The sequence below is a fragment of the Pseudophryne corroboree genome, chromosome 1, assembly GCF_028390025.1.
Source record: "Pseudophryne corroboree isolate aPseCor3 chromosome 1, aPseCor3.hap2, whole genome shotgun sequence".
In the NCBI taxonomy this organism is placed as follows: Eukaryota; Metazoa; Chordata; class Amphibia; order Anura; family Myobatrachidae; genus Pseudophryne; species Pseudophryne corroboree.
Window position 1 is genome coordinate 284,898,116 of NC_086444.1, and position 144,179 is coordinate 285,042,294.

General features: G+C 46.2%; 2 protein-coding genes across 4 annotated transcripts in view; both read left to right on the plus strand.

Moving 5' to 3' along the window:
* VSIG10 (V-set and immunoglobulin domain containing 10) overlaps positions 1-17,806 on the plus strand; it is a 125,745-nt gene extending 107,939 nt beyond the window's left edge. The window contains exons 8-9 of the mRNA XM_063964324.1: positions 8,528-8,700; positions 9,965-17,806. Coding sequence (XP_063820394.1) covers positions 8,528-8,700; positions 9,965-10,041 — 250 coding nt within the window. The 3' untranslated portion in view covers positions 10,042-17,806. The remainder of the gene's footprint in view (positions 1-8,527; positions 8,701-9,964) is intronic.
* A 32,915-nt stretch (positions 17,807-50,721) lies between these two features.
* WSB2 (WD repeat and SOCS box containing 2) lies at positions 50,722-111,868 on the plus strand. Of its 3 annotated transcripts, none has more exons than XM_063964327.1 (10): positions 50,722-51,142; positions 51,229-51,268; positions 74,063-74,234; positions 74,365-74,621; positions 83,666-83,797; positions 92,663-92,763; positions 94,083-94,255; positions 94,536-94,619; positions 95,168-95,275; positions 110,809-111,868. In XM_063964327.1, exons 2-10 carry the CDS (start codon positions 51,229-51,231, stop codon positions 110,972-110,974), a joined length of 1,233 nt encoding a protein of 410 aa, XP_063820397.1. In that variant the 5' UTR covers positions 50,722-51,142; the 3' UTR covers positions 110,975-111,868. The 3 variants fall into 3 exon arrangements, with proteins under 3 accessions (XP_063820397.1, XP_063820395.1, XP_063820396.1); XM_063964325.1 differs by having other exon boundaries at positions 50,723-51,142; positions 94,503-94,619; XM_063964326.1 differs by having other exon boundaries at positions 50,724-51,142; positions 74,368-74,621; positions 94,503-94,619.
* Positions 111,869-144,179: the final 32,311 nt, after the last annotated feature.

Genomic DNA, 144,179 nt, shown 5'->3' on the forward strand with positions numbered 1-144,179 from the left:
GATAGTCAAGGTACCCCTTTTACATCAGGGAAAGGGGTATTACTCCACGCTATTTGTGGTACCGAAGCCGGACGGCTCGGTAAGACCTATTCTAAATCTGAAATCTCTGAACCTGTACATACAAAAATTCAAGTTCAAGATGGAGTCACTCAGAGCAGTGATAGCGAATCTGGAAGAAGGGGATTTTATGGTGTCCTTGGACATCAAGGATGCTTACCTTCATGTCCCAATTTGCCCTTCACACCAAGGGTACCTCAGGTTCGTGGTACAAAACTGTCATTATCAGTTTCAGACGCTGCCGTTTGGATTGTCCACGGCACCCCGGGTCTTTACCAAGGTAATGGCCGAAATGATGATCCTTCTTCGAAGAAAAGGCGTATTAATTATCCCTTACTTGGACGATCTCCTGATAAGGGCAAGGTCCAGAGAACAGCTGGAGGTCGGAGTAGCACTAACCCAAGTAGTGCTCCAACAGCACGGGTGGATTCTGAATTTTCCAAAATCCCAACTGATCCCGACGACACGTCTGCTGTTCCTAGGGATGATTCTGGACACTGTTCAGAAAAAGGTACAGGTTGAGTCTCCCTTATCCAAAATGCTTGGGACCAGAGGTATTTTGGATATGGGAATTTTCCGTATTTTGGAATAATTGCATACCATAATGAGATATTATGGTGATGGGACCTAAATCTAAGCACAGAATGCATTTATGTTACATATACACCATATACACACAGCCTGAAGGTAATTTTAGCCAATATTTTTTATAACTTTGTGCATTAAACAAAGTTTGTCTACATTCACACAATTCATTTATGCTTCATATACACCTTATACACACAGCCTGAAGGTCATTTAATACAATATTTTTAATAACTTTGTGTATTAAACAAAGTTTGTGTACATTGAGCCATGAAAAAACAAAGGTTTCACTATCTCACTCTCACTCAAAAAAGTCCGTATTTCGGAATATTCCGTATTTCGGAATATTTGGATATGGGATACTCAACCTGTATTTCTTCCGGAGGAGAAAGCCAGGGAGTTATCCGAACTCGTCAGGAACCTCCTAAAACCAGGGAAAGTGTCTGTGCATCAATGCACAAGAGTCCTGGGAAAAATGGTGGCTTCTTACGAAGCGATTCCATTCGGCAGATTCCATGCACAAATTTTTCAGTGGGATCTACTGGACAAATGGTCCGGATCGCATCTGCAGATGCATCAGCGGATAAATTTGTCGACAACAAGGGTGTCTCTGCTATGGTGGTTGCAGAGTGCTCATCTGTTAGAGGGCCGCAGATTCGGCATACAGAACTGGGTCCTAGTGACCACGGATGCCAGCCTGAGAGGCTGGGGAGCGGTCACACAGGGAAGAAACTTCCAGGGCTTGTGGTCAAGCCTGGAAACGTCTCTTCACATAAATATACTGGAACTAAGAGCAATTTACAATGCTCTAAGCCTGGCAAAACCTCTGCTTCAGGGTCAGCCGGTGTTGATCCAGTCGGACAACATCACGGCAGTCGCCCACGTAAACAGACAGGGCGGCACAAGAAGCAGGAGGGCAATGGCAGAGTGGGGACTTCATCCAGAAGTCTTCCACATGATTGTGGTCCATTGGGAAAGACCAATGGTGGACATGATGGCGTCCCGCCTCAACAAAAAACTGGACAGGTATTGCGCCAGGTCAAGAGACCCTCAGGCAATAGCTGTGGACGCTCTGGTAACACCATGGGTGTACCAGTCAGTGTATGTGTTCCCTCCTCTGCCTCTCATACCCAAGGTACTGAGAATTATACGGCAAAGGGGAGTAAGAACGATACTCGTGGCTCCGGACTGGCCAAGAAGGACTTGGTACCCGGAACTTCAGGAGATGCTCACGGAAGATCCGTGGCCTCTACCTCTAAGAAGGGACCTGCTTCAGCAGGGACCGTGTCTATTCCAAGACTTACCGCGGCTGCGTTTGACGGCATGGCGGTTGAACGCCGGATCCTAAGGGAAAAAGGCATTCCGGAAGAGGTCATCCCTACCCTGGTCAAAGCCAGGAAGGAGGTGACTGCACAACATTATCACCGCATTTGGAGAAAATATGTTGCGTGGTGTGAGGCCAGGAGGGCCCCGACGGAGGAATTTCAGCTGGGTCGATTCCTACATTTCCTGCAAACAGGATTGTCTATGGGCCTCAAATTGGGGTCCATTAAGGTTCAAATTTCGGCCCTGTCGATTTTCTTCCAGAAAGAATTGGCTTCAGTTCCTGAAGTCCAGACTTTTGTAAAAGGAGTACTACATATACAGCCCCCGATTGTGCCTCCAGTGGCACCGTGGGATCTCAATATAGTTTTGAATTTTCTCAAATCCCATTGGTTTGAGCCACTCAAATCGGTGGATTTGAAATATCTTACATGGAAAGTAACCATGCTACTGGCCCTGGCTTCGGCCAGGAGAGTGTCAGAATTGGCGGCTTTATCGTACAAAAGCCCATATCTGATTTTCCATTCGGACAGGGCAGAACTGCGGACGCGTCCTCAGTTTCTCCCTAAGGTGGTATCAGCGTTTCACCTGAACCAGCCTATTGTGGTGCCTGCGGCTACTAGCGATTTGGAGGACTCCAAGTTGCTGGACGTTGTCAGAGCATTAAAAATATATATTTCAAGGACGGCTGGAGTCAGGAAGTCTGACTCGCTGTTTATACTGTATGCACCCAACAAGCTGGGTGCTCCTGCGTCTAAGCAGATGATTGCTCGTTGGATTTGTAGCACAATTCAACTTGCACATTCTGTGGCAGGCCTGCCACAGCCTAAATCTGTCAATGCCCACTCCACAAGGAAGGTGGGCTCATCTTGGGCGGCTGCCCGAGGGGTCTCGGCATTACAACTCTGCCGAGCAGCTACGTGGTCAGGGGAGAACACGTTTGTAAAATTCTACAAATTTGATACCCTGGCTAAGGAGGACCTGGAGTTCTCTCATTCGGTGCTGCAGAGTCATCCGCACTCTCCCGCCCGTTTGGGAGCTTTGGTATAATCCCCATGGTCCTGACGGAGTTCCCAGCATCCACTTAGGACGTCAGAGAAAATAAGAATTTACTCACCGGTAATTCTATTTCTCGTAGTCCGTAGTGGATGCTGGGCGCCCATCCCAAGTGCGGATTGTCTGCAATACTTGTACATAGTTATTGTTACAAAGATCGGGTTATTATTGTTGGGAGCCTTCGTTTAAGAGGCTCTTTTCGGTTATCATACTGTTAACTGGGTTCAGATCACAAGTTGTACAGTGTGATTGGTGTGGCTGGTATGAGTCTTACCCGGGATTCAATATCCTTCCTTATTGTGTACGCTCGTCCGGGCACAGTATCCTAACTGAGGCTTGGAGGAGGGTCATAGGGGGAGGAGCCAGTGCACACCACCTAGTGGTCAAACTTTTAAATTTTGTGCCCTGTCTCCTGCGGAGCCGCTATTCCCCATGGTCCTGACGGAGTTCCCAGCATCCACTACGGACTACGAGAAATAGAATTACCGGTGAGTAAATTCTTATTTTCTCTAACATCCTTGAGGATGCTGGGACTCCGTAAGGACCATAGGGATTATACCAAAGCTCCCAAACGGGTGGGAGAGTGCGGATGACTCTGCAGCACCGATTGAGCAAACAGGAGGTCCTCCTCAGCCAGGGTATCAAACTTATAGAACTTTGCAAAGGTGTTAGACCCCGACCAAGTAGCTGCTCGGCACAACTGTAATGCAGAGACCCCTCGGGCAGCCGCCCAAGAAGAGCCCACTTTCCTAGTGGAATGGGCCTTAACCGATTTCGGTAACGGCAATCCTGCCATAGAATGCGCCTGCTGAATCGTGTTACAGATCCAGCGAGCAATAGTCTGCTTTGAAGCAGGAACGCCAACCTTGTTGGCCGCATACAGAACAAACAGAGCTTCAGTCTTCCTGATTCTAGCCGTTCTGGTCACATAAATCTTCAAAGCCCTGACCACATCCAGGGACTCGGAATCCTCCAAGTCCCGTGTAGCCACAGGCACGACAATAGGTTGGTTCATATGAAAAGATGAGACCACCTTTGGCAGAAATTGAGGACGAGTCCTCAACTCTGCCCTATCCACGTGAAAAACCAAGTATGGGCTTTTATGTGATAAAGCCGCCAATTCTGAAACACGTCTAGCCGAAGCTAATGCCAACAACATGACCACTTTCCACGTGAGGTATTTCAACTCCACAGTTTTGAGTGGTTCAAACCAAGGTGACTTGAGGAAACGTAACACCACGTTAAGATCCCAAGGCGCCACCGGAGGCACAAAGGGAGGCTGAATATGCAGCACCCCCTTCACAAAAGTCTGTACTTCAGGAAGAGAGGCTTATTCTCTTTGAAAGAAAATGGATAAGGCCGAAATTTGGACCTTTATGGACCATAATTTTAGGCCCAAAGTCACTCCTGTTTGAAGGAAGTGAAGCAGACGGCCCAAATGGAACTCCTCCGTAGGAGCAGCTCTGGCCTCACACCAAGAAACATATTTCCGCCATATACGGTGATAATGTTTTAACATCACGTCTTTCCTAGCCTTGATCAGGGTAGGAATGACTTCCTCCGGAATACCTTTTTCCGCTAGGATCCGGCGTTCAACCGCCATGCCGTCAAACGCAGCCGCGGTAAGCCTTGGAACAGACAGGGCCCCTGCCGCAGCAGGTCCTGCCTTAGAGGAAGAGGCCACGGATCTTCTGTGAGCAACTCTTGCAGCTCCGGATACCAAGTCCTCCGTGGCCAATCTGGAACAATGAGGATTGTTCTGACCCTGCTCATTCTTATTATTCTCAACACTCTGGGTATGAGAGGAAGAGGAGGAAACACATAGACCGATTTGAACACCCAAGGTGTCACCAGAGCGTCTACCGCTACCGCCTGAGGGTCCCTTGACCTGGCGCAATACCGCTTTAGCTTTTTGTTGAGACGGGATGCCATCATGTCGATTTGAGGCAGTCCCCATCGATCCGTGATCTGTGCGAAGACTTCTTGATGAAGTCCCCACTCTCCCGGATGCAGGTCGTGCCTGCTGAGGAAGTCCGCCTCCCAGTTGTCCACCCCCGGGATGAACACTGCTGATAGTGCGCTTACATGGCCTTCCGCCCAGCGTAGAATCCTGGTCGCTTCTGCCATGGCCACTCTGCTCCTTGTTCCGCCTTGCCGGTTTATATGAGCCACTGCCGTGACGTTGTCTGACTGAATCAGAACCGGTTTTCTCCGAAGCAATTCCTCCGCTTGACACAGGGCGTTGTATATGGCCCTCAACTCCAGGATGTTGATGTGGAGACAAGTCTCTAGGTTTGACCAGAGACCTTGGAAATTTCTTCCCAGTGTTACTGCTCCCCAGCCTCGGAGGCTTGCGTTCGTGGTCACCAGGACCCAGTCCTGAATGCTGAACCTGCGACCCTCTAGCAGGTGAGCACTGTTCAGCCACCACAGGAGAGATACCCTGGTCCTGGGAGACAGGGTGATCCTTTGATGCATTCGTAAATGGGACCCGGACCACTTGTCCAAGAGGTCCCATTGAAAGGTCCTCGCATGGAACCTGCTGAAAGGGATGGCCTCGTATGAAGCCACCATCTTCCCCAGGACCCGCGTGCAATGATGCACTGAAACCTTTTTTGGTTTTAAGAGGTTCCTGACCATGGCTATGAGCTCCTGAACCTTTTCGATCGGAAGAAAAACCTTTTTCTGGTCTGTGTCTAGCATCAGGCCCAAAAAGGTCAGACGCGTTGTAGGGACTAGCTGGGACTTCGGTATATTGAGAATCCAGCCGTGTATCTGCAACGTCTTCATGGACAGAGACACACTGTCCAGCAACTTCTCCCGAGATCTCGCCTTTATGAGGAGATCGTCCAAGTGTGGGATAATTGTGACCCGCTGCCTGCGCCGGAGCACCATCATTTCCGCCATTACCTTGGTGAAAATCCTCGGGGCCGTGGAAAGCCCAAACGGCAACGTCTGAAATTGGTAGTGACAGTCCTGCACTGCAAATCTCAGGAACGCCTGATGAGGGGGGAATATCGGAACATGAAGGTATGCATCCTTTATGTCCAGGGACACCATCCAATCCCCCTTCCTCCAGGCTGGCGATGACCGCCCTGAGTGATTCCATCTTGAACTTGAACCTCTTCAAGTACAGGTTCAGAGATTTTAGGTTTAAAATAGGTCTGACCGAACCGTCCGGTTTCGGAACCACAAACAGGGTCTGGTAATATCCCTCTCCTTGCTGGAGATGAGGAACTGTGACAATCACCTGTTGAATATACAATTTTTGGATTGCCGCCAACACTAGCTCCCTCTCTGACGGGGAAGCCGGCAGAGCCGATTTGAAAAACCGGCGAGGAGGCAAGTCTTCGAATTCCAGCCTGTATCCCTGAGAAACAATCTCTAATGCCCAGGGATCCACCTGCGAGTGAACCCAGACGTGGCTGAAAAACCGAAGACGAGCACCCACTAGATCTTCCTCCCCTCGGGAAGCCCCAGCGTCATGCGGTGGACTTTGCAGAGGCAGGGGAGGACTTTTGCTCTATGGAACTAGCTGTGTGCAGCTTCTTTCCCCTACCTTTCCCTCTGGCAACAAAGGATGATCCCCGTACCTTTTTGTTTTTATTGGAACGAAAGGACTGCATTTGATAATAAGGTGCCTTTTTTGTATGCTGCGGGGGACATAAGGTAAGAAATTCGACCTACTAGCCGTAGCCGTAGAGACAAGGTCCGAGAGGCCGTCTCCAAACAACTCCTCCCCTTTGTAAGGCAAGGACTCCATATGCCGCTTTGAATCGGCATCTCCCATCCACTGTCGGGTCCACAAGAGCCGCCTAGCAGAAATAGACATAGCATTTATTCTGGAGCTTAATAAACAAATGTCTCTCTGAGCATCTCTCATATACAAGGCAGCATCTCTGATATGCTCTATGGTCATTTGAATAGCATCCCTATCTAAGGTGTCAATCTCCGTAGATAAGGAATCTGCCCATGCCACAACCGCACTACAAACCCAGGCCGACGCCATAGCCGGTCTAGCAATAGTACCTGAATGAGTGTAAATGTGCTTCAAGGTAATTTCCTGCCTGCGGTCAGCAGGTTCCTTGAGGGAAGCCGTATCCTGAGAAGGCAGTGCCACCTTTTTGGACAAGCGTGTCCCCGGATCATGGGATCAGGAGACGTGGCAGTCGGCGGGTCAACATAGGTAAGTATGTGTGTGTCGGCAGGTGTGTAATAAAGTTGTACTCTCAAGGTGTGTGTCGACTGTTTTTATTTGGGTATTTTTTTTCCAGTAGTACTACAGGTACCAGCGGGCCCGTTTTTCTCCCGCATGCTGGTACTTGTGGTTCTCCAAGTACCAGCTTGCGGGGAGGCTTGCTGGGACTTGTAGTACTACAGGAAAAAACAATATTCTTTACATTTTCTCAAGGCTATCAGCCTCCCATCCGCAGCCCTTGGATGGGGGGGACAGCCTCGGGCTTCACCCCTGGCCCTTGGGTGGCTGGGGGGGGGGTGGACCCCTTGATTGAAGGGGTCCCCACTCCCCCAGGGTACCCCGGCCAGGGGTGACTAGTTGGATATTTAATGCCACGGCCGCAGGGCGCTGTATAAAAGTGACCCCCGGCTGTGGCATTATCTGTCCAGCTAGTGGAGCCCGATGCTGGTGTAAAAAATACGGGGGGACCCCTACTCTTTTTGTCCCCCGTATTTTTTGCACCAGCACCAGGCGCAGAGCCCGGTGCTGGTTTTAAAAATACGGGGGATCCCCTGTCCATTTTTTCCTCGGATTTTTAGAACCAGGACCGGCTCGAAGAGCCCGAGGCTGGTTATGCTTTGGAGGGGGGACCCCACGCCATTTTTTTCCGGGATTTTACCATTCCATCTAAAAAATAAATAAAAATAAAAATATATAAATAATACTTGTGCCTCCCAAAAAGACAAACCAAGTACCTAATCCCTTCTAATATAAATAGATATGCTATTACCAATAAAAAAAACACCAAATAAAACATGTTTTAATTTTTTTTTTAATAGTTTCACCCACCAAAGTGTGGCGGATTGAAAATGACGAATTTACTGTCTAAAAGCACTGTTGTCGAATTTCCAAACTTCAATTGAATATACTTTTGTCGAATTGCCGCATTTGTACCATTGCAGAAAAGTCGAATTTGACAAAAGTTGAATTTCAAAAAGTCGAATTTGGAAATTCCGTTTTTTTGACGGAAAGTACTGTATTGCATTGTCGTTTTGTTTTTTTTGGCGAAAAAGTCCAGTTTTTCGACAATTTCGGGAATTCGACCGCAATTGCATATACCGATCTCTTTCGTGTTTTACACAGACAGCATCATTACTGCAAAAACTTTATGCATACATCATTTACTTACATCCATGCTTTTTAACTCATGGACAATACACTCTGTACAGGTTTTAGTTGTTAAACGTTTACACATAGATTATGTTGCAGTGTAGGGTCGGGTAGGTGATAATGACTGGCCCATTTAACAGTCTTGTGTGTGTGCTGCAGATCTGGAGCCTCTGAGGTCTTGGTTCTAGTGGATTCAGAAGATGATGAGATGGAACCAGTAGGCAATTCAGCTGTAACCACTGATTACACTGTTGACACTGCTGCCAGCAACCCTCCAACTTCAAATGGAAATATCTGTAAACACCAAGTTTTATTCCACCATCCGCCTGACAGTAAGTGCATGTGGCATGAGAAAGGTCCTTAATAGGATTGGGCTCAAAACATCTACTGTGAAAACATAAACACCAAAATATTGACATGTTCAAAACATTAATAATCAATATGTCGACAGGGACATATATTAGAAAATCAATATTTAGACAGTCTGAAATGCCGACATAGTCAAAAGGTAATTCCTAATATAGACATTTATAATCTAGACATTATAAAATGTAGAAAGTCTAGTGTATAGACAGATCATAATGTTGACAGGTGTAGGCTGTGTAGGTATCCACAGCATGAGTCGGCAACCATCTATCATCGTTTGATGAGACACTGGATAACCTTTTGATGTTTAATTACCACATTGATACATTAAACCGCATAATACGATTGATGGTGACTGCCTTTTATCGATTACCTATAAACAGTGATTGGCATCGATCATCTTAATGGGTTTTCCTTTGTATCTATGATATTTGATTATCGAGCAGTTATCAATTGTGTACCCCCGATGTATCATCGAGCGCCCATGCTGTGGATGCCTATACAAGCTGGCATAATGATGAACCAGTCAACATTATGACCTGTCTATACTTAGACGATCTAAGTTTTGTGATGTCTGTTTTGTGAAAGTTGACATTTTGACTGTTTACTATATGACCCTGTTGACTTTATGCCCATGTCGATCTTTTGGTTGTCAACATTTTGATCACGTTGACCTTTTGACTGTAGACTTTTTGGTGTAGATATTTTACCTGTCTATTTTGATTGTCTGCATAATGACTACATGCCACATAAAAATCTGCTGTAGTCACCCACGGGGCCGGATTAATGTTCACATGGGCTTGGGGCTGAGAATGATCAAGGGCCTATTGTGAGAATTTGAGGAGGTGTGGCTGGTGTGGCCAGTGACATATAGGCATGTACACTCCCTATATTATAAGCCCCAATGTCTCCCAAAATACATAAAAGAAAAGCATCATCACTTTGTGAGGAAATTAGAAATATAATTTGAATTATTATGATTTATTGCAGTCATGTGACCAGCTGAGCAGTTAATCATCATCACGCTGTCATGGTGATGGGCCTAATTTTATCTGGGGCCTGGAGCTGTAGCTCCATCTGCTCCATTTTTACTCTAACCCACCCATGATATTCTGCATTAGTACTTCAATACAGTGTGAGCTTCTAACCATGTTTCCTATTAAAATGTTGTTTGTCATTTGGTAATATTCTCTGTAATCCTGTAAAAATTCCCCTTTTATTCCTCTGTAGATATCTGTACTGACCTGATAAGTGAGGTCTCGGAAGACACAGAAGGTGAAAATGCAGAAGATCTTTGGGGTAGATGAACGGTATCTCACCCCTAGCTATTCCTCACCTGAATTCAGGAGCACACAGACCACCATGTCAGAGGGTAACTCTTTCAGTGCTGGTCCCATTGCAATACCGAAACATTGGAGATATTTCTGAAAGTGGAGTTGGACTAAAACCATTAGTGGAGCGGTTTGTGATTTCCATAATCTTAGATGCGGAATTCTCAATCAGAAGCTCTTCTTACTGCAGATATTCTATACTCTTCTTAAGTGTCTCCCACGTATCTCTCTCTGCTCTTTTATGTTGTACGTCTATCCCTATTGCCATATCTGTTTATTTCCTCCTAAGGAGGGTCATTTGCTGTGACTATGGCAGCCAGCTTTTCAAATGGACTTCTCTCATCTGAAAAATATTGTTTAAAGGCTCCATTGTCTTGGGAGGGGTATAACTTTGCGGTTTAACATTTAAGGAACTTTTTTCTTCAGAGGATTGTTAATTCAGAAGACATTGTTGGATACACTAATATATGAAATATATTAATACTTGACCAACCTAGACTCTAAATAAAAACCAGAGCTGGACTGGTGAGTAACACTTTCAATTAGATGACATCAGCTGAGTGAGTTAGTGGTCAAGTGGCAGAGGTCTGGCCCAAATGCTGGCTGGGTGAGCATAATAAGTATATAGAGAAAGCCACATACAGCTGGGAATTTCTGTAACTCAGTAACCAAAATAGCCATATTGGTGCTTCTGTTCAGGAAAAGACATTTCAGCCATAACAAATTAAGATACTGTATTTTTCCATTTTCTAGCTAAGACCATGGGTGTAGCTATAGTGAATCCAAGTGGTGCCACTGCTATGGAGCCCAAAGCTTAGGGGGCTCCAGAACCAGCTCATATAGTTGTCTACCAAGTTCCGAGAATTGGTTGCTGAGAAATTGGGTCTGTCCCGTAGCTCGGGTCTGAAAAGGGTGTCTAGTCAGTGTTGATCTGTGTCTCCCTCTCAGTAAAGCTCCATACTGATATGATCCATCTCTCACAATCCTGTTTCATGCTCACATGCACAGCTGAAGTAATCAGTAAACCCAGCACTGTCTGAGAGTACTGTAGGGTTCTCCTTGTTTACAGCCTTTGTGAAGCTAGGGGGCAGGAATTGACCTCCGAAATTAGAACTGTCCCAGAAAGAGATAGTGTGCGTAAATTAAGAAGATCTCCTCCACTCAATATGGAATGTCCTGCAATAGGAAGTATCCACTCAGTAGGAGTGGTAGGTCCCTGCCCCCTGTGTGGCCTAATGTAAACTGCAGGCACTGTGTGGTATAATGTGTACTGTCAGCATTACAATGTGGCATATTGGGAACTGGGGGGAATACAGTGTGGTATAGTATAACCTTTTGGAACTGTGTGGTATAATGCGAACAAGGGCACTTTTATGGGGCATAAAATGAACTAGGAAACTTCTATGGGGCATAAAATTAACTAGGGCACTATCACTGTATGGTACATAAAATGAACTAGGGCAATATAATGGAGAATTAAATGACCAACCACTGACCACTGTGGTGAGAGGTGTCTCTCTAGAAGCATTGAGGAGGGGCCCCTTCATAAGATCACTATGGGGCCCCAAAGTACTGACTACGCTCCTGGCTAAGACCACAAAATTTTTACACCAGGGTATATAGGAAATAACATTTTCCTATGCAGTCTGCAGTTACAGGTGTGATGCTTTACTGAGTGCCTAATTGTGAAAGATTTCTTCCACAAACCAGTTCTAAACATTCCTCCTGCATAAGTATTTGTTTACGGAGTAAGAACATGTTTCTTAGTTTACAGTTAATTTATTTATCAACATTTTCCCAAAACAATACTGATTAAATTAAGTCCAAGTTAGCAAATAATACAAACCTGTATTCCAGCCGTCCACCACATAAAGACCTAATTTGTGCCAATAAAAAACATCTCAATTTGCAGATGTATGCAAATGTTCATGGCTGTGGAACATAGTACAATGAGACCAATAATGAAAGTGTTTGCTTCATGTTTTAATGCATTATTAAAAACTCATCTATTACTGAATGTGACTAGAACCTAAACACTGCATAGTGGCTCATTTTTAACCACTGTGGAGGCTATTCAATTGTTTTCTCCGGCAGCACTGACTAATTCAGTTGTTGCTCGGTTTGGGCGCCCATTAGCCGTGGGAGAAACTTTTCTGCTCGCAACCTTCTGACGTGGCCAGCAGAAATGCACGAAAAGTGTGGGCGCCGAAATGGCAGTTTTCTTGCCGCACCCAGTACTTTATGCAGGTTTAGCAGCTTTACTCTGCAAGCACGAAAAAAATATTTACATATTGCCCCTTTTAAAGTAATGGGCAATAAGGATGCCCAAAAACATTTGAATCACCTTCTGTGAGGTTTAGTAAAATTGTTTTACTGCTTTAATTTCATTTTATCTAGTGCTATTATCATTTTACAATACTTTCGCTGTTGATTTTCAGGTTGGTGAACATATGGATTTTGTTGTTAGTGCATCACTGAAATATAATCCCCAAGATGCTTGTTTTTGCTTGCCTTCATTTATGGCTTCTAAATTAGAGATGGTGGAACCTTCTGTGCAAGCTTGAAATTTGTCTAATTCAGGCTGGTTCAATGGCCTGACTCGTACACCCCTTTTGTTTGGGGCCACTTAGTTTGTGATCAGTTTATGTGTTATTTTGCACATACATTGAGGTAAATTTACTGAGGTTTTTTTTTACAACTGGTGATGTTGCACATAGCAACCAATCACATTCTATCTATTATCTTCTAGAATCAGCTAGAAAAATGTTAAGTAGAATCTGATTAGTTGCAATGAGCTACATCACCAGTTCTAAAAAAACTCCCACCTTAGTAAATTTACCCCATTGAAAGCATCTAACACGAGCATAATGATTGTAAAAAAAAAAGCTAAATACTATTTTTGAAGAGCCTTGAACCATTCCTAAACTCAAATTTGCCAATGTTCCCAAATTTCCAGTGGTTTTTTTTTTTTTTTTACATATATATATTTTTATTTTTTTGGGGGGTGGAGTAATTTCTGGGGCTATGTGTCCAGTTACACAGCAATATTGGTTTAGGGCGGCAGAGGGTAGCACTTGTATAGAAGAGAACACATGTAAGTTTGTGTGAACTGTGTAGATGGGTAGTAATCAGGTAGAGCATTCTAGAGTAGAATGTTAAGAAGACGCTTCATGAGTTTTATACGGTTGCATGAAGAGACAAGTTCATCTGCAAAGACTGGCTAACAAAGCTGAAAGGGAGCTAGATGAAATCAGCCTTGTTGCCGCAGTCTCCTTTGAGAAATTGGCCCCTTTATCACTTTCTGAGGTCTTTTCACAATAAAACTCATAAATTAATGGAGATTTGATAGAAATGTCTCCACTACAATAACATTGTACTACTTTTGAAAGATTACACAAGTTTAAATTCTATGGCTCATTATTATTAATAAGGCATCAAAAGTTGCTAAGGGAACCTGCACTTAGTGACAGACTATGACACCTTATAAGTGTTAAGGCCTGTTCACAAAGGTCCATTTAATAATTAATAGGTCCATTTAAGTTTTTTACACAGTTTAAAATAAATGTATATGATAGATGCAGAAATATATGTTCAAAATGAGGATATACAGATGTGTCCTCCCTCATCATTGCTGCAGTCACGTTAACCAGGGACGTGCGGTGAGCTAAATGGCTCAGGAGGCACTGGATATCACCAGAGTCAGATTTACACGCAATATATGAGCCAAAGGGTGCATCTGGGCATTATACACCGGTGCAGCAGTATAAACGCCTGGAAGTTTGGTGAGTTTTGATCTGAGATGTGCGGAAAAGATAAGCAGGTGAGGTACTGCCTCACCTGCCATAGACATTTTACTCCAGAGTTTTGGCTATAAAAATGATTAGAATGATGCAAAGCAGATATTTCAAACATATTCTTTGTATTTTTCATATACTTTATACAGTCAAAACTTTGGCACAAACGTTAGCATGACAGGAAAGGCAATGCCTCACCTGCCTCACCCCACTGCACGTCACTGCGTTAAACATACCTTCTTGTTGCACCTGCAGCTGTATCTGCATACAAAAATGCTATAATACAGTGTTTTCATGAAAAATCTGCATACGAAATGCTACGATACAGTGTCTTCCTACAAAATCTGCATACGAAATGCTATGTTAGTGTTTTCCTGGAAAACACTGTAATGAAGCATTTCCTATGCAGACACAGCTGCAGTCGCACAGATAATATAATCATGCTGCATATCATTGTAATCAGCATAGTCTGTTTGTGTGACTTATTCGCATAGCAGTGCAAATAAGATGCATTTTTGGAGAAAAAAAGACACCCAGCCGAGTCGCACGGGAGCTGGTGGCTCTTATGCGACCAGTGCCGTGACTTATTACGTGTGGAGGCTAAATGAGGAAGAACACATCTGTATAGTTTTTAAAAAATAATTTTATTGTGATCCTGAATCGGGAAGACAGTGATGTTGAAAACACCTATGTTTCAAACATACAATTTTTTATTTTTTAATAATGCTTATAACGACTTTTCTGGTTCTGTTTTCGGACCGCAGTGCCTTTTTCCATTGTGTAAGATATGTAAATTATGATTTATTGAGTTTAGACATTTAAAGTCAAATACACACTTAAAAATAAGTTCAATGGTCAGGTTATATTGTGGGGTGTGGTGTTCTATGTAGAAAATACACAGCTTATGATGATGAGGCTGCATGGTAAGAATGTGTTTTGTAAATTGTGTATGAAAGTTATTATTTGCTTTACATTTTAATATATATATATATATATATATATACTGTAGTTATTCCGGCGGCACTCAAACAGTCTGGACAAATAGGTAAATGCTGAGATCTTTATTAGACCATCCAACGGCGTTTCGGGGTATTACCCCGTCGTCAGGGACAAAGTGTTCACAATAAGCACAATACAAGATACACTTATATATACAAACCATCATCTGAAACAAATTACAATTAAAATCAACATATAGCGGAGCTCACCTGTCAGACGCGTGCAGCTTCAGCCGCCTCCGTGCACGCCAAACAAGGGGCGCTTGAAGGTGACGTCAGCAAGCATCGCCAGGCACGTGAGGCCCGCAGCAAGAGCTTGTTGCTAGGTGAACATAAACAAACCACATACCACTACTATAAAACGGACATATTGTAGTCACCACCGTGCAAAAATAAACATTTAAAATAACAAGCCCATATCACAATACACAAACTACTCTAAATTGCGGGCCACTAATATTAACCTGATCATGTAAATTTGCTGAAGACTAGAATACATATTAATAACATCTTATATTAGTGTCACCAAGTAATGTAATATGCTCCAGTGAGGAGTAATGTATTAGTCAACTGAGCTTCTGAAGCATTATATACTCATATTTAAACTGTCAATGTAATCACCAATATCACAAAAAGGATTGTAACCCAAGATGTTCATTGAGACCCCCCGGTGCTATGGTATTCAGTGTGAATATCCACCTGCTTTCTCTTTGCAATAGTGTCTTCCCTCTATTGCCCCCTCTGTGGGAGGGCGGCACATGATTTATAATAATAGCTCTAATGCTAGCTACACTATGACGAGCCTGTAGGCAATGTCGTGCCACAGGCTGGTCACTGGACCCTTTCTCTAATGCTTGTTTTATGGAGCTCCGATGACCAGCCATGCGTTCACGAAATTGACGCTGGGTTTTGCCCACATATGCCAGTCCGCAGGGGCACTTAAGCATATAAACGACATACGTGGTGGTACATGTAACCCTGTGATTAATTTTAAAGATTTTCCCAGATGAGGGATGATGAAAGGTAGAACCAGTGAGTAGGGTGTTACATGTTGAGCACCCCAGGCACTTAAAGCAACCTAGTTTTGGTCTAAGAAAATGGGACTGTCGCTGCTTAGTTAAGGGGAAAATATCAAGCTTCACTACTTTATCCGCTAAGTTGGTGCCTCTTTTATAACTAGGTAACAAGCGACTATTATATAGAGCTGGCAAATCCTTGTCTGTATTGATTATGGGCCAAATTGCTTTAGCTTTTTTGGTGGTACACACAGTGTCCACTGTGTACTTATTGACCCAAGGGATCACTGCCCTATTATCCTTATCATTGTGTGATGCTGTCACCGATGGGTCCTTTAATGTATGCTCTCTGGGCATATTAAGGACCTTTTGCCTAAGAGTGAGTAGATCTTTTCTAGGGTATCCTCTATCAATAAACTTTGTCATCATGGAGTCTATGGCCTGTTCACATTCAACCGGATCATACATGATACGTCTGACCCTTAAAAACTGAGAATATGGAAGGTCTTTGCGTAAAGCTAAAGGATGAAAACTATCATGGCTGAGTAACGAGTTTCTATCAGTAGGCTTGATATAGATGGATGTCTTGATGGTGCCATCCTGTATCGAAATCACTACATCCAGAAAATGAACGGATACTTTGCTCATTTCATAAGTGAATTTAATGACACTATCCGTATCATTGTGTGTATCCAACAAACACTGTAACGCATCTCCAGTGTCAAGCCAAAAGATGAGAAGGTCGTCAATATAGCGCCTGTAGTACAGTAATCTAGAATTGATCTGCTGATTGTTAAGAAAGAGATCATTTTCTATTTGAAGCATATAAGCGTTCGCGTACGATGGGGCCTCTGGGGACCCCATCGCACAACCCGCTCTCTGTAGGTATATTCTACCATTAAAGGAAAAATAATTGTGGGTAAGTACCAAATACAGAAGCTGCAAAAAAAAAAAAAACGAGATAAGAGGTTCATTATAAAGTGGATTGTCAGAAATGCTCTCACCGCCTCTACACCTGCAGAGTGCGGTATGCAGGTGTACAAACTAGTGACGTCTGCACCACACATCACAAGATTCTCTGGTACAGTGCCCAATTGTTGTAACTCTATTAATAAGGTAGTAGTGTCTTTTAAATAGGACAATGTACCCTATATGCAAGGATTTAAGTAAGAATCCAAATAAATAGCAATAGGGTGATAGATTTTCCTGGAAAACACTGTAATGAAGCATTTCCTATGCAGACACAGCTGCAGTCGCACAGATAATATAATCATGCTGCATATCATTGTAATCAGCATAGTCTGTTTGTGTGAATTATTCGCATAGCAGTGCAAATAAGATGCATTTTTGGAGAAAAAAAGACACCCAGCCGAGTCGCACGGGAGCTGGTGTTTCTTATGCGACCAGTGCCGTGACTTATCACGTGTGGAGGCTAAATGAGGAAGAACACATCTGTATAGTTTTTAAAAAATAATTTTATTGTGATCCTGAATCGGGAAGACAGTGATGTTGAAAACACCTATGTTTCAAACATACAATTTTTTATTTTTTAATAATGCTTATAACGACTTTTCTAGTTCTGTTTTCGGACCGCAGTGCCTTTTTCCATTGTGTAAGATATGTAAATTATGATTTATTGAGTTTAGATATTTAAAGTAAAATACAAACTTAAAAATAAGTTCAATGGCCAGGTTATATTGTGGGGTGTGGTGTTCTATGTAGAAAATACACAGCTTATGATGATGAGGCTGCATGGTAAGAATGTGTTTTGTAAATTGTGTATGAAAGTTATTATTTGCTTTACATTTTTATATATATATATATATATATATATATATATACATACAGTGTTCACCGGCACTCACATACTAAGCATCAACTTGCTCCGGTGCATGTCAGAATAAGCAGTAGAAATCCAGCAGTAACAGCACTCGGAGACCATACAGAAAGTACAAAAGGTGTATTTCATATCATTAACGTTTCGGAGCAGCAAGCCCCGTCTTCAGAATGCACCCACACTGTGGTGTACATTCTGAAGACGGGGCTTGCTGCTCCGAAACGTTAATGATATGAAATACACCTTTTGTACTTTCTGTATGGTCTCCGAGTGCTGTTACTGCTGGATTTCTATATATATATATATATATATATATATATATATTCAGCAGTATGAAGAAATCTTTAAAACTGTAATTATATTCCTATTGTAATGTCGCAGTATACCACTTGTGATTCCAGGGATGTCTCTAAGGCTGGATACACATCGAATGACAATCAACCATTTGCTGTGGACAAAAATAGTCGTTCGGATAAGTTGGTTAAATCACATGGATTTAATCAATTTATCGAAATGTACTTTTTTGTCTGTTTCCAAGTGTTTGGGAGCAAATGGTCTATTGCCATTTGCTTCCATACATTACCAGATTTTTCTTTCAACCAGAAAGATTGGACAGATATATAATCTTATAGTGTGTGTATCAATCTTAACTCTTCTTATCTTCAAGAAATTCCCCCCATGTGCATTAGATAAAATAATAAAATATCTGTATTTATTTGTCTCTGTTAATATGTTTATTTGTTATGTGTATTTGTTGCCATCCTATTTTCTTGTTATCTCTTGTGGCTGTGTTTTTTAATAAAATATTTTTGTGAATCACTGGAATTAATAAAATACTTCTTTTTAAATACAACATTAGATTGATTTATTTTAAACCCATATCTGTTTATAGGTTCATAACCCACAATCCACAATGAACAAAATCTATAGCATACCTCCCAACGGCCCGATTTTTGTGGGACAGTCCTATTTTTTAGGCACTATCTTGCAGTGTCTCGTAGTGGTTAGGAGGCTCCTTGTCACTTGCTGCTGTGCTGCAGTGGTGAATACATGCCGTGCGCATGCCCCCACAGTGACTGAAACAGGAGATGTGGCTCATGGTTGTGTCATTCCAGCGAAGCCATGCCCCCTTTTTACGACTCTTTTCGGGCGCTCCCCGTGCAGGAGTCCTGGCTCGATGACCCTAGATGTTGGGAGGTATGTCATATAAATTAAAGTCTGCATAAATTATACATAATGCACATGTTTATAAAATGGATTGACTTTCAATGTCTTTTGGTTATGGCACACACTTGGTCATATTACCCACAATCAGGAGCGGATCCTGAAGAAAATCTAATGGGGGGCACCATGATAGGGGAACAGTAAATTATATTTACATGCACCTAAGGCATGTGTGCTCCCAGATAAGGGGTGTGGTATCACAGGGGCGTGGCCTCACATAATATGCCATCAGGTAATTATTGGCTGTAGGAGCGCATCCTGGTTTATTGCCAATGTTTCACCCTGACGAAAAGGCTGATTTTTAAAGTTTTTAGTTGGTGGTGGCAGGTAACAGTCTTACTCGATGCTGGCATTAAAACCCAGCGCCTGGGCTGGACTCTGGCCAGTTGGCAGTGGGGGAGGTAGGTTGCGGTGTGAGCAGGGGGAGGCTCCCTATTGGTTACCACACGGACTTGCTGTTAGAGCCGCGGTGGGTCATAGTGCCTTCCGGCTCTTTTAGGAAATCTGACCGACGGAAATAGCAGTTCTCCTTTTGAAAACAAAGAAGTCAGAAATGACAGGGGGGGCACGGGCCCGAGTCTGGTTGGGGAAAATATTTTTGGTGCAGTGCAGTTATGGCACAACACTCTAGATTATATTGTAACAAGGATGATGAAATGTACTGCTGCAAACAAAGTGATATGGGGTCTATTCATTGGTGCTTCTATAATGGGTGCAATGTGTGCAGTGCATAAGGACCCCTGGTCCAGGGAGGCCCACACTGCACCCATGTGTTACTGCTTGCCTTTCTGTAGTCCTGCGTTGATGCTGCAGCCACGGCAAAAAATCACAGCCAAAAATGTCCGCTGTGAAGTAGTGATTAGTTTCTGGAACATGGCGGGCGGTATGTTTCCGGAGACTTGCGCAGTAGTCTCTGGCACAATACCAAGCCCACTGCACCATGGAGAGGAGGGGGCTCACCCGGAGTCTGCGCATGGGCCCCCTCCTCTGTTAAAACGCCCCTGAGTCTATTCATGAAGCAATGAAAACAGTGAAGTGAGCCAGTGGAGAAGATGCCCATGGCAACTAATCATCTGCTATGTAGAATTTTATAGATTGCACTTAACAAATGTTACTAGTTCAAAGCTGATTGGTTGCCATGGGCGGCTTCTCCACTGACTAATTTCTACACTCTTTTCACTGGTTCTTGAATAGGCATGTAGTTATGTGACCGACGGTCACATAACCTCCCCCTGCATCCCGGACAATGAAAATACCGACAGTCAGCAAGCTGACTAGAAGGGATCATTCCCACTCGTGGGTGTCCTGTGGTGAGCACGGCAAGCCCGCAAGGGGCTTCGTTCCACTCGCCCCCACCGCCGGAATTCTTCAGCCCCATGAATAGACACTGCCTCACTCTGCAGTGTCTGAGGAATAGATGGGTTGTTAGACCATCTGCAGAAGAATTTCTAGGGCGGCTGCAGAAATAATATAATACACATGGGATGTAATAAAATACATAGGGGCAGTATAATGTGCTGTGGAGAAGTGCATTTGTTTTCTTCATACCGAGTGTGTATTGCGTGACCGGTGGTTAGGAGTCTGCCAGTCAGCATACTGATGCCGGCCTACCAGCTGCGGAATGCCGGCGGGGGAATAGTCCCTGTTGGTTGGCATGCCGACCATCGGGATTGTGAAGGGGTGGGATGCATGGGGGAGGTAATGTGACCAGTGGTCTCCTGGCCGGCGGTCACATAACTACATCCCCTTCATACCACAACATTCAATTCTGTAAACACAGCTTGGTTTCTCTGTATATTACATGAGTAGGGGCAGTCTCAACTTAAGATAACACAGTTAATTAATGAATCTACTAACAAAACCAGGCAGTCTCCAGTCACGCCCTCTGTCATCCATCTGTGGCATGAGTACTGAGACAGTTGTACTAGGAGGTGACTGTAACTTAAAATGCATGAAATAACAGGTGGAAATTAGTTATGTCTAACTGGTTGCTCTGGATTGCATCATCTTTGTAATAGAATTCTTTAGCCAGAGGCTGATATATCAATTCAAATGTATGCATTATAAAGGGGGTTGGCCTATTAGGTCGACTCTAGTTAGGACGACAGTCAGTAGGTCGACCACATATGGTCATTAGGTCGACAGGTGAAAGGTAGATCACTGAAAAAGTCGACAGGTACAAAAGGTTGACACAACTTGTTTTGTTTGATGTCGTTTTCGCTGACAAACCACAGGGAACCCCTATTAGTGAGCCTTCACTCCCCAAAGGTGCCTCACTCCACTATCGCTGCGGTCAGCACAGGTTACTATTCCCAGTCGTAGTCCACATGGATGGTAAAGTATGAAAAAGTTGAAAAAAAATTCAAAACACCCATAAAAAATTGTGTCGACCATTGTGATGTCAGCCAGTGCCGTAACTAGGTGTGTGCAAAGGGGGCATTGCACACAGCGCACTTAGGCTGTGGGCGCACCATCCGCACACACCTATTGCTCCTCATCAGCTGCGCCGCTGCCCGCTGTAGTGTAGTGTAATATTAGTAGCGCTGTGCTCGGCACCTTCCCTGCCGGAGGCAGCGCTGCTAATGTACATTACACTACAGCGGGCAGCGGCGCTGCGCTGCCTGTGTAGACTCTCTCCCCACGATCAGTCCCCCTCTGACAGTCCGCCCCCCTCCTCCTGCTCTTCTCAGCACTGCATACATCCACTTACGGGAACGTCTATGAGATGACTCCTCTCATAGACGGCTGCTGCTGCTGCTGCCTTCGATTCTCACACGAGTGAAGTCTCTCTTCTCCCTCCCCTCATCCCTCGTGCAGACTCAATGCTTACCAGGCATGACATGTAGGTGCTGCACATACATTAATCTAAAGTGTTTGTGTATATATATCTATATATATATATCTAGAGTTTCTATGAGATCCGGCACTCACTAATATCAGGATTTCTGTCCCCGTTGCCTTCCGGAAAATGCAGCAAAGCTGCCAAATATACGTAGAATTTCGGCGGCACTCAGGAGAATAAACCACACAGATGCAGCCACTTAGAGCAAGCCAACGTTTCAATTCTGTCGCATTTTGCATGCCCTGACGAAAATGCGACAGCATTGAAACGTTGGCTTGCTCTAAGTGGCTGCGTCTGTGTGGTTTATTCTCCTGAGTGCCGCCGAAATTCTACGTATATATATATCTATATATATATCTATATATATAGATATATATCTATATATATAGATAGATATATCTATATATCTATATATATAGATAGATAGATCTATATATATATATATATATATATATATAGAGAGAGAGAGAGAGAGAGATAGATAGATCTATATATATATAGATATATATCTATATATCTTTAGATATATAGATTGTCAAAGTCAGAAAAATATCATGCTACACGTTGCCATATATTCACCTCATGCGCGTGCCTGCTGCACGTGCACATTCTCTCCCGTGCGTGCGGATATACGCAGCCGCGTGATGGCGCCTCGGCCATGCGCTCGAGCGCGTGGTATGTGCATTTACGGTAGAGTTTGTGTGCGTCTAGCGGGCGACTCAATCGTTTAATAATAGAACCAAATAGCATGTTTTATAGATAATGTTCCCTTTAATAATGACTGTAAGTTTGTTTAATGTAAATGGTCGCTGAACAGAGAAATTCCTCTTTGTATGGTACGAAGGGTCAGACAGGGTTTGAACAGCTGTGTCTGGTACCTAACTAAAGAACATTTTAATAGCAACAATCCGGTGTTGGTTAGGTAAAGATTAATCTCTCCTGCGTATAGTTATGGCCATTAGTAGATTCTGGACATTTCATATATTTGCGATTCATTACCAATGCGGCGGGAATCTTCAGATTCCCTCCCACTTGAGCAGTTTGATATAGTCACAGCCCACCTGTTCAAACTAACCTATGACCTTTTGTTATGATGCGAGGAGACATTCCTGTGTCCAATGAACAATGAGATTATAGGTCCCTTTGTAGTATACCGTACTCAGTGTATATAAGATCAGCCAGCCTGGGGAGCTCGCTCTCACTCCACAAACGGTTTTCATATTGACTAACTCGGAGCTGGTACCAGGCTGCGCAGCGATCATTCCCAGTGTGTGTAAGTAATTCTCTGTAATCATCTCGCTCTTTGTTTGGATTGGCCACACTCTCTCTCTCTCTGTTTAGTATAAGATTGTAACGTTATTGTATATTTCTGTCTAGATAATCTGTTAGAATTATATGTTAGTCTGTAGTGTATGACTTGTAACTGTTTACCTTTTTCGATATAACTTAAAAGCTTGTTAGTAAAGGTGTTGGATCCTTAGCACGGTATCATGTGTTCATTACATTGCAGTGGGTAATAGGAGCGTCTCGATCGCTCAAACAGCTTTAGTGTTAACAAGGTTAAGCAGCGTTATATCGCTACAGTGTTTCAGTACAAGGTTTACAGTATAAGAGTATCCTTTCTGTGTGTTACATTCAAGGTTTACTGATTGTCATCTTGTGAGCGTCTGCGCCACTCGTGATCTCCTCGTGGTCTCGAGCGTCCACTACGCTGGTAGCGTAGCATTACGGTAGTCGCTCGCCTATAGCGTGCTCGACACCACGCATTAAGCTGTGAGCGAGCGTGCCGCATGTGCGTCTCGATCACGGCCGAGCGTATGCTACGCTAAGTGCGTACCCTTACGGTACCCCATACGCCAATTGCGTACTGTGTCTCTTACCCATTATTGTGAAGGTTATAAGGTAATCAAAATCAGCATTATCAATTGGCGGCTCGTCCGTCCTCCACATATCCGCACTAGCGAAAACAAACGTTATCTGTCAGCAAGGGCGGGAAGGCAGTATCCCTTCGTATCGGGATACAGTAGTGCTGGCTAGATAAGCGTCTGTTTTGCTACGTGAAGGAGTGCTGGTGGAATCCGGAACCGGAGGTAAGAACAATACGCTAGTGTCTTTTAAAACTGTTTATTTCTGTTTTGCGTACACACGCACGCACACACCTGTATTTCTTTTCACTTGTGTATTTTCACATATCACTTTCCTGGTTGCCATTTCACAATTGATAACGTGCTGAGAAAGATTTGTTGCTATTGGTAGTTAAAGAGTAAAAATAATACGTTAAGGAGTAATTTGTAATACACGCGCACGGCTTGCCTAAAATACAAGGAAGTCTGGTGTGGTGTTCAGTAGATGATTACAGTTAAAGATCATCTACATTGATAGAAACGTGTTAAATTGTATTTCTGTGGACATATCTGGCTGGCGTACACGTGTCTCTAACAAAGGGCGGGACTAGGGTACGCGACGCAAGAGTCGACGCACGGAGCGTATATTACGCAACGGAGCGTACGGATACGCCCACCGAAACTCAAATCGCACAATAGCATTGTTTTAGTGGGGGCGGTATAGTATAGCCACGCGATAATAGCACAAATTGATTTCAGTTTCCAAAATTTAGTTTAAATACCTTACTTTACTGTAATGCCTCTGGGGAGAGCTATCAGATTACGGGAAATGATCTTTCTGATCAGAAAACTATAGAATGATAGTGGGTTGAAAACGGTATGAGTGTATTGAACTCCTCTTGGTGAAGTCTTGGTGAAGTCTTGGTGAAGTCTTGGTGAAATCTTGGTGAAGTCTTGGTGAAATCTTGGTGATCTGGTAGGGCCTGCAACGATTACGTGGGTCTGCTAAAAGGGGCGGATTCGTTGTACTCGGAGCAGAAGAAGCTGGTGGAAGAGCTTGGAAAACTTCCACCGTAGACTTCTGTGTTTGGTGCATTTTAGGAAGTTTTTCTGTGTTAAAAAGGTCCACAATGGAAGCCAAGTGCACAACACAGGGACGTTTAGCAGTCAGGGTTCAGACTGAAGAGGCTTGCAGACCCCGAGGGTCTGCTCGGTTAGTAATGTGGGGGAAGTATGGTCCCCACACTGAGACCTTTTGTGACGAATGGATACGAATGACTGTGGGGGATAAAGCACCATTTCCTGGGATAGGTAGTTTTGACTCAGAGGTATTGCATAATTTAAGGCGAAGGATCTGTCTCATAAAATCCGGGAAGCAACGAATTAGACATTATGATTGTTTACAGTTATTGCAACAGGAGGGTGAAATACAGAGAGGATTGGCTCAAGCGGGTGGATCTAACCCTATCAGAAAACTGATAGCCACCGCGCCACCACCACCATACATAACGGGAGAGCAGGTGGTTACAGAGAATGGCACACTGGTGAATGATAAACATGCACTTAGCAACTGTATTATAGACGATAAGAATAATTGTAATAAATGTAACAATGATAATTGTAATACTGTTAAATGTACAACTATTAACCCATGCAAGTTGCACCCCATGTTAAACTTCCCTCAGGATCACCAGCAAGAAAGTGAGCCCAGCACGATGTCGGCACCTTTCCCAGCAGCCATCATACAAGACATCCAGGTGGACGCGACCAAATCGGTAAAGGCAGTAATCAAACCCCCTAACGGAGGGTCAGGTGAGGTCGTGTCCACAGGTACGTATGGTGTTATATATCACGCACAAACAAATGTAACTCATATTGTAGAACCAACTCAGAATGACGTTATTGGACTTAATCCTGTCAGGGTAATTGCAGTGCCAAATGGGAAAACTGACACTTCAGGAGTCACTCCTGTCAGAAACATCGCCATGCACTGCCCCTTTTCCCGAACGGAATTAAGATCAATGGTGTCTGAATTCCCTGATCCTAGGAAAGATCTAGTTGCAAGCCAGAAGTACATTAGAGATCTAGGAAATACTGTGGAGCCCAATAACAAAGATTGGCGGGTATTGCTGAGGGCATGTTTACCCCCCAATGTCGACTCAGTGAAATTTATCGCTGACTGTAAACTAGATGAAGAGGTACCCCTTACGGATGAGTACAATCAAGATAATGTGAAAAGAATCAATCTGCAGTTGGGAGTGTATTTTCCTGCTGTTGTCAAATGGAACAAAATTTTCTCCATCAAACAAAAAGAGGGAGAAACAGCTGCTGATTATTTCCATCGGGCATTGCAGGACATGGCTAGGTATACAGGGATAGAAGACATTAAAACAAATGTGAATCATAGAGAAGTAGCTGTGTCTGTATTAATGGACGGCTTAAAAGACACACTAAGAATCAGGGTACAAACCTCTCTACCTCACTGGAGAGGTATCTCGGTGGCTGCATTAAGAGAGTCCGCTATCGAGCATGACCGTAATATCCAAAGAACCAGGGAAGCACAGGGAGAGCGATTGATGGTGATGAGCATCCAAGCACTAGAGGAGGCATCAAATCGACCGAAACCCCAGGCCACTGGCACATGGAGGAAGCCAAGGGTTTGTTATCTTTGTAAAAGAGAAGGGCATTATGCCAGTAACTGCAACAGCCCACATAAAGTCAGACCCCCTAGACAAGAACACGAGCAGAGTTACGACACTCGGAAGTATAATCAGGTATCACACATGTCAAATTTTGGTCCACACATATAATTTATGTAGTCGGGAAAGGTGATCATTAGGACTGATAGTAAGCCTGAGGTAACAGTTAACAAATTGGGAGGTCATTCCTTGAAGACACAGGAATGACCGGGTAAGAATTGTAATGTATCTGTAAAATGTTTCTTTTTCCCCATCTCTGATGTTCACCACAACAGCTCCAACATCACCTGACTACCTGACCTTTTCAGAAGTCTACCAAACCCCAGTATGACCTACCAGCATCGATGTATCCTGGCCAGATACAAAGGGTGGAGTATGGAAATACTGGTGGGAGAGACTATGCAAAGATACCATTGGACACGTAGATGTGACAGCCTGATGGTGAACGGAAGATCTGACAATGTTTCGTTGTTTATTGTTGGTTTATGTAACATATATATATATGAATTGTTCTCTCTCTCTTTTGTTTTTTTTCCCCTTCTTTCTCTTTCTCATGTTTTAAAGATGGTATGTCACACATCAGTTAGACAAATGGTAATGCAAGATTTTTGCTCCTTACAGAGAGATCGCTGATTTGGAAGGACTATTGTATCACCGGAGTGTTCGTTTGGAAGACTGAGAGACAGCACCTTTGAGATGACAACAGAACAAGAAGAACAACAAGACTAGAGAACTAATTATCGTAACAAGTTTCTCTCCCCCCTCAAACTGTTTTTTTGTACCCCCATTACAAATATCTCTTTCTCCTCCTGTAAGATGGACTCGCCCCAAGAGACTGTGATCCGGATTTTCCTGTTGACCATGATGTTGACCAGAGCAGTCTGTTTCGGTGAGAGTACCAGTGAGGTCGAGAAAGGATCCAGAATGGGTTTCTGATGACTGAGACGGAAGCGTAAATTTCCAATAGCAACACAATCCCCAAGCAAAGGCGAGTACCAGAAAACGATCTAGCAGCCATGTTATTTGTAGACATTGTGAAGGATTGTTAGCTGAAGGAAATTGCATCTGTAGGCATTGTGATAACTTAGTTGAGCACGGGTGCATAAAGAAATGTCAGTCCAGTTTTAATGTCCACATGGACCGGCATCCATTGAGTGACTATCACTCCTTAGTGGGTAAAGTGTTAAATCAGACAGATTGTTGGGTATGCTCTCAAGAACCTCAATGTCATAGCAAATCAGGACTAGTACCATTCCCATTAACGATAGGGGAGGTACTTGAGTTAAGTGGTGGGAGGCCGGTGGACAAGAGGTTTAATATCTCTAGTCCTCCTAGTTTGAAGCTCCACCAATATCATGTGGATAGGTCTTTAGTATGCTTTAACATTTCCAATCCCCGAAAGCCGGGAAATTGGGAAGTGTCATGGAGTAACCAAACCATGACATTCTCACATAGAGCCGACAGATTGCCCATAGACACAGAACTTATACGCCAGATAGCCGACCATAGGAAATTCTTTCGGTATAGGTACACCTTAGGAAGTAGGACCATGCGAGTTGGAGAAGTATCACCAGGATACTGTGCACAGATCGTACAAACTGATACGTGTACTAAACAGATGGGAGAATTAGGGCTAGGAGAGTTCACATGGAAAATGTGTAATATGGTTATGTCACACTCCGTCCCATATGTTCTCCCCAATGATGCATATTTCATATGCGGGAGGAAGGCGTATAAGTGGCTTGCCCCAAACTCAGAAGGGTTATGTTATATTGGAAAAGTACCGCCTGAAGTAATGACTGTATCCCACACTAAAATGAAAGATATTCACCGCAGTGCCCAAGCTCCTTATACTCACACTCATTACGAGCACATCGTTAAACGGCACCTGATAGAGAAAACAGAGCATCCGGCCTCTGACCTGATCCATGAATCCACCGGGATTCAATTCCTAATCGCGTTAGATATCACTCATACCGCCAGAGGAGTGATAAATAACAAATATATATCTGCGCTTGCAAATTTATTAGACAATATCACCAAAATGTATGACGACACATTTAGGTACACTGGGAAAGAGTTACAAGCCTACAAAACAGAACTGGTTCAGCATAGGATGATTCTCAATTACCTCACAGCTGTGACAGGCGGGTATTGTGTTACCCTGGCAACTCAATATGGAATCAAATGCTGCACGTACATTACAAACAGCACGGAGGACCCAGCCGAGGTCATAGACCAAAAGATGGATGACATCTTACAATTAAAGTGGGAGTTTCGAAGGAAACACAATCTCACACTCGCTGCTGTGGGTAATGAGCTGACCAGTTGGGTGTCATGGTTGAACCCACGAAATTGGTTCTCTGGTTTAGGAGAATGGGCCCAAGGTATTATTATGGATGTAGGGAAATTTCTTTTGTGTATTCTGGGTGTCATCATATTGGTCGGTCTGATATTTAGATGCGTTCGGGTTTTAGCGAAGCGTAAAAGTAATACCAGGGTGATGAGTCTAAGGAGCGAGGACACTGTACTAACAACAACAAATTTGATGTATGACCCAACGATAGAGACAATGTTGTGATGAAAATGTGATTCCACGGTCCGTTTCTTTCACCCGTTTCTCCTTTGTTTTTCTCCAAGGTACAAAGACTCGCTTGGAAGAAGGATTTGAAGACCACATTTATACAAAGATTTTTTTTTATGGACTATGTTGCCGGCCCCCAATATCCCTAGTGACTTTAATGAAAACGCTAGCCCAGAACTTTAGTGATTTAAAATTTTATGGACATTGAAATGGCTTTGCTCGCATTATAGCAAAAGCCCAAAGAGACTACAGTCAACATGTACATCGAGACAAGACATCAGACAAGACCTCAATCGGCAAATGTATATTAAACTCACATAGTTTATGACTGCATTTACCATAATTGCTTCTTATCTTCATTTCTACAACCTTCAGGTAATGACACACATAGTCGATAGGGAATATAGGCACAGATATCAGCACTCACATATCCCCCCCATTCATGTATCATCAACTAAAATGTGCTCCCCCATTTTGTTACAACAAAAAGCCGAAAAGAGCTCGGTAAAGTTTGACAGCCCATCCACAGGCCCGTAATACGGGATAAGAAGGAATTCAAATGTATACTTCGCAATACCTCGAAGCTTAATTTAAAACACGTACGGCACGATGATACATGACCCCTCAAACATGGATTCATACACACATGCTTCTACTATCTCACTAGGTCATACTTTTTTTCCCCACCTTCTTCTCTTCTCCCTTACCCAATCATAGAAATGTATTTACACATGACATATATTTTTCTCTTTTTGAACTGTTTTAGGAAGTGGCAGTTATTGATGACTGCCAAAGGGTGGACTGTCAAAGTCAGAAAAATATCATGCTACACGTTGCCATATATTCACCTCATGCGCGTGCCTGCTGCACGTGCACATTCTCTCCCGTGCGTGCGGATATACGCAGCCGCGTGATGGCGCCTCGGCCATGCGCTCGAGCGCGTGGTATGTGCATTTACGGTAGAGTTTGTGTGCGTCTAGCGGGCGACTCAATCGTTTAATAATAGAACCAAATAGCATGTTTTATAGATAATGTTCCCTTTAATAATGACTGTAAGTTTGTTTAATGTAAATGGTCGCTGGACAGAGGAATTCCTCTTTGTATGGTACGAAGGGTCAGACAGGGTTTGAACAGCTGTGTCTGGTACCTAACTAAAGAACATTTTAATAGCAACAATCCGGTGTTGGTTAGGTAAAGATGAATCGCTCCTGCGTATAGTTATGGCCATTAGTAGATTCTGGACATTTCATATATTTGCGATTCATTACCCATGCGGCGGGAATCTTCAGATTCCCTCCCACTTGAGCAGTTTGATATAGTCACAGCCCACCTGTTCAAACTAACCTATGACCTTTTGTTATGATGCGAGGAGACATTCCTGTGTCCAATGAACAATGAGATTATAGGTCCCTTTGTAGTATACCGTACTCAGTGTATATAAGATCAGCCAGCCTGGGGAGCTCGCTCTCACTCCACAAACGGTTTTCATATTGACTAACTCGGAGCTGGTACCAGGCTGCGCAGCGATCATTCCCAGTGTGTGTAAGTAATTCTCTGTAATCATCTCGCTCTTTGTTTGTATTGGCCACATTCTCTCTCTCTCTGTTTAGTATAAGATTGTAACATTATTGTATATTTCTGTCTAGATAATCTGTTAGAATTATATGTTAGTCTGTAGTGTATGACTTGTAACTGTTTACCTTTTTCGATATAACTTAAAAGCTTGTTAGTAAAGGTGTTGGATCCTTAGCACGGTATCGTGTGTTCATTACATTGCAGTGGGTAATAGGAGCGTCTCGATCGCTCAAACAGCTTTAGTGTTAACAAGGTTAAGCAGCGTTATATCGCTACAGTGTTTCAGTACAAGGTTTACAGTATAAGAGTATCCTTTCTGTGTGTTACATTCAAGGTTTACTGATTGTCATCTTGTGAGCGTCTGCGCCACTCGTGATCTCCTCGTGGTCTCGAGCGTCCACTACGCTGGTAGCGTAGCATTACGGTAGTCGCTCGCCTATAGCGTGCTCGACACCACGCATTAAGCTGTGAGCGAGCGTGCCGCATGTGCGTCTCGATCACGGCCGAGCGTATGCTACGCTAAGTGCGTACCCTTACGGTACCCCATACGCCAATTGCGTACTGTGTCTCTTACCCATTATTGTGAAGGTTATAAGGTAATCAAAATCAGCATTATCAATTGGCGGCTCGTCCGTCCTCCACATATCCGCACTAGCGAAAACAAACGTTATCTGTCAGCAAGGGCGGGAAGGCAGTATCCCTTCGTATCTGGATACAGTAGTGCTGGCTAGATAAGCGTCTGTTTTGCTACGTGAAGGAGTGCTGGTGGAATCTGGAACCGGAGGTAAGAACAATACGCTAGTGTCTTTTAAAACTGTTTATTTCTGTTTTGCGTACACACGCACGCACACACCTGTATTTCTTTTCACTTGTGTATTTTCACATATCACTTTCCTGGTTGCCATTTCACAATTGATAACGTGCTGAGAAAGATTTGTTGCTATTGGTAGTTAAAGAGTAAAAATAATACGTTAAGGAGTAATTTGTAATACACGCGCACGGCTTGCCTAAAATACAAGGAAGTCTGGTGTGGTGTTCAGTAGATGATTACAGTTAAAGATCATCTACATTGATAGAAACGTGTTAAATTGTATTTCTGTGGACATATCTGGCTGGCGTACACGTGTCTCTAACAAAGGGCGGGACTAGGGTACGCGACGCAAGAGTCGACGCACGGAGCGTATATTACGCAACGGAGCGTACGGATACGCCCACCGAAACTCAAATCGCACAATAGCATTGTTTTAGTGGGGGCGGTATAGTATAGCCACGCGATAATAGCACAAATTGATTTCAGTTTCCAAAATTTAGTTTAAATACCTTACTTTACTGTAATGCCTCTGGGGAGAGCTATCAGATTACGGGAAATGATCTTTCTGATCAGAAAACTATAGAATGATAGTGGGTTGAAAACGGTATGAGTGTATTGAACTCCTCTTGGTGAAGTCTTGGTGAAGTCTTGGTGAAGTCTTGGTGAAATCTTGGTGAAGTCTTGGTGAAATCTTGGTGATCTGGTAGGGCCTGCAACGATTACGTGGGTCTGCTAAAAGGGGCGGATTCGTTGTACTCGGAGCAGAAGAAGCTGGTGGAAGAGCTTGGAAAACTTCCACCGTAGACTTCTGTGTTTGGTGCATTTTAGGAAGTTTTTCTGTGTTAAAAAGGTCCACAATGGAAGCCAAGTGCACAACACAGGGACGTTTAGCAGTCAGGGTTCAGACTGAAGAGGCTTGCAGACCCCGAGGGTCTGCTCGGTTAGTAATGTGGGGGAAGTATGGTCCCCACACTGAGACCTTTTGTGACGAATGGATACGAATGACTGTGGGGGATAAAGCACCATTTCCTGGGATAGGTAGTTTTGACTCAGAGGTATTGCATAATTTAAGGCGAAGGATCTGTCTCATAAAATCCGGGAAGCAACGAATTAGACATTATGATTGTTTACAGTTATTGCAACAGGAGGGTGAAATACAGAGAGGATTGGCTCAAGCGGGTGGATCTAACCCTATCAGAAAACTGATAGCCACCGCGCCACCACCACCATACATAACGGGAGAGCAGGTGGTTACAGAGAATGGCACACTGGTGAATGATAAACATGCACTTAGCAACTGTATTATAGACGATAAGAATAATTGTAATAAATGTAACAATGATAATTGTAATACTGTTAAATGTACAACTATTAACCCATGCAAGTTGCACCCCATGTTAAACTTCCCTCAGGATCACCAGCAAGAAAGTGAGCCCAGCACGATGTCGGCACCTTTCCCAGCAGCCATCATACAAGACATCCAGGTGGACGCGACCAAATCGGTAAAGGCAGTAATCAAACCCCCTAACGGAGGGTCAGGTGAGGTCGTGTCCACAGGTACGTATGGTGTTATATATCACGCACAAACAAATGTAACTCATATTGTAGAACCAACTCAGAATGACGTTATTGGACTTAATCCTGTCAGGGTAATTGCAGTGCCAAATGGGAAAACTGACACTTCAGGAGTCACTCCTGTCAGAAACATCGCCATGCACTGCCCCTTTTCCCGAACGGAATTAAGATCAATGGTGTCTGAATTCCCTGATCCTAGGAAAGATCTAGTTGCAAGCCAGAAGTACATTAGAGATCTAGGAAATACTGTGGAGCCCAATAACAAAGATTGGCGGGTATTGCTGAGGGCATGTTTACCCCCCAATGTCGACTCAGTGAAATTTATCGCTGACTGTAAACTAGATGAAGAGGTACCCCTTACGGATGAGTACAATCAAGATAATGTGAAAAGAATCAATCTGCAGTTGGGAGTGTATTTTCCTGCTGTTGTCAAATGGAACAAAATTTTCTCCATCAAACAAAAAGAGGGAGAAACAGCTGCTGATTATTTCCATCGGGCATTGCAGGACATGGCTAGGTATACAGGGATAGAAGACATTAAAACAAATGTGAATCATAGAGAAGTAGCTGTGTCTGTATTAATGGACGGCTTAAAAGACACACTAAGAATCAGGGTACAAACCTCTCTACCTCACTGGAGAGGTATCTCGGTGGCTGCATTAAGAGAGTCCGCTATCGAGCATGACCGTAATATCCAAAGAACCAGGGAAGCACAGGGAGAGCGATTGATGGTGATGAGCATCCAAGCACTAGAGGAGGCATCAAATCGACCGAAACCCCAGGCCACTGGCACATGGAGGAAGCCAAGGGTTTGTTATCTTTGTAAAAGAGAAGGGCATTATGCCAGTAACTGCAACAGCCCACATAAAGTCAGACCCCCTAGACAAGAACACGAGCAGAGTTACGACACTCGGAAGTATAATCAGGTATCACACATGTCAAATTTTGGTCCACACATATAATTTATGTAGTCGGGAAAGGTGATCATTAGGACTGATAGTAAGCCTGAGGTAACAGTTAACAAATTGGGAGGTCATTCCTTGAAGACACAGGAATGACCGGGTAAGAATTGTAATGTATCTGTAAAATGTTTCTTTTTCCCCATCTCTGATGTTCACCACAACAGCTCCAACATCACCTGACTACCTGACCTTTTCAGAAGTCTACCAAACCCCAGTATGACCTACCAGCATCGATGTATCCTGGCCAGATACAAAGGGTGGAGTATGGAAATACTGGTGGGAGAGACTATGCAAAGATACCATTGGACACGTAGATGTGACAGCCTGATGGTGAACGGAAGATCTGACAATGTTTCGTTGTTTATTGTTGGTTTATGTAACATATATATATATGAATTGTTCTCTCTCTCTTTTGTTTTTTTTCCCCTTCTTTCTCTTTCTCATGTTTTAAAGATGGTATGTCACACATCAGTTAGACAAATGGTAATGCAAGATTTTTGCTCCTTACAGAGAGATCGCTGATTTGGAAGGACTATTGTATCACCGGAGTGTTCGTTTGGAAGACTGAGAGACAGCACCTTTGAGATGACAACAGAACAAGAACAACAAGACTAGAGAACTAATTATCGTAACAAGTTTCTCTCCCCCCTCAAACTGTTTTTTTGTACCCCCATTACAAATTTCTCTTTCTCCTCCTGTAAGATGGACTCGCCCCAAGAGACTGTGATCCGGATTTTCCTGTTGACCATGATGTTGACCAGAGCAGTCTGTTTCGGTGAGAGTACCAGTGAGGTCGAGAAAGGATCCAGAATGGGTTTCTGATGACTGAGACGGAAGCGTAAATTTCCAATAGCAACACAATCCCCAAGCAAAGGCGAGTACCAGAAAACGATCTAGCAGCCATGTTATTTGTAGACATTGTGAAGGATTGTTAGCTGAAGGAAATTGCATCTGTAGGCATTGTGATAACTTAGTTGAGCACGGGTGCATAAAGAAATGTCAGTCCAGTTTTAATGTCCACATGGACCGGCATCCATTGAGTGACTATCACTCCTTAGTGGCTAAAGTGTTAAATCAGACAGATTGTTGGGTATGCTCTCAAGAACCTCAATGTCATAGCAAATCAGGACTAGTACCATTCCCATTAACGATAGGGGAGGTACTTGAGTTAAGTGGTGGGAGGCCGGTGGACAAGAGGTTTAATATCTCTAGTCCTCCTAGTTTGAAGCTCCACCAATATCATGTGGATAGGTCTTTAGTATGCTTTAACATTTCCAATCCCCGAAAGCCGGGAAATTGGGAAGTGTCATGGAGTAACCAAACCATGACATTCTCACATAGAGCCGACAGATTGCCCATAGACACAGAACTTATACGCCAGATAGCCGACCATAGGAAATTCTTTCGGTATAGGTACACCTTAGGAAGTAGGACCATGCGAGTTGGAGAAGTATCACCAGGATACTGTGCACAGATCGTACAAACTGATACGTGTACTAAACAGATGGGAGAATTAGGGCTAGGAGAGTTCACATGGAAAATGTGTAATATGGTTATGTCACACTCCGTCCCATATGTTCTCCCCAATGATGCATATTTCATATGCGGGAGGAAGGCGTATAAGTGGCTTGCCCCAAACTCAGAAGGGTTATGTTATATTGGAAAAGTACCGCCTGAAGTAATGACTGTATCCCACACTAAAATGAAAGATATTCACCGCAGTGCCCAAGCTCCTTATACTCACACTCATTACGAGCACATCGTTAAACGGCACCTGATAGAGAAAACAGAGCATCCGGCCTCTGACCTGATCCATGAATCCACCGGGATTCAATTCCTAATCGCGTTAGATATCACTCATACCGCCAGAGGAGTGATAAATAACAAATATATATCTGCGCTTGCAAATTTATTAGACAATATCACCAAAATGTATGACGACACATTTAGGTACACTGGGAAAGAGTTACAAGCCTACAAAACAGAACTGGTTCAGCATAGGATGATTCTCAATTACCTCACAGCTGTGACAGGCGGGTATTGTGTTACCCTGGCAACTCAATATGGAATCAAATGCTGCACGTACATTACAAACAGCACGGAGGACCCAGCCGAGGTCATAGACCAAAAGATGGATGACATCTTACAATTAAAGTGGGAGTTTCGAAGGAAACACAATCTCACACTCGCTGCTGTGGGTAATGAGCTGACCAGTTGGGTGTCATGGTTGAACCCACGAAATTGGTTCTCTGGTTTAGGAGAATGGGCCCAAGGTATTATTATGGATGTAGGGAAATTTCTTTTGTGTATTCTGGGTGTCATCATATTGGTCGGTCTGATATTTAGATGCGTTCGGGTTTTAGCGAAGCGTAAAAGTAATACCAGGGTGATGAGTCTAAGGAGCGAGGACACTGTACTAACAACAACAAATTTGATGTATGACCCAACGATAGAGACAATGTTGTGATGAAAATGTGATTCCACGGTCCGTTTCTTTCACCCGTTTCTCCTTTGTTTTTCTCCAAGGTACAAAGACTCGCTTGGAAGAAGGATTTGAAGACCACATTTATACAAAGATTTTTTTTTATGGACTATGTTGCCGGCCCCCAATATCCCTAGTGACTTTAATGAAAACGCTAGCCCAGAACTTTAGTGATTTAAAATTTTATGGACATTGAAATGGCTTTGCTCGCATTATAGCAAAAGCCCAAAGAGACTACAGTCAACATGTACATCGAGACAAGACATCAGACAAGACCTCAATCGGCAAATGTATATTAAACTCACATAGTTTATGACTGCATTTACCATAATTGCTTCTTATCTTCATTTCTACAACCTTCAGGTAATGACACACATAGTCGATAGGGAATATAGGCACAGATATCAGCACTCACATATCCCCCCCATTCATGTATCATCAACTAAAATGTGCTCCCCCATTTTGTTACAACAAAAAGCCGAAAAGAGCTCGGTAAAGTTTGACAGCCCATCCACAGGCCCGTAATACGGGATAAGAAGGAATTCAAATGTATACTTCGCAATACCTCGAAGCTTAATTTAAAACACGTACGGCACGATGATACATGACCCCTCAAACATGGATTCATACACACATGCTTCTACTATCTCACTAGGTCATACTTTTTTTCCCCACCTTCTTCTCTTCTCCCTTACCCAATCATAGAAATGTATTTACACATGACATATATTTTTCTCTTTTTGAACTGTTTTAGGAAGTGGCAGTTATTGATGACTGCCAAAGGGTGGACTGTCAAAGTCAGAAAAATATCATGCTACACGTTGCCATATATTCACCTCATGCGCGTGCCTGCTGCACGTGCACATTCTCTCCCGTGCGTGCGGATATACGCAGCCGCGTGATGGCGCCTCGGCCATGCGCTCGAGCGCGTGGTATGTGCATTTACGGTAGAGTTTGTGTGCGTCTAGCGGGCGACTCAATCGTTTAATAATAGAACCAAATAGCATGTTTTATAGATAATGTTCCCTTTAATAATGACTGTAAGTTTGTTTAATGTAAATGGTCGCTGGACAGAGGAATTCCTCTTTGTATGGTACGAAGGGTCAGACAGGGTTTGAACAGCTGTGTCTGGTACCTAACTAAAGAACATTTTAATAGCAACAATCCGGTGTTGGTTAGGTAAAGATTAATCGCTCCTGCGTATAGTTATGGCCATTAGTAGATTCTGGACATTTCATATATTTGCGATTCATTACCCATGCGGCGGGAATCTTCAGATTCCCTCCCACTTGAGCAGTTTGATATAGTCACAGCCCACCTGTTCAAACTAACCTATGACCTTTTGTTATGATGCGAGGAGACATTCCTGTGTCCAATGAACAATGAGATTATAGGTCCCTTTGTAGTATACCATACTCAGTGTATATAAGATCAGCCAGCCTGGGGAGCTCGCTCTCACTCCACAAACGGTTTTCATATTGACTAACTCGGAGCTGGTACCAGGCTGCGCAGCGATCATTCCCAGTGTGTGTAAGTAATTCTCTGTAATCATCTCGCTCTTTGTTTGTATTGGCCACATTCTCTCTCTCTCTGTTTAGTATAAGATTGTAACATTATTGTATATTTCTGTCTAGATAATCTGTTAGAATTATATGTTAGTCTGTAGTGTATGACTTGTAACTGTTTACCTTTTTCGATATAACTTAAAAGCTTGTTAGTAAAGGTGTTGGATCCTTAGCACGGTATCGTGTGTTCATTACATTGCAGTGGGTAATAGGAGCGTCTCGATCGCTCAAACAGATTTAGTGTTAACAAGGTTAAGCAGCGTTATATCGCTACAGTGTTTCAGTACAAGGTTTACAGTATAAGAGTATCCTTTCTGTGTGTTACATTCAAGGTTTACTGATTGTCATCTTGTGAGCGTCTGCGCCGCTCGTGATCTCCTCGTGGTCTCGAGCGTCCGCTACGCTGGTAGCGTAGCATTACGGTAGTCGCTCGCCTATAGCGTGCTCGACACCACGCATTAAGCTGTGAGCGAGCGTGCTGCATGTGCGTCTCGATCACGGCCGAGCGTATGCTACGCTAAGTGCGTACCCTTACGGTACCCCATACGCCAATTGCGTACTGTGTCTCTTACCCATTATTGTGAAGGTTATAAGGTAATCAAAATCAGCATTATCAAGATATATATATATAGATATATATCTATATATCTTTATATATATATATATATATATATATAGATATGGAGTAATACTGTCTGTGACTCGGATGCTGCCGTGCTGTGTAATGTGGCCGACAGACGCTACCATGCTGTGTAATGTGGACGATGGAAGCTACCATGCTGTGTAATGTGGCCGATGGACGCTACCGTGCTGTGTAATGTGGACGATGGACGCTACCGTGCTGTGTAATGTGGACGACGGACGCTACCGTGCTGTGTAATGTGGACGACGGATGCTACCGTGCTGTGTAATGTGACTGACAGACGTTACAGCGCTGTGTAATGTGATTGACCGAAGCTATCGCACTGTGTATTGCGACTAATGGATGCCACCACTCTGCGTAACGTGACTAATGAACGCTACTGTGTGGTGTAATTTGGGGGGGGGGGGGGAGAGGTAAAAATAAGAATTTACTCACCGGTAATTCTATTTCTCGTAGTCCGTAGTGGATGCTGGGAACTCCGTAAGGACCATGGGGAATAGCGGGCTTTGCAGGAGACTGGGCACTCCAAAAGAAAGATTAGGTACTATCTGGTGTGCACTGGCTCCTCCCTCTATGCCCCTCCTCCAGACCTTAGTTAGGGAAACTGTGCCCGGAAGAGCTGACACAATAAGGAAAGGATTTGGAATCCCGGGTAAGACTCATACCAGCCACACCAATCACACCGTACAACTCGTTATACTATACCCCGTTAACAGTATGAATAACAACTGAGCCTCACGAAAAGATGGCTCATAACAATAACCCTTTAGTTAGGCAATAACTATATACAAGTATTGCAGACAATCCGCACTTGGGATGGGCGCCCAGCATCCACTACGGACTACGAGAAATAGAATTACCGGTGAGTAAATTCTTATTTTCTCTGACGTCCTAGTGGATGCTGGGAACTCCGTAAGGACCATGGGGATTATACCAAAGCTCCCAAACGGGCGGGAGAGTGCGGATGACTCTGCAGCACCGAATGAGCAAACTCAAGGTCCTCCTCAGCCAGGGTATCAAACTTGTAGAATTTTGCAAATGTGTTTGAACCAGACCAAGTAGCAGCTCGGCAAAGTTGTAAAGCCGAGACCCCTCGGGCAGCCGCCCAAGAAGAGCCCACCTTCCTCGTGGAATGGGCTTTTACTGATTTAGGATGCGGCAGTCCAGCCGCAGAAAGTGCAAGTTGAATCGTGCTATAGATCCAGCGAGCAATAGTCTGCTTTTAAGCAGGAGCACCCAGCTTGTTGGGTGCATACAGGATAAATAGCGAGTCAGTTTTCCTGACTCTAGCCATCCTGGAAACATAGATTTTCAGGGCCCTGACACGTCCAGCAACTTGGAATCCTCCAAGTCCCGAGTAGCCGCAGGCACCACAATAGGTTGGTTCAAATGAAACGCTGATACCAGAACCGTAACTAGGTATGTGCGCTGTGTGCCTTGCACACAGCGCAGGATGATCTGGGGCGCAATCAGCAGCCTCCACCACAATCAATATTAGGTGACGGTCAGCTCTGCCTATCCCCGCCCCAAGCCGGAGCTTAAGACTGAGAACAGCTCGCACAGTGAGTGACGGTGACGGGATGAAATGATGCTGCTGCAGTGCGGACACTTGTCTCCTCCCCGTCCGGCGCTGCCAATTCGGGTCTCCTCTCCTCCTCACCGCCGCGGCCAACTGTCTCCTCCCCGTCCCGGCGCTGCTACTCGGGTCTTCCCCCTTCACCGCCGCGGCCTCCTGTCTCCTCACAGTCCCGGCGCTGCTGTACAGTTAGTTTCCCCCTCACTGCCGCGGCCACTTAGGATGCTGGGGCATGCGCGGGCGTCACTATAGCAGCAGGAGCTACGGAGGCAGCGGCCGGGAACGCCAGAGCTAGGGGACGCGATGCGGCGCTGGGCAGCGCTGGAACCTTACCTTCCTTGTCCTCCGCACTCCTCAGCAGCACCTGCACCCTCCGGGACGGGGGCCCGCGGCATCACCACACAGGCGAGATGAGGGAGGGGGGATGGGGGGGGTTGGGTAGCTGTACTGGGTGGGAAGTGTCTGGCCAGCTCACCCTCAGATCACCTGGACTGCAGCTCACCCTCAGATGATCTGGGGATGAGCTGCAGTCCAAGTGACCTGGGGATGAGCTGCAGTCCAAGTGACCTGGGGGTGAGCTGCAGTCCAAGTGATCTGGGCCAGATCACTTGGACTGCAGCTCACCCTCAGATCACTTGGACTGCAGGGACATGGAGGAATAAATGAAATAAATGTAACAAAAATGTATTTTTTATATATATATATATATATAATCTCACAGCCGCCCACCGCTGACCAACGCACGCTGCACTGCCACTGAAAGCTGACCACAACTGGCGGTGGTCAGAGGGACATCAACGCCGCAGCAACGGACAGCTTAGTACCGCCGTATCCCCACAGACCATGGGCTCCGCCGCCACCAACCGTCTCTTCCGCACCTCCGCTGCACGTATCAGGTAATGTTTCCCTGCTTCCCTATATCCCTGCTTTCACTTTCCCTGTCCCTTCTGTCACTCTCTGTCCCTTCTGTCACTCTCTCTCTCCCTGTCCCTGAAATGTAGATCATACCGTGTGCTGTAATGTGAATTTCGGCTCATACCGTGTGCATAAATTTGTGTGTCCAGCACTTTTTTAAATAAGCTATTCAGCCCGGCGTGTTTATCCCGGCGCACTCCTTTTTAACAGCAATCGCTGGAATATATACATATGCCAGAGGGGGGACCCACACGTGACGTTTGTAGGGTCAGTGGGGAGCCCAAACACTGCAGGGGGAGGCAGCGAGACAGCTCCGCAGTGGTGGTGGGTGAGCATTGATGGCGCTGGGAGCCATAAACACTGGCTGATCGTGGCAGCTTGGGGGGAATGCACTGGGGGGAATGCTCGCGCACACACACACACACACACACACACACACACACACACACACACACACACACACACACTACACCTTGCGCTCTCTCACTCACACACACACACACACACACACACACACACACTTTCTCTCTCACTGTGTGGTGTAATTTGAACAACGGATACTACTGTGAATTGGTACTATTCAGTGGCCACGCCCCTTCCCTTTGAAGCTACGCCCCTGTATTTTAGACGCGTGCCTACAGCGAGCACGTGCCCTGTTTAAAATATGGGGGGGGGGGCGCCAATGCCGTTTCTTGCACACAGCGCTAAAATGTCTAGTTACGGCACTGGCTGATACCACCTTAGGAAGAAATTGGGAACGAGTCCTCAATTCCGCCCTATCCATATGAAAAATCAGATAAGGGCTTTTACATGACAAAGCCGCCAATTCTGATACACGCCTGGCCGAAGCCAAGGCCAACAGCATGACCACTTTCCGCGTGAAATATTTTTGCTCCACGGTTTTAAGTGGCTCAACCAATGCGACTTTAGGAAATCCAACATCACGTTGAGATCCCAAGGTGCCACTGGTGGCACAAAAGGGGGCTGAATATGCAGCACTCCTTTAACAAAAGTCTGAAATTCAGGCAGTGAAGCAAGTTCGTTTTGGAAGAAAATTGACAGAGCCAAAATCTGGACCTTAATGGAACCCCCAATTTGAGGCCCATAGTCACCCCTGACTGTAGGAAGTGCAGAAATCGACCCAGCTGAAATTCCTCCGTTGGGGCCTTCCAGGACTCACACCAAGCAACATATTTTCGCCATATGCGGTGATAATGTTTTGCGGTCACATCCTTCCTAGCTTTAATCAGCGTAGGAATGACTTCCTCCGGAATGCCCTTTTCCTTTAGGATCCGGTGTTCAACCGCCATGCCGTCAAACGCAGCCGCGGTAAGACTTGGAACAGACAGGGCCCCTGCAGTAGCAGGTCCTGTCTGAGCGGCAGAGGCCAAGGGTCCTCTGAGATCATTTCTTGAAGTTCTGGGTACCAAGCTCTTCTTGGCCAATCCGGAACAATGAGTATAGTTCTTACTCCTCTCCTTCTTATTATTCTCAGTACCTTGGGTATGAGAGGAAGAGGAGGGAACACATAAACCGACTGGTACACCCACGGTGTCACTAGAGCGTCCACAGCTATCGCCTGAGGGTCCCTTGACCTGGCGCAATATCTTTTTAGCTTTTTGTTGAGGCGGGACGCCATCATGTCCACCTGTGGCCGTTCCCAACGGTTCACAATCAGCTGAAAGACTTCTGGATGAAGTCCCCACTCTCCCGGGTGGAGGTCATGCCTGCTGAGGAAATCTGCTTCCCAGTTGTCCACTCCCGGAATGAACACTGCTGACAGTGCTATCACGTGATTCTCCGCCATCAAAGAATCCTTGTGGCTTCTGCCATTGCCACCCTGCTTCTTGTGCCTCCCTGGTGGTTTACATGGGCGACCGCTGTGATGTTGTCTGACTGAATCAGAACCGGTTGGTTTTGAAGCAGGGGTTCTGCTTGACTCAGGGCGTTGTAAATGTCCCTTAGTTCCAGAATATTTAAGTGTAGGGAAGTTTCCTGACTTGACCATTGTCCTTGGAAGTTTCTTCCCTGGGTGACTGCCCCCCAACCTCGGAGGCTTGCATCCGTGGTCACCAGGACCCAGTCCTGTATGCCGAATCTGCGGTCTTCGAGCAGATGAGCACTTTGCAGCCACCACAGCAGAGACACCCTGGCCCTCGGGGACAGGGTGATTAACCGATGCATCTGGAGATGCGATCCGGACCACTAGTCCAACAGATCCCACTGGAAGATCCTTGCATGGAATCTGCCGAAGGGACTTGCTTCGTAAGAAGCTACCATCTTTCCCAGGACTCGCGTGCAGTGATGCACCAACACCTGCTTTGGTTTCAGGAGAACCCTGACCAGAGATGATAATTCCTGGGCCTTCTCCTCCGGGAGAAATATCTTCTTCTGTTCTGTGTCCAGAATCATGCCCAAGAACAGCAGACGCGTCGCAGGAATCAGCTGCGACTTTGGGATATTCAGAATCCAGCCGTGCTGATGCAGCACTTCCTGAGATAGTGCCACGCCGACTAGCAACTGCTCTTTGGACCTCGCCTTTATAAGGAGATCGTCCAAGTACGGAATAATCATGACTCCCTTCTTTCGGAGGAGCATCATCATTTCGGCCATTACCTTGGTAAATACCCACGGTGCCGTGGACAGACCAGACGGCAACGTCTGGAATTGGTAATGACAGTCCTGTACCACACCCTTGAGGTACTTTGAACTTGAACTTTTTTATATAAATGTTCAAGGATTTTAAATTTAGAATGGGTCTCACCGAACCGTCTGGTTTCGGTACCACAACATTGTGGAATAGTAACCCCGTCCCTGTTGAAGGAGGGGTACCTTGATTATCACCTGCTGAAGATACAGCTTGTGAATTGCCGCCAGTACTACCTCCCTTTCTCTGAGGGCAGCAGGCAAGGCTGATTTGAGGTAACGGCGAGGGGGAGTCACCTCGAACTCCAGCTTGTATCCCTGTGATACTACTTGCAGAACCCAGGGATCATCTGTGAGCGAGCCCACTGGTCGCTGGAGTTCCGGAGACGCGCCCCCACCGCACCTGGCTCAGCCTGTGGAGCCCCAGCGTCATGCGGTGGACTTAGAGGAAGCGGGGGAAGATTTTTGATCTTGGGAACTGGCTGTCTGGTGCAGCCTTTTTCCTTCTTCCCTTGCCTCTGGCAGAAAGGAAGCGCCTTTGACCCGCTTGCTTTTCTGAGGCCGAAAGGACTGTACCTGATAATACGGTGCTTTCTTAGGCTGTGAGGGAACCTGAGGTAAAAATTTTGACTTCCCAGCTGTTGCTGTGGATACGAGGTCCGAGAGACCATCCCCAAACAATTCCTCACCCTTATAAGGCAGAATCTGTGCCTTTTAGAATCAGCATCACCTGTCCACTGCCGGGTCCATAATACCCTCCTTGCAGAAATGGACATTGCATTAATTCTGGATGCCAGCCGGCAAATATCCCTCTGTGCATCCCTCATATATAAGACAACGTCTTTAATATGCTCTATGGTTAGCAAAATAGTATCCCTGTCGAGGGTAACACTATTATCTGACAGGGTATCAGACCACGCTGCAGCAGCACTACACCTCCATGCTGAGGCAATAGCAGGTCTCAGTATAGTACCTGAGTGGGTATATACAGACTTCAGGATTTCCTCCTGCTTTCTATCAGCAGGCTCCTTCAAGGTGGCCGTATCCTGAGACGGCAGTTCCACCTTTTTTGACAAACGTGTGAGCGCCTTATCCACCCTAGGGGATATCTCCCAACGTGACCTATCCTCTGGCGGGAAAGGGTACGCCATCAGTAACTTTTTAGAAATTACCAGTTTCTTATCGGGGGAAACCCACGCTTCTTCACACACTTCATTCAATTCATCTGATGGGGGAACAAAACACTAGCTGCTTTTTCTCCCCAAACATAAAACCCCTTTTTAGTGGTACTTGGGTTAATGTCAGAAATGTGTAACACATTTTTCATTGCCGAAATCATGCAACGGATGCCCCTAGTGGATTGTGTATATGTCTCAACCTCGTCGACACTGGAGTCAGACTCCGTGTCGACATCTGTGTCTGCCATCTGAGGTAGCGGCCGTTTTTGAGCCCCTGATGGCCTTTGAGACGCCTGGGCAGGCGCGGGCTGAGAAGCCGGCTGTCCCATGGCTGTTACGTCATCCAGCCTTTTATGTAAGGAGTTGACACTGTCGGTTAATACCTTCCACATATCCACCCACTCTGGTGTCGGCCCCGCAGGGGGTGACATCACATTTATCGGCACCTGCTCCGCCTCCACATAAGCCTCCTCATCAAACAAGTCGACACAGCCGTACCGACACACCGCACACACACAGGGAATGCTCTGACTGAGGACAGGACCCCACAAAGTCCTTTGGGGAGACAGAGAGAGAGTATGCCAGCACACACCACAGCGCTATTTAATCAGGGATTTACACTAATAGAAAGTGATTTATCCCTATAGCTGCTTTTTATATACAGTTTGCGCCTAAATTTAGTGCCCCCCCTCTCTTTTTAACCCTTTGAGCCTGGAAACTGCAGGGGAGAGCCTGGGGAGCTGACTTCTCCCGCTCTTATAATTGTATTATGGCAGGGGATTTTTACACATATATAGCTTATTAGGCTATATTATGTGTTGTTTGCCAAAGTTAAGGTACTCTAATTGCAGACCAGCCCCCCCCCCCCCCAGCGCCCTGCACCCATCAGTGACCGGAGTATGTGGTGTGCATAGGGAGCAATGGCGCACAGCTGCAGTGCTGTGCGCTACCTTAATGAAGACCGAAGTCTTCAGCCGCCGATTTCCAGGACGTTCTTCTTGCTTCTGGCTCTGTAAGGGGGACGGCGGCGCGGCTCTGGGACTAGACGACTGAGGCTGGGCCTGTGTTCGATCCCTCTGGAGCTAATGGTGTCCAGTAGCCTAAGAAGCCCAAGCTAGCTGCAAGCAGGTAGGTTCGCTTCTTCTCCCCTTAGTCCCTCGTAGCAGTGAGTCTGTTGCCAGCAGATCTCACTGAAAATTAAAAACCTAACAAATACTTTCTTTTCTAGGAGCTCAGGAGAGCCCCTAGTGTGCAACCAGCTCGGGCCGGGCACAGATTCTAACTAACTGAGGTCTGGAGGAGGGGCATAGAGGGAGGAGCCAGTGCACACCAGATAGTACCTAATCTTTCTTTTGGAGTGCCCAGTCTCCTGCGGAGCCCGCTATTCCCCATGGTCCTTACGGAGTTCCCAGCATCCACTAGGACGTCAGAGAAATTAAATTTCAAAACATGGCGGGGGGGGGGGGGGGGGCGCTGATGCTGTTTCTTGCACACAGCGCTAAAATGTCTAGTTACGGCACTGATGTCAGCCATATGTACCTGTCGACCATAGACCGGATACCATATTAAAAAAAAAATAATCAGATGAAATGACATATACCATCAGGACATTGCATGGCATTATGCTTATGAAAAGATAACATATTTTTTATATATTAAAAGACAAGCCTATTACATTTATTAATAAAAAAAAGAAATACAAAGATACACTATATCCTGTAAGCATCAATGTAAAGGACACTGGAAGACACAGATGTGTTAAGTGACCATGAATAACTCTTAGTTAACCAAAAAGCTTTAAACGCTACACTGTAAACACTGATATCACTAATAACAGTATATACCAGTGATGGCCAACAGGTGGCCCTAGGTCTGCATGTCGCACTTCAAACCTTAAGCTGCAGCCCCCAGCTCCTTTCCTTATTGTCATCTGTGTTACTGTATACCTTGTAACACTTGTTATAAATATCTGCTATTTTATCACGGGATCGGTAAGTGATCCCGGCGTATGGGATGCCGGCTTTCACTATACCGACAGCGGCATCCCGTCCGCCACAATGCCACCAGCGGGGCAAGCGGTAGCCACACTGTGGGCACAGGTTCTATTCTCCATCTATGGGTGTCGTGGACACCCACAGAGGGAGAATCACCTACCTCGCTGGTATTCTGGCAGCGGAATTGTACCCCTGTCAGGATAGCGGTGTTGGTATTGTGATCGCCGGGATCACTATAGCCGGTATTGTAACTGCATACCATTATCACCAATATGTTCCTCTTTCTTTGATTAAATGTATAATTTGGACCTTTTGCTGCTTTTGTGGAGGCACCCCAAACTTTTTGTCCTCCTGCATTAGCTGTAACTGGCCATTATTTATAAGGTATACTGATGATGAAAATGTGTGCAACAACAGAAATTTGGGTTAGTGCCACAAAGGCTGCACTGACCTATGGGCTGCAGGACTGCAGCCCCCCCAGGTAAAATCTGCCACCCAGCTCACAGTCACTGCAGGGCCGTCTTAACAGCAGTGTAGGCCCCTGGGCACAGCAATGCACTGGGCCCCCTACCCATCCTCCAGCGGTAGGGGTGGAGGGTGCTATCAGCAGCAGCTTTGATGTCCCGCGGGCGGTAGGGGGTGTTCTATCTTTCGCTCAGCATATAGGACCTGGAGCAGTAATTTATGCTAATTACTCCTTTACTGCACAGATGGAGCTAAACTGTAGGAAGGGGCATTGGGCTGAATGAAGAAGCCCTGGTACGTGACTTCCAGGGTGGTAGGGGATGTTTAATACTTAGGGGAGTGGTGGATAGTAGAGTGGGCTTAATATTTATCATTTTCCAGTGGGATGGCCACTTGCTTGACTGCAGATATCTCAAGTTTCTGTAAATATATTTCTTAGCTTTGAATGCGATAAAAATCTAGAGAGTCCCAGTGGCAAACGCAGGATTTAGCGAGGGGGGTTTCCGTGGGTGGGTGGGTGGGTGGGTGTGTATGTATATGCGCAGGTATGTGTAATAAATATATATATATAGATATATACACACACACACACACACACACACACACACACACACATACATACATACATACATACATACATACATACATACATATATATGTACGTACGGAGGCAGGACGGCACTCATTGAGACTGGTAAACCATAGAAAATCAGCACAGGAAGCTGAAGCTGTTTGTCAACGTTTCAGAGTTAGACTCCTTTAAAAGAGTCTAACTCTGAAACGTTGACATACAGCTACAGCGTTCTGTGCTGATTTTCTATGGTTTACTAGTCTCTATGAGTGCCATCCTGCTTCCGTACATTTTATCTGATTCTGACGTGCCATTCATCATTTGCAGATATATATATATATATATATATATATATATATATATATATATATTTGTGTGGTCGTCTGGCACTCTGGATGATAAAAAGCAAAGATGCCAGGGTGGCCTCCTGAAATTAATATATCCGGTAATCCTCATTGGGTCCTGTGATAGGACCTCTATTGAAGAAAAATAGGTGGCACTCCAAGGATTTAAATAACGTCTAACTGTATTAAAAAAAAAAAATTTCATGGATCAAAAAACAACGTTTCAAGGCTCTACAGCCTTTCCATCAGGTTATGCATTATAGGTGAGGTGAAAAAAAACAGAGGTATTTTGTTTATTGATCTCACCTATAATGCATAACCAGATGAAAAGGCCGTAGAGCCTTGAAACGTTGTTTTTTGCACCATGAAATTTATTTTTTGAATACAGTTTGACTTTATTTAAGTCCCTGGAGTGCCGCCTATTTTTCTTCAATAGAGGTCCTATCACAGGACCCAAGGAGGATTAACGTTTTTTTATATATCTCACATTTAAAATATATATATATATATATATATTCACAAACTCACACATGTAAACACACATACATACACTCACACATGTAAACACACATACATACATACATACATACATACATACTGTACATACAAGCACACACACAAACCCACATACATACATACATACATACATACATGCATTCATATCATACAAAAACACACTTAACAATGATTTCAAACTTACATACAGAGGGGCGGCCACGGCAGCGTGAGGCAGAGTGAGGACGGAGGGAGCTGCTGTGGCTGAGCATGCGCAGCCAGCAGCTCCCCCGGCACCCGGGACATTCTCTAAGCAGAGAGCTGCACAGCTCTCTGCTCTTGCTGCAGCTCCGTCCGCGATCGCGATCGCGGCTTTTGCTTTTGTTGAGACGGAGACAGCTGTGTCTCTGTCTCAAAACATTTTTTGGGGTAATCAGGGGGGATTTCCAGGTACTCGGAAACCCCCCCTGTGTGCGCCACTGGCTCCGTCCGCGATCGCGGCTTTTGCTTTTGTTGAGACGGAGACAGCTGTGTCTCTGTCTCAAAACATTTTTTGGGGTAATCAGGGGGGGTTTCCAGGTACTCGGAAACCCCCCCTGTGTGCGCCACTGAGTCCCACCTTTCAGGAGGTCCTGTGGACTTGGGGATCAGATATCAGGAGCCAGAGCAATCCACCAATGAAAATCTAAAACTGCATACCAGGCGTGTGGAGCTGGAGCAGGGACCAGCTGCTTGAATGCTGATATCTCTGGTTCTGGGCATAGTAGAGACAAGATGCCAGTGTCCACCGAAAGGGGAGAGTCCCAGCTTTTGGAGTATACACTCAGAAAAACTCCAAGTCAGACAGAATATGAGATATCCGGCTGGGAAGAGCACTTAATAGGCTTGAATGGGGACCACTGCTTTCAAGTTGGATATATCCGGTTCCCCAGGGCCGATTTTCAAAAATCTGGTACCCCTGGAAAGAGTGGACCCTCAGCTATTAGCCTAGGGCCCTTATACTTCTGGGGCCCTTGGGCAAGAGCCCATTGAGCCCATACGAAAAGACGGCCCTGAGTCACTGCAGCCAGATGCAGTCAGTGAGACTGCACTGGCTTCACTGTGACTAACAGTGACTTACTATTAATAGGAAGTCCTACCTGCCAGTCACAGACACTACAGGCAGTCCCATTGGGAGTTGTTTCCTCCCTCCGGGACTGCCAGACCGGGCTGCAATTGCCAGAGAGCATGAAGCCAGCTCCCTGCTTCGTCAGCCCTAGCCGGCTTCTATGGGGATGTGCTCAAGATCCCGGCGGACGGAATCCCGGCAGTCGAAATACTGACGCCGGAATTCCGACCGGCGCAATCCCGACATATTCTCCCTCCATGGCTGTCCATGACACCCATAGAGGGAGAATAAATTAGTGTGGCGGAACGCTCGCCACCCCTGTCGGGATTGTGTGGTCGGGATTCCGGCGTCTGTATTTCGACCACCGGGATCCCGTCCAGCGGGATTTAGTACTGATCCCCTTCTATGGGCTGCAGCCAATACAGTCAGTAGAAGCTGTGGTTTTGTGGATGCGCAGTACCGTCACTGCTACTGTGTATATGCGGGTCCCGGCGTCTGTTCACTGTACATAGCACAGATGCCAGGACACAGGAGGCAGTGGGGACAAGAAGGGGATGACCCAGCAGCATCACCAGTGGCAGCCCTCCTCCTCAAACAAAATAGGAGCTGCCGCTAGTTATGAGCTGATTGGCTGGTACTTTATCTCTCACCAATGCTTACAACATCCTCCCAGCACCACGTTCTTTATAACAATGAGACTGTCTTAAAATGAATGACTTGGCATTCATATGATTAAGTCTGACACACATTTTCATTTTTTTATGTGGAGACAACAGAAAACGGGTCAATCTCCACGCACCCGGCTGCTGTCAAATCCACCCGCTCACAGTTCTGCATGAGGTGTGTAGCAGCAGCCGCCAGGTGGCGATCGTGCAGCTGTTCTCTATGGTAATAATGTTACTGGTCATATGACCGGAAGCGTCTTGCAGCAGTCCTTTCTGTGGCTCTTTCGACTCTTCCCAGGCACAGCAGCAGCTGGGCTCCTCCGCGGGTCTCTCTCTCCACACAGACCCCGTGGTGTGGCGCTGTCACTAAGCCAGCGGGTTCCGGCCAGGGCTCCATGCACTCAGCTCCTCTGAGCCCTGAGCTGCCTGCATCCCACCCACACACTGCAATATGAGTCACCCAGCACAGGAGCACAGTACCTTACATTCCTCATTCCTGCTCGCAGCTCTGGCCCCATCTACCTCTCAGGCATGGAGAAGATAAAGACCCCCCATATTCAGTAACCCACCAATCATTCAGCTGACCTGTACTGACCTCCAGCCCCCCTGTCACCTGCTTTCTGCACATCTTTGCTGGCCTGTGAGCTCTGCTCCCTATACTCCCCTTAGGTAAGCAGCACTTCCCTCAGCATTTGTTTTACCAATACATTCTTATATGCATCTCACAGCTGCTGCCTCATTGCTTGTCTTTGCAGATGGACATTAACACTCTAGCTGCACAATCAGATATTAATGGTGAGTAACCGATATGTAACCTCATATGCCTGCCAGATTTCTTCACAGCAAATATCTATCTATCTATCTATCTATCTATCTATCTATCTATCTATCTATCTATCTATCACAGAGGCTCTGCACTCACCATAATAACTAACAATGGGGTTTTGGTTCATTAATTGATCAATGGTTTTAAGCTTGCAGCCCCTGACAAGGGACCCCATATATATCCTGTACTGTACATGAATGCATGGTTTGTTTGTTTTTATACACATTGTCATGTAATGTTTATTAATGAGGAATGTGAGTGGCAGAGTCCGTCCATGGGTTCGATTTTTGATTGTTAATCTTTACTGGGAGTTTGTATGTTCTCCACTTTTGCTTAGTTTGATTTGGTTGTTCTGTTTTCATCCCTCCTAAACACATACTGGTAGGGTAACTGGATTTTGATAAAAAAAATAATAATAAAAAAAAATCTTGGTGTTCATTCTTACAAATCAGTTTATTTGTGTTTATAATGGTTCTTTGTGTAGTGATTTAGCATAACACCTGACCATTATGAAATATCCTTCTCATAGTAATTCTTGGGTACTATTGTTCTCCTCCTGTATTTACAGTACTTGCATACGTGATATAAGTAATGTACTAAATCCTCCTAGTCTGATTGCATGTTTCCATACAAATGTAATGTCATTCGTACAAATTAGTTAAACAGTTTTTATCTGTTTCTAGTGTTTGGGAGCAAATGGTCGATTGTCATTTGCTCTCATCCATTACCAAATTTTCATTCCAACCAGCCATATTTGGCAGATTATCTTCCAGATAATTGTATAGTGTGTTCCTAGCTGTATTAGTTGAGACTAATATAGCCCATACACTTGTGAGATATCAGGTACAATCCTTCGATTTCGACCGCATCTGTGAGAGAAATCGAAGGATTGCATGCACATTTTAGGTATCTTGCGACGCGCGGGCACATTGGTAGTCTCAAGATAGTATGTGCTGCACTTAATATTTATCGCATCGCAGTGCGGTCGCATGTGTTTTCAAAAACACATGCAATATATCGCACTGCGATGGGCACCCGCTGGGAGCGGCCAGTCGCTGCTCCCACTCACGTGATTACCATGCGATCTATCGCATGGTAATCACTTTGGCAGTACAGGTGCGATTTCATCGCACCTGAACTGCCGGTGCTATGCCCCGCGATGTCGCGGGGCATCGCACAAGTGTATGGGCACCATTAAGGCCCAAACACACTGGGCGGTTTTGAGCTGAAAGCGGCTCACTTTTGGTGTGTTGATCTGCTTTCAGCTCAAAACCGCCCAGTGTGTATCCCCCGGCGATGAGCGCTGATGCGTGCTCCCGCTTCATCGCTGGCAGCCGCTGTTCATCTGCTGATATTACCAGTAGATGAACGGCGGGGTGAACTGCTTTCCATAGTGTCCTTCTATGGAAAGCTGTTCACCCCCGCTGACATCGCTGGGCAGGGGGGAAAAGCGCTCAGTGTGGTAGCACTGAGCGATTTTCAGCCCAGCGATGTCAGCGATCATCGCTGTGCGTACACCCTGGACAAAAACGCCCAGTGTGTATGGACCTTAAAACCTTCTATATTAGGCACTTTAAACATCTATAGCAGGCATTCCCAACGTTGGTCTTCAAGGCACACCAACAGTGCAGGTTTTAGGGATATCCAGGCTTCAGCACAGATGGTTAAATAAAAATAACTGAGGTACTAATTAAGTCGCCTGTGCTCAAGCCTGGATATCACTAAAACCTGCACTGTTAAGACATACACACTAGAAGAATTTTTCCAACGATATGAGCGATAATGACGGTTTTGATCGATGTATCGTTTAAATCGTCTAGTGTGTACACAGCGAACGAATGGTGCGAGCACCCGCATTTGAAGCGGGTTGTCAGTCGTCCATGTATGCCGCTCAATCACAGCAGAGCAGATCTTTCGTTGTTCAGGTCATTTGTAACATAAATCAATATAATTTGTTAGGCAGTTCAAGGGAAATTGCTCATCTTCCTAATTGTTCATCTTTCACATCTTTGAAGTTTACTAGTGTGTATGGGCATTTAGTGTGCCTTGGGGACTGAGGTTGGGAATTCCTGATCTACAGTGATTTCACTATTCTTAATAGTGACATTGAAGAATTGTGTGTTTATGTAATTATGATTGTAGTAATGTTTATAAAAATAAATAAATCTGTAAGTGTGTATATGTGTATGTATGTGTATATATAAATAAATAAAGGTGGGGGATATTCACTAATATTTATTGGGGAGCAGCATTTACATATCTTCAGATGTGATAATTTGAATAAGAGTGCCAGCAAGGCATACACACTTTAGTGTGTTCCTTATAAGGGGGTAGGGGGCTGGACAAATATAAATTCAAATAAAAGCTGGCATCACTGTATTCCCTTTCACAAGAGCCTTAGATTACAGTATACCTGGTATTTCTGTAAGAGGAGCAAAATGAAAAGTAACAAATCGTTTCAAGAAGTAACATTTGAGATTGGCTTAATAGGCATTAATAAATCTGGTTGCCTCACAAATAAAAACAAGGATGCTAATTGATAGCTTAATATAATGAGGACCAATTAGCCCTCCTCAGCTGAAGGGACTAACCATCATAGAAGTAATGGCTCCAATCAGAATACATAAAGCATGTGCTTGGCGCTTCCCAAAGCAGGGTGTGGGGATGACGCCCTGCCGAAACAGCCTAGGGCAGGGTTTCCCAAACTTTTTTGCATCACGGCGCCCTACAGTAACAGAATGTTTTTCACGGCACCCCTAGGCCAAAAGTTTCTTATTGAGAAATGTAGGGAAAAAAAATGAAATTAAGTAAATTATGTTTATATGCCACCCTTAGGTTCAGTTGTGTGGCGAGGGACAAGATTTGCTTCAGTTTGTTGACATATTTTATGATTGGCAGCCACCATCACTTGTTTTGCCTATTACATTGACAATAAATAATTGGTCCTGGACCACCAGTCCGAGGCACCCCTACATGTGTCCTGCTGTACCCCAGGGTGCCACGGCACACAGTTTCAGAATCGGTGGCCTAGAATGAACACTAAATTCAGATATATTTCTCTATCGTCCTTGTGGATGCTGGGGTTCCTGAAAGGACCATGGGGAATAGCGGCTCCGCAGGAGACAGGGCACAAAAAGTAAAGCTTTCCGATCAGGTGGTGTGCACTGGCTCCTCCCCCTATGACCCTCCTCCAGACTCCAGTTAGATTTTTGTGCCCGGCCGAGAAGGGTGCAATCTAGGTGGCTCTCCTAAAGAGCTGCTTAGAGAAAGTTTAGCTTAGGTTTTTTATTTTACAGTGAGTCCTGCTGGCAACAGGATCACTGCAACGAGGGACTTAGGGGAGAAGGAGTGAACTCACCTGCGTGCAGGATGGATTGGCTTCTTGGCTACTGGACATTAGCTCCAGAGGGACGATCACAGGTACAGCCTGGATGGTCACCGGAGCCGCGCCGCCGGCCCCCTTGCAGATGCTGAAGTAAGAAGAGGTCCAGAATCGGCGGCTGAAGACTCCTGCAGTCTTCTAAAGGTAGCGCACAGCACTGCAGCTGTGCGCCATTTTCCTCTCAGCACACTTCACACGGCAGTCACTGAGGGTGCAGGGCGCTGGGAGGGGGGCGCCCTGGGAGGCAAATGAAAACCTTTTTTGGCGAAAAATACCTCACATATAGCCCCCAGAGGCTATATGGAGATATTTAACCCCTGCCAAGATTCACTAAATAGCGGGAGACGAGCCCGCCGAAAAAGGGGCGGGGCCTATCTCCTCAGCACACAGCGCCATTTTCTCTCACAGAAAGCCTGGAGAGAAGGCTCCCAGGCTCTCCCCTGCACTGCACTACAGAAACAGGGTTAAAACAGAGAGGGGGGGCACTGATTTTGGCGATATTGAGATATATATAAAGATGCTATAAGGGAAAACACTTATATAAGGTTGTCCCTATATAATTATAGCGTTTTGGTGTGTGCTGGCAAACTCTCCCTCTGTCTCCCCAAAGGGCTAGTGTGGGTCCTGTCCTCTGTCAGAGCATTCCCGGTGTGTGTGCTGTGTGTCGGTACGTGTGTGTCGACATGTATGAGGACGATGTTGGTGAGGAGGCGGAGAAATTGCCTGTAATGGTGATGTCACTCTCTAGGGAGTCGACACCGGAATGGATGGCTTATTTAGGGAATTACGTGAGAATGTCAACACGCTGCAAGGTCGGTTGACGACGTGAGACGGCCGACAAACTATTAGTACCGGTCCAGGCGTCTCAGAAACACCGTCAGGGGCGTTAAAAACGCCCATTTACCTCAGTCGGTCGACACAGACACGGACACTGAATCCAGTGTCGACGGTGAATAAACAAACGTATTTCTCATTAGGGCCACACGTTAAGGGCAATGAAGGAGGTGTTGCATATTTCTGATACTACAAGTACCACAAAAAAGGGTATTATGTGGGAGTGAAAAAACTACCTGTAGTTTTTCCTGAATCAGATAAAATAAAATGAAGTGTGTGATGATGCGTGGGGTTACCCCGATAGCAAATATTGGCGTTATACCCTTTCCCGCCAGAAATTAGGGCGCGTTGGGAAACACCCCTTAGGGTGATAAGGCGCTCACACGCTTATCAAGTGGCGTTACCGTCTCCAGATACGGCCGCCCTCAAGGAGCCAGCTGATAGGAAGCTGGAAAGATATCCTAAAAAGTATATACACACATACGGTGGTTATACTGCGACCAGCGATCGCCATCAGCCTGGAGATGCAGTGCTGGGTTGGCTTGGTCGGATTCCCTGACTGAAAATATTTTATTCATATAGAGCATTTAATAGGATGCATTCTATATATATGTACGTGAGATGCACAGAGGGATATTTGCTCTCTGGCATCAAGATAAGTACGTTGTCCATATCACCCAGAAGATGTCATGGACACGACAGTGGTCAGGTGATACAGATCCCATACGGCACATGGAAGTATTGCCGTATAAAGGGAAGGAGTTAGTTGGGGTCGGTCCATCGGACCTGGGGACCACGGCAACAGCTGGGAAATCCAACCTTTTTACCCCAAGTTACATCTCAGCTGAAAAAGACACCGTCTTTTCAGCCTCAATCCTTCCTTTCCCATGAGGGCATGCAGGCAAAAGGCCAGTCATATCTGCCCAGACATAGAGGTAAGGGAAGTAGACTGCAGCAGGCAGCCCCTTCCCAGGAAAAGAAGCCCTCCACCGCGTCTGCCAAGTCCTCAGCATGACGCTGGGGCCATGCAAGCGGACTCAAGGTGGGGGGGTAGTCTCAAGAGTCTCAGCGCGCAGTGGGATCACTCGCAGGTTGACCCCTAGATAGTACAAGTATTATCCCAGGGGTACAGATTGGAGAGTCGAGACATCTTCTCCTCGCAGGTTTCTGAAGTCTGCTTTACCAACGGCTCCCTCCGACAGGGAGGCAGCATTGGAAACAATTCACAAGCTGTATATCCAGCAGGTGATAATCAAAGTACCCCTCCTACAACAAGGAAAAGGGTATTATTTTTCCACACTATATTGTGGTACTGACGCCAGACGGCTTGGTGAGACATAGTCTAAACTGAAATCTTTGAACACTTACATAAAAGGTTCAAATCGAGATGGAGTCACTCAGAGCAGTGATAGCGAACCGGAAAAAAGGGGACTATATGGTGTCCCTGGACATCAAGGATTACCTCCATGTCCAAATTTGCCCTTCTCAACAAGGGTACCTCTGGTTCGTGGTACAGAACTGTCAATATCAGTTTCAGACGATGCCGTTTGAATTATCCACGGCACCCCGGGCCTTTTACCAAGGTAATGGCCGAAAAGATGTTTCTTCAAAGAAAAAAGGCATCTAAATTATCCCTTACTTGGACGATATCCTGAAAAGGGCAAGTTCCAGAGAACAGTTGGAGGTCGGAAGAGCACTATCTAAAGTAGTTCTACGACAGCACGACTGGATTCTAAATATTCCAAGAATCGCAGCTGTTTTCCGACGATACGTCTGCTGTTCCTAGGAATGATTCTGGGCATAGTCCAGAAAAAGGTGTTCCTCCGGGAGGAAAAAGCCAAGGAGTTATTCGACCTAGTCAGAAACCTCCTAAAACCAGGCCAAGTATCAGTGCATCAATGCACAGGAGTCCTGGGAAAAATGGTGGCTTCTTACGAAGCGATTCCATTCGGCAGATCTCAGGGGATTTGCTGGACGAATGGTCCGGATCGCATTTTCAGATGCATCAGCGGATAATCCTGTCTCCAAGGACAAGGGTGTCTCTTCTGTGGGGGCTGCAGAGTGCTCATCTTTTAGAGGGCAGCACACTCAGCATTCAGGACTGTGTTCTGGGGACCACGGATACCAGCCTGAGAGGCTGGGGAGTAGTCACACAGGGAAAAAATTTCCAAGGAAGTGTGGTCAAGTCTGGAGACTTCTCTCCACATGAATATACTGGAGCTAAGGGCAATTTACAATGCTCTGAGCCTAGGAAGACTCCTGCTTCAAAGTCAACCGGTGCTGATCCAGTAGGACATCATCATGGCGGTCGCCCACGTTATCAGACGGGGCGACACAAGAAGCAGGAGGGCAATGACAGCAAGGATTCTTCGCTGGGCGGAAAATCATGTGATAACACTGTCAGCAGTGTTCATTCCGGGAGTGGGCAACTGGGAAGATTTCCTCAGCATAAATGAATTCCACCCGGAAAAGTGGAAACTTAATCTGGAAGTTTCCACATGATTGTAAACCGTTGGGAAAGACCAAAGGTGGTTATGATGGCGTCCCACCTGAAGCGCCAGGTCAAGAGACACTCAGGCAATAGCTGGGACGCTCTGGTAACACCGTCGGTGTACCAGTCGGTGTATGTGTTCCATCCTCTGCTTTTCATACCCAATGTATTGAAAATGATAGGAAGGAGAGGAGTAAGAACTATACTCGTGGCTCCGGTTTGGCCAAGAAGGACTTGGTTCCCGGAACTTAAAGAGATACTAAGAAGGGTCTTGATTCGGCAAGAACCGTGTCTGTTCCGGGACTTACCGCAGCTGCGTTGACGCCAAGGCGGGTGAACGCCGGATCCTAAGGGAAAGAGGCATTCCGGAAGAGGTCATCCCTACCCTGGTCAGAGCCAGGAAGGAGGTGACCGCACAACATTATCACCACTTAGGTGAAAATATGTGCCAGGGTGTGAGTCCAGGAAGGCTCCACGGAAGAATTTCAACTAGGTTAATTTCTACATTTCCTGCAAACAGGAGTGTCTATGGGTCTCAAATTGGGTCCATTAAGGTTCAAATTTCGGCCTGTTGATTTTCTTCCAGAAAGAAATTGGCTTCAGTTCCTGAAGTCCAGAAGTTGTTAAGGGAGTACTGCATATACAGCCCCTTTGATGTCTCCAGTGGCACTGGGCGATCTCAACGTAGTTTTGGGATTCCTAAAAAATCACATTGGTTTAAACAACTCAAATCTGTGGATTTGATATATCTCACATGGAAAATGACCATGCTGTTGGTCCTGGCCTCGGCCAGGCGAGTGTCAGAATTGGCGGCTTTATCTCACAAAGCCATATCTGATTGTCCATTCGGACAGAGCAAAGCTGCGGACTCGTCCCCAGTTTCTCCTTAAGGTGGTGTCAGCGTTTCACCTGAACCAGCTTATTGTGGTACCTGCGGCTACTAGGGACTTGGAGGACTCCAAGTTGCTGGATGTTATCAGGGCCCTGAAAATATAGTTTCCAGGTTGGCTGGAGTCAGGAAATCTGACTTGCTGTTTATCCTGTATGCACCCAACAATGCTGGGTGCTTCTGCTTCTAAGCAGTCGATTGCTCGTGGGATTGGTAGCACAATTCAACTTGCACATTCTGTGGCAGGCCTGCCACAGTCTAAATCTGTTAAGGCCCATTCCACAAGGAAGGTGGGCTCATCTTGGGCGGCTGCCCGAGGGGTCTCGGCATTACAACTTTGCCGAGCAGCTACGTGGTCGGGGGAGAACACGTTTGTAAAATTCTACAAATTTGATACCCTGGCAAAAGAGGACCTGGAGTTCTCTCATTCGGTGCTGCAGAGTCATCCGCACTCTCCCGCCCGTTTGGGAGCTTTGGTATAATCCCCATGGTCCTTTCAGGAACCCCAGCATCCACAAGGACGATAGAGAAAATAAGAATTTACTTACCGATAATTCTATTTCTCGGAGTCCGTAGTGGATGCTGGGCGCCCATCCCAAGTGCGGATTATCTGCAATACTTGTACATAGTTATTGCTAACTAAATCGGGTTATTGTTGTTGTGAGCCATCTTTTCAGAGGCTCCGCTGTTATCATACTGTTAACTGGGTTCAGATCACAGGTTGTACAGTGTGATTGGTGTGGCTGGTATGAGTCTTACCCGGGATTCAAAATTCCTCCCTTATTGTGTACGCTCGTCCGGGCACAGTACCTAACTGGAGTCTGGAGGAGGGTCATAGGGGGAGGAGCCAGTGCACACCACCTGATCGGAAAGCTTTACTTTTTGTGCCCTGTCTCCTGCGGAGCCGCTATTCCCCATGGTCCTTTCAGGAACCCCAGCATCCACTACGGACTCCGAGAAATAGAATTATCGGTAAGTAAATTCTTATTTATGCTCTTTGTAACAGAAAAATACAGTCTCACTTTCTGCACTCCAAATGTCCCCTTGTTTTAAACGATCCTCACAGCGATGTCATGATATGCATGAAAAAAAGAGAAACAAAATACAATAGTGTAATCCTGTATGGACACTACAGTTCTTTCCACTGTGTAAAGGGGAAACTAGGTGATGAAGATGGTCCCAGAAAAGAGATATGACGTCCACCTTTTTATGGGGTCACCCAAAAGTGATGCCGTGAAGATACGGTAATGAATCCTTACGTGTATGCTTACTTGAAAAAGTGGGATAGAAAGCACATAAAGGTTTCTTTTCCGTAAATATTATTTTCTCTTTCGCCCGTATAATGAGTATGGATATCACTCATATGGTGGGTATGCAATTAAAAAAGGGAAGCCAATTAGTATCCATATTGATGTCCTAAACCGGTTCATCCATTGAGGGGAGCATATGACAAATTGTTGTAATATCCGGATCATTTCATGTCAGTCGATTCCATCTCTGTTCCCCAAATTGGTATGGCCGGTTGTCTATTTGTGTTTCATTTGTGAATTTTAAATAAAAAGGGTTTCCTTTGCCCTAATTGGCTTCCCTTTTTTAATTGCACTATTGTATTTTTTTTTTCATGCATATCATGACATCGCTGTGAGGATCGTTTAAAACAAGGACATTTGGAGCGCAGAAAGTGAGACTGTATTTTTCTGTTACATATTGTCTTTGTAGGTTGGTGACCTATTTGTACTGTCTTCTGCTGCTCCATTTTGCAGCGCCTCAGAAAGATCTCTTTATTTATATATATATATTATGCTCTTTGTCTAGCGTGGAATCGGTACTTTGGTTTTGACATCCAGAATGTTGACCATAAACATGTCGGTATATTTGCAGTGTCGATATAGTCATTATGTTGACATTGTTAATGTGAAATTCAGTTTCTAACATGTTCTGTTGGTTGTTAGAGCTGAAGCTTTTTTTAGGTGCAAGAAACGGGTTGGGATTGATATGCTGGCAGTCAGGATACATACCAGTGTCGGGATTCCGGGGTCGGTATTTCGACTGCAGGGATTCCGACCGCCAGGATCCTGCATGAAACTATACAGTAGAATTTGAGACTGGTAAATTTGATCACATTTTTCAATATATTGTTTTACACAAATGGTCAACTGTGATTCTTTATATAGTATAAATGTGATACATACGATATACCGGCTGTCAGTATCCCGACAGCTGCATCCCGTCTGCCGGAATACCGGTAGCGAGGCAGTGAGTCCCCTCGCGGACTCGCTTCGCTTGCCACAGGTTCTGTTCCCACTCGGTTGGTGGCATGACCCACCAACCGAATGGGAAGTACGGGCAGCTGTCGGGATGCCAGCTGTTGGTTTATTGGCGGGTGTTGGGATTCCGGCATCGGTCTCCTGAACGCCGGGATCCCGACAGCCGGTAAACTGCATCCCGTCTAAATGTGGTATCTACGGAATGCAGAATGTTAACTTCTCTGTTTGACTATGTGGGTGTATTTTGTTTTTTTTCTGTAACATAGTTACAAAGTGTCATTAATGAAAGGCCATATAAAGAATGTTATTGGTAGTTAGTTATATTCTATGGCCAGACATTTCCATGACACACATGGTTATCAGTTGTTAGTAGTTAGGATGTTAACCTAAGTTCCCTTTTTTGTTGGCCTTGTGTTACTGTTAAACAACTCGTCATTTGCTTTTTGGGGAGGGATCGTTTTACTTTACATTTGTCATGATTACTGTCTCCTCTTCCAAGCGGCTACAGATCTTCTGGTTTATACGAAACAATATAATATGTATGTAACTCCTCTCATTCACACACCTGTTCCAATGAAAAGGAATGTGGGTCTGGTAGTTTTGTTTATTTGCTTTGCCGGTACAGTCTAAATGCATGGCGGAAGATGTAGCTTTCTGCCTGCTGATTATCATCAGTCTGACAAAGTACTGCTGATAAGTAAAGTGAGCCGCACCTAAACACCAGTCAGATATATCGAAAGTCCGCAGCATGAGAGAACGCAAATATGTGGAGGAGTGCATCCATTTCCAGATATTGGGGGTAATTCCAAGTTGATCGCAGCAGGATTTTTGTTAGCAATTGGGCAAAACCATGTGCACTGCAGGGGAGGCAGATATAACATGTGCAGAGAGAGTTAGATTTGGGTGTAGTGTGTTCAATCTGCAATCTAACTTGCAGGGTAAAAATAAAGCAGCCAGTATTTACCCTGCACAGAAACAAAATAACCCACCCAAATCTAACTCTTTCTGCACATGTTATATCTGCCTCCCCTGCAGTGCACATGGTTTTGCCCAATTGCTAAAAAAAATCCTGCTGCGATCAACTTGGAATTACCCCCATTGTAAGGTTTAGCATATGCCACTGGGGTCTCTAAGAACCTGATTCAGAGCTGTGAACATATGTAAATGCTGCAGGTGGCATCTTTTCACACATGGGCCACGGAGGAAGGTATATCAACCCCTAAATATTTCAGAATCCCATCTGATCCAGAATTGAGATGAGGGGGAGGAAGATTGGAGAAGCAAATTGGGTCCATGAGTTGGAGAATTTCTGACTTATGACCATTAATTCTACATTTAAAAGCTTTAGGTCACGGAGTATAACCGGGATAGGAGTGGAAGGGCATGAAATATAAAAAAGTCATCAGTGAACATAGAATGGTTTAAGGTCTTGTCACCCACCCGGATGCCATGATAAGCATTATTTGTATGGAGTTAAATAGGAAGGGATTCAAATACTAAATCAAACGAGGAAATTGGGCGTTGCTGGCTAAGGAGGACATCTGTATTAACCTCACACTGGTAATCAAATGTGGCCGCTTCAGAAATGTTTTATTTGCTGAACATCCATAGGAAATATAAAATAGTTGTCTGTGAAAAGAGTCACAGGAAATATTAGGATGTGTGATATCAGGGCTAGAAAAATCCCGTTTACCATGTCCATTTCTAAATGCAGTTTTCAATTACCGGCAGATAATGTTAACATGTATTAATGCAGTGTTTTTACCCATGCACGCAACATTTTTTCTAGTCAGTGAGAAGTTCATGTTAAGTTTACCGGCAGTGAAATGTCCTCTTGTGGTTAAATAAATCGGGCCCTAGAAATTGCTAAATACTTCATCTCAACCAGCGGCCGCTGCCCCCCATCTACCAAGTGCAAGGGGGCGCGGGGGGGGGGGGGGGGGTTAAGCACCTATAAACATACATGGCAAGATGTATGTAATATATGTTCTGGTAGTGTATCCGGGATCAGCAGCGGCGCTGTGTATCAGACACCCTTTAGATCCCGGTACTTTGCACTGGGTTTACCTCTCCTAAAGCTGCCCCCAGACTCCTGTGAAACTAGCTAATAATGTGGGGGTGGGCTTAGGAGCATGAAGCCTAGTGCAGAGACCCAGGTTCAGCAAGGCGGACGTGATACATAGTGCCACTGCGACATGTATGTTTATATGTGCTTAGCCCCACACACACACACAAACACACTAGGTAGTTGGTGCTGCAGTCAACGCTGATCTAGACTATGATTAAGAATACTTCTTACGAAGTCTCTTATTGGTGGTATATATTCTGTCAAGTGAGGCCTAAAAGAATTTTTCTGTCACCTGACTGTTGGAGGCTCTGCAGACATGGGCAGTAAGGGGCAGTCATGTCCTGTATTGACCTCTTTCTGGGACACTGTGTTCTCTCTGAACATCCTTTTATCTAGGAGATTAGCTGCATACACCCTTGCAGCAATTGACTGCTTCGTGGCCAAACATTTGAAGAACCCACATTAATCAGCCCCTAATTCACTTAGAGTCAAATTGTGGGATCTTTGGCTGTTCTTTTGCTGTAGACCTCTATCTGCCTCCTTCCTTGGCCCCTTATCTCCCATTGTTGGTACATGTTTGGTGGACAGTTTTCTACCCATAGAGTTCCCTTCAGTGTATGTCCCTGCTACAATCAACAAAGTCATAGCCCCTAAAGACTTTTCCCTTACTCAGTAATCCGACTAGGATCCATCTAGGTATCTCCTCATTAGTCCTGTGCCCCTCCAGCCACCAATTCCCCATCTATTTCAGTTCTTAAATAATTGGATGTATGGTCATGTTGTACTTGTTTATTGGCTGTTCATTTGTACTTGTGTATGTCATTCTCTTGACAGTCTAAAATAAAGAATTATACAAAGAAACAAAAAGTTTTGGAATATTTTTTTGTGTGTTACCCTATTGTGCTGTAAATAGCATCCCGCACTACAGTTAATTTTCTATAGACTATTATATATGATCCTCGGTCATTACAGCTATAGATAAACCTTTATCACAAGCTGTGATGTCACTGTAGCTAGAGCTGTGTCCCTTTATTAATTTGTAACTGCAATAAGCAGCTTTAGGGGTATATTTAATTAGGGTTGAAAACTGCAGTCTGTCGAAAAGACGTCGGTTTTCGACTTTTTAAGGTCAAATAGTGATTCGACCTATTCAGTCCCATCAGTTTTTATCGTGGAATTCGACTTGTCGAATAGTAAGTGAATCGGCGGTATAGCTGCCGATTCACTCAAAAGTACGCGAAACAGGGCCAAATTCGACAGGATTTGGCCCCATTTCCGACCATCTCAGTCCGACAAAAAATGGAGGAGAAGAGGGGAGGGGGAGACGGGGGACAGACGCAGGGTATACAGGGGAGATCAGTGCTGCAGCAGGATGTCTCACAGCCGCGCCGCTCATGGCAGCGTCCACCCGGCTCCAGCAAGTGAGGTCACTCTTGTTGGAGCCGGGTGGATACTGCCGTGAGGTTGGGAGGCTGTGAGATGTCCTTCTGCAGCGCTACTGTAACGCTGCTCTCCTCGGTCTCCCCGCGGCTCCCCCCCCCCTCTCCTCCACTGGGTCCCTCATCTCAGTTCGACTTTTTAAAAGTCGAATTGAGATGAGATTGAATAGGGGTTGTCGGATCCATTCCGACAAATGCATGTCGGAATGAATCCGACCCTAATTGAATATACCCCTTAGTGTACTTGTTCATCCAATATTAATAGGTTTAGACCAGTTAATTGGATGTTGTGAAATATTTTCTTTAACGGAACATGCCTAAGCAGTATAAATATCTAGCTGAACCTATGGTTGGCCAACTCAATAAAAAGGTTGCATTCCTTCGTCCCAAATTCCGCACCTTTTATAGTTGCATATAATTTGATATTCCCTCCCCCCTTTCCCTTCTTTATTGGCAAGACTAATGTTGGGCATACACGGTCAGATAAAATGCCTGTCAGACCGTCGGATATTTCATCTGACAGGCTGACACCAGCAGATAAAGTGGCCATACACGGAGATATCTTACAGTATATGGCCACAATATCTGATTTCCTTCCCTGGAGAGGAGACGTTTCTCCGTTCTGATGGAATGAGAAATGTCTGGCTGTGACAGTGCATTTGCTGCCTAAGTTCGCCAACTTGAACCTACAAAAAAAAATATTGCATTGGACAGACTTGCCTGATGATTTGGCATGTCTGACCAATCCGTATTTTTGGAAGGGTCGTGCACATACAATGTACAATTACCTGGTCAATACTAGTCACATAAAAGTGTATAATATATGCCCACATGTTAAGTGACTGGTGTGTGTCTGCCAGAGAATTCAGGGACCTGTTCATCTGCAGTGGGTGGTCAGTGTTATTGGGGAAGGTGGAAGTGGGATGATTAAGATGCTTCTGATTGGACATTAGCTACACCACTGGAGAAGTATGATCTTGATTCGGATGTTAAATTTGTACTTGGCTATTGGTGCTCTTAATAGCTTTTCCTCTATATATCCTGCTTTATGAAAAGTGAAGGTGCTGCATGCCGCTGGCTGCTGACCTCAATGTGGAGTGTGACCTGACATGTAAGGTAAACACTTTGATTTGCACAATTTCTGGGATGACCTGGTTAGACTGTGTGCTTTCCTGGCTTTACAGGGTGAAAGGAATTTGTCCCTGGATCTCTGAGTTGGCAGTGTATCAGTCCTTTCATTTCCTGTTTGAGTGGGTGAGTGGAATGTACTGTTTAATCTGACTGTGTAAAAGACTGTAGGTGTAGGAGTTGCTGGGATATATATAGATGTTCAGTTTCTTTAGATGTCTGGAATGTGCTTACTCAACCCCACTCAGTGTAAATGATAACTTTAGAAAAATGTCAGGTTTGGCTCTAGTAGGGGTGGTTGTAGATCTGACCACCATAAATACATTTTTCCTTGTAACCCTAAATATCAACAGCAGGCCTGTCCAACCTGTGGCTCTCCAGCTGTTGTTAAACTCAGTTTTAGCATTCCCTAATAGCAAAACTGGGGTAAGGCATGCTGGGATTTTGTAGTTTCACAACAGCTGGAAAGCCACAGGCTGGCCAGTCCCGATCTACAGGGTATAGCAGTGTCTACCTAAGTAGATTTTGCTGGTATTTAATGCTGCGTATTTGTTAGCAGCCACCAAGTGATTCGTTTTTTTTCTGATTCAGTCGAATGCTGACAAATAGCAGTACTCTGTTATGCACTATTATAGCATAGTTTGGAAAACCAAAGTGAATTATAACGAATCCGTTTATTTTAAAACTAGAGACCACATTCATTTATCTCCAGCTTCTTTCATGAACACTTCTGTTCATCTTTATCTTTGTGATGTAACCTAGCTTTATCTTTTATATATACTTGTCCTGATGCACATGTTGTGAATGGATGGTTTTCAACAAAACATGTAGACTCCTAGGGCCGGATGTAATTGCTTGTGACTAGGCCGGAGCTCTGCGACTGACTCCTTCCGAACTCGTACTTTTTTTTTTTTTTTAAAGTAGCAAACATTTACAAGGCAAAACAAACCAGGTTTTGCCTTGTAAACGTTTGCTGCTTTAAAAAAACATACACGTTCGGCCGGAGTCTCAAAAGCCATTAAATCCGGCCCCTAATCTGAAAATCACTTCAACTTGCATGTAAAATGCTGTCCAACATAACTGATTACATGATTCTCTGGTCACACCCAAGTCATTCTGAACATTGGCCACAAACCATAAAAGAAAAAATTGAAATGCAGCCTTTTACATCCCCCCCCCCCCCTCCACGTTTGCCTTATCCAATCCGAAATGAGATTACTTTCTTACATGTGTGTTGTTTTCTGCTGTCCTATGAGATAATACCCTTCATGCATATGTGTTGGGAAAAGGAATAAAAACACTTGAAAACTTTTTTTTTTTCAGTGCATATGGCTACCTGGCAAGTTACATTTACAGTATAGTGTATATAGAAGGGGTTGTGAGCTTTCAAACAGTTGTAACCATATGTTATTGTTAAACTTGTTATACCAGTCACAAGCTTTTGTTAATGTTTCCTTATTCAGTAACAAATATGGGCAAGTGGAATGTGTATGCGCTTCAGGAGAGTTTACGTTATAATTTTAGCTGAATGATTGAAAGAATAAAATGTTGCAAACCAGATGTTCTGTAAATAATTATGTTGAATCATTGAATTGGAAATAATGCAACTGTTTTCGTTCTGTTTTATAGGCCCTACACACTGGGCGATATTAGTGAAAGATATGAACGATCTCGTTCATTAATGAACGAGATACCGTTCATATCTTTCAGTGTGGAGGCTCCAGCGATGAACGATGTGCGGCCCCACGCTCGTTCATCGCTGGTGTCCTGTTGCTTGTGCATGCAGGCCAATATGGACGATCTCGTCCATATTTGCATGCGCTGCTATGGAGTCGGGTGACGGGGGGAGTGAAGAAACTTCACCACCTGGCACTGCCCCCCCCCCCGCCGCCGGGTCGCCCGTCGACCGTATCCACCATCGGGCAGCGCGGGTTTGGATCGCGTAGGGCCCATTACTTGTGTTACGACGTAAAATATGCTGGAGGGAACTGATAAAACGTTTTGTGTGTGCTGCTGATCATGTGCGAGTGGTGTGGTGTATGGCTAATGTAGTGATGGCAGTGCCCAATAGAATTATTTTACAATTAATGACTGAGCTTGCTAGAGAATGGCGTGTTGTTGCTAGGTTTGAGCGAGGGGATGAAAGATTGGATACTTTTATCCTATGTTGACATAAACCATTTACTTTATGTAGTAAGTTAGGCTACTTTCTCTGACGTCCTAGTGGATGCTGGGACTCCGTAAGGACCATGGGAATAGCGGCTCCGCAGGAGACAGGGCACAAAATAAAAGCTTAAGGATCAGGTGGTGTGCACTGGCTCCTCCCCCTATGACCCTCCTCCAAGCCTCAGTTAGATTTTTGTGCCCGGCCGAGAAGGGTGCAATCTAGGTGGCTCTCCTGAGCTGCTTAGAATAAAAGTTGTTTTTTTTTTTTTTTTTTTTTTCAGTGAGTCCTGCTGGCAACAGGCTCACTGCATCGTGGGACTAAGGGGAGAAGAAACGGACTCACCTGAGTGCAGAGTGGATCGGGTTTCTTAGGCTACTGGACACTAGCTCCAGAGGGACGATCACAGGTTCAGCCTGGATGGGTCACCGGAGCCGCGCCGCCGTCCCCCTTACAGAGCCAGAAGAGACGAAGAGGTCCGGTGAAATCGGCGGCAGAAGACATCCTGTCTTCAGACTAAGGTAGCGCACAGCACCGCAGCTGTGCGCCATTGCTCTCAGCACACTTCACACTCCGGTCACTGAGGGTGCAGGGCGCTGGGGGGGGAGCGCCCTGAGACGCAATATAACAGAATACCTTAGGTGGCAAAACAGAATACATCACATATAGCTCCTGGGCTATATGGATGTATTTTAATCCCCTGCCATTTTACACAAAAAAGCGGGAGATAAGGACGTCGTGAAGGGGCGGAGCCTATCTCCTCCGCACACAAGCGCCATTTTCCCTCACAGCTCCGCTGGAAGGACGGCTCCCTGACTCTCCCCTGCAGTCCTGCTTCAGAATCAGGGTAAAAAAGAGAAGGGGGGGCACGTTTGGCAGCAAATAAATATATTAACAGCAGCTATAAGGGAGTAACACTTATATAAGGTTATCCCTGTATATATATATATAGCGCTGGGTGTGTGCTGGCAGACTCTCCCTCTGTCTCTCCAAAGGGCTAAGTGGGGTCCTGTCCTCTATCAGAGCATTCCCGGTGTGTGTGCTGTGTGTCGGTACGCGTGTGTCGACATGTATGAGGAGGAAAATGATGTGGAGGCGGAGCAGTTGCCTGTGTTGGTGATGTCACCCCCTAGGGAGTCGACACCTGACTGGATGATTGTATTTAAACAATTAAGTGATAATGTCAGCAATTTGCAAAAAACTGTTGACGACATGAGACAGCCGGCAAATCAATTAGTGCCTGTCCAGGCGTCTCAAACACCGTCAGGGGCGCTAAAACGCCCGTTACCTCAGTGGGTCGACACAGACCCTGACACAGATACTGAGTCTAGTGTCGACGGTGACGAGACAAACGTAATGTCCAGTAGGGCCACACGTTACATGATCACGGCAATGAAAGAGGCATTGAACCTTTCTGACACTACAAGTACCACAAAGAAGGGTATTATGTGGGGTGAGAAAAAACTACCAATATTTTTTCCTGAGTCAGAGGAAATAAATGAGGTGTGTGAAAAAGCGTGGGTTTCCCCCGATAAAAAACAGCTAATTTCTAAAAAATTATTAGCATTATATCCTTTCCCGCCAGAGGTTAGGGCGCGTTGGGAAACACCCCCTAGGGTAGATAAGGCGCTCACACGTTTATCAAAACAAGTAGCGTTACCGTCTCCTGATACGGCTACCCTCAAAGAACCAGCTGATAGAAGGCTGGAAAATATCCTAAAAAGTATATACACACATACTGGTGTTATACTGCGACTAGCAATCGCCTCAGCCTGGATGTGCAGTGCTGGAGTCGCATGGTCGGATTCCCTGACCGAGAATATTGATACCCTGGATAGGGACAATATTTTGTTAACTATAGAACATTTAAAGGATGCATTACTATATATGCGTGATGCACAGAGGGATATTTGCACCCTGGCATCAAGAGTAAGTGCTATGTCCATCTCTGCCAGAAGAGCGTTATGGACGCGACAGTGGTCAGGGGATGCGGATTCCAAACGGCACATGGAAGTATTGCCGTATAAAGGGGAGGAGTTATTTGGGGCTGGTCTATCGGACCTGGTGGCCACGGCAACGGCTGGAAAATCCACCTTTTTACCCCAGGTCACTCCACATCAGCAGAAAAAGACACCGTCTTTTCAAACTCAGTCCTTTCGTTCCCATAAGTACAAGCGAGCAAAAGGCCACTCCTTTCTGCCCCGGGGCAGAGGAAGAGGAAAAAGACTGCACCATGCAGCCGCTTCCCAGGAGCAGAAGCCCTCCCCTGCTTCTGCCAAGTCTTCAGCATGACGCTGGGGCTTTACAAGCAGACTCAGATATGGTGGGGGCCCGTCTCAAGAATTTCAACGCGCAGTGGGCTCACTCGCAAGTGGATCCCTGGATTCTACAGGTAGTATCGCAGGGGTACAAACTGGAATTCAAGGCGTTTCCCCCTCATCGGTTCCTGAAGTCTGCTTTACCAAAGTCTCCCTCCGACAGGGAGGCAGTTTTGGAAGCCATTCACAAGCTGTATTCCCAGCAGGTGATAATCAAGGTACCCCTCTTGCAACAGGGAAAGGGGTATTATTCCACGCTGTTTGTGGTACCGAAGCCGGACGGCTCGGTGAGACCAATTTTAAATCTGAAATCCTTGAACACTTACATAAAAAGGTTCAAATTCAAGATGGAGTCACTCAGAGCAGTGATAGCGAACCTGGAAGAAGGGGACTATATGGTGTCTCTGGACATCAAAGATGCTTATCTCCACGTCCCAATATACCCTTCTCACCAAGGGTACCTCAGGTTTGTAGTACAAAACTGTCATTATCAGTTTCAGACGCTGCCGTTTGGATTGTCCACGGCACCTCGGGTCTTTACCAAGGTAATGGCCGAAATAATGATTCTTCTACGAAGAAAAGGCATTTTAATTATCCCTTACTTGGACGATCTCCTGATAAGGGCAAGATCCAGGGAACAGTTAGAAGTCGGAGTAGCACTATCTCAGGTAGTGTTACGTCAGCACGGGTGGATTCTAAATATTCCAAAATCGCAGCTGATTCCACCGACACGTCTACTGTTCCTAGGAATGATTCTGAACACAGTCCAGAAGAAGGTGTTTCTCCCGGAAGAGAAGGCCAGGGAGTTATCCGAGCTAGTCAACAATGCCCTAAGTCAAGCAAAACCTCTGCTTCAGGGTCAGGCGGTGTTGATCCAATCGGACAACATCACGTCAGTCGCCCACGTAAACAGACAGGGCGGCACGAGAAGCAGGAGGGCAATGGCAGAAGCTGCAAGGATTCTTCGCTGGGCGGAAAATCATGTGATAGCACTGTCAGCAGTGTTCATTCCGGGAGTGGACAACTGGGAAGCAGACTTCCTCAGCAGACACGACCTTCACCCGGGAGAGTGGGGACTTCACCCAGAAGTCTTCCACCTGATTGTAAACCGTTGGGAAAAACCAAAGGTGGACATGATGGCGTCACGTCTAAACAAAAAACTGGACAGATATTGCGCCAGGTCAAGGGACCCTCAGGCAATAGCAGTGGACGCTCTGGTAACGCCGTGGGTGTACCAGTCAGTGTATGTGTTCCCTCCTCTGCCTCTCATACCAAAAGTACTGAGAATCATAAGAAGGAGAGGAGTAAGAACTATACTCGTGGTTCCGGATTGGCCAAGAAGGACTTGGTACCCGGAACTTCAAGAGATGCTCACGGACGAACCGTGGCCTCTACCTCTAAGAAAGGACCTGCTACTGCAGGGGCCTTGTCTGTTCCAAGACTTACCGCGGCTGCGTTTGACGGCATGGCGGTTGAACGCCGGATCCTGAGGGAAAAAGGCATTCCAGAAGAAGTCATCCCTACTCTGGTCAAAGCCAGGAAGGACGTAACCGCAAAACATTATCACCGCATTTGGCGTAAATATGTTGCGTGGTGTGAGGCCAAGAAGGCCCCTACAGAGGCATTTCAACTGGGTCGTTTCCTTCATTTCCTGCAAACAGGACTGTCTATGGGCCTAAAATTGGGGTCCATTAAGGTTCAAATTTCGGCCCTGTCGATTTTCTTCCAGAAAGAACTGGCTTCAGTACCTGAAGTTCAGACTTTTGTAAAAGGGGTGCTGCACATACAGCCTCCTTTTGTGCCTCCAGTGGCACCTTGGGATCTCAATGTTGTGTTGAGTTTTCTAAAGTCACATTGGTTTGAACCACTTTCCACTGTGGACTTAAAATATCTCACATGGAAGGTGTCGATGCTGTTAGCCTTGGCTTCAGCCAGGCGTGTGTCAGAATTGGCGGCTTTATCATATAAAAGCCCTTACTTAATTTTTCATTCTGACAGGGCGGAATTGAGGACTCGTCCTCAATTTCTACCTAAGGTGGTTTCTGCATTTCACATGAACCAACCTATTGTGGTACCTGCGGCTACCAGGGACTTAGAGGACTCTAAGTTGCTTGACGTTGTCAGGGCCTTGAAAATATATGTTTCCAGGACGGCTGGAGTCAGAAAATCTGACTCGCTGTTTATCCTGTATGCACCCAACAAGCTGGGTGCTCCTGCTTCAAAGCAGACGATTGCTCGTTGGATTTGTAGTACAATTCAGCTTGCACATTCTGTGGCAGGATTGCCACAACCAAAATCAGTAAAAGCCCATTCCACAAGGAAAGTGGGCTCATCTTGGGCGGCTGCCCGAGGGGTCTCGGCTTTACAACTTTGCCGAGCAGCTACTTGGTCAGGGGCAAACACGTTTGCTAAATTCTACAAATTTGATACCCTGGCTGAGGAGGACCTGGAGTTCTCTCATTCGGTGCTGCAGAGTCATCCGCACTCTCCCGCCCGTTTGGGAGCTTTGGTATAATCCCCATGGTCCTTACGGAGTCCCAGCATCCACTAGGACGTCAGAGAAAATAAGATTTTACTTACCGATAAATCTATTTCTCGTAGTCCGTAGTGGATGCTGGGCGCCCATCCCTAGTGCGGATTGTCTGCAATACTTGTATATAGTTATTGTTACAAAAATTCGGGTTATTATTGTTGTGAGCCATCTTTTCAGAGGCTCCTTTGCGTTTATCATACTGTTAACTGGGTTCAGATCACGAGTTGTACGGTGTGATTGGTGTGGCTGGTATGAGTCTTACCCGGGATTCAATATCCTTCCTTATTATGTACGCTCGTCCGGGCACAGTATCCTAACTGAGGCTTGGAGGAGGGTCATAGGGGGAGGAGCCAGTGCACACCACCTGATCCTTAAGCTTTTATTTTGTGCCCTGTCTCCTGCGGAGCCGCTATTCCCATGGTCCTTACGGAGTCCCAGCATCCACTACGGACTACGAGAAATAGATTTATCGGTAAGTAAAATCTTATTTTTTTCTTGTAATAAAAGTGAATAGTGAACATAAGGGTTTTTTGTATTTGTTGAATGCCACATGTTCACATTTTTATATTGTGGTTTAGCTAGACCATCGACATAATTCTTTTAACTGTTTGGTGTGGCTAGTGCCACACAGATACTTTTGTATGCATATGTTGTGTTGCCCTGCAGCATTTATAGAGCTTATCTGTGCCAGTGTATTAGGAACATAGGAGTAAATTTACTAAAGCTTCTAAAACAGAGAATTGGTGATGTTGCCCTTAGCAACCAATCAGATGCTGTCTATCTTTTCTCTATTGCCTTTTAGTCCATGTTAGACTGTATCTGATGCTGTGGGCAACATCGACAATTCTCTGTTCTAGAAGCTTTAGTAAATGTACTCCTCTGAGCTGAATATGTAGGTGCACATAATGTTACTGTGATACTAGTTGATGTGGGAGGCCTAGCTCCATATGCAGCTGCATACATTTCCAGTTATTACTATAAGTAAAGCTTATTTTGCTTCCTCGCTATGGACGTGTGCAGAAATAGGTGATAAGTATTTTATGCTCTAATATCCTGCTTGGTGTCAGAACACGCTGCTTATTGAATCTGCCCCATCTAGCCAACATTATTCCTGTAAAGTTACCAAATTGTGAGCAATGGTTACAATTTTTAATAGTATATCAATGCAAGTGATTTAAGTCACCTTTAGAAAATAAAAATATACTAAAAATATAATAAAGTAATTGGCACTTATGGTTGGTTGTCTTCAGATCCACCTGTCCTACTGGCAGAACTACGTCCAGGCAGAGAACCTCTGTATGACTGGAAGTCCAGCTGCGAGACTTGGAGTGTTGCATTCTCACCTGATGGCTCCTGGTTTGCCTGGTCTCAAGGACATGGCATCATTAAGCTCATTCCATGGCCCCTGGAAGATGAACAATTGTAAGTGTCGGGTTTAGACAATTAATTATATACGTATATGTTGTTACTGTTAATACTGCAACGTGATGTTCACCTGCCTATGATGTTTTTGTAAAACAAAAACCGGAAATCTTTATGATGTTCTTACAAGCAGGAGACCATCATCCTATAGACCCAAAAGTCAATGCTACAAGGGCTCTGAAGTCCAAAGGAAAGGAAGCCTGAAAGAGAAAGTACTGGACTGTGGACAGATAGTTTGGGGCTTGGCCTTTGGTTCCTCGCCTTCACCAGTTGGGCGGAAGCTGTGGCCACATTTCAGGCAACAAGAAGCCGGATCTGGTAGCACACTGCTCCTTTTGGCAACGGGGCTAAGTAATGGACATGTCAAAGTTTGGGATGTGCAAACAGGTAATACACCAAATAAGCTATGTGGCAGTATAGAATGAAAGAATGCTACATTAGAAGGTAATATTCTATATAGTCACAAGAATAGATTGTAAATAAATGAAGGATGAAATAAGGTAATACATTTGGCTCGATTCAATTCGATGACCGTTGAATAGCGCTGGGAAAAAGCTCCCGCAGCGCAGTGGTAAGTCGGAGAATGCCCATTCTCCCGGACTAAACAGGGTGTATTGTCGGGAGAACGGGCATTCTCCGACTTAAGTGCGTGACGCTGTTTCCATCTCGCTAAGGGCAGAAATTAGCATCACACTGGCACATTTATCAGATTTCTGCTCGCACCCATCCGGGGGTGCAAGAAGAAATCCGGTCGTTGGGTGTCACATAGCGCTGTATTGAATAGCCCTGGGATCTAATTCCCGGTGCAATTCAACTGTCATCAAATTGAATTGTGCCCAGTGGCTACAATAGTTATGTCAGCTGTTTGTAGAAGGCACTGTTTTTTTATTACTAGTTATCTCCCCAGAGTGTAGGTATATAGAACATAAATGTCACAATAAGACTACTTAACACAAACTGTAATGATCAATGCCTGTATGTATTTAAGATATAGTCATCATTTTACTGTAGTACCACCTTCACGAGGACTGATGTGGGCAATAAATCTAAGCAGTTCCGTAACTAGACATTTTGGTACCCTGTGCCAGAAAGAGAATTGGTGCCGCCTCTCCCCCCCGTATTTAAAATTGGGATAGTGCGTGATGATAAGCTAAGCAAAAATCTAGGGTGGGGGCTTTATGGCTAAGGGGCGTGACCACAGAATTGTACTAATTCACATTACACCGCACAGTAGTGTCACATTAACACAGTAGAGACACTTATAGATGTTACACCACAGTAGTACCCCCTATAGATGTTACACCACAGTAGTACCGCTTATATATGTTGTACCACAATAGCGCCCCTTTATACACATTGCACAAGGAAGAGCCCCTTTAATTTAGCTTTTTATGCTGACACCGTAATTAAAAGATGAGCCAAAGTGATTTGATGTGTATGAAGTTCGTATGTACGATAAAGAATATTTCAATTTGAAATAACTTATTTCTTTTTATTATACTATAAATTATATAATACAACTAAATGTGGTGGTGGTGGTGGTGGGGGGGGGGGGGGGATTCGTTTGCATGAAACATCACACTTTTTGGACTACTGCCAGCCAAATGAATCAGGACATCAGGAAAAGTCATCACATGTACAGAATGTAAGATCAATTAGTAATGATAATTTCTCTGACGTCCTAGTGGATGCTGGGAACTCCGTAAGGACCATGGGGAATAGCGGGCTCCGAAGGAGACTGGGCACATCTAAGAAAGAATTAGGACTACCTGGTGTGCACTGGCTCCTCCCTCTATGCCCCTCCTCCAGACCTCAGTTAGAATTCTGTGCCCGGCCGAGCTGGTTGCACACTAGGGGCTCTCCTGAGCTCCTAGAAAAGAAAGTATATATTTAGGTTTTTTATTTTCAGTGAGATCTGCTGGCAACAGACTCACTGCTACGTGGGACTTAGGGGAGAGAAGCGAACCTACCTGCTTGCAGCTAGCTTGGGCTTCTAGGCTACTGGACACCATTAGCTCCAGAGGGATCGAACACAGGCCCAGCCTCGGTCGTCCGGAGCCGCGCCGCCGTCCCCCTTGCAGAGCCAGAAGCAAGAAGAACGTCCAGGAAATCGGCGGCTGAAGACTCCGGTCTTCATTAAGGTAGCGCACAGCACTGCAGCTGTGCGCCATTGCTCCCCATGCACACCACACACTCCGGTCACTGATGGGTGCAGGGCGCTGGTGGGGGGCGCCCTGGGCTGCAATAAGAGTACCTTATATTGGCATAAAACACATAATATAGTCAGTAAGACTATATATGTGTAAAATCCCCTGCCAAAAATATCCTTAAAGCGGGAGAAGTCCGCCGAGAAGGGGGCGGGGCTATCTCCCTCAGCACACTGGCGCCATTTCCTCTCACAGCTCCGCTGGAGGGACGCTCCCCAGGCTCTCCCCTGCAGTTTCCAGGCTCAATAGGGTGAAAAAGAGAGGGGGGGGGCACTAAATATAGGCGCAAACTGTATATTTATAGCAGCTATAGGGGAAAAATCACTGTGTGTAGTGTGAATCCCTGCATTATATAGCGCTCTGGTGTGTGCTGGCATACTCTCTCTCTGTCTCCCCAAAGGACTTTGTGGGGTCCTGTCCTCAGTCAGAGCATTCCCTGTGTGTGCGTGTGTCGGTACGGCTGTGTCGACATGATTGATGAGGAAGATTATATGGAGGCGGAGCAGGTGCCGATAAGTGTGATGTCACCCCCTGCGGGGTCGACACCAGAGTGGGTGGATATGTGGAAGGTATTAACCGACAGTGTCAACTCCTTTACATAAAAGGCTAGATGACGTACAGCAGTGGGACAGCCGGCTTCTCAGCTCGTGCCTGCCCAGGCGTCTCAAAAGCCATCAGGGGCTCAAAAACGGCCGCTACCTCAGATGGCAGACACAGATGTCGACACGGAGTCTGACTCCAGTGTAGACGACGATGAGACAAATGTAAAATCCACAAGGGCCATCCGTTGTATGATTACGGCAATGAAAAATGTGTTGCACATTTCTGACATTAACCCAGTTACCACAAAAAAGGGTATTATAGTTGGGGAGAAAAAGCATCCAGTGGTTCTTCCCCATCAGATGAATTGAATAAAGTGTGTGAAGAAGCGTGGAGTTCCCCCGATGAGAAAATAGTAATTTCTAAAAAATTACTGATGGCGTACCCTGTCCCGCCAAAGGACAGGTTACGTTGGGAGACGTCCCCTAGGGTGGAGAAGGCGCTCACACGCTTGGCAAAAAAGGTGGCACTGCCGTCTCAGGATACGGCCGCCTTAAAGGAGCCTGCTGATAAAAAGCAGGAAGCTATCCTGAAGTCTGTATATACACACTCAGGTATTATACTGAGACCTGCAATTGCTTCAGTGTGTAGTGCTGCAGCAGCTTGGTCCGACACCCTGTCAGATAATATGGATACTAGACATGGATACTATTTTGCTAACCATAGAGCATTTTAAAGACGTGGTCTTATATATGAGAGATGCACAGAGGGATATTTGCCGGCTGGCATCTAAAATTAATGCAATGTCCATTTCTGCCAGAAGAGTATTATGGACTCGGCAGTGGACAGGTGATGCTGATTCTAAAAGGCACATGGAGGTTTTGCCTTGTAAGAGTGAGGAATTGTTTGTGGAGGGTCTCTCGAACCTAGTATCCACAGCAACAGCTGGGGAGTCGACATTTTTACCTCAGGTTTCCTCACAGCCTAAGAAAGCACCGTATTATCGGGTACAGTCCTTTCGGCCACAAAAAGGCAAGCGGGTCAGAGGCGCTTCTTTTCTGCCCAGAGGCAGGGGAAGAGGGAAAAAGCTGCACCAGACAGCCAGTTCCCTGGAACCAAAATCCTCCCCCGCTTCCTCTAAAGTCCACCGCATGACGCTGGGGCTCCACAGGCGGAGCCAGGTGCGGTGGGGGCGCGTCTCCGGAACTTCAGCGACCAGTGGGTTCGCTCACAGGTAGATCCCTGGGTTCTACAAGTGGTATCTCAGGGATACAAGCTGGAGTTAGAGGCCACTCCCCCTCGCCGTTACCTCAAATCTGCCTTGCCGGCTGCTCCCAAAGAAAGGGAGGTAGTACTGGACGCTATTCACAAGCTGTACTTCCAGCAGGTGATAATCAAGGTACCCCCCCCCTTCAACAGGGGCGGGGTTACTATTCCACAATGTTGTGGTACCGAAACCAGATGGTTCGGTGAGACCCATCCTAAATTTAAAATTCTTGAACACTTCTATAAGGAAGTTCAAGTTCAAGATGGAATCGCTCAGGGCGGTTATACAAGCCTGGAAGAGGGTGTCCCCATGTACCCACCTCACCAGGAGTACCTCAGGTTTGTGGTACAGGACTGTCATTACCAATGCCAGACGTTGCCGTTTGGTCTGTCCATGGCACCGAGGGTATTTACCAAGGTAATGGCCAAAATGATGATACTCCTTAGAAAGAAGGGAGTTATAATTATCCCGTACTTGGACGATCTCCTGATAAAGGCGAGGTCCAAGGAGCAGTTGCTAGTCAGCGTAGCACTATCTCAGGAAGTGCTGCATCAGCACGGCTGGATCCTGAATATCCCAAAGTCGCAGCTGATTCCCGCGACGCGTCTGCTGTTCCTGGGTATGATTCTGGACAACAGAAGAAGATTTTTCTCCCGGAGGAGAAGGCCCAGGAATTATCATCTCTGGTCAGGGACCTCCTGCAACCAAAACAGGTGTCGGTGCATCACTGCACGCGAATCCTGGGAAAGATGGTAGCTCTTACAAAGCGTTTCCCTTTGGCAGGTTCCATGCGAGGATCTTCCAGTGGGATCTATTGGACAAGTGGTCCGAATCGCATCTTCAGATGCATCGGTGGATCACCCTGTCACCAAGGGCCAGGGTGTCTCTGCTGTGGTGGCTGCAGAGTGCTCATCTTCGTGAAGGCCGCAGATTCGGCATACAGGACTGGGTCCTGGTGACCACGAATGCAAGCCTCCGAGGGTGGGGGGCAGTCACTCAGGGAAGAAAACGTCCAAGGACAAAAACTTCCTTGCATATAAATATTCTGGAACTACGGATCATTTACAATGCCCTGAGTAAAACAGAATCCCTGCTTCAAAAACAACCGGTGCTGATTCAGTCAGACAACATCACGGCTGTCGCCCATGTAAATTGACAGGGCGGCACAAGAAGCAGGATGGCAATGGCAGAAGCCACAAGGATTCTTCGATGGGCGGAGAATCACGTGATAGCACTGTCAGCAGTGTTCATTCCGGGAGTGGAAAACTGGGAAGCAGACTTCCTCAGCAGACACAACCTCCACCCGGGAGAGTGGGGACTTCATCCAGAAGTCTTCAAGCTGGTTGTACACCGGTGGGAACGACCACAGGTGGACATGATGGCGTCCCGCCTCAATAAAATGCTAAAAAGATATTGCGCCAGGTCAAGGGACCCTCAGGCGATAGCTGTGGATGCTCTAGTGACACCGTGACTGTACCAGTCGGTTTATGTGTTCCCTCCTCTTCCTCTCATACCCAAGGTACTGAGGAGAATAAGAAGGAGAAGAGTAAGAACTATAATCATTGTTCAGGATTGGCCAAGAAGAGCTTGGTACCCAGTACTTCAAGAATTGATCTCAGAGGACCCATGGCCTCTGCCGCTCAGACAGGACCTGCGGCAGCAGGGGCCCTGTCTCTTCCAAGACTTACAGAGACTGCGTTTGACGACATGGCGGTTGAACACCGGATCCTGAAGGAAAAGGGCATTCCGGAGGAAGTCATCCCTACGCTGATTAAAGCTAGGAAGGATGTGACCGCAATACATTATCACCGCATATGGCGAAAATATGTTGCGTGGTGTGAGGCCAGGAAGGCCCCAACGGAGGAATTTCAGCTGGGTCGTTTTCTGCACTTCCTACAGTCGGGGGTGACTATGGGCGTCAAATTGGGTCCCATTAAGGTCCAGATTTCGGCTCTGTCGATTTTCTTCCAAAAAGAACTGGCTTCACTGCCTGAAGTTCAGACTTTTGTTAAGGGAGTGCTGCATATTCAGCCCCCTTTTGTGCCTCCAGTGGCACCTTGGGATCTCAACGTGGTGTTGGATTTCCTAAAGTAGCATTGGTTTGAGCCACTTAAAACCGTGGAGCTAAAATATCTCACGTGGAAAGTGGTCATGCTGTTGGCCTTGGCTTCGGCCAGGCGTGTGTCAGAATTGGCGGCTTTGTCTTGTAAAAGCCCTTATCTGATTTTCCATATGGATAGGGCGGAATTGAGGACTTGTCCCCAATTTCTGCCTAAGGTGGTATCAGCGTTTCATTTGAACCAACCTATTGTGGTGCCTGCGGCTACTAGGGACTTGGAGGATTCCAAGTTGCTGGACGTAGTCCGGGCCCTGAAAATCTGTTTCCAGGACGGCTAGAGTCAGGAAGACTGACTCGCTATTTATCCTGTATGCACCCAACAAGCTGGGTGCTCCTGCTTTAAAGCAGACTATTGCTCGCTGGATCTGTAGCACGATTCAACTTGCACATTCTGCGGCTGGACTGCCGCATCCTAAATCTGTAAAAACCCATTCCACGAGGAAAGTGGGCTCTTCTTGGGCGGCTGCCCGAGGGGTCTCTGCTTTACAACTTTGCCGAGCTGCTACTTGGTCGGGTTCAAACACATTTGCAAAATTCTTCAAGTTTGATACCCTGGCTGTGGAGGACCTTGAGTTTGCTCATTCGGTGCTGCAGAGTCATCCGCACTCTCCCGCCCGTTTGGGAGCTTTGGTATAATCCCCATGGTCCTTACGGAGTTCCCAGCATCCACTAGGACGTCAGAGAAAATAAGAATTTACTCACCGGTAATTTTATTTCTCGTAGTCCGTAGTGGATGCTGGGCGCCCATCCCAAGTGCGGATTGTCTGCAATACCTGTATATAGTTATTGCTTAACTAAAGGGTTATTGTTTGGAGCCATCTGTTGAGAGGCTCAGTTGTTATTCATACTGTTAACTGGGTATAGTATCACGAGTTGTACGGTGTGATTGGTGTGGCTGGTATGAGTCTTACCCGGGATTCCAAATCCTTTCCTTATTGTGTCAGCTCTTCCGGGCACAGTTTCCTAACTGAGGTCTGGAGGAGGGGCATAGAGGGAGGAGCCAGTGCACACCAGGTAGTCCTAATTCTTTCTTAGATGTGCCCAGTCTCCTTCGGAGCCCGCTATTCCCCATGGTCCTTACGGAGTTCCCAGCATCCACTACGGACTACGAGAAATAGAATTACCGGTGAGTAAATTCTTATTATAGAATGCAAGAATATATGGAAAGTCATCCAAAAGCGCTCTTATTTGAGACTGCAGCTGTGTCTTTTATCGGAAACAGCTGATCAGCCCATCAGCTGGAATACAACCAAACACAAACAAATGTCCTTTAAAGACTCTCAGCGCTGTCTCTTTTACTGATGCTGTCAGAAACTTTGTTTCTTCCAATTAATATATCACACTGTATTCCCAATTCATAAAAACAAAGTCTCTTTTATTCATAAGAAGTCTCTATAGGCATTAATAAGCATTTCGGTTCACAGCATTCTCTTGATTATGCACAGATAACAGCGGTCACAAAAAGAAGTTATCTCACCGGATTCCCTGGATGTTCTCTTATTAACCAGTACTGCTTCTCCGCCTCAGGTCGTTTGTACTCTGTGCTGCCGGCTCGCACCTGACTTCTCAGCTATAACTGCAGACTGCTGTCCAAAACCTTCCACTCCACCTGTGTTATCTGGTGTCCGTGGTATGGTTTCTCCGCTAGACGCCTCTCGGTGATTCTCTCTCCCCGCTACCTTTACTGCCAAATCCACCATCAGCCGCTGACGCGTTTCTACCCGTATTGGGTCTTAGATGCCATGACTAAGACCCGATATGGGTAGAAACGCGTCGGCGGCTGAATGGGCATTTGGTCACTATAATTACAGTGTGGTAACAACGTGCTTCTGGTAGCACAGCGGGAGGAGCGGCACAGGGCGGCAGTAAAGGTAAAGGCAGCACCGAGTACAAACGACCTGAGGCGGAGAAGCAGTACTGTTTAATAAGAGAACGTCCAGGGAATCCAGTGAGAGAACTCCTTTTTGTGACCGCTGTTATCTGTGCATAATCAAGAGAACGCTGTGAACCGAAATGCTTATTAATGCCTATAGAGACTTCTTATGAATAAAAGAGACTTTGTTTTTATGAATTGGGAATACAGTGTGATATATTAATTGGAAGAAACTGAGTTTCTGACAGCTTCAGTAAAAGAGACAGCGCTGAGAGTCTTTAAAGGACATTTGTTTGAGTAATGATAATATAAACACACTGCATTTTTTGGTGCTGTGAATGGGATGTAGTCAGAATGCCGGCGGTAGAATACCGAACGCCGGGATCCCAACCATCAGAATGCCGGCAGTGCCGCCACAGCTACTCCCACTCCTGGGTGCCCACAACACCCATGGAGTGGGAATAGAACCTATGGTGAGCGCAGCTTCGTTGCGCTAGCCCCCTTCTGGCACTCTGGCGGACAGGATTCAGGCATCTGTATTCCGACCGTCGGGATCTCGTACCCAACCCTGTGAATGTGTGGTGTAGATTTTGCATAACTGATGATTTTATGGGTCCTACAAATGCTGACTTGCTTCCTGGACAGGGCTGGATGCCTGCAGTTTATCAGCAGATTAGTGAATATATGAAGAATATCTGTCCACACTTATCTACGTCTCACTTAGCATTTCAGGCTAGCTCAGAGCTTCTCTCACATCTCTATGCTCCATAGGTGGAGGGGTCCGTCCAACTATCAGGGCGCACACTTAGTTTACACCGCGCTCACATGGGATGCCCAGCACTCATCACCATAAGTTTTGCTGCACCAAAACAGCAAGGGGGGGGCAGCCGCACTGAAGTACCTGCCCAGCGCTGCCTCATCTCATGTCTGCAGTGCTGGCACAGCAAGGGACAGGGCTGAGCACACAACACAGGAATTCACTCTCTGCCTCCCCAGTCCCCAGCACTGCCTGCTGTCATATAGAGAGCTGGTCAGTAGGGGTGGATGCAGACTGTGTGCCTACAGGACAAATGTGCTGTGTGCGAGGCACCGTCTGCCCACACCTAGATACGGCTCTGCATCTAAGGGGCAATTCCCTGTTGCTGATCAGCAGACTCTGATGATAGGCAATTTCTTCGGGGTTGCCAAAATTCAGCATGTTAAAAATACCCTAATCGAAAAAGGACAGATCGGTGGATTTTGCAGATTACCTGATGTAGATGTCGGCATAACGGGAAATTGCCCCGTTAGATGCCTGGTGTATGGTCCCCTTAAGTCTGTGTGTTCTATCTACATCTATTAAGTCTTTTTTTCGTTTTCAGAACAAAATATGGTTGAATTGCTAAACGTGTACAAAGTCTAATGCCACTGTATCTGTGACCACAGGTCGTCTGCTTTTCAACTTGTCTGGACACCAGGATGTTGTAAGAGACTTGAGCTTTACCACAAATGGCAGCATGATTCTTGTAACTGCATCCCGAGATAAGACCTTGCGCATCTGGGACTTGAAAAAAGATGGTATGCCTCTCAATCTTTTATAACCATTTTTACAGGAGGAGCATGTATGAATTCGTCCCAGTGTATAACTATTTCTTATCGTTGATAATGGTAATCCAAATAGACATGTAGATAATTTCCACATTCCCTCATTTACAACTCGAATAATAAGTGTTTCTTTATAAACACATTTTACAGTGTAGCTGCAAGTCTTGTGAGTTTGTCGCATATTAGGCACTATAGGAGAGAATATACCACTACACAGATTCTGCTAAATCTATATAGTGCTTGAAAAGCTGCGTTGTACACCTAGGTCAGGCCTCCAAAACATCAGTTATTTATATGCTGAACAGTGAATTTAAATACAGAGCAATATTGCAGATTGTGTATAGGAATGCTATACTGTTAATGTAACCTTAGTGGCTAGTCACAGCATATTCCTCTTGTCTAAGCACTAATGCCTGAGGGCTGTTCAGACGTAATCTGGTTTTCGCTTACATTAAGAGTTGTTAATTCCTCTATTTTACAGCACCTATTCAGGTTTTATTCAGGTTTTTAATCCGTATTGCATACATATTACTTTAACCATGTTTGTTATTTAGATGCCTGTGGGGGAAAGCCATTTGGGACCTATGTGAATAGGGGTCACCAGGAAGGGGGTAGACTGTTCTACAAGTTGCTATTTACACTGAAAGATACACTTTAAACATGAATATAATACTATACTAATATACCTTATGACTGTATCATAGTGTTTATGAACACCTATCCAATAATACTTAATATTTGTCTGTACTCCCCCACATTACTTTGTACTTGTAAGGCTGATACACCAAACCTTCCTTGTTTTTAGTTATTGGCGGGATGTGTGGCAGCCGATTTGTATACATTCAGTCATATCTGTCAGAGAGTGTTTGTGCAATAAGTAGGACAGCAGAAAAAAACGTTTTCATTGTGTTCTATATGGGGTTCATTGTGTTCTATATGGGGTTTCATTGTGGTGTTCACATGTGGGTTCTATATCCGAACACACTTGTTGTTGTTGTTGTTGTTGTTAATTATCCTTTACTGTGCTGACACATTACTCAGGGAATCATGGCACAGACTGCATACAATTACATGATACACAAGGTAAGGATGGACTGATCTAACTATCTATAAGGTGTGCAGAGCACTCAATACATCAAATAGAGAAATAGCTCTTTCCCCACCAGCAGCCATAATTGTTATTATAAGGCAGCAGCACTGTCAGCCCCCAGTAATATAGCAGACATTGCATACTGTCCTGTCACAGGCTGCGTTGTAGAGTTGGAATAAGGAGAGACTGTGCTAGGCGGAGACATGAAACAATCCGGTGCATACGTTCCAAATGTGTCCACAGTCATTGTTTGTAGGTCAGGGTGTGGGAATTGCTGAAATAGTTCTGCATCCGTAGTCATGCTGTCAGGAAAGTACACGCCCAGTTGTCATGTGCAACTTCAACAAAGATTGTGCACCTAATCTTCCAGAGAAACTTTCCAAGGCTCCGTTATGGTGTAGAATGCCACATTAGGTTGTGTTATATACACGGTTCCTCACAAGTTACTGAACATGTTACATGTTCCAATGTTTGTCTCCGCAGCAACCGAGAATTTGCAGAACTTGGAAAAACCGTTTGTGTGTGTGTGCGCTCATGCTTTTATCTCCAGGAATATGTGTCACTCTACTTCGTTCATAAATGCCAGCGGTCACAGTAACACACAGTGGGGTTCCTCTGTGACACTGGCCACTCATTAGACCATGTCCAATAGAGCGTGCATGCTATATGCTCTCTCCAGCTAGCTGTAGACTTCATAGAGGAAGCTGTCCCAGCAGTCAGCATAGCATCAGCATGACATAGTCCAGAATCGTGAACGATCCACATTAAGAACCCCTTCTCTCTTGAACGAGTGGGTTCATGGAGGAAATGTGATTTTCTGCTAATTATGTAGTGTACTAGATGTTCTTTTGCAAAGCTAGAAAAGACAATGGACTCCGACATGGTGAGAAAAAAAATCTAAGTGCCAGATCTGTGACACAAATCTGATTTAGTATAGCTATGCAGTAGTTTAGGTCATTTGCATAAAAAAACAAAACATTCAGCCATTGATAACCTCCTCTTCATCTAGATAGAATGTCTTTATAAACAAAAGCACGTTGTACAGATGGTTTTGTAATGATGCCAGTTTTATAGCCACAACTATCCCTCAAGCACATTCTTCACAGTGTGGAAAAATATAAATATATCATTGTTTTAATGGGCTTTACCAGCTAAGCCACAGTGACCTCAGAGAAATCTTAGTTCTGCGTACAATGCTCAGTGATAACACATGTTTCGCCCACCTAACTTTCTATATAACCCTTATGTAATGTGAGTAAGTGTGCCAATACACACTGACTTTGGGCTATATGTGGGTTTTATTTTTTTTATGATATTCTAAATCCATATGGGCACAGCCTGGACAAATGACTTGGAGCTCCAGCTTGGTTTACTTGTTCAGTTATCAAAGTAAAGGATTTGCCGGGTGGTCTTCTGTATGCCGGCGCTCGGGCTCCCGGCGCTCAGTATACCGGCGCCGGGAGCCCGACAGCCGGCATACCGACACTTATTTTCCCTCGACCCCCATAGAGGGAGAATAAAATAGTGTGGCGCGCGTAGCGAGCCCGCAAGGGGCTCATTTGCGCTCGCCACACTGTCGGTAAGCCGGCGGTCGGCCTCCCGGCGCCGGTATGCTGGTCGCCGGGAGCCCGACCGCCGGCCAGCCGTAGTGAACCCGGATTTGCCTACTATTTGCATTTAAAGGGATAGGAAAGAGCACATAGGGTCATACTGTATTCAGTTGTTTATTGCCCCCAATCTCCCGTCTAAAGGGACGGGAGATCGGGCCAGGGGCAGTATTCAATTGTTACCTCTTGTCGAGCCGTGAGAGATTGTCTAAACCTGACCAAACTAATGGGCACAACGCAAAAAGTCCCGTTTGAGTGCTCAAACGGTAATTTTTAGCTCATTTCGGTTAGCAACCCTTGGTGGGAGCTGAAATTACAATGCAGGCAGCCGATCGCACTCGAACGGAGCAACAGTTGAATAGCTCTGCTGGGTGCCATCTACTGGCTGCCAGCAACAAAAACAGTTGAACATTGCACATAGTATGCCTTGAGGCCAGGGACTGGAATGTACACGGCTGAAGGATGTGAGCTAGCCTTGTGGACACACTTAAGAAAGAGTTGCCTCTTCCGTCTGTCCCCTGGCCCCATAGGCTCTGTCACAATATATAACTGTTTTTTCTTTTTATCCTTTTTAAATGCATTTTTAAATTAGTATTCGCATATCATGATTACTCATGAGGACAAATGTGTATGGGTTGGCTAGAATTGGTGTAAGTTTTTTTCTCTATCGTCCTAGTGGATGCTGGGGTTCCTGAAAGGACTATGGGGAATAGCGGCTCCGCAGGAGACAGGGCACAAAAAGTAAAGCTTTAGGATCAGGTGGTGTGCACTGGCTCCTCCCCCTATGACCCTCCTCCAAGCCTCAGTTAGATTTTTGTGCCCGGCTGAGAAGGGTGCAATCTAGGTGGCTCTCCTAAAGAGCTGCTTAGAAAAGTTTAGCTTAGGTTTTTTATTTTACAGTGAGTCCTGCTGGCAACAGGATCACTGCAACGAGGGACTTAGGGGAGAAGAAGTGAACTCACCTGCGTGCAGGATGGATTGGCTTCTTTGGCTACTGGACATTAGCTCCAGAGGGACGATCACAGGTACAGCCTGGATGGTCACCGGAGCCTCGCCGCCGGCCCCCTTGCAGATGCTGAAACAAGAAGAAGGTCCAGAATCGGCGGCATGAAGACTCCTCAGTCTTCTTAAGGTAGCGCACAGCACTGCAGCTGTGCGCCATTTCCTCTCAGCACACTTCACACGGCAGTCACTGAGGGTGCAGGGCGCTGGAAGGGGGGCGCCCTGGGAGGCAATGAAAACCTATTTTTGGCTAAAAATACCTCACATATAGCCTCCGGGGGCTATATGGAGATATTTAACCCCTGCCAGAATCCGTTAAGAGCGGGAGACGAGGCCGCCGAAAAAGGGGCGGGGCCTATCTCCTCAGCACACAGCGCCATTTTCCCTCACAGAAAGGCTGGAGGGAAGGCTCCCAGGCTCTCCCCTGCACTGCACTACAGAAACAGGGTTAAAACAGAGAGGGGGGGCACTAATTTGGCGTTAGAAATATATAAAAAATATGCTATAAGGGAAAACACTTATATAAGGTTGTCCCTATATAATTATAGCGTTTTTGGTGTGTGCTGGCAAACTCTCCCTCTGTCTCTCCAAAGGGCTAGTAGGTCCTGTCCTCTATCAGAGCATTCCCTGTGTGTGTGCTGTGTGTCGGTACGTGTGTGTCGACATGTATGAGGACGACGGTGAATAAACAAACGTATTCCTTATTAGGGCCACACGTTAAGGGCAATGAAGGAGGTGTTACATATTTCTGATACTACAAGTACCACAAAAGAGGGTATTATGTGGGATGTGAAAAAACTACCGTAGTTTTTCCTGAATCAGATAAATTAAATGAAGTGTGTGATGATGCGTGGGTTCCCCCCGATAGAAAATATGGGCGGTATACCCTTTCCCGCCAGAAGTTAGGGCGCGTTGGGAAACACCCCTTAGGGTGGATAAGGCGCTCACACGCTTATCAGAACAAGTGGCGGTACCGTCTATAGATAGGGCCGTCCTCAAGGAGCCAGCTGACAGGAGGCTGGAAAATATCATAAAAAGTATATACACACATACTGGTGTTATACTGCGACCAGCGATCGCCTCAGCCTGGATGTGCAGAGCTGGGGTGGCTTGGTCGGATTCCCTGACTAAAAATATTGATACCCTTGACAGGGACAGTATTTTATTGACTATAGAGCATTTAAAGGATGCATTTCTATATATGCGAGATGCACAGAGGGATATTTGCACTCTGGCATCAAGAGTAAGTGCGATGTCCGTATCTGCCAGAAGATGTTTATGGACACGACAGTGGTCAGGTGATGCAGATTCCAAACGGCACAAAGGTGTATTGCCGTATAAAGGAAGAGGAGTTATTTGGGGTCGGTCCATCGGACCTGGTGGCCACGGCAACTGCTGGAAAATCCACCGTTTTTTACCCTAAGTCACATCTCTGCAGAAAAAGACACCGTCTTTTCAGCTTCAGTCCTTTCGTCCCTATAAGAGTCATATCTGCCCAGGGATAGAGGAAAGGGAAGAAGACTGCAGCAGGCAGCCCATTCCCAGGAACAGAAGCGTTCCACCGCTTCTGACAAGCTCTCAGCATGACGCTGAGACCGTACAGGACCCCTGGATCCTACAAGTAGTATCCCAGGGGTACAGATTGGAATGTCGAGACGTTTCCCCTGCGCAGGCTCCTGAAGTCTGCTTTACCAAGGTCTCCCTCCGACAAGGAGGCAGTATGGGAAAAAATTCACGAGCTGTATTCCCAGCAGGTGATAATTAAATTACCCCTCCTACAACAAGAAAAGGGGTATTATTCCACACTATATTGTGGTACTGAAGCCAGAAGGCTAGGTGAGACCTATTCTAAATCTAAAAAAATTTGAACACTTACAAAGGTTCAAATCAAGATGGAGTCACTCAGAGCAGTGATAACGAACCGGGAAGAAGGGGACTATATGGTGTCCCGAGACATCAGGGATGCTTACCTCCATGTCCCAAATTTGCCCTTATCACTAAGGGTACCTCAGGTTCGTGGTACAGAACTGTCACTATCAGTTTCAGACGCTGCCGTTTGGATTGTCCACGGCACCCCGGGTCTTTACCAAGGTAATGGCCGAAATGATGGTTCTTCTTCGAAGAAAAGGCGTCTTAATTATCCCTTACTTGGACGATCTCCTGATAAGGGCAAAGTCCAGGGAACAGTTGGAGGTCGGAGTAGCACTATCTCGGATACTGTTACAACAGCAGGGGTGGATTCTAAATATTCCAAAATCGCAGCTGATCCCGACAACAAGTCTCCTGTGCTTAGGGATGATTCTGGACACAGTCCAGAAAAAGGTGTTTCTCCCGGAAGAGAAAGCCAGGGAGTTATCCGAGCTAGTCAGGAACCTCCTAAAATCAGTGCATCATTGCACAAGGGCCATGGTAAAAAAATGGTGACTTCCTTCGAAGCAATTCCAGTCGGCAGATTTCATGCAAGAACTTTTCAGTGGGATCTGCTGGACAAATGGTCCGGATCGCATCTTCAGATGCATCAGCGGATAACCCTATATCCAAGGACAAGGGTGTCTCTCCTGTGGTGGTTACAGAGTGCTCATCTTCTAGAGGGCCGCAGATTCGACATTCAGTTTTGGATGTTGGTGACCACGGAGGCCAGCCCGAGAGGCTGGGGAGCAGTCACACAAGGAAAAAATTTCCAGGGAGTGTGATCAAGTCTGGAGACTTTTCTCCACATAAATATAGCTAAGGGTAAATTTATAATGCTCTAAGCTTAGCAAGACCTCTGCTTCAAGGTCAGCCGGTATTGATCCAGTGGGATAAAACATCACGGCAGTCGCCCACGTAAATAGACAGGGCGGCACAAGAAGCAGGAGGGCAGTGGCAAAAACTGCAAGGACTTTTCGCTGGGCGGAAAATCATGTGATAGCACTGTCAGCAGTGTTTCATTCCGGGAATGGAAACTGGGAAGCAGACTTCCTCAGTAGGCACGACCTCCACCCGGCAGAGTGGGAACTTCATGGGGAAGTTTTCCACATGATTGTAAACCGTTGGGAATTACCAAAGGTGGACATGATGGCGTCCCGTCTGAACAAAAAACGGGACAGGTATTGCGCCAGGTTAAGAGACCCTCAGGCAATAGCTGTGGACGTTCTGGTAACACCGTGGGTGTACCAGTCGGTGTATGTGTTCCATCCTCTGCTTTTCATACCTAAGGTACTGAGAATTATAAGACGTAGAGGAGTAAGAACTATACTCATGGCTCCGGATTGGCCAAGAAGGACTTGGTACCCGGAACTTCAAGAGATGCTCACAGAGGACTTATGGCCTCTGCCGCTAAGAAGGGACTTGTTTCAGCAAGTACCATGTCTGTTCCAAGACTTACCGCAGCTGCGTTTGACGGCATGGCGGTGGAACGCCGGATCCTAAGGGAAAAGGCATTCAGGAAGAGGTCATTCCTACCCTGGTCAAAGCCAGAAAGGAGGTGACCGCACAACATTATCACCACATGTGGCGAAAATATGTTGCGTGGTGTGAGGCCAGGAAGGCCCCACGAAGAAATTTCAACTCGGTCGATTCCTGCATTTCCTGCAAACAGGAGTGTCTATGGGCCTCAAATTGGGGTCCATTAAGGTTCAAATTTCGGCCCTGTCGATTTTTCTTCCAGAAAGAATTGGCTTCAGTTCCTGAAGTCCAGAAGTTTGTCAAGGGAGTATTGCATATACAACCCCCTTTTGTGCCTCCAGTGGCACTGTGGGATCTCAACGTAGTTCTGGGATTCCTCAAAACACATTGGTTTAAAACCAGTCAAATCTGTGGATTTGAAGCATCTCACATGAAAAGTGAACATGCTCTTGGACCTGGCCTGGACCAGGCGAGTGTCAAATTGGTGGTTTTTTTCTCAAAAAAGCCCATATCTGTTTGTCCATTCGGACAGGGCAGAGCTGCGGACTCGTCCCCAGTTCTCTCCCTAAGGTGGTGTCAGTGTTTCACCTGAACCAGCTTATTGTGGTGTCTTGCGCCTACTAGGGACTTGGAGGACTCCAAGTTGCTAGATGTGGTCAGGGCCCTGAAAATATAGGTTCCAGGACGGCTGGAGTCAGGAAAACTGACTTGCTGTTATCCTGTATGCACCCAACAAACTGGGTGCTCTTGCTTCTAAGCAGACTTTTGCTAGTTGGATGTGTAATACAATTCAGCTTGCACATTCTGTGGCAGGCCTGCCACAGCCAAAATATGTAAATGCCCATTCCACAAGGAAGGTGGGCTCATCTTGGGCGGCTGCCCGAGGGGTCTCGGCTTTACAACTTTGCCGAGCGGCTATTTAGTCAGGGGCAAACACGTTTGTAAAATCCTACAAATTTGATAACCTGGCTAAGGAGGACCTGGAGTTCTCTCATTCGGTGCTGCAGAGTCATCCGCACTCTCCCGCCCGTTTGGGAGCTTTGGTATAATCCCCATGGTCCTTTCAGGAACCCCAGCATCCACTAGGACGATAGAGAAAATAAGAATTTACTTACCGATAATTCTATTTCTCGGAGTCCGTAGTGGATGCTGGGCGCCCATCCCAAGTGCGGATTATCTGCAATACTTGTACATAGTTACAAAAATCGGGTTATTATTGTTGTGAGCCATCTTTCAGAGGCTCCGCTGTTATCATACTGTTAACTGGGTTCAGATCACAGGTTGTACAGTGTGATTGGTGTGGCTGGTATGAGTCTTACCCAGGATTCATAAATCCTTCCTTATTGTGTACGCTCGTCCGGGCACAGTATCCTAACTGAGGCTTGGAGGAGGGTCATAGGGGGAGGAGCCAGTGCACACCACCTGATCCTAAAGCTTTACTTTTTGTGCCCTGTCTCCTGCGGAGCCGCTATTCCCCATGGTCCTTTCAGGAACCCCAGCATCCACTACGGACTCCGAGAAATAGAATTATCGGTAAGTAAATTCTTATTTTTTTTTTAGTGTTTTATTTATTTATTTATTTATTTTTTCCTTTCTACTAGATTTTTATGTGATTTTTATTTAGGTTTCATGATTTTTTTGTTTTTGTCTAATTGGCTGATCTGAAATTTACATAGTTATTATAAGTACATATTCTATTTAGGTTCTGCAGTTCAGTAGATTTTGTCTGACTCTTGCAAATGTATTTTGTAGGTAAACTGATTCAGGTGCTGTCTGGACACACCCATTGGGTTTACTGCTGTTCCATCTCCCCAGACTGTAGCATGCTGTGCTCTGCGGCAGGAGAGAACTCGGTGAGACACCAGACGGAATGCCGCATACCCCATGTTCGTCGTAAACCATTCCGAATAGATTGTGGATTGAATAAATTCACATTCCAAATAGATTGAAGATTGAATAAATTCACATAGGGATGGCAATCGACCACCGACGGTCAATGGGTTCTCCACCATCTGTGTATATTGGACTGCAATGGTTGGGGCCCCCCACCTAGGTGCAGGGAACAGAGTTTAGATGCACCTCCTGGCTGAACAGCAAAACTCCGCCACCCTTGTTGATTAGCCTGCCACTTGCCCTAAATACTGCAGGGATGACCATTGACAGGTGCAAACCACCAGTGGTACCCAGTTGATTGGTTTAATGCCATTGGTGCTACCCCACCAGTGGCCAGTCCTAACTTCACATGTTGTAGAAGGTCCTAAGCCACAGGCATTGCCTTGCTAAATTTAAAGGCGTTAGGTAGGAGATGCCATTGGTCAGAAGACCGAACGCAACATCATCCCGATGCTTAGAATCCGCGCGATGGGGAAGGTAAGTATACTTGCCTTACCACAATGCCCCCCTATCCCTCTCTTCCCCCAAACCATCTATTCTCCCGCAGCCTAACCCTCCCCTGGGTGGGACCTAAACCTAACGCCCTCCCCCCGCATCCTAATCCTAACCCTCCCCCTGCAGCCTAACCCTATCCTTTTGCCTGACCCCTTTCAGACGGATGCTGGACCTATTTTAATTATTACCCACATATGCTTTCAGTGGGAGCATTCTAGTGTAGCGACCTTCACAGGTGAACATCTAGAAGTAAAACCTTTTTTTTATTTTGGAGTTCTAATTAAAAATAAATAAATAAAAATCTCCCTGTTGACATCTAAGCTGTTAATGTGATTTCTAATGAACACCTGTAAAGTCTGTTAAAAATGGGATGATGAGTTACGTCTCACAATTTTTGATGTCTGCATGCCCCATTATACCAGTTCAACCAAAGTACTAATGCAGAGCACTTGCTCCCTGTGTTTTCATGTATTTTACTCCTTTTCCCAGCACACGTGTGTAATTGAGCCCTGAAGGTACATCCAGACACGTGTTTAAATGCTTCAGAATCAGATTTCTCTGAAACTCTGTACTGCTATAGGATTCTGGATAGAAAAAATAAATAAATACTTATGGTGCTATAAGCAGTGTTGATATAAAACATCTGGTACAGGTGTAGAAATGATGGTCCCTTTTGGACGTCATGTCTGCACTATGTGTGGTGGGGGGAGGATAAAAAAAACCAAAGTAAAACCTTAGTCTGGCTATTACTTATATCTTGCCTTTCCTCTGGTCATGTTACTAGGTGCTGCTGTGGAGCATGCGCTCATACACTCTCATCCGGAAGCTGGAGGGTCATCAGAACAGTGTCGTATCATGTGACTTCTCTCCCGATTCTGCTGTCTTAGTCACAGCCTCTTATGACACTACTCTGATTTTGTGGGACCCTTACACTGGAGAGAAGATACGACAAATCATGTGAGTAGTTACTAAGCGCTTTTCTACCTGTTATTTTCAGTTTGCAGCTTTTTAATTTTGGATATTAAAAAACAATGTGTGTTAATGGCTGTAGCACTTTATGACCAAACTGCAAGTAATAATTTTCACGTGATTAGAAGCCGTGTGTTCTAATGGTGATAGTGTACAGTTGTACAGATCAGCGTGTATCATGTGCATTAAAAATAGAGTAAAATGACTTTTGATCACTGCTGTATTTTGCTCTCAGTCATGTTTCATTATCTCGTGATCTGGACTACAGTAATCCGGAGCCGCAGCTCAGCTCACTGAGATCGGTCTGCTTTTCACCAGATGGCCTGCACCTCGCTAGCCTGGCAGATGACCGGTAAGGAGTGTTTTTGTTTCAGTTGCAGGGAGGAGGGGCCACATTTTGCTTTGTACTTCTTATATTATAGTAACACCTGATGGATGGATGAATAGGCAAGCAAAGGCACGAATACCATTTAGAGCTGTCATGTGGCACAATGGACCATAGTTACACGAAAAGCCATCACAAATTGTTATCTCCTATATAAATTATGCAAATAAAAACCATTGTTGGATCAATACATTTTTTTAAAGTTGGCTGTTTTTGATCCACTAAATGGAATAAATTGGTAACTTGTAATTCAGGTTGAAAAATGTTTCAGTAATTAAAAAGTGTTTGCACAACTTCTCTCAACATCTACTTTGTAAAGGAACTTTTCAATGTGAAGAAAATGTGTATGAAAAAGCAGATATACTGTAGCTTTTCCACGCTGGGGCAATGCATGATAAATTCTCCTCCAAATAAGGATTTTTGAAGATGATCGAGTTCCTTTTGTTATCAGCAATGTGACTAACATTAGAGAAAAGCGGAATATTTCCTCAATCTAAGCACATTTTTACTCACAGGTTTCTGCGGATATGGTCACTGGAATTACAAGAGCCCCTGTCTTCTGCTCCTGTCACAAACGGTCTGTGCTGTACCTTTTATCCACGTGGTGGAATTCTTGCAACAGGGTGAGAACCTGAATGTGACTGTAACAAGTGAATTATTTATTTATTTTGAAAACCTGTTTTTATTGTTTACCAATAAAAGGTACAGAAATAGCAAAGGTAAGGGGGGGGGGTACACACACAGAGAGCCGTGCTTAAATTCTAAGCAATCTGACTAGATTGCTTAGAAATTAAGCATGGATCTCTCCGTATTTATGCCCATAGCGATGTGCGGCTAGATCGCTCAGCACACATCTCCCTCGTGTGTACTGGACTTGACACAGAAAGTTTCTATCCGTACACAAAATGTGCCAAACACTATAGAGCAATGCAGTGTGGGTACGGACAATAATTAGATGTTAGCTATGAGGTAACATGCGATTTAAACAACTTATAAATGTGACATAGAATGTTCAACCACAAAAGTGACTAAAACATAATCAAAGGAGCACAATGACTCATGCAGCACTCAAAAATTAACACAAATTAGAAGAGGAAGGGAGAAGAAACACCGGGAAAAGAGGGAATCAGATGATGGGAACTTGCATTTAATGAAGCATATCAAGAACAAAAGAGCAATTAAGGGGTATTGTCCTGTTGTCTGTATAACTACCATGTTGTGTTTTCAAATAGCTTATCCACATGGGATTGAGTCTGGGTATCCAACTGGGTGATAAAGTCCCATTTTCTATGGAACCGTATGATCCTTTCATTATCAGAGAGGGTAGTCTTTCTGTCAAAGTGGAATAATTGCATAAGTTACCATTTAACAGTGGACAACATTGAAGTGGACCTGGATGTCCAGTTAAGTAATTGGCTTTCTTAGCCACTGTGACTATGGTCATCAGGAGCAGGAGACTATCCCTCTTGTGAGGGCAAGGTGCCCAATTATCGAAATTTGAACAAAGCATATCTAGAGGATCTAAAGACAAAGGAAGAGAGAACAGGGAATTATTAAACTGGATATTTTACTATCCTGGAAAATTGGGTCACATGAGAAGCATACTATATACTGAAAACACCTTTCTTCCAGCTGTCAATCTCCCCTGATGGTGTAATAGGGCCCATACATCAGATAGCTATTGTGACAATTCCTCATTCTGCCAATGCCTGAGTCGGATGATCAGGGAAAATCCAGCATGTTCTGACCTAAAACGATGGGGATCGGAAAAGTTGGGGATTTTTAACATACAGATTCCTCAGTGGATCGCCGATCTGCGTTTTTTTTATTGGCGTCAGCAGGCCTAGGAAATTGCCTGTAGTTGTATGGGTCCCACAATTCATTGCAGAGGCATCTACAGACCAATAACAATGGTTCATGTGATCACGTGCAGTAGTGCTAATATAGCAGTAGTTAAAATTCTAACTTTACTCTGTTGAAAACATGTCTGGTGGGATATAAGACATAAGATATCCCGGCAGACGGGATGCTGGCTGTCACTATACCAACAGCAGTGTTCCGCCTGCCGGAATAGTGGCAGCGAGTCAGCTCGCCACTCATCGAGCCCGGTGGCTCCTTGCATTCACCCACCAACCGAGTGGGAATTCCGAGCGTGTGTCAGGATTCCGGAGTCTGTCTCCTGAACGCCAGGATCCCGGCAGCCGATATATTGACTGCATACTGCTGGTACATAGGAATTCATAACCATCAGCCTTGTGTTTTATTTTTTGTATGCTACGTTGCCAGATCACTCTTTCCCATTACTTGATATTTAGTACAGTATATCATTACTACAACTGGATGTTGATCATTTTGTGTATCGTACTGTATGTCACATTTCCAGCAATAGGAACATAAATATTCATCAATATATTTTTTTAGATTAATTCTAGCCAACAGGACCCATCTGTCACCTACAGTTTCATTACTTATGTCTCAGTTTTGCAGCACAGTAGATTCTTATTGCTATATGAATAAAATATAATTGAAAATCTGTCATATGTATTACTTTTATATCAGTAGTTGAGCCTCAGCTGTGGTATATTTAATGAGATCTCACACAAGATCAATCACATCTGAAGACTTTTGTCTGTAAAATGGAAGATATTGGTCTCATTTACCAAGCGCCCAGTAAAACGTCTTGTTTTGTGCCACACTAAATCATTAGGTACATGAAAGAACCCCTCCACAAAGTTTAGTGTTCCTAGGTTTACATGGGTGTTCTTCAGTATGCCGACTGACGGGATCCCGGCGCACAGTATACCGGCGCCGGGATCCTGACAGCCGGCATACCGACACTTATTCTCCCTCGTGGGGGTCCACGACCCCCCTGGAGGGAGAATAAAATAGCGTAGCGTGGCGAGCGCAGCGAGCCTGCAAGGGGCTCATTTGCGCTCGCCACACTGTCGGTAAGCCGGCGGTCGGGCTCCCGGCGCCGGTATGCTGGTCGCCGGGAGCCCGACCACCGGCATACCATAGTGAACCCGGTTTACATGAGTGAGGAAAAATCTAAAGCAGTACACTGAATTAAAGTGTAAACGTCACATTATAGTACAATCTCTTACATCTTAGTTTGTTATTTAGGGCAAACTTCTGCTGCTGTTGTGTGCCTCATAAAAATGCGCTGTGACAGACACAGAGGCGCACGGTGTCATGAAAGGAGGTTTTGTATGCATAAATGAGACCCAGTGCATACACACTGCCCATCCAGCATTACCCATTTTACCAAATACTTAATGCTTTTCCTGGTTTATTGCTTATTTCTCTATCATCTATAGGGGATGCTGGAGTTAAGTACTATGGGGTATAGATGGGGTGAACAGGCGAGCCGGCATTTTACATTTTTTAATGTGTGTGTGACTTTCTCTTCCCCCTTTATACCCCTCTCCAGACCAGTTTTAGAAATGTGCCCGGGAGAGCCGGTCACTTTTTTTATTTTAATTTAGAACTTTTTACAACAGTCTGGCAGTTTGCCAGGCTGCTATGTGGGAGCTGCTGGAGGGACTTGGTCCCACCCTGCGGAGTCTGGAGCCCAAGTCCTGGCTGTAGGTACATCAGTCTCTGGGTGTCTCGCATCCAGCAGTTCACTGCTGACATCAGCCCGCCGCCACCGGCAGCGTGGCTGAAGATGCCTTTGGTAAGTATAAGCCCGGGGCCCCGGTTGTGGGGTTCCTGGGTCATCTGGCAGCTATAGATACTACAGTAGAAGAGGTGCCGACATGCTCTTTCTCCTCTGCAGCGGCTCCAGCGCGGCAGTAGCTGTGGCAGCACTAGAACATTAGTCAGAGCCTCTGTGGCTCGATAAGCTCCAGGGTTCAAACCTTATTGTCGGCTGGTATACAATGTTCTGACAGACAGGGGGCGCAACATCTATCGCATGCCGATACTGGGGCAGACCTGTGTGGGCGGCTGGCAGTGAAGCAGCAAACTGTCAGCTTACATATACCAAGCACGCCGCTACTGGCTTATAGGGAGGCGGCGTGTGCACTCTCTGAACACACACTGCTAAGGCGCCAGCAAGCAAGTGAATTTAGTGCAGCTCAACCGCTAATGTAAACTTTATTAATGTTAGTACAGCTGGCGCCGGCGGCCCCATCCCAGCGGCAGCAGCTTCGTAGATGGCAAGCAGAGCTTTGAGACCACTCTGTTTGGCCGAAGCGGAATCGCCAGGACCAGGGATGGACTGGGGCTGAAAATCGGCCCTGGCATGTGCGTATATGCATGCACGCCGTGAAAGGGTGGCGTGGAAACTACCCACGGGGGCATGCCGTGAGTCAGCGGGGCGTAGACCCGTGCCACACCCTAATTTCCATGGAGACGGGTAGTGGAGCGTCCAGGCCTGGGAGCCAGAGGCTGCGCTGCATGCGGCCTTCCCATCTCTGAGTGACCAGACCGCCATACCCCCCCAGAAGTGCCAGATGGGCTGTCCGGCCCTGGCCAGGACTGATAGCCATGCACGGGGTCCCAAGCAGTGCGTAGCCCCGGGGGGGACAGCTGCTACATTCTACAGAGGTGCCCACGACAGGGGAGAGGTACATCAGCCCTGACTGCCAGCCAAATAATACTCACTCTGGGTATTTTACATTTAAAGCAATGCGCGCCAAATTGCAGTGAGGCATTTTTAAATTTGGGCGCCATGCGAGTGGGGGCGGAGCTAAGCTCCGTGGTGACAAGTGCAGGAGAATAGCAGAGCGGGTCAAGCTCCCGTCTTCAGTGGGATGACCATTACACAAAACTGGCCTCCCCATAGGCATACAATATCTGAGATTCAGTTTCCTAGCCGGTTCGGGATCTTTTACACCTGTATTAGAGGTTTTACAACTGACAAGTTCTGGATCCTAAAGGTTTAGTTCCCTGCCCACAATGAGGTCCCCTGCACACAAATATGTCAGGTGGCCAGAGTACCCAGTGGTTAGAGCTCTGGCATAACTTAATCAGGGTCCCTAGCCCCATTCCTCTTACTTTTTAGACTGCGTTCCATAAGCTGACACCCAAAAAGATATATTCTAGGGAATGTATATACATGGCCTTGTACAATATGTTGTATATTTGTGTTTATGTATAGATATATCTAGATAGATGCCATTCGTATTGGCGATAATCTAGAGTTAACATTACTGTTGCTGCCTCGCAGCACTCACGCATTGATCATAACAGTGTGGAGTTTGTATGTTCTCTGTCCATATGCACTTTACACAGATCCTTGTGTTTTCAGTCATCTACTAACCTGGTAGTTTAGTGACAACCAGTGGTTATCGCCTCTTCTGCCTTTTTGATACGTCTCTTTCAGAGAGATTTGTATTTATGTGTGTGTGTGTGTGTGTGTGTGTGTGGATCTAGAGAGATAAATAGCAACCTGGTATTACACTTCCACCGATATAACTGTCATTTGAGTCCAACACGTCTTTAAAGATCTCATGTCGTCTCAGATACGGGCATTATATCACTCTCTCATTCCTATTGCTAACTCAGCATGTTGTGCGCTGTACCTGGGATAATTCACTAAAATGTACTCCAGTCCGTACTGTCTGTAATGACCTTTATTTCCTACAGAGTCCTACAATACAGGCATCTGCCTGAGTGTCCATTTGACTACCGTCAAGTCTGTTTTCTCCACCCAGCTGACTGTAGCTACAGTACAATGAACAGGGTAGTACAGATGGAGCCACGCTTACCTTGACTTCTCTGCTGCGCCTAGGTGCACCAAGGTATATTAGCATAAGCCTTTCATCTATTGTTCTCAGCTGCAATACAATACAGAGAGAACAATACAGCAGGAGATTAAGTCATTACAACAGGGGATTAAGTCCAACTGCTCTGGCTCCGTTAATCCTATTAAAGGCATGGATGAGGATTGCTCCATCTGTATTTGGGTCTCATCAGAACCTGATTAGACAATAGAAGATAATTAAAGGTATGTTCCATCCCTTCTCTTCGTTTCCAGTTTTTCAGAAAATTCTACTTTTGTACAACACAAATAGACGCCTGTGAGGCGGTTTTGGTTTCCTGAAACACTCCCGGAACGCAACCTTTCGATTACAGGTGTAAGTTTTTCTACTTAAGCACCTAGTGTTTTGAGCGTACCTTATAACAGTGATGCCCTCTACAGGAAGCTCGGAACACTGGGAAGAGAAGTTTATTTTATTATTTCTTATTTTTGTCCTCAGTAGATGGTTTGCTGGTGAGATTGAGGAGTATCGGGAAGGGAGAGATTTTACATTTTAGGTCATTTTATATCCTGCTATTACCTTCCGAGGATTTTGGGTAGACAAACAAGAGCTGTAGGTCAGTGCACTAATGCCTAGGTCAAGTATACATCAGGACCTAAATTCAAATCCTATTCTGGAAAGATCATAATTTACTGTACAAGTCAGTATGTATGTATAGGTCTATCTCCTATTCCTCCTACAGGTTAAGGAAAAGGGAAAATATTGACAAACGTCTGGCAGCGCTCTGTCATCCTTTGATCTCCAGTCTCCTCCCCTATTTATGGATGAAACACTATGCTATGGTAGTTTTCAGTCTCCGTCCAGCAGGAAGGTTCAACTAGACCACCTTTTTTGTAAAACACCTGGATAAGTATATTTATGTGCAGATGTGTTTTGTACATCTCTCTCTCTCTCTCTCTCTCAATATATATATTTATTGGTATATCTCACCTCCCATCTCCTCTTGAGAAAAAAAAAAATAATTTACAGGCAAGTTTCAGCTAGTTGTCTTATCTCAGTAGCAGCTTCCAGTCTGTTGACGTAAAGGGTCCTGGGCCTTAAGGCACTACTTTGGATCCCACAGACTCATGTTTTTTTCTCTTACGTCCTAGAGGATGCTGGGGACTCCGTAAGGACCATGGGGATAGATGGGCTCCGCAGGAGACATGGGCACTTTAAGAAAGAACTTTAGGTATGGGTGTGCACTGGCTCCTCCCTCTATGCCCCTCCTCCAGACCTCAGTTTACTACTGTGCCCAGAGGAGACTGGACAGGGAGCTCTCCTGAGTTTCCTGAAAGAAAGTATATTTGTTAGGTTTTTTATTTTCAGGGAGCCTGCTGGCAACAGACTCCCTGCAGCGAGGGACTGAGGGGAGAGAAACAGACCTGCTTTAATGTTAGGCTCTGTTTTTTAGGCTACTGGACACCATTAGCTCCAGAGGGATCGGTACGCAGGTCTCACCCTCGCCGTCCGTCCCAGAGCCGCGCCGCCATCCTCCTCGCAGAGCCGGAAGATAAGAAGCCGGGGGAGTATGAGAAGAAAGAAGACATCAGAGGTGGCAGAAGACTTCAGATCTTCACTGAGGTAACGCACAGCAGTAAAGCTGTGCGCCATTGCTCCCACACAGCACACACAAACGGCAGTCACTGTAAGGGTGCAGGGCGCAGGGGGGGGGGGCGCCCTGGGCAGCAATAAAACCTCTCTTTCTGGCAAATGTGTGTATATATACAGCTGGGCACTGTATATATAAAGAGCCCCAGCCAGGTTTTTTCGATGTTTGAGCGGGACAGAAGCCCGCCGCCGAGGGGGCGGGGCTTCTTCCTCAGCACTCACCAGCGCCATTTTCTCCACAGCACAGCGCTGAGAGGAAGCTCCCCGGACTCTCCCCTGCTTATCCACGGTGAAAGAGGGTTTTAAAGAAGGGGGGGCACATAATTGGCGCAATATACAGATTACAGCGCTATCTGGGTAAACATATTGTGTGTTTTTTCCTGGGTCATTAGCGCTGGGTGTGTGCTGGCATACTCTCTCTCTTTGTCTCTCTAAAGGGCTTTGTGGGGGAACTGTCTTCAGATTAGAGGATTCCCTGTGTGTGTGTGGTGTGTCGGTACGCTTGTGTCGACATGTCTGAGGTAGAAGGCTCTCCTAGGGAGGAGGTGGAGCAAATGAATGTGGTGTCTCCGTCGACAACGCCGACACCTGACTGGATGGATATGTGGAATGTTTTAAGTGCTAATGTGAATTTATTGCACAAAAGATTAGACAAAGCTGAGGCTAGGGAACAGCCAGGGAGTCAACCCATGTCTGTCCCTATGTCGCAGGGACCTTCGGGGTCTCAAAAGCGCCCACTATCCCAAATAGTAGACACTGGTACCGACACGGATTCTGACTCCAGTGTCGACTACGATGATGCAAAGTTACAGCCAAAATTGGCTAAATGCATTCGATATATGATTATTGCAATAAAATGTTTTGCATATCACAGAGGAACCCCCTGTCCCCGACACGAGGGTACACATGTATAACGGGAAGAAACCTGAGGTAACCTTTCCCCCTTCTCATGAGCTGAACGAGTTGTGTGAAAAAGCGTGGGAATCTCCAGACAAAAAACTGCAGATTCCCAAAAGGATTCTTATCGCGTATCCTTTCCCGGCAAAGGACAGGATACTGTGGGAATCCTCCCCTAGGGTGGACAAAGCGTTGACACGCTTATCCAAAAAGGTAGCGCTGCCATCCCAAGATACGGCTACCCTAAGGGATCCTGCTGATCGCAAGCAGGAGGCTATTTTGAAGTCCATTTACACACATTCTGGTACTTTACTCAGACCGGCTATTGCGTCAGCTTGGGTTTGTAGCGCGGTAGCAGCGTGGACAGATACCTTATCAGTGGAGATTGAGACCCTGGATAAGGATACCATCTTATTGACCCTAGGACATATAAAAGATGCTGTCTTATATGTGAGAGATGCTCAAAGAGACATTGCTTTACTGGGTTCTAGAGTCAACGCTATGTCGATTTCTGCTAGACGAGTCCTATGGACCCGGCAATGGACAGGTGATGCCGACTCAAAAAGACATATGGAGGTTTTACCTTACAAGGGTGAGGAATTGTTTGGAGAAGGTCTCTCGGACCTGGTCTCCACAGCTACAGCTGGTAAATCCAATTTTTTGCCTTATATTCCCTCACAGCCTAAGAAAGCGCCACATTATCAAATGCAGTCCTTTCGGTCACAGAGAAACAAGAAAGTACGAGGTGCGTCCTTTCTTGCCAGAGGAAAGGGCAGAGGAAAGAAGCTGCACAACACAGCTAGTTCCCAGGAACAGAAGTCCTCCCCGGCCTCTACAAAATCCACCGCATGACGCTGGTGCTCCGCTACGGGAGTCCGCCCCAGTTGGGGGCACGTCTTCGACTTTTCAACCACATCTGGGTTCACTCACAGGTGGATCCCTGGGCAATAGAAATTGTTTCTCAGGGTTACAAGCTGGAATTCGAAGAGGTGCCTCCTCGCCGGTTTTTCAAATCGGCCCTGCCGGCTTCTCCCCCAGAAAGGGAGTTAGTGTTAAATGCAATTCACAAATTGTATCTTCAACAGGCGGTGGTCAAGGTTCCCCTACTTCAACAAGGGAGGGGATATTACTCAACCCTGTTTGTAGTCCCGAAACCGGACGGTTCGGTCAGACCCATTTTAAATTTAAAATCCCTGAACCTATACTTGAAAAGGTTCAAGTTCAAGATGGAATCGCTCAGAGCGGTCATCGCCAGCCTGGAAGGGGGGGACTTTATGGTATCCCTGGACATAAAAGATGCATACCTTCATGTTCCCATATATCCACCTCATCAGGCGTACCTGAGATTTGCGGTACATGATTGTCATTACCAATTTCAGACGTTGCCGTTTGGGCTTTCCACGGCCCCGAGGATTTTCACCAAGGTAATGGCGGAAATGATGGTGCTCCTGTGCAAGCAGGGTGTCACAATTATCCTGTACTTGGACGATCTCCTCATAAAAGTGAGATCAAGAGAGCAGTTGCTGAGCAGCGTGTCACTTTCACTGAAAGTGTTACAGCAACACGGCTGGATTCTCAATATCTCGAAGTCGCAGCTGGTTCCTACGACTCGTCTGACCTTCTTGGGCATGATTGTGGATACGGACCAGAAAAGGGTTTATCTTCCGATAGAAAAGGCTCAGGAACTCATGACCCTGGTCAGGAACCTATTGAAGCCAAAACAGGTGTCAGTGCATCACTGCACTCGAGTCCTGGGAAAGATGGTGGCATCGTACGAGGCCATTCCCTTCGGCAGGTTCCATGCGAGGACCTTCCAATGGGACCTACTGGACAAGTGGTCTGGGTCACATCTACAGATTCATCAGTTGATCGCCCTGTCCCCCAGGGCCAGGGTATCTCTCCTGTGGTGGCTACAGAGTGCTCACCTTCTAGAGGGCCGCAGGTTCGGCATTCAGGACTGGGTTCTGGTGACCACGGACGCGAGCCTCTGAGGTTGGGGAGCAGTCACACAGGGAAGCAACTTCCAAGGACTTTGGACAAGTCAAGAGACTTGTCTTCACATCAACGTCCTGGAGCTGAGGGCCATATACAACGCCCTTCGTCAAGCGGAGACCTTACTTCGCGACCTACCAGTTCTGATTCGGTCATACATCACCACGGTGGCTCATGTAAACCGCCAAGGCGGCACAAGGAGCAGAATGGCAATGGCGGAAGCCGCCAGGATTCTTCGCTGGGCGGAAAATCATGTAAGCGCACTGTCAGCAGTGTTCATTCCGCAGAGTGGACAACTGGGAAGCAGACTTCCTCAGCAGGCACAACCTGCATCCAGGAGAGTGGGGACTTCATCAGGAAGTCTTCGCACAGATTGCAAGTCAGTGGGGACTGCCCCAGATAGACATGATGGCGTCCCGCCTCAACAAAAAGCTACAGAGGTATTGCGCCAGGTCAAGAGACCCTCAGGCGGTAGCTGTGGACGCCCTAGTGACACGTGGGTGTTCCAGTCGGTCTATGTGTTTCCTCCTCTTCCTCTCATCCCAAAGGTGTTGAGAATAATAAGCAAAAGAGGAGTACAGACGTTTCTCATTGTTCCAGATTGACCGCGAAGGGCCTGGTATCCGGATCTGCAGGATATGCTCACAGAAGATCCTTGGCCTCTTCCTCTAAGGCAGGACATGTTGCAACAGGGGCCCTGTCTGTTCCAAGACTTACCGCGGCTGCGTTTGACGGCATGGCGGTTGAACGCCGGATCCTAGCGGAAAAGGGCATTCCGGATGAGGTCATTCCTACTCTGATAAAGGCTAGGAAGGACGTGACAGCTAAACATTATCACCGTATATGGCGAAAGTATGTTTCTTGGTGTGAGGCCAGGAATGCTCCTACGGAAGAATTCCATCTGGGCCGTTTCCTTCACTGCCTACAAACTTTGGAGTGAATTTGGGCCTAACATTAGGCTCCATTAAGGTTTAGATTTCGGCCTTATCCATTTTCTTTCAGAAAGAATTAGCTTCTCTCCCAGAAGTACAGACTTTTGTGAAGGGAGTGCTGCATATTCAGCCTCCTTTTGTACCTCCGGTGACGCCTTGGGACCTTAATGTGGTGTTGAGTTTCCTTAAGTCGCACTGGTTTGAACCACTTAAAACGGTGGAGTTAAAATATCTCACTTGGAAAGTGGTCATGTTGTTAGCCTTGGCTTCGGCTAGGCGAGTGTCGGAATTGGCGGCTTTGTCTCATAAAAGCCCCTATCTGGTTTTCCATATGGATAGAGCGGAATTGCGGACCCGTCCTCAAGTTTTGCCTAAGGTGGTGTCATCTTTTCATATGAACCAACCTATTGTGGTTCCTGTGGCTACGCGAGACTTGGAGGATTCCGAGTCCCTTGATGTGGTCAGGGCTTTGAAAATTTACGTGGCCAGAATGGCTAGAGTCAGAAAAACAGAAGCACTGTTTGTCCTGTATGCAGCCAACAAGGTTGGCGCTCCTGCTTCAAAGCAGACTATTGCTCGCTGGATCTGTAACACGATTCAGCAGTCTCATTCTACGGCTGGATTGCAGTTACCAAAATCGGTCAAGGCCCATTCCACTAGGAAGGTGGGCTCTTCTTGGGCGGCTGCCCGAGGGGTCTCGGCACTACAGCTGTGCCGAGCTGCTACTTGGTTGGGTTCAAACACCTTTGCAAAATTCTATAAGTTTGATACCCTGGCTGAGGAGGACCTCCTGTTTGCTCAATCGTTGCTGCAGAGTCATCCGCACTCTCCCGACCGTTTGGGAGCTTTGGTATAATCCCCATGGTCCTTACGGAGTCCCCAGCATCCTCTAGGATGTAAGAGAAAATAAGGTTTTAAACCTACCGGTAAATCTTTTTCTCGTAGTCCGTAGAGGATGCTGGGCGCCCGTCCCAAGTGCGGACTACTTCTGCAAGACTTGTATATAGTTTTGCTTACTAAAGGGTTATGTTATAGTTTCATCGGTCTCGGACTGATGCTATGTTGTTTTCATACTGTTAACTGGTTAGTATATCACAAGTTATACGGTGTGAATGGTGTGGGCTGGTATGAATCTTGCCCTTGGATTAACAAAAATCCTTTCCTCGTACTGTCCGTCTCCTCTGGGCACAGTTCCTCTAAGGTCTGGAGGAGGGGCATAGAGGGAGGAGCCAGTGCACACCCATACCTAAAGTTCTTTCTTAAAGTGCCCATGTCTCCTGCGGAGCCCGTCTATCCCCATGGTCCTTACGGAGTCCCCAGCATCCTCTACGGACTACGAGAAAAAGATTTACCGGTAGGTTTAAAATCTTGTTTTTTTGTCTACAAGTCAGGATAAACTTATTGGGGACACCAAACGGTGTTGGGTCCTGTACCCTCAGTTCTCTTCTGGAACTGAGGGTGGGTGTGTGTGTGTGTGTGTGTGTGTGTGTATTTCTCTCTCTCTGGACTTGATCTAGGGAAATTTCTTAGTCTTTGGAATTTCCCCTTGGTTACCTTCTGACAGGTTCTTCTTTGGTAACTTGAGTTGTAGTGCTCTGTTTATCGTCTTTATTTTAATAGTCTTCTCCTTGACGACCCAAGACTCAGGTGGCGTTATTCGGGGTCATAATAGCTGTTCGTTGGTGACGTTGATTTATAGGCTTCATCCCTTACCAGGTGGATCTTTTGCTCTACACATATTCTGGAAAGAGATTTGAATAATGCTTCTGTTTACAATATATGAGGGACGTTTTCCTCGAGTCTCTGCAGAGACAGTGACTTTAGTCTCCATTGGATACTCTCCCAGAGCGTACAAATTCTTGCTGGGTCCTTGGCTCAGTCAGTATTCTCCTACTGGGAGCATTGGTTGGCCTCAAATAGGTATTTCTCGTACAATCCAATTTGTCTCTCCGGACCAGTGCAAGTATTCACTTAGAATTCTGGACCCACAACTATTGGAAAGGTGTTGGGTCGCATCTCTTCTCCCTTGGGAGTGGGTTGTTAGGTCCGGTCAGACTGCACTACTGGTGCATACTCTTAGGAGTAAGAATACACGGATTATGCTCTATTCTTCTCTTGTAGCATGCTTCTAACAGCAAGGAGTCAGCATATTGTGCAATACCACTTTCAGCTTTGTATCTACATGACGTCTGATCGACCATAGTCCTTGCAGCAGACGTTTTCTAGGGTACTCCTCATATTTTCATCTGCACTACTGGGGGCGACAACAAGGAAGACCTTGTCTACTCTGTGGGTATGCGGGGTAGCTCGTGTATAAACTAACCGTCTACTATTTACCGGTTTCCTCTTGCAGTGTAAACAATATCCACTACTCGCGGGCAGACCTGTTCGGTTCCCTCTGGGTTCGGGCTTGTTCACCTACATTTGACAGATTGGCTGTTCAGGGTGTAGTGATAGAATGCAGGAAAATCTGATGGCTCAGCAGGTTGGATCTCTTATTTTACATGGCTTCCTATCGGATGGCAGATGTTGCTTGAGATGCATAGCAGATCTCTACTGCACTTCTTTAAGGTAAACACTCATTTGTTGCTCTTCGCTATGGCGCATCCTCAGTGAGTTGTTGGCCTTCAACATTCCCCATTGGTCCTTTGGATCTCTATTAATATCGCAGTGCGGCAATCGGTCTCACTAGCCTCTGCAGTTCCTATGTCTTTCGGGGGCTCTATTGCGGCCTTAGTCTTTTGCGTAACATGATGGCTCTACCTTGGTTAGAATATCTGCCGCACCAGACTCGACATGCTGTCTGTTTCACTAGCAGGGCTGTTGATACGTTAGCTATATCCCGTGTGATAACGTTATCACAGTTGTCCTCGTGGGTCTCTGTATCCGTTGCCTCTGGGTCTTACTGCATCTTAGGTTGACGGAAATCCTTTTGTCAAGCTCCACTGTGCTCTAGGTTGCGACCTTGAGTCATGGCTTGCCTGTGTAGTTTCCGGAATTTTCAGCGCTCTCCCACCCGTTTGGGAAGCTCTGCGATGTCTCCATAGTACTGAACTCCAGCGTCCCCTATGGATGATAGAGAAAACAGGATTTTGGTACTTACCGGTAAATCCCTTTCTCTAGGGGACGCTGGACGCTCACCCTGCGCTGCTCTCTTGCAGGGTGTGGTTATGCCACTGGTTGTACCATTAGTTCTGGGTGTCCTTCGGACCTGGTTGCAAGGTTTCCTTGAGTTGCGGTCATTTTCTCCTTGTGTTTTAACAGGTTATTCCGCTAGTTTAAATGGTTCTATTGGTGCAGTGTCTGCCTTCAGTGTCACAGTTTAGGGATACCTAATCCTGGGTGTGACGTCTAAGGCCTGTGTGATTTCCATTGTATGACAGTCCTCGTATGTATGTATGTATATCTATCTATATCTGCACACGTACACTCATGTTCAAAATATATTTATTTATTTTTATTTTCATTGCGGGCGGCACTCCGATATATCAGACTCCATTAGCAGGTCCGATATCAACGTTTCGAAATGTATTCGTCATCAGGATATACAAAAGATAATTAAAAAATAATCCTTAAATACCTTCACAACCACATGTAATCACAGCCCGGCGCGGGATCCGGTATGACGGCGCCCACCAATTGCGTCATCATCCCTTACCCGTAGCCATGGTAATCTTAAATAAACAAAAACAGCACAACATGACAGATAAAAATTCAGAATAAAAATACAAAACAAGAGGCAGAGTAAACGATATCCATAAAATCCAGCAAGCCTCTGAGAACAATATGATCATACAATAGCCAAATAATGGATCTTCATAGAACAATTATTCATTCATAAAACGAACAAGTTAGAGAGGCAAAATAATCACTTTAGTTCAGAATATTGACATTTATAGATAACAATGTAGCCCAAGGGTTTCATTTAACCCACGTGGTGCTAATGTACCTAACTCATGAATCCATTTAGTCTCCTTGCGGAGGAGAGGCAGGGATCTATTACCTCCTCGTAACTGTTGTGGTTCATGATCGATAATAATATAACGCATCTTAGCGATGCTATGTCCGACTGGCTGGTCACTACTACCAGACACACAAGCTGCCCTAATTGCAGATTTATGATTAGAGATGCACTCCCTTAGGGTCCTCTCTGTTTTCCCCACATAACTTTTACCACATGGACATGTTAAGAGATATATAATAAATTTGGTCGTGCATGTTTCCCTATGGTCTATAGTATATTTTACCCCACTATGTGAATGGCAAAACCATTTGCCCATTGTTACTGACCGACATGTCACACAGTTAAGGCAGTGGTAGCAACCTTTCAGTAGTGTTAAGAAATTTTGTTCACTCTGTATCAACTGCAAGCCTGTAATATCTGTTCTCATTACCCAGTCTCTTATATTTTTACCACGCGTAAAGCAAGGCATGATATTAGTATCTTTCAAATTTAAATCAGCATCACTACTAACTCGGCCACAGATGTTTCTTAGTTTTAGTAATTGGACCTTTGGTAAAGAGGTACCTAGGAGGGCACCGGAGCAAGCCGTATTAACTATATTGGGCTGTCTTTCTGAGGTTCCTTTTATGGAGACATCTCTTTAGGGTTGTCTTGCTTACCTCCTCCTCTGTTGGTCGGGTTGCTGTCTCTCCTCTGGCACAGTTTCTTAACTGGTCTGGGGAGGGGTATAGAAGGGGAGGAGCCAGTCGCGCGCACTAAAAAAATTGAAAGTGCCGGCTTGCCTGATCACCCCATCTATACTCCATAGTACCGAACTCCAGCATCCCCTATGGACTCGGAGAAAGGGATATACCAGTAAGTACCAAAATCCTGTTTTTTAATTTGGCTAAAATGACAAATAGCATTATGAAATTAAAAGTGTAATATTTTGTGCTGACTGTTGCGTGGTCAGTCCAAGTGAGTGTTACATTATTTATAGTGATGGGACTTAATTATCCTCTTCTTTATTTTAGAAACCGAGATGGACATGTTCAATTCTGGACAGCTCCTCGAGTTCTGTCTTCACTTCGACACTTGTGTCGCAGTGCACTGCGTTGTTTTCTACCCACCTATCAGGTCCTTGCACTGCCCATTCCTGGTAAGATGAAGGAGTTTCTTACTTACAGGACTAATTATTAGCCTCTTTGTATAAGAAGGATTGCTGAAATCGAAGCAAACCTCTTCTAGAACTTTGAAACCTTGCACAGAAGCAACAGAATCCAGTCAACAGGAGGTCTTTAACTTTTCATAAGGGAACACTGATGCTGTATGGATCTTCAAGGATGGCTAGTGTACTGAAGTTAAATGTATTTCTGTAGCCATTTATTACAGGGTAAGCCCCTTTTTCAGGTGACTTCAGTGTACATCATATGTGGTGCAGAACAATAAAAAGCCCATCCATTCTCAGAATGGGAATGTGAAGAGGAAAAGAAATGATCGCAGACCATACTTACAAAGATTTGAGTGAGCTAAGCTATTAACTTGCTGCATTGGAATGTACGCTTAGTTGTAAAATTAAACAAATTGCACAAAAAGCATGATGAAAAACTTCGACGGCAGTATAAAAACGGGCAAAATGAGTGTTGTCTGGGCGTATAGGTAGTAAATGAAGCTTCTCCAACAAAAAAAATAAAAGCGATTAGTTGACAAATATTTACACTAAAGCAAATAAGCCCTTACTAAAAACTTTTATAGGTAATAGTGCCTAGTAGAAAACAAAGATACCCTATCTGTAATTAGGTTTTATTTTTTCATAAGACAGACATGAGTAGAGTGTGTGCAGAGAATGTGTTTTCTGTATTTTATGTGCCTTGGTGTGTGAGGTCATACAGCACAGGACTGGCTCCGTCATGCAAACATTTAAGCAAAAACATCAGGAAAAGATCCAGACAAATTCAACCATTTTTATTTATTATAAACTTCATTAAAGAAAATTTGACACATTAACAAGTAATTTATTGGTTTAGGTCAAAAGCAAATATGTAATTCTTTTCCATGGTGAAGCTCATTAAAATAATTACTTTACTACTCTAATGGCATGAAGTCTTCCTCATTTTACGCTACTCACAAGCATATATGAATCTCGCAAGTGGTACAATGTATGTTTTGCAGACGATAAAGATTAATGTATTTCCTGCTTTTTTGGGGGGGGGGGGGGGGGGGGGGGGGGGGTGTTTATTACAATAAAAGGTGGTATAGTTGTAAATGAATTCAAAAAAGTCCCATCTGTACCTGTATTGAGCTAATGTTTTCCAAATGCAGTAAACAAGACGTAACGTAATTACACAAGCAACAACCCAGGTCCAGGTAGTGGAAGCCCTATGTTGCCCAAAGTAGTATGATAGAAATAGCCTAAAGCTAGGTACACACTGGAGCATGGGCATTCATTCCAGCATTGAAATGAATGCCCTTGAAGCCGATTCTGTGTACGCATCGTAACAGGTTTTATGAAGGACGGTACAATCCTGTTCCATCCTTCATAACCAGCGCAATCGCACATACACACGGGTAAATTTACTAAGATGGGAGTTCTATTTAAGATGTGATGTAGCCCACAGCAACCAATCAGATTCTACTTGCAGCATCTTAAAGCTCAGAGTAGGTTCCCAACAAAACCATCAGGTCCATGTAGTTTTCATCCCATCCACAAGCATACCAGATGAGGCAGCCATGATTAGGCTTACTACGAAGATTACACTGTAGGAGGTGAGCCATACAAGGGTCGAATGCATATATGGCAATGGGATACGGTCATTAGGTCGACCACTATTAGTCGACATGCATTAGGTCGACATGGTCACTATGTCGACCTGGAAGAAGGTCTCGACATGCATTTGTAGCTAAATTTTTTTTTTACTTTTTCATACTTTACGATCCACATGGGCTACGGTTGGGAATAATAACCTGGGCCGAGCACAGTGCGGTACCTTGCCCGAAGGGGACACGGTGCACTAATTGGGGTTCCCCGTCACTTTACAATGAAAACGACACCAAAAAAAGTAAAAAAATAAACCTCATGTTGACCTTTTCCATGTCAGCCTTATGACTGTGTTGACCTAATGCATGTTGACCCTATGACCCATACCCATGGGAACACTGACTCTCTTGTGCAGTAGTCTGATCTATCTTGTCCAGAAAGATCTACGTGAATTACAACCTGCCCGCAGAAGAATCATCTGAGGCAACCATCTGAGGTGCACTGCGTAAGTTGCTGCTGGCAGGGTGTGCAATCAGTGGAGGTACACATTACAGGAATAGCACACAGTAGGGTTTATGTACACTGTATGAATCAGGAAAAAAACACGCCCATGGTAAGGACACACTTGCAGGTAACCAACGGTAGACAGAAAACTGTAATAACATTTTGTTAACATTATAAATACCCTGCTCTCTCATGGGAGCTCTGTGGGTGGGTGTGAGAATATGGGGAGAATATAAAAAAAAAACCTAAAAAAAAAAAACCCAGTAATAGCAGGTGTTGCTGCACTGTTTTTCTCACCCCTGTGCTGAGAATCTTATAACAATTATTGTGTTTGACACAGTTCCTGCATCAATATCTGTAGTTTATGTAGTACTCACGCAAATTATACCTTGTCACATTTATATAATAGGGTATGTAATAAAGGAGTAACATAAATAGCAAATGGAAAGGGAAGGTGGAAAGTCCCTAATTGGAGGTAGATTTTTCATGTAAAACAAAACATATCGCATAGTGAATTGAAAGTGCAAACAAAAAATGTAATTTCTCAGAATTTTAATTTTCAGAAATACTGTTTGAATATCTGTTCATGCAGCAAAGACCCCCGCGCCCCTCCCCCCCCCCCCCCCGGTAGTTGGTCGAATGCATTACATTAGCTATGGCAGTGTTCAGAACTTTGCCACCACAATGTTTGCAAACTGTGGATAGGTTCAGGGATAGGGAGAGAGATGGCCACTGGAACACTGAGGCATCGGAGGTCCGCGTTGGAAGTGACTTGCATGACCACCAGTACCCAGAAGGAGACTCTGCTGCCTCCAAGAAAAGGTAAGGACCCACTACTAAGGATGTTCAGAACTGTTCAGGTCGACATGGTCACTGTCGACCGTTCGACCCTGGTGACATTGTTTTGTAAACCTATCATACCATACAACCCCCACACACATCTTCTGTTCAACTCCTAAGATGCATGGGGACAAAATCCTCTCATCCTTGGCACTTGTGGGGTATATTTTGAGGATGAGCTTTACTTGTCCTTAATATTGAAGGGACTACTCAACAGTATCATCAAAGTAATCTTCATATGTTAGAACATTGACATTAGATTTCCTTTGGTAACACATGTATGCTAAGAGGCCTTCATTGTACTCCGTTGCATGGTGGAGCAGTAATTTTGTGTGGTAGCGAGTATAGACTGCTGCTAGTATAAGTGGAGAGATTTTTTTTTTCCTCATGTCCTAGGGGATACTGGGAATTCATTTAGTACCATGGGGTATAGATCGGTCCACTAGTAGCCATGGTTACTATAGAAGTTTGATTACGTGTGCTGGCTTTTCCCTCTATGCCCCTCCTACCAGACTCGGTTTAGAAAATGTGCCCAGAAGAGCCGGTCACGTCTCTGGAAGCTCCTGAAGCGTTTTCTACATTAATTTTTAAAATTTGTTATTTTCAGGCAGGACTGGATGGCACCAGCCTGCCTGCTTCGTGGGACTTAGGGGGGGAAAATGGCCCAACCCCACTAAGGGTTAATGGTTCTGTTCACTGCTGACAGGATGCTAGCTCCTGAAGGAACTATTCGCGAGCCCCACCACGGCGAGCGTACATTCCCGCAGCATGCCACCACCCCTAACAGCCAGAAGAATGATGAGTGGTGAGTACTAAGCCAGCGTCCCAGTTAGCGGGTCGCCGGCCATTATGGCGGCAAAAGGGTACGGAGATGCACGGCTTCTACAGGGGGCGGACTGAGTCTCCTAAGTACACTGTAGTGTACAAAGTACCCTGACTGGCGCTACAGCCATAAAAGGGTATTGTCTCCATTTTATGCACACAGACACATAATGCCAGTATAAAGAAGAGCGGGAAGACCGTGCCATTGAAGGGGCGGGGCTTCGCTATGAGTGGGTTCAGCAGCTCACAAGTGCCATTTTCCCTACTGCAGCTTACACAGATGCTGACTGACAGGGATGCGCAGCTCCTCCGGAAAGCATCCAGTTTACCTCAGCTGTACCAGGGGATCATAGCAGGGAGGAGCGACTTGCTAGTGTACTAACTCCCTAATCTAGGTACTTAGTCTGCGACCCGGCTAAGCTCTGCATTAGTGATAAGGGCGCCGTGTGCTGGTTCCATACTCTGTCTCTCTCTGGAAGGGTTCTTTGTGGGTTAATTGTGCCTTTAACCTTTCTCTGACGTCCTAGTGGATGCTGGGGACTCCGTAAGGACCATGGGGAATAGACGGCTCCGCAGGAGACTGGGCACATCTAAAGAAAGATTTAGGTCTATCTGGTGTGCACTGGCTCCTCCCCCTATGACCCTCCTCCAAGCCTGTTAGATTTGCCTGTTAGATTTCTGTGCCCGGCCGAGCTGGATGCACACTAGGGGCTCTCCTGAGCTCCTAGAAAGAAAGTATAGTTTAGGTTTTTTATTTTACAGTGAGACCTGCTGGCAACAGGCTCACTGCAGCGAGGGACTAAGGGGAGAAGAAGCGAACCTACCTAAGTGGTGGTAGCTTGGGCTTCTTAGGCTACTGGACACCATTAGCTCCAGAGGGATCGCACACAGGACCCGACCTCGTCGTCCGTTCCTGGAGCCGCCGTCCCCCTTACAGAGCCAGAAGCAAGAAGGTCCGGAAAATCGGCGGGTCTTCTCCAAGGTAGCGCACAGCACTGCAGCTGTGCGCCATTGCTCCTCATGCACACCACACACTGCGGTCACTGATGGGTGCAGGGCGCTGGGGGGGGGGGGGGGGGGCGGCGCGCCCTGAGCAGCAATATTAACACCTTGGCTGGCAAAACTGACACCATATATAGCCCCAGAGGCTATATAGGTGTAAATTACCCCTGCCAGAATAACACAAAAAGCGGGAGAAAGCCCGCCGAAAAAGGGGCGGAGCCATCTCCCTCAGCACACTGGCGCCATTTTCCCTCACAGCTCCGCTGGAAGGATCGCTCCCTGGCTCTCTCCTGCAGTCCTGCACTACAGAAAGGGTAAAAAAGAGAGGGGGGGCACAAATTTAGGCGCAGTATAATATGTATATGCAGCTATAAGGGAAAACACTTTATAGGTGATATCCCTGTGGTATATAGCGCTCTGGTGTGTGTTGGCATACTCTCCCTCTGTCTCCCCAAAGGGCTTTGTGGGGTCCTGTCCTCTGTCAGAGCATTCCCTGTGTGTGTGCTGTGTGTCGGTACCGCTGTGTCGACATGTATGATGAGGAAAATGTGGAGGCAGAGCAAATGCCTGTAAATGTGTTGTCACCCCCTGAGGGGTCGACACCTGTGTGGATGGACTTATGGAAGGAATTACGTGACAGTGTCAGCTCCTTACATAAAAGGTTTGACGACATAGGACAGTCGGCTACTCAGCTTGTGCCTGTTCCAGCGTCTCAAATGTCATCCGGGGCTTTAAAACGCCCGCTACCTCAGATGGCAGACACAGATGTCGACACGGATACCGACTCCAGTGTCGACGACGAAGAGACTAGTGTACCCTCCAATAGGTCCACCCGTTACATGATTGAGGCAATGAAAAATGTATTACACATTTCTGATAGTACCCCAGGTACCACAAAAAAGGGTATTATGTTCGGTGAGAAAAAACTACCAGTAGTTTTTCCTGCATCTGAGGAATTAAATGAGGTGTGTGAGGAAGCCTGGACTTCCCCCGATAAGAAATTGATAATTTCTAAACGGTTATTGGCAGCGTACCCTTTCCCGCCAGAGGATAGGTCACGTTGGGAAACGTCCCCTAGGGTAGATAAAGCGCTTACACGTTTATCAAAACAGGTGGCACTACCGTCTCAGGATACGGCCGCCCTAAAGGATCCTGCTGATAGAAAGCAGGAGGCTACCCTAAAAGCTATATATACACACACGGGCATTATATTGCGACCAGCGATTGCATCAGCATGGATGTGCAGTGCTGCTGCTGCGTGGTCAGATTCCCTATCGGATAATATTGATACCCTGGATAGGGACACTATTTTGCTGACAGTAGAGCATATAAAGGACGCTGTCTTATACATGCGTGATGCACAGAGGGATATTTGCCGGCTGGCATCAAAAATAAGCGCAATGTCCATTGCCGCCAGAAGGGGGTTATGGACTCGGCAGTGGTCAGGTGATGCCGATTCAAAAAGGCACATGGAAGTTTTGCCTTATAAAGGGGGTGGAACTGTTTGGGGATGGTCTTTCAGACCTCGTTTCCACAGCTACGGCTGGGAAATCGACATTTTTGCCACAGGCAACCCCACAGCAAAAGAAGGCACCGTATTATCAAGTACAGTCCTTTCGGCCCCATAAACACAAGAGGGCTCGAGGCGCATCCTTTCTGCCGAGAGGCAAAGGTAGAGGGAAAAAGCTGCAGCATACAGCCAGTTCCCAAGAGCAAAAGTCCTCCCCCGCGTCCGGTAAGTCCACAGCATGATGCTGGGGCTTCACAGGCGGATCCGGGTACGGTGAGGGCCCGTCTCAGAAATTTCAGCACACAGTGGGCTCTCTCACAGGTGGATCCCTGGGCCCTTCAAGTAGTATCTCAGGGGTACAGGCTGGAATTCGAGACGTGTCCCCCCCCCCCCCCCCCCCCCCGCGCGCCGTTTTCTAAAATCTGCCTTACCAGCAACTCCCTCTGCCAGGGAGGCAGTGTTGGTGGCTATCCAAAAACTGTATTCACAGCAAGTGATTGTCAAAGTACCCCTCCTTCAGCAAGGGAAGGGTTACTATTCCACAATGTTTGTGGTACCGAAACCGGACGGTTCGGTGAGACCCATCTTAAATCTAAAATCCTTGAACACCTATATCAAAAGGTTCAAGTTCAAGATGGAATCGCTCAGGGCGGTTATTGCGAGCCTGGACGAGGGGGATTACATGGTCTCCCTGGACATCAAGGATGCGTACCTGCATGTCCCCATTTACCCTCCTCACCAGGAGTACCTCAGATTTGTGGTACAGGACTGTCATTATCAGTTCCAGACGCTGCCGTTTGGGTTATCCACGGCACCGAGGGTCTTTACCAAGGTAATGGCCGAAATGATGATACTCCTTCGCAAGAAGGGAGTTTCAATTATCCCGTACTTGGACGATCTCCTGATAAAGGCGAGGTCCAAGGAACAGTTGGTAGTGGGGGTAGCACTTTCTCGGGAAGTGCTACAACAGCACGGCTGGATTCTCAATATTCCAAAGTCACAGCTGGTCCCGACGACACGTCTTCTGTTCCTGGGAATGATTCTGGACACAGACCAGAAAAAAGTGTTTCTTCCAGTGGAAAAAGCCGAGGAGTTGTCATCTCTAGTCAGAGACCTCCTAAACCCGGGACAGGTGTCGGTACATCAATGCACACGAGTCCTGGGAAATATGGTAGCTTCGTACGTAGCAATTCCATTCGGAAGGTTCCACGCATAAGGGCCATTTACAATGCCCTAAGCCAAGCAAGGCCCCTGCTTCAGAACCAGCCGGTACTGATCCAATCAGACAACATCACGGCGGTCGCCCATGTAAACAGACAGGGCGGCACAAGAAGCAGGAGGGCAATGGCAGAAGCCACAAGGATTCTCCGATGGGCGGAAAATCATGTGCTAGCACTGACAGCAGTGTTCATTCCGGGAGTGGACAACTGGGAAGCAGACTTCCTCAGCAGGCACGATCTCCACCCGGGAGAATGGGGACTTCGTCCAGAAGTCTTCCAAATGCTGGTAAACCGGTGGGAAAGACCACAGGTGGACATGATGGCGTCCCGCCTCAACAAAAAGCTAAAAAGATATTGCGCCAGGTCAAGGGACCCTCAGGCGATCGCTGTGGACACTCTAGTAACACCGTGGGTGTACCAGTCGGTTTATGTGTTTCCTCCTCTGCCTCTCATTCCCAAGGTACTGAGAATAATATGAAGGTGAGGAGTGAAAACTATACTCGTGGTTACGGATTGGCCAAGAAGAGCTTGGTACCCGGAACTTCAAGAGATGCTTTCAGAGGACCCTTGGCCTCTGCCGCTCAGACAGGACCTGCTGCAGCAGGGGCCCTGTCTGTTCCAAGACTTACCGCGGCTACGTTTGACGGCATGGCGGTTGAACACCGGATCCTGAAGGAAAAGGGCATTCCGGAGGAAGTCATCCCTACCCTGATCAAAGCCAGGAAGGATGTCACCGCAAAACATTATCACCGCATTTGGCGAAAATATGTTGCTTGGTGTGAGGCCAGGAAGGCCCCAACGGAGGAATTTCAACTGGGTCGATTCCTGCATTTCCTGCAAGCAGGGGTGACGTTGGGCCTCAAATTGGGGTCCATTAAAGTCCAGATTTCGGCCCTGTCGATTTTCTTCCAGAAAGAACTGGCTTCACTGCCTGAAGTTCAGACTTTTGTCAAAGGAGTTCTGCGTATTCAGCCTCCTTTTGTGCCCCCAGTGGCACCTTGGGATCTCAATGTGGTTTTGGAGTTCCTGAAATCACATTGGTTTGAACCACTTAAGACTGTGGATTTGAAATATCTCACGTGGAAAGTGGTCATGCTGTTGGCTCTGGCTTCGGCCAGGCGTGTGTCAGAATTGGCGGCTTTGTCCTATAAAAGCCCTTATCTGATTTTCCATATGGATAGGGCAGAGTTGAGGACTCGTCCTCAGTTTCTCCCGAAGGTGGTATCAGCGTTTCACTTGAACCAGCCTATTGTGGTGCCTGCGGCTACTAGGAACTTGGAGGATTCCAAGTTACTGGACGTAGTCAGGGCCATGAAAATTTGTTTCCAGGACGGCTGGAGTCAGGAAAACTGACTCGCTGTTTATCCTGTATGCACCCAACAAACTGGGTGCTCCTGCTTCTAAGCAGACTATCGCGTGCTGGATTTGTAGCACTATTCAGCTGGCGCATTCTGCGGTGGGACTACCGCAGCCTAAATCGGTAAAAGCCCATTCCACAAGGAAGGTGGGCTCATCTTGGGCGGCTGCCCGAGGGGTCTCGGCTTTACAACCTTGCCGAGTTGCTACTTGGTCAGGGGCAAACACGTTTGCAAAATTCTACAAATTTGATACCCTGGCTGAGGAGGACCTGGAGTTCTCTCATTCGGTGTTGCAGAGTCATCCGCACTCTCCCGCCCGTTTGGGAGCTTTGGTATAATCCCCATGGTCCTTACGGAGTCCCCAGCATCCACTAGGACGTCAGAGAAAATAAGAATTTACTCACCGGTAATTCTATTTCTCGTAGTCCGTAGTGGATGCTGGGCGCCCATCCCAAGTGCGGATTGTCTGCAATACTTGTAAATAGTTATTGTTACACAAATCGTGTTGTTATTGCTAGCCATCTGTTCAGAGGCTCCGTTGTTATCATACTGTTAACCGGGGTTCCTATCACGAGTTATACGGTGTGGCTGGTATGAGTCTTACCCGGGATTCAAAATCCTTCCTTATTGTGTCAGCTCTTCCGGGCACAGTGTCCTAACTGAGGCTTGGAGGAGGGTCATAGGGAGAGGAGCCAGTGCACACCAGATAGACCTAAATCTTTCTTTAGATGTTCCCAGTCTCCTGCGGAGCCGTCTATTCCCCATGGTCCTTACGGAGTCCCCAGCATCCACTACGGACTACGAGAAATAGAATTACCGGTGAGTAAATTCTTATTTTTCCTGTGTGTGTGCTGTCACTACTGCAGTATGTCAGGCAAAGTGTATTTCTTGTAAGGCACAGTGTTCCTCTTCTCCAGGTGGTTTACTAGTGTGTACTCAGTGTAGTATCACTTCCCAAGCTAGTAGGGCAGAACCAGCATTGCTGGACTCCATTAAGGGAGTGATTTCCACCATTTCTACAAAATTATCTCGTAATGAGAAGGAGACGCAATACTTAAGTCTATGGCTGAGTTTATGAAAAAGGACTCAGTACCCAGACCAGCATCTCAGTCCTATACCATTAGTCTGCAAAAACGCACTTTGGCCCATATCCTGCATTCTGACTGATAATGAAGGGTCAGAAATGGAGTAAGGTGAGGTGGACATAGAGGTAGGGGAGGGTACTCTGTCATAGGGTGTAGAGTCTCTCAAAGAGGCTATCGGAGAAAATAAGATTTTAAACCTACCGGTAAATCTTTTTCTCGTAGTCCGTAGAGGATGCTGGGGACTCCGTAAGGACCATGGGGATAGACTGGCTCCGCAGGAGACATGGGCACTTGAAGAAAGACTTTAGGTATGGGTGTGCACTGCCTCCCCCCTCTATGCCCCTTCTCCAGACCTCAGTTAGAGAAACTGTGCCCAGAGGAGATGGACAGTATGAGGAAAGGATTTTTGTTAAACCAAGGGCAAGATTCATACCCACCCACACAACTAACCAGTTAACAGTATGAAAAAACAACATAGCATCAGTCGGAGACCGATGAAAACTATAACATAACCCTTATGTAAGCAAAACTATATACAAGTCTTGCAGAAGTAGTCCGCACTTGGGACGGGCGCCCAGCATCCTCTACGGCTACGAGAAAAAGATTTACCGGTAGGTTTAAAATCTTATTTTCTCTTACGTCCTAGAGGATGCTGGAGACTCCGTAAGGACCATGGGGATTATACCAAAGCTCCCAAACGGGCGGGAGAGTGCGGATGACTCTGCAGCACCGATTGAGCAAACAGGAGGTCCTCCTCAGCCAGGTTATCAAACTTATAGATCTTTGCAAATGTGTTTGAACCCGACCAAGTAACAGCTCGGCACTGCTGTAGTGCCGAGACCCCTCGGGCAGCCGCCCAAGACGAGCCCACTTTCCTAGTGGAATGGGCCTTGACCGATTTTGCTAACGGCAATCCAGCCGTCGCATATGCCTGCTGAATCGTGTTACAGATCCAGTGAGCAATAGTCTGCTTTGAAGCAGGAGCGCCAACCTTGTTGGCTGCATACAGGACAAACCGTGCTTCTGTTTTTCTGACACTAGCTGTTCTGGCCACGTAAATTTTCTAAGCCCTGACCACATCAAGGGACTCAGAATCCTCCAAGTCTCGTGTAGCCACAGGCACCACAATAGGTTGGTTCATATGAAAAGACGACACCACCTTAGGCAAAAATTGAGGACGGGTCCGCAATTCCGCTCTATCCATATGGAAAACTAGATAGGGACTTTTATGAGATAAAGCCGCCAATTCCGACACTCGCCTAGCCGAAGCCAAGGCTAACAACATGACCACTTTCCAAGTGAGATATTTTAACTCCACTGTTTTAAGTGGTTCAAACCAGTGCGACTTAAGGAAACTCAACACCACGTTAAGGTCCCAAGGCGCCACCGGAGGTACAAAAGGAGGCTGAATATGCAGCACTCCCTTCACAAAAGTCTGTACTTCTGGGAGAGAAGCCAATTCTTTTTGAAAGAAAATGGATAAGGCCGAAATCTGAACCTTAATGGAGCCTAATTTTAGGCCCAAATTCACTCCAGTTTGTAGGAAGTGAAGGAAACGGCCCAGATGGAATTCTTCCGTAGGAGCATTCCTGGCCTCACACCAAGAAACATATTTTCGCCATATACGGTGATAATGTTTAGCTGTCACGTCCTTCCTAGCCTTTATCAGAGTAGGAATGCCCTCATCCGGAATGCCCTTTTCCGATAGGATGCGGCGTTCAACCGCCATGCTGTTGCAACAGGTCCTGTCTTAGAGGAAGAGGCCACGGATCTTCTGTGAGCATCTCCTGCAGATCCGGACACCAGGCCCTTTGTGTCCAATCTGGAACAATGAGAATTGTCTGTACTCCTCTTTTTCTTATTATTCTCAACACCTTTGGGATGAGAGGAAGAGGAGGAAACACATAGACCGACTGGAACACCCACGGTGTCACTAGGGCGTCCCCAGCTACCGCCTGAGGGTCTCTTGACCTGGTGCAATACCTCTACAGCTTTTTGTTGAAGCGGGACGCCATCATGTCTATCTGGGCAGTCCCCACTGACTTGCAATCTGTGCGAAGACTTCCTGATTAAGTCCCCACTCTCCTGGATGCAGGTCGTGTCTGCTGAGGAAATCTGCTGACAGTGCGCTTACATGATTTTCCGCCCAGCGAAGAATCCTGGTGGCTTCCGCCATTTGCCATTCTGCTCCTTGTGTCGCCCCGGCGGTTTACATGAGCCACTGCGGTGATGTTGTCTGACTGGATCAGAACTGGTAAGTCGCGAAGCAAGATCTCCGCTTGACGAAGGGCGTTGTATATGGCCCTCAGCTCCAGGACGTTGATGTGAAGACAAGTCTCTTGACTTGACCAAAGACGCTGGAAGTTTCTTCCTTGTGTGACTGCTCCCCAACCTCGGAGGCTCGCGTCCGTGGACACCAGAACCCAGTCCTGAATGCCGAACCTGCGGCCCTCTAGAAGGTGAGCACTCTGCAGCCACCACAGGAGGGATACCCTGGCCCTGGGGGACAGTGTGATCAACTGATGCATCTGTAGATGTGACTCGGACCACTTGTCCAGTAGGTCCCATTGGAAGGTCCTCGCATGGAACCTGCTGAACTGAATGGCCTCGTAAGATGCCACCATCTTTCCCAGGACTCGAGTGCAGTGATGCACTGACACCTGTTTTGGTTTCAATAGGTTCCTGACCAGAGTCATGAGTTCTTGAGCCTTTTCCGTTGGAAGATAAACCCTTTTCTGGTCCGTATCCAGCCGTGTTGCTGTAACACCTTCAGTGAAAGTGACACGCTGTTCAGTAACTGCTCTCGTGATCTCGCTTTTATGAGGAGATCGTCCAAGTACGGGATAATTGTGACACCCTGCTTGCGCAGGAGCACCATCATTTCCGCCATTACCTTGGTGAAAATTCTCGGGGCCCTGGAAAGCCCAAACTGCAACGTCTGAAATTGGTAATGACAATACTGTACCGCAAATCTCAGGTACGCCTGATGAGGTGGATATATGGGAACATGAAGGTACGCATCCTTTATGTCCAGGGATACCATAAAATCCCCCCCTTCCAGGCTGGCGATGACCGCCCTGAGCGATTCCATCTTGAACTTGAACCTTTTCAAGTATAGGTTCAGGGATTTTAAATTTAAAATGGGTCTGACCGAACCGTCCGGTTTCGGGACTACAAACAGGGTTGAGTAATATACCCTCCCTTGTTGAAGTAGGGGAACCTTGACCACCACCTGTTGAAGATACAATTTGTGAATTGCATTTACCACTATCTCCCTTTCTGGGGAAGAAGTCAGCATGGCCGATTTGAAAAACCGGCGAGTAGGCACCTCTTCGAATTCAAGCTTGTAACCCTGAGAAACAATTTCTATTGCCCAGGGATCCACCTGTGAACCCAGATGTGGCTGAAAATTCGAAGACGTGCCCCCACTGGGGCGGACTCCCTTAGCGGAGCACCAGCGTCATGCGGTGGATTTTGTAGAGCTGTTCCTGGGAACTAGCTGTGTTGTGCTGCTTTTTCCCCTCTGCCCTTACCTCTGGCAAGAAAGAACGCACCTCGTACTCTCTTGTTTCTTGTGACCGAAAGGACTGCATTTGATAATGTGGTGCTTTCTTAGGCTGTGAGGGAATATAAGGCAAAAATTTTGATTTACCAGCTGTAGCTGTGGAGACCAGGTCCGAGAGACCTTCCCCAAACAATTCCTCACCCTTGTAAGGTAAAACCTCCATATGCCTCTTTGAGTCGGCATCACCCGTCCGTTGCCGGGTCCATAGGACTCGTCTAGCAGAAATCGACATAGCGTTGAATCTAGAACCCAGTAGGCCAATGTCTCTTTGAGCATCTCTCATATATAAGACAGCATCTTTAATATGACCCCGGGTCAATAAAATGGTATCCTTATCCAGGGTAACAATTTCCGTCGATAAGGTACCTATCCATGCTGCTACAGCGCTACAAACTCCAGCCGACACTATTGCCGGTCTGCGTAAGGTACTAGAATGTGTGTAAATGGACTTTAAGGTAGCCTGCTGTTTGCGATCAGCAGGATCCCTGAGGGTAGCCATATCTTGGGATGGCAGCTTTACTCTTATGGATAAGCGTGTCCACGCTTCCCCCCCCCCCCCTTGGTGAAGATTCTCACCGTATCCTGTCCTTAGTCGGGAAAGGATACACCCTAAGAATGCTTTTGGGAATCTGCAGTTTCTTGTCTGGAGATTCCCAAGCCTTTTCAATAACTCGTTCATGAGATAGGGGAAAGGTTACCTCAGGTTTCTTTACCCTATACATGTGTACTCTCGTGTCAGGGACAGGGGGTTTCTCTGTGATATGCAAAACATCTTTTATTACAATAATCATATGTTGAATACTATTTGCCAATTCTGGCTGTAACTTTGCATCATCGTAGTCGACACTGGAGTCAGAATCCGTGTCTACTATTTTGGATAGTGGGCGCTTTTGAGACCCCGGAGGTCCCTGTGACATAGGGGAAAGGCAGGGTTTGACGCCTGTACATTCCCTAGACTCAGTGCAATAAATTCACATTAGCACTAAAACATTCCACATATCCAATCAGTCAGGTGTCGGTGTTGCCGACGGAGACACCACAGTCATTAACTCCACCTCCTCCCTATGAGAGCCTTTTACCTCAGACAGGCCGACACACGCGTACCGACACCACACACTCAGGGTATCCTCTTATCTGAAGACAGGTTCCCCACAAGGCCCTTTGGAGAGACAGAGAGAGAGTATGCCAGCACACACCCAGCGCTATATGACCCAGGAGAAAAACCACACAATGTTTACCCAGATAGCGCTGTAATCTTTATTTTTGCGCCAAATTATGTGCCCCCCCCCCCCCCTTCTTTAAAACCCTCTTTCACTTTGGATAAGCAGGGGAGAGTCCGGGGAGCTTTTTCTCAGCGCTGTGCTGTGGAGAAAATGGCGCTGGTGAGTGCTGAGGAAGAAGCCCCGCCCCCTCAGCGGCGGGCTTCTGTCCCGCTAAAATATATAAAAAAACTGGCGGGGGCTCTTTATATATACAGTGCCTAGCTGTATATATCTAATTTTGCCAGAAAATGAGGTTATATTGCTGCCTAGGGCGCCCCCCCTGCGCCCTGCACCCTTACAGTGACTGCCGTTTGTGTGTGCTGTGTGGGAGCAATGGCGCACAGCTTAACTGCTGTGCATTACCTCAGTAAAGATCTGAAGTCTTCTACCGCCTCTGAAGTCTTCTTTCTTCTCATACTCACCCGGCTTCTATCTTCCGGCCCTGTGAGGACGGCGGCGCGGCTCCGGGACGAACTCCAGGGTGAGACCTGTGTGCCGACTCCCTCTAGAGCTAATGGTGTCCAGTAGCCTAAGAATCAGAGCCTTGAAACTCACAGAAGTAGGTCTGCTTCTCTCTCTCTCCTCAGTCCCACGATGCAGGGAGTCTGTTGCCAGCAGGCTCCCTGAAAATAAAAAACCTAACAAAATACTTTCAGGAAACTCAGGAGAGCTCCCTGTAATGCACCCAGTCTCCTCTGGGCACAGTAGTAAACTGAGGTCTGGAGGAGGGGCATAGAGGGAGGAGCCAGTGCACACCCATACCTAAAGTCTTTCTTAAAGTGCCCATGTCTCCTGCGGAGACCGTCTATCCCCATGGTCCTTACGGAGTCCCCAGCATCCTCTAGGACGTAAGAGAAATTCTAAATATCCCTGATAAGGTGACAGAGGAGAGTGAGGAATCTTACTTTAATATTAAGAAAAAATCCTCAGCCACTTTTCCTGTGTCAAAGGAACTAAATGCCCTGTTTGAAGAACCGTGGGTTAATCCAGATAAGAAATTTCAAATTCCTACGTGGTTGTTATCATGTTTTCCTTTTCCTCCTGATAGGAAAAAATGGGAAAATCCACTCATAGTGGATGCGTCAGTCTCCAGGCTCTCACGTAAAATTGTATTACCTGTCCTTGGTGCAGCCTCCCTAAAAGATGCGGCTGATTGCAAGATTGAGACCACACTCAAATCTTTGTATACTGCTGCTGCGGTGGCCCAGAGACCCACTATATCAGGGATGGCCAAACCGGTCCTCGAGATCTACCAACAGTTCATGTTTTCCAGGCCTCCTGGAGATCTGTAGAATTATCAGTTAGGAGTGAATGCAGCACATCTTAATTAGAAATTACTACACCTGTGCACTAGCTAGGTGGTCTGGAAAATGTGAACTGTTGGTAGATCTCGAGGACTGGTTTGGCCAGCCCTGCACTATATCATGTGGGTGGATTACATGAGCCATTGCAAAATAGGCAGGTCATTTAATTGAGGGGTTAGACACCTTACCTCAAGAGGAAATTGTTTTGCTCCTGCAACATATACAAGACTCTCTACGAACTTTATGGTGGAAGCCATAAAAAAGATAGAACTACAACTATGGCAGTGTCGGCACGTAGGGGATTATGGCTATTTCAATGGACTGTTGACGCGGACTCCAGGAAAGGCTTGGAAGGCCTGACTTTCACAGGAGAGGCCTTATTTGAAGATGGACTTGACAAATGGATCTCCCGAGCTACTGCGGGGAAGTCCACATACCTACCTTCTGCAGCTCCGCCAGCAAGGAAGGCCTACTCAGGACCCAATTTACAGTCATTTCAGACTGCCAAGTTTAGGGGCAAGGCCAGAGGTTCTTCAACTGCCGCCAGAGGTAAACCTCGCAAACCAGCGACTGCTGGGTCCCAGGAACAGGGCTCAGGCTCTGCTTTCTCAAAACCTTTCCGCATGATGGTGGACCGCGAGGCCTGCAAGACAGGCGTGTGTGAGCCCGGCTAAAATTCTTCAGTCACATCTGCACTGGATCGTGCCAGGATCCCTGGGTCATAGACCTTGTATCACAGGGCTTCAGACTGGAGTTCCAGGAGCTCCCACCTCACAAATTCTTCAAATCAGGATTACCAGTTTCACAAGAGGCAAGCATAACCTTACAGGACGCCATTCAGAAACTGTTACAGACCTAGGTCATTGTTCCAGTTCCACCTCATCTACAAAACAAAGGTTACTAAAGTATTGATTCCTGCTCTCGCGGTTATCCATACCTTCATGGTCTTTCTGGGTTTCCCTTCCCGCCTTTCCTAACTCTCTTACCTCACTACTCCTCAAAATGTTTGGGATTTTGACGGGCTGGTATCTAGTTTGTATATATTGTCTGTCACGTACAGAGTGCAGTGTATTAAATACGCCAAACACACGCCAACAGTCACAGTATGGCAGTAGGGCCAGCCTGTCTGAGCACAGGTGAATAGTATCTTTGTTTTTTTTATTTAACCATCTGTGCTGAGCCATGGATATCACTAAAACCTGCACTGTTTATGTATCTCAAAGACTGAGGTTAGGAATGTCTGTAATATACTATGGGCCATATCGATTGTATCATATTTATCTCATATAAATAACATAAGTGGTTAGGATAGAGGTTCTAAGGTATCTATTCATGAAGCAGTGACAAGTGTGGAGAAGTTGCCCATGGCAACCAATCAGCATTGAAGTAACATTTATAATTTGCATACTATAAAGTTATACAGAGCTGCTGATTGGTTGCCATGGGCAACTTCTCCACTGGCTTACTTCTCCACACGTTTCACTGCATGAATAGACCCCTTAATGTGGTCCTCAAAGCATCCTAACAGTCCAGGTTTTAAGTATATCCATGTTTGGTCACAGGTGACTTAATTAGTACCTCAGTCAATTTGATCTAATTATCTGTGCTCAGATATTGATAGCTGGGGTGGTAGCTGTAGCTGCCACCCCCTGAAATTTGTCCCTAGACATCCCGACAGGCATCAGGGTCAAGTGACTGCCGGCATCCTGCATGCCGGGATATCATACCCAACTCGTGCCTCCACCCAAGCTACTATATACAAAAATATACACATACACAGGGCTGCCATCAGGAGGGAGACTGCTGACTGGGACTTAGTTGGGGAGCTGCCTGTTTCTTCTTCATCCACTAGGGGTCACTGGAGTACTCTTGGGATATGGACGGGCGTTAGCAGGACAGGCACTGAATATTTCAATTAGTAACTCTCCTCCCCTCCATACTCCCATAGTACCCCAGTGTTTTTTCAGTGCCTCACAGGATAGAAGCACTAGTGGATTCCTAACCACAATTACTTTACTTTTTTATTTTATTTTACTGTTACCAATCCCTTCCCAGCTTAACAAAGAAGCTTGGGTCCGGGATTGTGGAAGCTGCTGCAGGCAGCTCGTAGCTTGTCGGCGCTCAGAGAGGAGCACCACCATAGACTACAGGCAGCTCAGCTATTTCCAGCTGAGGCTGCACGAAGGACTGGACGGAGCTTGTGTGAAGAAGCCCCGTCATAGCCCAGGATCACAGGTATTTATTGTAATGGTATCGGGGTGGTAACCCGCCGTGTGTGGGAACCGCACGCCACCAGACCGCTTATGCCTGTTGCCCGCCGCTGATACCGCTCCCCAGCCGCTGCTCCATCTGACGCTCCCGAGCTGTAGAGGGAGATCGTACACAGCAGCAGCCGCTGCTGCCAGCGCTCCCCGGCTCACGCACTACGGGAGCTCACGCTAGGGGGGGAGCTGCGACGGCTTTCAGCCCTCACCATGACCGCGGACAGCCCTCACTGCTGCCGCAGTCTGTCCCTGTAACATGCATTGGAGCTGCAGGGGGGGGGGGGGAGATAATGCCCACAGCAGCACTATACAGGCTGTTAAGCCTATATTATAAGAAGGCTGCTGTATATTACGGAAAGGCTGCTTTATATTAGGGTTGCTTTATATTGAGAAAAGGCAGCATTATATTGGAAAAAGGCTGCTTTATGTGACCCTGTCACTATTAAGGGCACGTCTTGATAACCTGGTTTTGCTATGTTATACATAAGCACATGGCTGGAGGCCATTTTTAACCATGCTTCTTGCTTTTTTCAGGAAGGTGCTGTCCTACAATACTCCACCGGATGGCACAGGGGTGTTAGTAGTACTTTTGGATCAGGTTTCATATAGTCTCGCCACGTGTCTATTTGTGTTGTCTGTGTACATAATGAGTAAGACACCGGCAAAATCTAAAAAGCAGTTTAACTGCAATGTCTGTAAGAGTATGTTACCTGATGGATCTACCACATGCACAGTATGTTTTGTAAATTCAGCTACAAATACGATTTCCACTCAGATTTCATCTCCTGATCCTCAATGGGCAATACTAGTGGATGTAATGGCTGGGTTGCAATCAGAATTGGCCGCTGCTCGACAAGAGCGGGAAGCGGCAAGATCTGAGGCTCGGGTGAGACTGCCAGAGATACCAGAAGGGTCTCGGGGAATGTCTCAGTCTTTGCAAAGGTCCAAGTCTAGTTCGGGTCACAAAGATAGCAGAAACTGGTAAATTATAAGACAAATAATAACTATGTTGCATTCTGACGATTCAATGCCAGACCTCACTGCGCAAGATGAACATGAGGAAGGTGAATTGGACCAGCAGTCAGATAGTGAGGATACTGACAGCCCGGGCATTGATAATCTCATCAGGGCAGTACGTCAGTCTCTGAATTTTACAGAGACTGAAGACCCTCTTACAAATGATGAGGTGGTATTTGCTAAACGACAGATCTCCAGTATGTTTTCCTTTTTCAGAATCTCTTAATAAGCAGTTCATAGAGGCATGGAAGAATCCGGATAAACGGTTTTCTATACCTTGCCGGTTTCTGTCTAGTTACCCATTTCCATAGTCGGTGACATCTAAATGGGAAAATCCTCCAATGGTGGATTCGTCAGTGTCAAAACTTTCTAAAAAGTTAACCATTCCAGTACAAACTGCTACTACGCCTAAAGACCCGTCGGCGCGTAAGCTAGAAGCTATGCTAAAGTCAATGTATACAGCAGCAGGGGTGCTGCTTAGACCTGGTTCGGTTGGAATTTGGGTAACTAAGGCTATGATTGTATGGATAACACAGCTCAGGTCCGCCCTACAAGACAACCACCTTATACTTCTCGCTGATCAAATCTGTGAAGCTGCTGAGTACCTATGTATAGCTTCTACGGATGTCTGCCAGATCACTTGTCGCCTTTCGGCGTCACTAGTTATGGCACGACGGGCTCTCTGGCTGCGTTCTTGGCAGGCGGAGGCAGAGGTCAAACGAGGAATAGAAGCGTTACCTTACGCTGGCGAGAAGTTGTTTGGTCCTGAATTGGACAAATGGATTTCTGAGGCCACGGGGGGAAAGTCTGTTTTCCTACCTTTGCCTCCACAGGTACCTAGACGGAAATGCTCTGGAACAGCGTTCAAATAATTTAGACCTCAGCCCTGTCGAGGCCGTGGTAGAGGAACAACCACACAGGGTAAACGTGGTAGAGGACGTGGGTTTCCACAAACCACCACCCGTCGTCAGGACGCTAAGACCACCGACAAGCCAGTAGCATGACGGGCTCCCAGCCCATCTCGGATCTTCAGTTGTGGGGGCACGCCTTCAGACGTTCCATTTGGCGTGGTTCCAAACATCCACAGATGGGTGGATCCGCAATTTAGTGTTAAAAGGTTACAAAATAGAGTTCGATTGTCTCCCTCCAGAGCACTTTTTCAAGACAGGACTGCCTGTGTCAGAAGACAAAAAGGCGGGTCTGCAGATCGCGATTCAGTCTCTGCTAGATTCAGCAGTGTTGATTCCGGTCCCAGTTCACCAACAAGGTCAAGGTTATTATTCCAGTCTTTTTGTAGTTCCAAAGCCGGATGGCTCTGTCAGACCAATATTGAACCTAAAGGGGCTCAATCAGTACGTCACTTACTACAGATTCAAGATGGAATCCCTGCGGACAGTAATTGCAGGTTTAGAGCTACAGGAATTCAAGATTGCGCTGGATCTCAAGGATGCGTACTTACACATTCCAATTTGGCCACCGCATCAGAAGTACTTAAGGTTTGCGGTACAGCAAAACCATTATCAATTTCAGGCTCTACCGTTTGTCCTCTCGTCAGCGCCTCGGGTATTCATCAAAGTGATGTCTGTGATGATAGGTCATCTCAGATCCCTGGGAGTGATAATAGTTCCTTACTTGGACGATCTGCTCATCAAAGCTCCGTCTCAACAGATACTCCTCCAACATGCCTTGCTGACATACAATGTGCTAGTTCAGCACAGTTGGATTGTCAACTTCAAGAAATCAAATCTGATTCCGTCTCAACGACTTCAATTCCTAGGATGATTCTCGATACGGTGAATCAAAGAATTTACCTGCCAGAACAGAAGGTAGAGTATTAGTCATCTGGTACAGTTTGTGCTCAAGCCACACACAGTCTCGGTACATTTGTGCAATCGACTGTTAGGAAAAATGGTGGTGGCTTTCGAAGCACTCCAATTTGGAAGATTTCACTCACGTCCTTTTCAACTGGATGTGCTCGCACAGTGGTCAGGCTTGCATCTGCAGATTCACCAGAGGGTGCGATTGTCTCCACGGGCCAGAGTATCACTACTCTGGTGGCTCCAAGTACACAATCTCACCGCAGGAAAAAGGTTCGGCATCTGGAATTGGATAATTCTAACGACGGACGCGAGTCTCAGAGGTTGGGGAGCTGTGATCAAAAATTGTCAGCTTCAGGGTCTCTGGACAGTTCGCGAAAGATTGCTGTCTATAAATGTCCTGGAACTCCGGCCAATTTTACAACGCGCTACGACAAGCAGTGCACATGCTCCGGTCTCAGACTGTTCAGGTGCAGTCAGACAACGCGACGGCAGTCACGTATATCAACAAACAAGGTGGAACAAGAAGCCGCATGGCCATGCGGGAAGTAGTTGAATCCTCAATTGGGCCGAGCATCACCAGGTGATATTGTCGGCTGTGTTCATTCTGGGAGTGGACAACTGGGAGGCGGATTATCTCAGCAGTCGGGATTTTCATCCAGGAGAAAGGGCATTAAATACAGAAGTTTTCCAAATGTTGGTCCAGCGGTGGGGTTACCCACAGGTGGACCTGATGGCATATCGCCACAATCATCAAACACCCCAGTATGTGTCCAGAACAAGAGAGCCAAAGGCAGTAGCAGTGGATGCTCTCATGAACGCGTGGCCGTACAGCCTCGTGTATCTGTTTCCGCTGCTTCCTCTGTTGCTAAAGCGGATCAAACGAGAGTCCACCAGTCGTACTAGTGGCGCCTCATTGACCACGGAGAGCATGGTTCTCGGATCTCCACGGGCTACTCGCAGACTATCCTTGGCCGCTCCCGATACGTCCGGACCTGTTACAACAGGGTCCGTTCCTTTACCCCGATTTAGCACGGCTGCATTTGACGGGGTGGCTGTTGAAACCGCCCTCTTAAGAGAGGGTATTCAGGAATCTGTTATACCAACCATGTTACGTGCTAGGAAGCCAGTTACAGTAGCTCATTATCACAGAATTTGGCATGCATATATAGGTTGGTGTGAAGCTCGGAAGTTTCTGACATCATCTTTCAAGTTATCCCGTCTTTTGCTATTTTTACAGACTGGGTTAGATGGAGGACTACGTTTATCTACACTAAAGGTGCAGGTCTCTGCCTTGTCAATTTACTTTGGCTCTTTTGCCGACTGTACACACTTTCCTGCAAGGTACAAGTACAGCCTCCATTTATACCACCTACAGCGCCATAGGACTTGAATCTGGTTTCAGATTTTTTACAGTCTTCATATTTTGAACCCTTACAACAAGTGGATGTTAAATTTCTCACTTGGAAAACAATTTTTCTCCTAGCCTTAGCTTCAGCAAGGCGTGTTTCAAAATTGGGTGCCTTGTCATGTAAGCCACCGTATCTGGTGTTTCATGATGACAGAGTGGAGCTTCGGACGAATCCCGCTTTCCTACCAAAGGTAGTATCATCTTTTCACATCAATCAACCAATCGTAGTTCCTGTGTTATCAGAAGGTTCAGGAACTTCAGCTACTTTGGATGTGGTACGCACACTACGCGTTTATGTAGCCCAAACGTTTACAGTACGTAAGACGGGATACATTGTTTGTTCTCTATGATGCTGTCCAGATGGGTTGGCCAGCTTCCAAACAGACCTTATCCAGATGGATTAAAATGACCATACGTCAGGCTTATCTTCATGCTAGGCAACAGCTCATTCCACACGTTCTGTGGGAACTTTATGGGCAGCCTCAGCTGGGAGGTCATACAGGCACGTGGAGGCCACACACACACTACTGAGCCTCATTTTGACTTGTTTTAAGGACATTACATCAAAGTTGGATCAGCCTGTAGTGTGTTTTTCCACTTTAATTTTGAGGGTGACTCCAAATCCAGATCTCCATGGGTTAATAAATTTGATTTCCATTGATAATTTTTGTGTGATTTTGTTGTCAGCACATTCAACTATGTAAAGAACAAAGTATTTAATAAGAATATTTCATTCATTCAGATCTAGGATGTGTTATTTTAGTATTCCCTTTATTTTTTTGAGCAGTATATATATATATATATATATATATATATATATATATATATATATATATATATATATAGTGTTAGTGTTTGTCTTGATAAATCGTGAATAAACAGACAAAAAAAAGGGGGTAGGGGGTTGTTGCAAATCCCACCCCTAAATTTCCCTTCAGCACACTAAAAATTACCTGTAACCATACCTGAACCTATCTGGTAATAAAATGTCAGAGTATTAGTTTACACATGTTTGCAAACACATGTTTAAGCTGCTGAGCCACTTCAAGGCTTCTCCGATGTCCGCAGTCCTAACACTACATAATAGCAGTGCCCACATAGAGCCATGTAATTTGTCACCGTAGGCCTCATGATAAAGGCTATTACTAAAACACATCCAGACAGAGAGCCAACTTACCCAGGAGCCACCCCCAGGATCTCCCATTGGCACTACAAGGAACAGCATGCCTTCCAAATACTGCTCCCATTCAATGCCTCTCGCACACAAGCAAACAATGGTAGTTGCTCGGTCATTCCTGGAGATAATTGAATGGGAGCAGTGTGTTCTTTCTTGCCAGAGGGAGGGGCAGCGGAAAGAAGCTGCACAATACAGCTAGTTCCCAGGAACAGAAGTCCTCCCCGGCCTCTGCAAAATCCACCGCATGACGCTGGGGCTCCACTGGCGGAGTCGGGGCCAGTGGGGGCGCGTCTTCGGAATTTCAGCCACATGTGGGTTCACTCCCAGGTGGATCCCTGGGCAATAGAAATTGTGTCTCAGGGTTACAAGCAGGAATTCGAAGAGATGCCTCCTCGCCGGTTTTTCAAATCGGCCCTACCGTCTTCCCCCCTAGAGAGGGAGATAGTGTTAAATGCAATACAAAGATTGTATCTTCAGCAGGCGGTGGTCGAGGTTCCCCTCCTTCAACAGGGAAGGGGGTATTATTCGACCATGTTTGTGGTTCCGAAACCGGATGGTTCGGTCAGACCCATATTGAATTTAAAATCTCTGAACCTATACTTGAAGAGGTTCAAGATGGAATCGCTAAGAGTGGTCATCGCCAGCCTGGAAGGGGGGGATTTTATGGTGTCACTGGACATAAAGGATGCGTACCTTCATGTCCCCATTTATCCACCTCATCAGGCATACCTAAGATTTGCGGTACAGGACTGTCATTACCAATTTCAGACGTTGCCGTTTGGTCTCTCAACGGCTTCGAGGATTTTCATCAAGGTAATGGCGGAAATGATGGTGCTCCTGCGCAAGCAGGGTGTCACAATTATCCCGTACTTGGACGATCTCCTCATAAAAGCAAGATCAAGAGAGCAGTTGCTGAAAAGCGTATCTCTTTCACTGAAAGTGTTACAACAACACGGCTGGATTCTCAATATCCCAAAGTCGCAGTTGGTTCCTACGACTCGTCTGCCCTTCTTGACCATGATTCTGGACACGACCCAGAAAAGGGTTTATCTTCCGATAGAAAAAGCCCAGGAACTTATGACTCTGGTCAGGAACCTTTTGAAAACAAGACAGGTGTCCGTGCATCATTGCACTCGAGTCCTGGGAAAGATGGTGGCCTCATACGAGGCCATTCCCTTTGGCAGGTTCCATGCGAGGACTTTCCAATGGGATCTGTTGGACAAGTGGTCCGGATCACATCTACAGATGCATCGGTTGATCACCCTGTCCCCCAGGGCCAGGGTGTCACTCCTGTGGTGGCTGCAGAGTGCTCACCTTCTCGAGGGCCGCAGATTCGGCATTCAGGATTGGATCCTGGTGACCACGGACGCAAGCCTCCGCGGTTGGGGAGCAGTCACACAGGGAAGAAATTTCCAGGGTCTTTGGTCAAGTCAAGAGACTTGTCTGCACATCAACATCCTGGAACTAAGGGCCATATACAACACCCTACGTCAAGCGGAGGCCTTACTTCGCGACCAACCAGTTCTGATCCAGTCAGACAACATCACCGCAGTGGCTCATGTAAACCGCCAAGGCGGCACAAGGAGCAGAGCGGCAATGGCGGAAGCCACCAGGATTCTTCACTGGGCGGAGAATCATGTAAGTGCACTGTCAGCAGTGTTCATTCCGGGAGTGGACAACTGGGAAGCAGACTTCCTCAGCAGACACGTCCTACACCCGGGAGAGTGGGGACTTCATCCAGAAGTCTTCGCAGATTGTGAGTCGGTGGGAACTGCCACAGATAGACATGATGGCGTCCCGCCTCAACAAAAAGCTGCAGAGGTATTGCGCCAGGTCAAGAGACCCTCAGGCAGTAGCGGTAGACGCCCTCGTGACACCGTGGGTGTTCCGGTCCGTCTATGTAATTCCTCCTCTTCCTCTCATACCAAAGGTGTTGAGAATAGTAAGAAGAAGAGGAGTGAGAACAATCCTCGTTGTTCCAGATTGGCCACGACGGACCTGGTATCCAGATCTGCAGGAAATGCTCACGGAAGATCAGTGGCCTCTTCCTCTAAGGCAGGACCTGTTGCAACAGGGTCCCTGTCTGTTCCAAGACTTACGGCGGCTGCGTTTGACGGCATGGCGGTTAAACGCCGGATCCTAGCGGAAAAAGGTATTCCGGTGGAGGTTATCCCTACGCTGATAAAGGCTAGGAAGAAAGTAACAGCAAAACATTATCACCGTATATGGCGAAGATATGTTTCTTGATGTGAGGCCAGGAATGCTCCTACGGAAGAATTCCATCTGGGCCGTTTCCTTCACTTCCTACAAACTGGAGTGGATTTGGGCCTTAAATTAGGCTCTATTAAGGTCCAGATTTCGGCCCTATCCATTTTCTTTCAAAAACAATTGGCTTCTCTCCCAGAAGTTCAGACTTTTGTTAAGGGAGTACTGCATATTCAGCCTCCGGTGGCGCCTTGGGACCTTAATGTGGTCTTGGGCTTCCTAAAGTCACACTGGTTTGAACCACTGAAAACGGTGGAGTTGAAATATCTCACTTGGAAGGTGGTCATGTTATTAGCCCTGGCTTCGGCTAGGCGAGTGTCGGAATTAGCGGCTTTATCACATAAAAGCCCCTATCTGGTTTTCCATATGGATAGAGCGGAATTGCGGACACGTCCTCAGTTCCTGCCAAAAGTGGTTTCATCCTTTCATATGAACCAACCTATTGTGGTGCCTGTGGCTACACGGGACTTAGAGGATTCCGAGTCCCTTGATGTGGTCAGGGCTTTGAAAATTTATGTAGCCAGGGCGGCTAGAGTCCGAAAAACAGAAGCACTGTTTGTTCTGTATGCAGCCAACAAGCTTGGCGGCCCTGCTTCAAAGCAGACTATTGCTCGCTGGATCTGTAACACGATTCAGCAGGCGCATTCTACGGCAGGATTGCCGTTACCTAAATCGATCAAGGCCCATTCCACTAGGAAAGTGGTCTCTTCTTGTGCAGCTGCCCAAGGGGTCTCGGCACTACAGCGGTGTCGAGCTGCTACTTTGTCGGGTACAAACACCTTTGCAAAATTCTATAAGTTTGATAACCTGGCTGAGGAGGACCTACTGTTTGCTCAATCTGTGCTGCAGAGTCATCCGCACTCTCCCGCCCGTTTGGGAGCTTTGGTATAATCCCCATGGTCCTTACGGAGTCCCCAGCATCCTCTAGGACGTTAGAGAAAATAAGATTTTACTTACCGGTAAATCTATTTCTCGTAGTCCGTAGAGGATGCTGGGCGCCCGTCCCAAGTGCGGACTTCTTCTGCAATGCTTGTATATAGTTATTGCTTCAATAAGGGTTACGTTATTGTTGCATCGGGCGTGAACTGATGCTATGTTATTGTCATACTGTTTACTGGATTATCACAAGTTATACGGTGTGATTGGTGTGGCTGGTATGAATCTTGCCCTTGGATTAATAAAAATCCTTTCCTCGTACTGTCCATCTCCTCTGGGCACAGTTCTCTAACTGAGGTCTGGAGGAGGGGCAGAGAGGGAGGAGCCAGTGCACACCAGGAACTAAATTCCTTCTTAAAGTGCCCATGTCTCCTGCGGAGCCCGTCTCTCCCCATGGTCCTTACGGAGTCCCCAGCATACTCTACGGACTACGAGAAATAGATTTACCGGTAAGTAAAATCTTATTTTTCTCATACGTCCTAGAGGATGCTGGGTATGCTTCAAGAACCATGGGGTTTATACCAAAGCTCTAGAACGGGCGGGAGAGTGCGGATGACTCTGCAGCACCGATTGACCAAACAAGAGGTCCTCCTCAGCCAGGGTATCAAACTTGTAAAACTTGGCAAAGGTGTTTGATCCCGACCAAGTAGCAGCTCGACAAAGCTGTAATGCCAAGACCCCTCGAGCAGCCGCCCAGGATGAGCCCACCTTTCTGGTAGAATGGGCTTTCACTGATTTCGGTAACGGCAATCCTGCCGTAGAATGAGCCTGCTGAATCGTATTACAGATCCAGCGTGCAATAGTCTGCTTGGAAGCAGGAGCCCCAATCTTGTTGGGAGCCCACAGGACAAACAGAGCCTCTGTTTTCCTAATCTGAGCCGTTCTGGCGACATAGATTTTCAAAGCTCTGACCATCTCGAGAGACTTAGATTCCTCCAAGGCGTCAGTAGCCACAGGCTGGTTCACGTGAAAAGATGAAACCACTTTTGGCAGAAATTGCTGACGAGTTCTCAACTCCGCTCTATCAGCATGGAAGATTAAATGGGGCTTTTGTGAGACAAAGCCGCCAATTCAGATACCCGCCTTGCAGATGCCAAGGCCAACAACATGACTACTTTCCAAGTAAGGAATTTTAATTCCACCTTACGTAAAGGTTCAAACCAATGAGATTGCAGGAACTGCAATACCACATTAAGATCCCACGGTGTCACAGGGGGCACAAATGGAAGTTGGATGTGCAGCACGCCTTTCACGAAGGTCTGAACTTCCGGAAGGGAGGCCAATTCATTCTGAAAGAAGATTGATAAGGCCGAAAATAAGAATTTACTTACCGATAATTCTATTTCTCGGAGTCCGTAGTGGATGCTGGGGTTCCTGAAAGGACCATGGGGGAATAGCGGCTCCGCAGGAGACAGGGCACAAAAGTAAAGCTTTTACAGGTCAGGTGGTGTGTACTGGCTCCTCCCCCTATGACCCTCCTCCAGACTCCAGTTAGGTACTGTGCCCGGACGAGCGTACACAATAAGGGAGGATTTTGAATCCCGGGTAAGACTCATACCAGCCACACCAATCACACCGTACAACTTGTGATCTAAACCCAGTTAACAGTATGATAACAGAGGAGCCTCTGAAAGATGGCTTCCTAAACAATAACCCGAATTAGTTAACAATAACTATGTACAAGTATTGCAGATAATCCGCACTTGGGATGGGCGCCCAGCATCCACTACGGACTCCGAGAAATAGAATTATCGGTAAGTAAATTCTTATTTTCTCTATCGTCCTAAGTGGATGCTGGGGTTCCTGAAAGGACCATGGGGATTATACCAAAGCTCCCAAACGGGCGGGAGAGTGCGGATGACTCTGCAGCACCGAATGAGAGAACTCCAGGTCCTCCTTTGCCAGGGTATCAAATTTGTAAAAATTTACAAACGTGTTCTCCCCTGACCACGTAGCTGCTCGGCAGAGTTGTAATGCCGAGACCCCTCGGGCAGCCGCCCAAGATGAGCCCACCTTCCTTGCGGAATGGGCCTTAACAGATTTAGGCTGTGGCAGGCCTGCCACAGAATGTACAAGTTGAATTTTGTTACAAATCCAACGAGCAATCGACTGCTTAGAAGCAGGTGCACCCAACTTGTTGGGTGCATACAGTATAAACAGCGAGTCAGATTTTCTGACTCCAGCCGTCCTTTAAATGTATATTTTTAAGGCTCTGACAACGTCCAACAACTTGGAGTCCTTCAAGTCGTCTGTAGCCGCAGGCACTACAATAGGCTGGTTCAGGTGAAACGCTGATACCACCTTAGGGAGAAAATGCGGACGCGTCCGCAGCTCTGCCCTATGTCGAATGGAAAATTAAATAAGGGCTTTTATAAAACAAAGCCGCCAGTTCAGATACTCTCCCGGCCGAAGCCAGGGCCAGTAACATAGTCACTTTCCATGTGAGATATTTCAAATCCACATTCTTTAGTGGTTCAAACCAATTGGATTTGAGGAAATCTAAAACTACATTTAGATCCCACGGTGCCACCTTAGGCACCACAGGAGGCTGTATATGCAGTACTCCTTTGATAAAAATCTGGACCTCAGGGACTGAGGCCAATTCTCTTTGGAAGAATATTGATAGGGCCGAAATTTGAACCTTAATAGATCCCAATTTGAGACCCATAGACAATCCTGATTGCAGGAAATGTAGGAAACCGACCCAGTTGAAATTCCTCCATCGGAGCACTCCGCTGCTCGCACCACGCAACATATTTTCGCCAAATACGGCGATAATGCTTCGCGGTGACTTCCTTCCTTGCCTTTATCAAGGTAGGAATGACTTCTTCTGGAATGCCTTTTCCTTTTAGGATCTGGCATTCAAACGCCATGCCGTCAAACGCAGCCGCGGTAAGTCTTGAAAAAGACAAGGACCCTGCTGAAGCAGGTCCCTTCTCAGAAGTAGAGGCCACGGATCGTCCGTGACCATCTCTTGAAGTTCCGGGTACCAAGTCCTTCTTGGCCAATCCGGAGCCACTAGTCTTACTCCTCTTTGCCGTATAATCCTCAATACCTTTGGTATGAGAGGCAGAGGAGGAAACACATAAACGGACTGGTACACCCAAGGTGTTACCAACGCGTCCACAGCTATTGCCTGCGGATCTCTTGACCTGGCGCAATAACTGTCCAGTGTCTTGTTGAGGCGAGACGCCATCATGTCCACCATTGGTTTTACCCAACGATTTAATAGCATGTGGAAAACTTCTGGATGAAGTACCCACTCTCCCGGGTGAAGGTCGTGTCTGCTGAGGAAGTCTGCTTCCCAGTTGTCCACGCCCGGGATGAATACTGCTGACAGTGCTATCACGTGATTCTCCGCCCAGCGAAGGATCCTGGCAGCTTCTGCCATTCTGTTTCTTGTGCCGCCCTGTCTGTTTACATGGGCGACTGCCGTGATGTTGTCCGACTGGATCAACACCGGTCTTCCTTGAAGCAGAGGTTCCGCCTGGCTTAGAGCATTGTAGATTGCTCTTAGTTCCAGAATGCTTATGTGAAGAGACTTTTTCAGGCTCGACCACACTCCCTGGAAATTTCTTCCCTGTGTGACTGCTCCCCAGCCTCTCAGGCTGGCATCCGTGGTCACCAGGATCCAATCCTGCATGCCGAATCTGCGGCCCTCCAATAGATGAGCCTCCTGCAACCACCACAGAAGGGATACCCTTGTCCTCGGCGACAGGGTTATCCGCAGGTGCATCTGAAGATGCGACCCTGACCATTTGTCCAACAGATCCCTTTGCATGGAATCTGCCGAAAGGGATTGCTTCGTAAGAAGCTACCATTTTTTCCCAGGACTCTTGTGCATTGATGTACAGACACCTTTCCTGGTTTTAGGAGGTTCCTGACCAGGTCAGATAACTCCTTGGCTTTTTCTTCGGGAAGAAAAACCTTTTTCTGAACTGTGTCCAGAATCATCCCCAGGAACAGCAGACGAGTTGTCGGCATTAATTGGGATTTTGGAATATTCAGAATCCATCCGTGCTGCTTTAGCACCTCTTGAGATAGTGCTAAACCCATCTCTAGCTGTTCTCTGGACCTTGTCCTTATTAGGAGATCGTCCAAGTATGGGATAATTAATACGCCTTTTCTTCGAAGAAGAAATATTATCTCGGCCATTACCTTTGTAAAGACCCGAGGTGCCGTGGACAAACCAAACGGCAGCGTCTGAAACTGATAGTGACAGTTTTGTACAACGAACCTGAGGTACCCCTGGTGTGAGGGGTAATTGGAACGTGGAGATACGCATCCTTGATGTCCAAGGATACCATAAAGTCCCCTTCTTCCAGGTTCGCTATCACTGCTCTGAGTGACTCCATCTTGAACTTGAACTTCTTTATGTACAGGTTCAAGGACTTCAGATTTAGAATAGGCCTTACCGAGCCATCCGGCTTCGGTACCACAAAAAGAGTGGAATAATACCCCTTCCCTTGTTGTAGAAGAGGTACCTTGACTATCACCTGCTGAGAATACAGCTTGTGAATGGCTTCCAAAACCGTCTCCCTTTCTGAGGGGGACGTTGGTAAAGCCGACTTCAGGAAACGGCGAGGTGGCTCTGTCTCTAATTTCAACCTGTACCCCTGAGATATTATCTGCAGGATCCAGGGATTTACCTGCGAGTGAGCCCACTGCGCGCTGTAATTTTTGAGACGACCGCCTACCGCCCCCAAGTCCGCTTGCGAAGCCCCAGCGTCATGCTGAGGCTTTTGTAGAAGCCGGGGAGGGCTTCTGTTCCTGGGAAGGAGCTGCCTGTTGCTGTCTCTTCCCTCGTCCTCTGCCTCGTGGCAGATATGAATAGCCCTTTGCTCTCTTATTTTTAAAGGACGAAAAGGCTGCGGTTGAAAAGTCGGTGCCTTTTTCTGTTGGGGAGTGACTTGAGGTAGAAAGGTGGATTTCCCGGCCGTAGCCGTGGCCACCAAATCCGATAGACCGACCCCAAATAACTCCTCTACGCATCGCCTGTCCACTGTCGTGTCCATAAAGCTCTTCTGGCCGAAATGGACATAGCACTTACCCGTGATGCCAGTGTGCAGATATCTCTCTGTGCATCACGCATATAAAGAAATGCATCCTTTATTTGTTCTAACGACAGTAAAATATTGTCCCCGTCCAGGGTATCAATATTTTCGATCAGGGACTCTGACCAAACTACCCCAGCACTGCACATCCAGGCAGTCGCAATAGCTGGTCGTAGTATAACACCTGCATGTGTGTATATACCTTTTTGGATATTTTCCATCCTCCTATCTGATGGATCTTTAAGTGCGGCCGTCTCAGGAGAGGGTAACGCCACTTGTTTTGATAAGCGTGTTAGCGCTTTGTCCACCCTAGGAGGTGTTTCCCAGCGCTCCCTAACCTCTGGCGGGAAAGGGTATAAAGCCAATAACTTCTTTGAAATTAGCAGTTTTTTATCGGGGCACCCCACGCTTCATCACACACGTCATTTAATTCTTCTGATTCGGTAAAAACTACTGGTAGTTTTTTCACACCCCACATAATACCCTGTTTAGTGGTACCTGTAGTATCAGCTAAATGTAACATCTCCTTTATTGCCAAAATCATATAACGTGTGGCCCTACTGGAAAATACGGTTGATTCGTCACCTTCACCACCGGAATCAGTGCCTGTGTCTGGGTCTGTGTCGACCGACTGAGGCAAGGGGCGTTTTACAGCCCCTGACGGTGTTTGAGGCGCCTGGACAGGCACTAATTGAGTGTCCGGCCGCCTCATGTCGGCAAACGACTGCTTAAGCGAGTTGACGCTATCCCGTAATTCCACAAATAAAGGCATCCATTCTGGTGTCGACCCCCTAGGAGGTGACATCCTCATATTTGGCAATTGCTCCGCCTCCACACCAATAACGTCCTCATACATGTCGACACACACGTACCGACACACAGCAGACACACAGGGAATGCTCTATACGAAGACAGGACCCACTAGCCCTTTGGGGAGACAGAGGGAGAGTCTGCCAGCACACACCAAAAAGCGCTATATATGACAGGGATAGCCTTATGATTAAGTGCTCCCTTATAGCTGCTTTTATATTGATATATTGCCATTTATTTTGCCCCCCCTCTCTGTTATACCCTGTTTCTGTAGTGCAGTGCAGGGGAGAGACCTGGGAGCCTTCCTGACCAGCGGAGCTGTGACAGAAAATGGCGCCGTGTGCTGAGGAGATAGGCCCCGCCCCTTTTCCGGCGGGCTCGTCTCCCGCTATCTAGTACATTTAGGCAGGGGTAAATATCTCCA

What these genes read in the sequence shown, in the direction of transcription:
- WSB2 (XM_063964325.1), top strand. Translation starts at nt 51,229, where the DNA reads ATGGACATTAACACTCTAGCTGCACAATCAGATATTAATG. An exon ending in AGTTTGGGATGTGCAAACAG is followed by an intron (nt 74,622 to 83,665) that starts GTAATACACCAA and finishes CTGTGACCACAG; the next exon opens with GTCGTCTGCTTTTCAACTTG. An exon ending in GCTAGCCTGGCAGATGACCG is followed by an intron (nt 94,620 to 95,167) that starts GTAAGGAGTGTT and finishes TTTTACTCACAG; the next exon opens with GTTTCTGCGGATATGGTCAC.